The sequence below is a fragment of the Lotus japonicus genome, chromosome 3 (assembly GCF_012489685.1).
Source record: "Lotus japonicus ecotype B-129 chromosome 3, LjGifu_v1.2".
Classification (NCBI taxonomy): Eukaryota; Viridiplantae; Streptophyta; class Magnoliopsida; order Fabales; family Fabaceae; genus Lotus; species Lotus japonicus.
The window spans coordinates 38,899,258-39,043,436 of NC_080043.1; the positions used below are offsets into that span (position 1 = coordinate 38,899,258).

The window sequence follows — 144,179 nt, forward strand, 5'->3', positions numbered from 1 at the left end:
AACCCTCTTCCCTTGGCCTTGGCCCTGGCCCCTCCACCTCCCTCACACTCTTCCATCTTGCTTACTCGGCCCCTCCCTCCTCCGCCTCTCGCATCTCGACCCTCTTGGCCACTCCATCCTCCACTGCCATCACCCTCTCCCCCAGCCTCTCTGTCATCCAGCACAGGCCTAGGGTTCGTAATTTTGTGTCCGGGATGTGGCCGACACTAAATTTGGACGCTAAGTCAGCACATTCTTAGTGATAATTACAACAATAATATTTGGTACGCGGTGTACATGGTTTTGGTGTAAACACAATTGAAGAAATATGAAGAGAAGAGATAAGATAATTGATAGGATTGAGTCTGGGAAAATGATATTTAAGATTACTATAGTTTCCTATTGCTTATAAAAAAAACTATACTTTCCTAAAACACATAGAAATTATAAACAAATTATAGTGGTATAAAGGCCTTGAATTTTATTCGAAAGTAGGGAGAAAGAACAATCCTGTGTAGGACGTGATTGTTTTTTAGCAATAACAACCGTTCTCCATTTCTAATAAAATAGTAATCCAGCTAACTATAAGAAACAAATTATGTGATATGCATGAAAGAAGGAAAATGACTTCACTACTGAATAAAATGTAATGTTTCTGTGCATGAATTTGGCTGCAATAGACCTAGCAAATTGAAGGTGAGTTATAATTGAAATTTTACTCCCTCCGTTCCTGATCTTTTGTTGTTTAAGGTTATGCACATTGTTTAAGAGTGCAATCATTGATATATTTGTTGACATAAGCACCCCTATTTAATGTTCTCTTATAGTGAAGAGAGAGAATTATAGTTATTGGTTAAGAAATTTGTTATGATTTTGATTGGTGAAAATAAGAGGTGGTAGGTGAGAGGTATAATATTAAATGAGGGTATATATGGAATAAATTGAGAAAAAATGCATTGGATTTGTAAAACAACAAAAGTTTTGGAATTTAGGCCAAAAGTTAAAACAACAAAAGATTAGGAACGGAGGGAGTAATTATTAAAAGAGTAAAATACACTCACCCCCCTCAAGGTATGTGAGAATAACACTTAACTTCATTCTTATCCAAAATATACACTCCACCCCAATAATAATCTCATAATTACACTTAGCTCAATTCTTCTCTGAAATCTTCACTCCACCCCACCCCTTTAACACCATCCAAAAGATGCTAACGGAATATTCCTTTAACTCAAATTAATTAATTAAAATATAAATGATAAATAAATTACATTATCCTCTAACCAAATAATAATTGTACTATAATTTTGTAAATATTCTAAATATTTATAAAATATTTTAAATACCTCCAAATAAAAAATAATAATTAAACTTGATGTTTATTATGGTCAAAATATTTCTCTCTCTAATATAACTCAAATTTAAATATGGAGTATTTCAGTCAAAATATTTATCAAATGATGAGTTCTTAATACCTGTGTATAACCTTAAACAACTTAAATTTTAGAACTTAAAATGTCATGTGCTTAAGTGCTCATACAACCTAATAACTAAGGTAATCACATATCGTCATAACACAATTATATTTTGAAAGTTTAGTAAACTTATTGACAATTTTTTTTAGTAAACTTAGTGGTAAAGTTTTTGAGTTTTGATGGTTCTGACATTGAGTTAAGTTTTGCTAAATTTGTGATGGAAAATGTTGTTGCCTTGAAGAGGATGATTTCAAACTTAGCTGGAAGCTACGTAACTCAGATCCGGAAGAAGTAAAACAGAAGTTGTTCTCGTTTAAGAAATGTTCTAGTTCTATGAATTTGGAATTACACCAAGAAGGCCAAAACATGCTTTATTGTAAATCATTTGTGCTGCCCTCCAAATAACAAGGATTTGTTTACTTGAATGAGCAATGATTATCTCGTGCTACTTTTTTTTTAAAAAAGTATATTTATTATTTAGTTAGAAGATAATGTAATGTATTTATATTCCGTTAGCCTCTTTTGGATGGTGTTAAAGGGGGTGAGGTGGAGTGTAGAATTTAGAGAAGAATTGAGTTAAGTGTAATTGTGAGATTATTATTGGGGTGGAGTGCATATTTTAGATAAGAATGGAGCTAAGTGTTATTCTCACAAATCTTGGGGGGGTGAGTGTATTTTACTCTTATTAAAATCTATAGAACATGTTGGACCTTTGCCAACTGGCAAAAGATATTATGATATAATAAAAACCATAATTCTGGGAAAGATTCTCTGCAAGTGTTCCTAAAATATAGAACATGTCAACTCCCATGCACATAAAATGACAAGAAAGTTTTTGTATTAGTCAGTACGTACGTAGAGCTAAGAGAATTCTCTTATTTTCTTGTAATTTCGCACGAGAATCGATTTTCTTTGCCCTTGCTTAGCCATTCCAATCCAATCTCTTTGTTTAATTATTCGAATATTTGTCTTTATTCATGAGTTTCTCTCTCTCTCCCTCTTGGTCTTCCAACGCACATTAAAATGTGTTAGCTCACACAAATCAATGGTCAAATTTGGGTGTCTTGTAGCCAAAACCTAATCCTTGAAAATGATTCCTCATTGGGACCTACATTCTGCATGGGATTTGATATATACATGATGTCTTTGTCTATGATCTCATGACAAATGGCCCAAATTCTCTCTAAGATGCTCGAGAAAGTAAATCCTTGGATAATAGGGAAAACGATCCACAAATCCGACAATCTAAGGGAATATCAAATACTATGACACGAGTCTCTTTTATAATTACCATGCATGTATCTTCTTGCATTTTACTCTTTTTGGCTACCATTTTTACCGTATTCTCTCCCCAATTTTTTTCCAATATCTTTTGCAAATGAATTCCGATGGTTTGTGTTCTTCCATAAATAAGACTTCAAGCACTTTTGATGATTACGTGGTAAATGTAGGTTAAATGCTCGATGTCGATAGCAAAGTCCACGACGGTGCTTGTAGTTGTACAGAGTACGGTTGGATGTGTACTTGTAAAAAATACTTTGACGCTCAAGTCAATTTCTAACTAAATTAGAAAGGAGAATCTACAAAGTTATAGAAGATTATTAAGGTATATACCAACATGAATAATGCTTATAATGTAAATAAAAATCAAACATGTATTTATATGTATGGTAAGACCAAACTGTATCCCTTATGAATCACATGCTCGCCGCTCGGCGGCTTGTATCCCTCAAATGTTACTTATATCCAGCTTTCTCCAAAACGAACTAGGTTGTATCTCTCTCCGGTTACTTGCATTTGTCTATTAGGACCATATCCCTTTGTGTTACCTTATTCCATTTTTTGGCAAGACGGGTTGGGCTAAATTCCTTATGGGCTACTTGCTTGCCGCTAAACGAACCATATCCCTTACAAGTTACTTTTCTCTAGCTTTCTTTTGGGATGAGCCGAACTGTATTCATTGCGGGTTATTTGCTTGCCATTTGGTCTTTAGCAAGATGCAAGAGACTATATCCCTCATAGGTTAACTGTGTTTGGCTTCCTTCTGAGATGGGCCAAACTGTACCCTTTGCAGGTTACTTGCTCACTGCCCGATGGTTGTATCTCTTTCGAGTTACTTATGTCCAACTGCATCGTCCTGGGAAGGGACAATCTATATCTCTTTTGAGTTACTTGCTTTCCACCCAATCTTTGGTGAGACAGAGAAGACTGCATCCCTCACGGACTTGCTCGCTACTTAGCAAACAATATCGTTCACTGATTACATACTTTTGTCCGGCTTCCTTTCGGGACTGTCCAGACTGTATCCTTTGCAGGTTACTTGCTCGTCACCAGGTAGATTGTTTCCGTATGGAGTTACTTATGTCCAACTGCTTCGTGCTAGGACGAGCCAGATTGTATTCCTTTTAAGTTACTTGCTCGTCGCCCAATTTTTTGTTCCATGCAAATCGCTAGCCAAATACAAATATGTAGACAAAAACCTAGGGAATTGAATTTGTAATAAATATTTTCGATTACAATTTCCTTCAGCTTCTAAAAATATCCATTCACATTCTATCCTTAGTTGTAATATCGTCTTAAGTTTTACGCATTCTAGAACCATGGAATTGGATTCCCTTGAAGAGTTTTGAAAGCGTAAACTCCTCGACTTGTGTTGTTTTCCCTATCTAGCATGAGCTTGAGAGAAGCCAAATTTTAAACTTTCTTCAAATGAAGCTCGTCAGATAAAAAAGAAAGAAGTGCATAAGGCTCGATCCCACCAAAAAAGTTTGAGAGACTACAAAGTCTTCTTCTTTCCCATTGGAAATTATGGATTTCGATAAACTTGATGAGTTCCTGATCCCACAAGACTTAACACATCTTCTTTCATGAAATTCTGAGGAAATTGATGACATTTCCATAAAAGAAAACTTGAATGGTTGAAGCCATCTTGGTTTGAATGCACAACCATCGTCGACATATCCTTTCTCTTCAAGCTCGGTAATGTCACAATTTCTACGTGAAAATGTGGTAGAAAATTACTTAGAGCCTCATCTGGTTTTTTCTTAATTCCTCCATCCTTGAACCATTTTTCAAGTGTAAGTTAGATTCCCTCGCCTCGTCCTACAAGCTCTTTAAAGAAGAGTAAGCTGAATGAAACCTACTTTTCATTGAGGTATCCGAAACAGACTTAAACCAGATGCGAGCATCACCTTTCTTAGTTGATAAAAACTATTTGCATATTAGAGCTCCCGCATTATCTCCTTCCTTGATTCTCATTACCTCTAATTGTTCTTCAAATAATGCAAGCACATGATCTTCTAGATGGATGTTTGTTGGACATGAATCCACAAAAACCTGTTAAATCGATCCCAATAGAAACTCCACCATTCAAAACTCGTCATTGAATGGAAGGTACACTGTCTCAATCACATTCTTCAAATGGGGAGAATGCAAAGCTTGAGGTTCCTTTTCCTCGAGTCTAAGTGTTGTGTTCCTTCTTGCAAGTATAAGCTTGAACACATTATTCAATGGAATCTTTTTGTTTGTCCTACAAACAACGCCAATTGCTCGGACTTGAGAATCTTGGAGGAATATCTCTTGGCCATTATATAAAATTAAGGTGATTAGAGGTGGTTGTTGTCACTAAGGTCATGGCGTAGCTTCCAGGTTCAACGACGTAGGGGTACCGGCAAAACACACTCTGATGTCCAAGTCAATGCAAGTGTTGGGAGATAATCTCAGAGACTTAGTTAGAACTCAAGTCTAAATGCTAAAAATGAATTATATGTTATGTAAATGAACGATGGTACATGTATTTATAAATTGAGAGCACTTTGCGGTTTCCTCTACAACTGTGAGGGAGGTCCTTTAAACTGGGCTTTCAAGAAGGCAGATGGCCTATGGCTGCCCTGCCTTTGTTTTTCGTGCCTCAATCTTGAAGTGACCAAGCGGACACTAGCTGGGTGAGATGTTTCTCCTTGAGTCATTCAATCCAACGTTAGGGCGAATGGTACGCATGTATTTTGGTCGACTGAAATGTCCTCAGACCGGGTGGCTTAGAAGCTAAGTGAAACATGAGTTTATTGGCTACAAGAAAATTTCCATTGAGCCTTAACCTGTCAAATGTGGTACTCATGAATTTTGTTGAAATATCCGTTCATAATCAAGCATATTCTTGTAGTGATAATTTAGCATATATGAGGACTATTTTTTTTTTGGGGTACATATGAGGACTATTTAATTAGTCATACCTCTAATAAATGTGAGACTTTAACACATCATCTCACATGTAGGGCTGCAAATGACCTTTGTATGAGTTATGTGTTAGGAAATAACACAGCTGAAGAAGTAAAATAAACCAGAAGCACAATCAACAACACAAGAATATAACGTGGAAACTCCAAAACTAGAGAAAAAAACCACGGCTGTTACAACATCCCATGACCCCAGCGAATAAACACTATGTGAAAATTGTTACAACACATAGACTAAATTCTCAACCATCCCATGACCTCAGTACACCCACATTCTCCAAAGTAAATATTTGAACTACATCGTACAATGCTCTAAAACAAGAGCATAAGAGAAAAGAAAACACAAATATAAACTTAAAGTGTTTTCCGGTGCTACTGCTCGGTGTTTTTGGTGTGTTGAAACAAGGAGCTTGAGATCCCTATATATAGCCTTGGACCCTCCCACTCCTTACTGATCTAAGCAATGTGGGACTTCTCCAAGATGCATAACTGGATCTTTTTTCTCCTTGATTAGCAATGTGAGACTTACATTTCAATCAACCCCAACAATCTCCACCTTAATTGTAATGGTCTTCGGTCTTCATTGTCTACACTGACAATCATTGTCTTCACCGACAAACATAATTCTCATTGTCTATATACCGACAAATTAAATTATCACACTCCACCATAAAAGAGTGTACTACACTTGGAACTAAACCATCCCAAAAATTTTCTTCACTTGGAACTAAACCATTCCAAGAATTTTCACATGCCGAAACCTTGCTGAAAATTTATGGTGCAACTTCCATGTTGGCTTTTTCCGGAAGTTCATCAGCCATCGACATAACCACATACCTTGCATCAATATCAACTAATGCCCGTGTGCCACCTGAACAATTTCATGCCCAGAACGCCTTGTGTAATCATGATTGCATCAACTCCTCCATCACAGCATCATCGCAGTTGCAGACCACACTTCTTTAGCACCTTCGCAATACCACACAAAGTCCATCGAACCAGAAGCTCTGATACCACTGTTAGAAAATAACACAATTGAAGAAGTAAAATAAACCACAAGCGCAATCAACAACACAAGAATATAACGTGGAAACTCCAAAACTGGAGAAAAAACCACAACCGTTGTCAAAACCGACAACCAGAGAATAAACACTATGTGAAAATTGTTACAACATATAAGCTTCACTCTCAACCACCCCATGACCCTATAGTACACTCACACTCTCCAAAGTAAATATTTGAACTACATCTCACAATGCTCTAAAACAAGAGCATAAGAGAAAAGAAAACACAAATATAAACTTAAAGTGTTTTCCGGTGCTACTGCTTGGTGTTTTTGGTGTGTTGAAATAAAGTGTTTGAGATCCCTATATATAGCCTTGAACCCTCCCACTCCTTACTGATCTAAGCAATGCGAGACTTCTCCAAAATGCATAACTTAATCTTTTTTCTCCTTCATTAGCAATGTGAGACTTACATTGCTATCAACCCCAACATAATGATCCAATAAAGGGATCTAGAATATAATCTGATTCCATTTTAGAATTAAGAGTAGGTCTAACTCTATTCTCAAAACTTTTTTGTGGGCAAGAGTTTCTCTACACTAAAATCAATGTTGAAACTTAATAGTTCCTACTAATCACATAAATTATCCAGATTCAGATTCCAGTGAACAATTTCTCGGGCAAATACAAGCACTAATTCAAAGTTAAATTTGGAGATAAAGAAGTATCTACAGGACAAATCCTCTGGCTTCTATATTTCTTTACCCCTATCATTGCCAATGTCCTCATTAGTAGTCAAGAGTTAAGACATACTGACATGAACTTTTCGAGGTTAGTGTTGGATTATTTACATTTGGGGATTTGGAGCTAATTTTGTGTTGCTTAGAGTTTTCCTTTTCCAGAGAAGAATCGAAGCTAGAATAATTTAAGTATATTCTAGTATATATAGCTTCGTAAGCTTACAAAGACAACCTTTTGAAAAGACTAAAACTTCTTTGTTTTCAAGTCAGACACACTTAGAGTCGGTTCTCATCAGTCAAAGACCAAAATAGTGGAAATAAATAATGTTTAATTGGAGCATTAGTACTAATCTATATACTGCAGGTTCAAAACCATTAATTGATTTGTTTCATAGCATATATCTCAAAGACTCAAACCATGAGGGCAGGGAGAAATTAAAGCAAAAGGATTGGAAGGCAAACTAAAGAATGACGGTTATTAATATTCAAAGAAGTAGATTAAAGAAGGAAATTTAAAGAGTGATGTATTTTGTGTGGACTAAAGCGCTCAGAGTTACTAGTCTTGGTCAATATTGGCTACAAGTTGAGAGTATTTTTATAATAAAAACAGGTGGGAGCTGTCAGTAACAGAGGTCAACTAAGAGTAGTAAAGAATATCACGGAGAGGTAGCTAGCTAGCTTGGCAAGAAGGAAGTTGGAGAGAGAAAGTCCAGAGGAGGGTGGAGGGAGGGAGAGGGAGAGGGAAGGTGACAACTTGTCAAAGAAAATTTAGAAAGCTACAAAGGCCAAACAAATCACATGATTCTTAATAGTCCAAGATAAGGGTCATATGTGTGTTTTTGATTTTGGAAATAGTTTGGTTGATACTTAAAATACATCTACGATTAAAGACACGATCAAAGACAGATAGAATACATCATCGACTAACGATGATTAGGTCTATGTTTTGATCTTCAAATTTATGAGAATGAAAACATATTTTATGATAAGTTGTTTACCGTGTGGTGCAAACAATCGTGGTGAGAGAATTAGACGGTACTTTCACTAATAGACTATTCGGCTCACCAAATATATTAGAGAGAGGGCTAAGAGTTATGATAAGGAAAAAAAAAAGAGATATAAAGCTAAAAAAAAATATAGATGAGTTAAAACTCACATGGGGTAAAGGATAGCTGTAGCTAGCTAATTCAAATGTTTTAAGATAAAAATGTGAAAATATTAAAAATGAGTAAAAAATGGATTGTCCGACCATCGTTCTCTACATGTAAAAAAATACTTTATTCTATATGAATATACAAACATTTGGGAGAATTTTTAACGTTGGATGACTTCTGGTATTTTGAGCTTAATAATTTTCCTTACATTCCAACCAGAAGTCCCCACTCCCACCCACTTGCTAGCAATGCACCCTCAACTTCTTACACAGGAAGGAACCTTACCACGCCACCCCAATATTCCCTCTCTCTTTGTTCTTAGGGTTTCTTCCATCTTCAACAGATATTAGATCCATGAACATGTATGGAAGGATTCAAACAGTGCTTTTCTTGCAACAGTTCTAGTACTCAACATGCTTGAATCACCCTCTTCTGCTTAAATCTTAGTCCACTGATCTCAAAGCTTATTCACGGGGGGTCTTCAAGGAAATTGGCTTTATTGGATCTTGGAAATTACAAGTTGAATCATCTCTGTGGTTAGTAGGAGCTAGTTGTCTTGGAAAGGAGTTAAAGGCTGGTAGTAAGCTTCATCATCATCACCAATGGTTTGCACAAAACTCCTCATCACCTCTCTCTTTCTCTCACCTTATGAACAATTCAAATATGTTTTTTGATCCTTTCCATTTAATTGGTTTTTAAATCATGATTTTTCCTGCTTTTGGATCTCATCTTGTTAAACCATCACTGTTTAAGCCATTACAAATTTCAAATTATAGGCATTTTTGGTCGGTGTAGAATTCCAAGACCTAGGAACAAGCACAAGTTTAATAAATTTACGGTACAATTGTAAGAAAGACAGAATCCTAAAACATCGTGTGTTTCAAAACCAATAGAACTAATTGAAATGCATTAATTTTGCTCACATATTTAACATACTAACACGATTTTAAATAAATAACAAATTATTATGCATTTTCCGTATCTTCCTAACCTTCTCCCTATGATCTCTACCAGGAACACTATTATTAGAAGAATTATCCAACAGAAATGGCTGAGACAATTTGCATATCTGATGAAGACAAGAGTGAAGGGAGCGTCGTTGTTCGAGCCAAACCCCCTTCTCCAGGTCAAAGAAAACGTTCATTCTTGGACTTGAATGAAGAAGCTTTGGATGATGGAGATGATAACATGAGTGATGAGACCAGCAACAATGAGAATGAGATATCATCTCAAGAAGGTAACTTGAGTACTAGCAATAACTCCAGTGAAGAGCGTGGAACTACGGTGAGGCAATATGTACGGTCCAAAATGCCAAGGCTGCGTTGGACTCCTGATCTCCATTTATCTTTTGTCCGTGCTGTTGAGAGGCTTGGTGGCCAAGAAAGAGCCACACCCAAGTTGGTTCTCCAATTGATGAATGTGAGAGGACTTAGCATTGCACATGTCAAGAGTCATTTGCAGGTAATTAATATCCATGTATAGAAATTCACATACAAGTGATACAACACTTATTTTGAGTGTTTAATTTTAATACTAGTTGAACTCAACATGAGCAAATTTTCATCACAATCTTCTTAAGAAGAGTTATGTTCACTTTCTGTCTTAAAATGTATTTTGATGTTTGTTCGCACCGGTATATATATTGTAAAATTAGAACTAATTCCTTAATTTTTTTACATAATTTTTTAATTGCACCTTGTATTTATATATGTATAGATAAATTGTTAATTAAATTTTTGTGGAGTTTCAGATGTATCGAAGTAAGAAGCTTGATGAGTCTGGCCAAGGTAAACATTCAGAACCTATTTAGCAAAACCATGTTTTGACCTCATTGCACGAGGCATGGCCTATTTCACGTTCCCAAGAACGTTTATATCACATGCATGAATAACATTAATGATACTGTGTTTTATTTCAGTTTTATCCCAAAATAGGGTCATGCAAGGAAGGAATCAAATGTTTGATATGTACGGAAGACTAATTAATGCCCAACAAGGATACTTTGGGGTTGACAACAATAAGAACTTTCTGCTGCAGCCATCATCTCTATTAGTGAAACAACCCTATGAAGAAATCAAATCTCATGGCTCTTCAAGGTACAACCACCAAGTGATCGAAGAAATTAAGTGCATGTTTTGATATGTAGTGAAAATCCACAATGAAATTAAAATCACAGTTGACAGCCACAAAAACTAAGAAAATTTGCTTCTGTCTCACAACGATTTTAACTCCAATCCTTGTGATTTTCTACTATATATTCCCATACATGCACTAAAATAGATTTGGAGAAAAAATTGATATTCCTTTTATGTTGTTCACTGTCTGTAGATTCAACACCACTGGGCTTTTCAATAGTCACATGATCATGACATCAAGTTCATCAGTGTGGGAAAAAGAGCCAAGTTCACATATATTTGATGTAAGGGATGCAATAACAAAAAATGTGTCTCTTAGTTCTAGCCAAGTACAAGATAAGAAATGGCTTCTTCAGGGAATAGCTACATCACAAAGAAGTGATAGACACGAATCTATTATTAGCATATCTCAAGATGACAAGTATAGTGCACAACCTTCTCCATGGAGCAACTTCTCTAGTTCTATCAATAATCAATATCAACGTAGTTCCTGCAGTATCTTCAATGTTCATGCCCAGTTTGATGCTGAGGTAATAAAATTGCTACACTATAACTCCCAACTTTGTTACTTACAATAGATAATTATAGATACTGTTTGTTTTGCTTAATTATGAAAATTAGGGTAAATTAAAAGGTTTTTTTCTTGGACAAATTTTTAAGTGGCTCATTTGGTTTCCAATGCAACTGGGCACTAATTTAACCCTTGAAATAGGAAAGTTAAAACCACAACACACTCTTAAAACAATGCATCATACAGATTCTTGATTTTCTCGTCTGCCTTCCATCCATAACATTTAGCATTATTGGAGAGATATCAGGCAAAAATTAGAGGTTTGCCTCGCCCTCCCAATCCCAATTTCAGTTTTATGATATAGAAAAAAAAAATTGGTGAAAAACATTTTTTTTATAAGTTGGTGAAAGACATTTAACATGTTTTAAAAACTCCATACAAAAAAAAAACCATGTTTTAAAAACATGTAATATGCTTTTCAAAGCTGAAATAGTGTGATTTAAAAACTAAAAACAGAAATACTCTTGTAGAACATCTCTAAGAGAGTCTCTTTGATTATGTTCTTTTTTTGTTTTTCAGAACTATTCTATAAATTAATTTTGAAAACTGCTTTACAAATTAAAACAAAAATTTAATAAATTTTTTGGTAATACTAATTTAAAAATAATTTTAGAAATAAAAAGTAAAAAAAAAATTGAGTTGTTCCGGTTGAGAAAATCACATTTTTTGTAATATTATAATTTGTTTATTAATGAGAAAATCAAATAACATATTAAAAATATAAAAGTTAAGAATAATTTTTTTAGTTATTCTGGTTTTTTGTGTGTAAAAACTGAAAATAAGAATCAATTTTGAAAATTAATTAATGTAAAAACCTTAACCAAACATGTTTTTTTATTTTACAAAATAAAAAACTGTTTTAAAAACAGTAATCAAACAGACCTATTGGTTTTTCAATTTTTAAAAATTAAACTAAGAATTAATTTTAAGAACCGTTTTTTAAAACAATTTCTACCAAACAATTTCTTTTCTTATTATGTTTTAAAATATTGAAATCTGTTTTACAAAACACTAGTCAAACATGATTTTTCTATTTCTATTTTTTCTTTTCAAGTCACATGTTTGTCAACTTTAGAAAACTCTTTTCTTATTTTTAAATCAATTTTTAAATATTTTTTCCAGAAAATACTTAAAAAGAAAATCAAACACTAGTGGGTTATTTGGCGAGGCTCATGTTTCTTATCTGCCATCACTACTCATTGCCTCTTTTGTTTTTGCTGCTCTTAACCGTGTTTCGTCCTTTAAAGTTGGGTCTGGATCCCATTTTGATCAATAGTGTCGTCGCTTCTCCTTCTTGTCCAAGGCCATGATTGGGCCGGGTCCTTAGTTTTTGTTTTTTTGTTTGTTTTCTTTTAGGGTTTGTATCTCAGAGCATCGGTTGGTTGGGTGTTTATTTGGGGTTTTTGGGCTAGTTTTGGTAGGATGTTTGTTGGTTTCTTAGCGGTTTTTGGGATACTTTTTGTTGTTGACTTTTGGTTGATCAAATTCATGTTTGTTAGCCTTTTAGTTGATCAAATTATTGTACCCATGTTATTGGGAGGAGTTGTTTCTCCACATTTTCTTTTTTTTTTTAGAAAATCAAACAAACTCTAACTTTCAAGTGAACATAGCGGTAAAGCACACTCTCTTAACATCTAACTTGACAAAATGAAAAATAAATATTGGTACAATTATAGGTGTACTGTAGTTTTGAGTTAAACTTAGACATATTTGATTTTAGTCCTAGAAAATACAAAATATCATGTGATTTTAGTTCCTTGTGATAAAACCACATAATTTTTTCATTTTGTTAGGGGATTTGTCTATCGTACGTGGGCCAATAAAAATATAGTTCACAAGTTTAAATGAAACAGTAGTTAAATTTTGGAGCTACAATGTGAAGCTATATTAATTATCATAAAAAAAAATATAATTAATCTAATGATTTTATTTTATATTTTTGGAATTGTAGGTTCATGATTTAAAAGATCGAATGCCAGGTTTCACAAAACAAGTTCAAGTATCGAAGCAAAGTCATGTTAAGTCCCAGTTAGAGAGGTTGAATGAGAAGAAAGGATCACCAAGTTTTCTAGAGCTAAAGCTAAGTCAAGAAACAGGAAATGTTAGAGACCAAGTGAATCCTCTCCCAGAAAATGAGCAGGAAATCAATACAATACTTTCACTATCATTGTTCTCTTCGTCATCCTCAAATTCAAGGCAACAAGAACAATGTAGTGAAAAGCATAAAGACAATACTCAAATTGAGAGTATGTGTTTACAAAATTGTGTGCCAATGAGTCGTTTGGGCTGAGTACTAAGGATCTGACCATGTCATATAGAGCATAGGAGTGAGATCTTTCAAGTACTTGCCTTAATGGACCACATATATGTATGCATGCACCTTTTCTTGGTTTTTCAAACAAAAGTAATTTTAGCTGTTTGACTATTTATGTATGGTGGTCATCACATATGAATTAGATGAGATAGTCAATGTCATTTAATTTGAACAGTGGACCATTGACTTAATAGTAATTAAGTTCAAAGCCTGAAAGGTCCATTTTTTGTGTAGTCAATACTCAATAGTTTACTTCCACCCAAAAGGCAAGGAACTAATCTTCTAGCTAGTTCAACACTGATGAGGATTCTCATGTTGAAAACTTTCTCATATTTTCTCATATTGTTGGGGGAGTTGAGAAAATCAAAGTCTTAGAGGAGAATCTAAATGGAATTGTGAAAAAAGTAATTGTTGAGGGGCTATTGGAGTTCTTGATGGGAAAGAAGAAAGAAATTGCTAGAAAGTTTATGGAAAGAGTTCAGAGTGGAGGAGATCAGGTGGTTACAAAAATTGAGATTAAGGTGACTAGAAACATAGGTTTTCATCAAAAGGCGTGCAAGGTCAAAAGGCTTCAAGAAGAATAAGATTATAGGTCTCCCTAAAGGGTTGAATAAGTTATCTATAATCACTTTCAATCTCTGTGGTGGGTTGCTTGCAATTTGGCTGTCGGTGATCTGGTCCCTGTGACTTGTAAATAATGATATTATCTTTAACAGTGAGGCGCTGGACAGGGGAAACATTCTTGACCTGATTCATGTCTGTTCATGGCATTGGATTAAGGTGAAATTTCTCGGCTTTCTCTACTCTTTGTTTGAATGGAAAAGGAACTCGGGTGAGTGTATTAGTACTTTGTAACTCGACACTCCAGAGCTGGATGATGGGCCTGCGCTGGGAACCTTTATTTTCTATGCTATGGGGTTTTATTGCTGGTATTTGTGTGTTGCTCCGAACTGATATTTTGGTTTGCCGAAACTGTTGTAGCAGAGGGCCTGTGAACACTGTCATTGTGTAACTGGGCTCATCTCAGTTCATTTATGTGGCTTGACTCGTGGTTCCCTGGTTACGATGTGGGGGTGACATAGTCGTGAGTAGCTAAGTAAACTTAGAGGCTTATCCTTGCTGGAAACATTTGGGGTTTTGTTGGGTTCGGGTTTTGGGACAGTGATTTCACTAATTTTGTCTTGTGTAATTCTTTTATTTATTGTGACACCCGGAACCGACGAGGGTGGGGTGATCGTCGGTGCAACGAGGCATGGACAAGGAGCGGCTCCTGTAAGGCTTCTAGGCGGAGGGACACTTGAATGAACCGATTCGCACTCGAACATGAGATATTTCAAGGCTGAATAGGTATGGGGCTATACAACTGAGGAGGGAATAAAATATTTGATTGGTACTACTCATGACAACAAGATGCATCTTCTTTTTTGAGAATCCAACTAAAAAAAACTTCAAGGTTAAGTGTGTTTGCCTTGCAGCAATAGGTGACCTTCTGGGAAGTTTTCTCGGGAAGCACGTGAGTGAGGACAAAACTGAAGTTGATCAAAGTAGCACAAGAAATGGGGGTTTGAACTGTGTCAACCAAAAACTTGGTTTTCCAAATGATTGAAAGACTTATCATCTTCGTTGGTATCATTTGGTGCAGCGGAAACTTAGTCATGGCAAATATCGGCAGACATTCGAGATTTTATCCTGGTTCACCCTGAACAATAGGGCTACATCCAGTCCTTGGCTATACCGAGACTTCATTATCCAAGTAACAAGGACTTCTCCGTACAAGCATTCTTTGATTCCTGCCTCTTCAGACAAAATAAGTATTCTTCGGATGCTGCCTCTCCAGGCAATACAGGTATCCGTAGGACTTCTCCTTACAAATATTATTCGGACTCCTTACTAAGTATTATCAGGACTCTTCCTTACTATAAGTATTATTCAGGACTTCTCCTAAAACAATCTTTTTCAAGATTGTTCTCTTCTACATAATTCTCTTATTCTAAGAGGGATTGTAGAGACTGTTAAGCTTAGGAACTATAAAGCTTATGAATACACTTTATGTTCTATTACATGAGAGATATAAAGAGGATTTGACTCTTAAGAAAATCTACCCTTCATGTTGAAGCAGATGGTGAATAATGTTTATTCAGTGAAGTGTGTCATTGACTTCTCTCTAGATGTGAGGTAAAAGCTTCTGAGCATGACGCTTGTGAGCTAGAAAAGTTATTTTATCAATGTCTTCAGATCTTCCTGTTGGTTCAATCTGCACGTGCACAGATATCTCCGGGTTTTAATATCGAATCAACAGGGACCGTGAGTGAGAATTGTGGTTTAAGCTCTAAGCTTGTGAGTTAAAAAGCAAATAAAATTCAGTTCTTGGATTTGTTTGTTTGTGACAAGAGTTTGCAAAATAAGCAATAGTAAAGAAAATGAAAATATCAATTGATGAAAATGCTCTGGGTTAATGTTCATCCAATCCTTCCTAGACAACCTACCCTATGCAATTGAAACCTTGAATCATTCCCTTATTGTTATAGCCTAGATATTCACTCATTGATTCCTCACATGAACAATTCTCCCATACTAAAAGCTAAGCTCAATTCCTTGTGTACTTAGTCATTTATATGAGGTTTATAAGCATGCAATTTTCAGGCCAACAAAACCAATCCCTCACTCTATTCCTAGAAGCAAGCAAAAAGAGGTCAATTCCAACCCAAGTCCCCAAATTACAACAATCTTCCGATATGATTGCAATTTAGCCTTAAGCAAAGGTGCACCCAAGCTTATCATGCATAAAAGAATTGAAAAATAAGGTAGATTCAAGAACAAGAGCATAAGGATAGGAATTAAGACTAGAAATTCATTAAATCACATTGAACCCAAAGCAAAAGAAGAGTCTAGCCACTCATGGCTAGTGAATCCATACAAGAAATGTAAAGAAAACCTGGAAAATACAAGGTGGAAGTCTCACACAAGCCCCAAAAGCACTTCCTAAGCTTCAATACTTGGTAAAAATCTAAGGAAAAATCAAAAGTTCTGAACAAAATGGCCTAAAGCCTTATTTATAGGCATTCTGGACGAGCCAGGGCGCTCAAGCGCTGACCTGGGGTGCTTGAGCGCCCATGAAGCAGAAGCTTCACTTTCCCTTCTGGCAAGCTGGCGCTCAGGCGCCAGGTTAGGGCGCTTGAGTGCCAGACATTCGGATTTGGGGACTTTTCAGCTTTTTGTAACCCCCTCTTTGAATGTTCTCATCAATTCTTCACCCTTCTGGCCTTCTTTCTTCAAGAGTAACCTGCTGCAGCACTAAAGGACCAAGACAAGGAGTAAAATCAAGAAATTCAAAGGGCTTTTAACCACCTTAGTCCTCACAAAATCATGGCAAAACTCATGCAAGTCCTAAACTCTATAAAAATGCAAAAAGAACCCTCATAAAACCATAAAATTACTAAAACTAAACTCAAACCCAAATAAACACAAAAATGCATGAAACACTACATGAGACAAAGAAAAAGACTCAAAACACTCAAAGAAATGACCCTAAAAACACTACTAACATAGGGTCATCACACCACTATACTCAACGACAGCTCGCCCTCGAGCGTAGAAAACACTCGCTTGCCTTCAAGCGCAAGAAATGCTCCCTAAACAAGTGCCTAACCAAGGATAACCAACACAAAACTAGGGGAAAGAGTAATTACAACTGGTTCCAAGAGGAAAGATCCAACAACCTACTTCATGCAACTTTTCGAAAAGAGAAGAATATTGAGCCCATTCATGGAAAGCATATAGAACTAAAAATCCTAGGATGAGATATAAATCTAGTGCACTGAGCACACAAACGAGTTCATAGGTTTTGGGTGTCATTCACAAAATAGCAACAAAGATCAAACATGCAAAAATTCAAAGAGACTTTCAAAAGGTTGAAACGTTGGCTTGGTTAACCTTGATGGTGGGTGGTCCCTAAGGAAAATCTAGGCTTCAAAGCACAATGAGCGTGGTCCCGACTTAGTACCCCAGGAGCTTTCAACAATTAAACTTTTCAGCACAAGTCTCTTGACCCCTTTTCAAGTTCTTTTTTTTTTCACTCCAACTTTGATTAGGAGGAGTTCTTTCTTTTTCTTTTTTTAAACAATTTTTTTCTCTTGGGGTAAGAGACTAATTTTTTTTTTGCAACTTATTCAGCTCTATAACAACAAATCAAGGACCAACACTCCCCAATAATCCAACCAAACAACCACCCCAATCATTTGGCTACAACAAATTCTCCAATAAAGCTCAAATGGGGCAACTAAGGATAATGTTCAACCAACAAATTTAGAATCTCAAGAAATCCTATAAGTCTCAAGAATAAAGCAAGAATCACTAAGCATGCTATGAGTGAAATCAACACAAAACCAAGAATCGCGAGTGAGTCAAGATCCTCCAGAGAAATTTTATGGTGAAGGGTCAAAGATAGACCCTTAATGGACTCATACCAACTCCTTTCTAAAGAAACACTCGGAATACCGAAGTCTCCTCCTCTCTTCCCCAAACATACAATCACTCATCCCCAAAACAACTTGAGTATCCAAAAATAAACAATTTTTCAAAACCAGCACAAAAAAAGAGCAAAACTTGTGGGCACAAAAGATATGTGAGTATAGGGAAGTACAAGACCCAAGAACAAAAATAAAAAGCTAACTAAACAATGCATGATAACAAGAAAACAAAATCTATAAATGGAAAATATGCTCAAGATGCATGACCTAAACTAAGGATAGAGGTACCTCATCACAATCACTCCATGGGACCATGATCGCCCCGTCCATCACCATGATCCGGATGAACGCCAGAATCATGCATGAAGCTCAAGTCGATCATCCCCTGCTCCAATGTGTTGAAATCCATTGGGCCTTGGTATCCAAGATCTGAGGTGCTTCCTCCCCTCCAGTGAAGATCAAGATCCCGGTGAAGGCGATCTTGCCTCAAAAACATCTGCCCGAAAACGGCCTCCATCCAAGCCGGTGAAGGATCAGCATGAGGTGGAGTAACAACCTCATTCACCACTTCATTAATCTCCTCTTCTTCTTCTTCCTCTTCCGCTGGCTCTGTCGGATCCTCCTCTTCTTCTTCCTCTTGAGACATCCTAGACATCCAATCTTGAAAGAGTTGGTTCACCCGACCCTTGCTCAGCATGGGGGAAACCAACAACCTCTGTTGCACAGGAAATGCAGGTCTCCTAGCCTTCTCCCTAGCATCATGGATCAAAGCAGTAATCAAGTGAGGAAAGATAGGACGTGGCTTCTCCTTACCCACATTGTAGTGTGAGTAAATCTTCTCATAAATGATCCTCGCCACATCCATGGGATGGCCCCTAATAATGCAATAAATTGCAATTAGGACCACCGCTCTCACTTCAGATTTGTGGGAGCTAGGGAACAAGGAATCCTGCAAAAACTCAGCCCACACACGAGCCAGCGGTGTCATGTTTTGTCTCAGCAAGTAGGTGGGGTAACCTCTATCATCCTTCTCCCAATGTTGTCCAGGCCTAACCACCACTACTTCCAAATCCCTCAAGAACTCAGAAGAACGATCTGAAAGCAAGTAGTGGAAGGTACTCCTACTCTTCCATGGGAAAATGGCATTCTCCTCATGCTCCGTGAGAAGGCCAAGGAAGCTACAAATCCTTTCCGCTCCAAAGTCAATGACATCACCTCTAAACCAAGACAAGTAGGTAGGGGGATCCGGTTTGTCGTCTTGATCATCACAGTAGGTATTCGCATAGAATTCCCTAACCATGACTTCACAAGCAATAGGGATTGGATTCACCCAATTCCCCCACCTCTTTGTCTCCATGGCCTCTTGCATGCCGAGGGGGTCTCTCCTTCCATTCCTATAAAATACTCCTCGCTCCTTCACACACCCCTTGTGTGCTAGGACGGATTGATAGAATTCCTCCTTTTTCGCCGATAAGAAGCGAGAGCGGTCAATGTTCTGGGAAGTGGAAGAGGACCCCGCGGCCCTTGTGGGATATCTTGCTCTCTTAGCAGGAATCCGCAAAAAAAGTTAGCACAACCACAAGCCGCACAAAACCATTAGTCATGTTAGCCAAAAATAAATAAAAAGTATGTACAAAAATTAAAACTTGAACCCCTAAGAGCACCCAATCAAGTTTTCTAGTGAAATTGGCAAGGAGAAGAAATAAACCACAAAGCACTTGCCCAAAATCGACTAAAAAAACTCATTGGAGCATTCTATCAAACACCTAGAAGGCACAAAACAAAGCTACTCTACACTACTTCTATCTAACTACCCAACTCTCACAAATCTCACACCCATTACTAACTTTGGCACAAAATACCCATGAAAAGCAAAAACAAACCAAACCCAACTTACACAAACTCAAAATCACTCACCCATAACCCCCAAGAGTTATAAACTTGCAAACCCATGAAACTTCTATGGAAGGAAGTGGAAAATTGGAACTTACCTTGAACTTGGAGTGAGTGGGCGCAAGTGAGATGCTCTTGATGCAATGCAAACTTGGGAAGAGGAGAGTGGGCAAGAGTGTGTGTAAGTGAGATGGGGAGAGTAGAAAATGGGTATATGTAGAGAGGGGGCGGTTTTAGAGAGAAAGGGAAGTTAGAAAGTGGGAAAATGAAGAATTAGAAAGTGTTTAAAACAAAAAACTGTGTGTGTGTGCGTGTTGGGGTGCTCAAGCGTTGAGAAGGGGCGCTTGAGCGCCCTGGGTGCCCAAACCAGCCAGAAGCTACGGGCAGGCTGGCGCTTGAGCGCCAGCCCAGGGCGCTTGAGCGCCCTGCCCAGTGCAAAATGTGTGTTTTTTTTTTTCTTTTTTTCTTTCTTTTAAAAAAAAAACTATCCTAAAGCATTTTCAACAAAAAATAAAACAATGGGTTGTCTCCCATCCAGCCCTTTGTTATAGTCCAAGGTAGAATCTCCTTCCTTTGATGTTAGGAAGGAAACTCCTTACTTCCAAATGACTTACCACAATCGCAAGACAAGAACCTTGCACAAAACCTTCAAAACAAATCCTCCCATGAGGTTATATCTTGTTGCTCATTAAACCATGCTCTTGCTCCCTTGGTCAAGGAGTGGGGAAAAAGTTTGATTTTCAAATCATCATCACTCATTCCTTCCTTCTTGCCAAGAGATCATGCTAGGGAAAACTTCACCATATGTGCATGGAGATTCTCGTACTTTGACCCCCCATACTTGTTACCACTCACAAGCTTTATGAGAGTCGAAGGGAGCTCGTCATCTTTCTTTTCCACCTTGGGGATCTCTTCTTGAACCTTTGGAACACTTTTGATCATATCACAGACAAAGTCATCAACATGGTTAGTCTCTAACATGGGATTGAAAACAGAGAATCTTACTTTGTGGGAAGCTATATTAAGACTTATGACGAAAATAAGGCTCATGGGCCTGATGACTTCAATTTGAATTTCTTATAAGAATTTTGGGATTCTTTGTCCTCCTTATAAAAACCTCTGCTAGGGTTTGTTGTGTTTTTTTGCGCTGGAACCAATTATTGGGGCTTCTCCCCCTTGGGAGGTTCCTTTCCTCCATTAGGGAGACTTCTCTCCTAGTTTCTTAGGTGTTTTTTTCCACAAAATATGTGTTTCTACCATATTATGTGGTTTTATTACCCCCAATAAGTGAGGGTTTTTATATGTTTTCTTTCTCCTTTTTTCTTCCAGACCCTACTCCCACCCCTGCCACCTTCCTCCGCGCCACCTCCATCCTCTAGATCCAGCCTCATCCTCAAACACCTTTCTCCCCCGTCGCATTCTTCTGCCTCATCGCTGCCCTCCCTGTGACTTTGGCCTAGTTGCACCGCCGTCAACGCCTACCACTATTTTCGTCTCTATCGTCTCCACCTCCCTTCACAATCTTAGATCTTAGTTGCTCCTTTGTTTGAGACCTACAAAAGCTTGTCTATTATCTCCATGTTTTAAAATTAGTTGGATTGGCCACTATTTTGATGCAGCTGAAGTCTCGTTTAGGCTTCCATGGTAGTTACACTGCTCACAACTCCGACAAAGTCAGTTGAGTTGTTACTTAGGGAGTGTTGTTTAAAAAGGAGAAATCATTTATGCTCCTAAGTCAGTTAGTTTCTGTTAATTTAGGGCCTTTATAGGCATCTCTATGACCTTTACTATATGTTTTATGTTGATTGTGTCAGCTTGAGAGTGCATGCTCGTTCTTCATTTTCTTATGTTTGACAACCCTCTGGGTATTTATTCCAAACATTATCGACAAAAACAAGATTTTTGAGATGTTATTAAAAATGACATTGTAAGATTTGTTATAGACTTATACCATCTAGGCAAATTAGTAAAGGTATGAATGCTGCCTTTATTTCCCTCATACCAAAGCTAGACAACCCGAAAGGTCTAGCGAATTATAGCTCCATCAACCCAATGGGTAACGTGTATTAAGGTTATGGTTAATATGCTTGAAATAAGGGTTGCAATTAGTCAGGAGAGCCTTCTAAATAAAAATCAATTTGCCTTCACCCAAGAGAGTTGGAATCATAGACAAGTGGAACAAAGCTAAATTCGTTGCACTTATCTCAGCAGCAGCAGTGTCGTATCTCGTTTATCCCCTTGTGCCTCCCCTCCGATCACTCCACCTCCTCTCCTCTATGCCTTTACCCTTTTAATCTACTTGTAGCATCGACCATGAGACCTTGTGTTTCAATGTCTACTTGTCTTTTTGTTTCACTTTTCCATAGTACGAGATTACGAGTGTCAGATCTTCGTTGTGAGTCACCGAGTAGCTCTTCTCCACCTACCTTATGGGCCATGGAACTCATCCTTCCTTGAATGGGGTTATGAACCCCCTTCCATGTTCTCCGAGAATAATCTAGAACAACATCATATATATTTGTGCTTAAATCTTTTCATCTCATATCTCAATCAGTCACCTATGAAGAAATTTCTCTAAACCCAAAATCGTCTGAGATACCTACCGCTAATCGATCTCGTTTACCTGAGGATACAAGTTACACGCACAAAGTCGTTCAAGAAACAAAATGGACTTTTGAATTGCACGGGTGACGCCTTATATTTTGGACACCCCTTAAAGTAAAGCCACGAGTGCGTCCAAACTTCACTTAGATCTAGTAAAAGAGAAAAGAAAATTTCCAAATGAGTAATCCCCTCCCCTTAATGAGGGAGATTGTGGGAAAATCTTAAATGTGGCACGAAGAATCAAGGACAGTGTGTGTGTGAGGGATGTCAAAATTACCCACATCTGTGGATACCCGCGGATAAAAACCCGCCATGGGTAAAATTATCCATGCCCACGGGTATCCACGAAATTATTTCATGGATATTTCCACTATCCATTTATTAATGGGGCGGGTACGGATATTGATGTATCCATACCCATAGATACCCACCCGATATATAAAATATTAAAATATCTTTTATATGTATATACATAGATGTATATTAAATATCTAATGAATTTGTGTTTTATAGTTCTCTTTCAAGTAAACTTATACAATGGTGGTAATGATAAAAAGAAGCCCTTAGACCCAAAAAAAGGGTAGAAAATAAGTATTTTCCTTTACACATTGATTGACTCTAAAGTCCAATGTTAAATTTTATATTTAATATAATTTTCTTTTGTAGAAATATATGTGAATTCATTTATGTTCATGGGTGTCGGGTGCCCACGGATATCCACGGATATTTTAAAATTCGGTTAAAACCCAATAAATAGATATTCATGTGGGTATGGAGCGGGTATAAATATAAATTTTTACATGTGAAGCGAGTGGTGGGTATATACTATTCATGTCCACTCATACTCATTGACATCCCTATGTGTGAGAGAAAGAGAGAGAGGGATTTTTCTGAAGGGAGCTTTATTTTGTCCTACCATGATAGAGTCAGATAACAAAACAATGCTTTGAGACATTTTTTCAAAGGAAAACTAAAAGGTCAAATCTCTTGTTCAACTTGTAATCAAATCAAATGATTTTCAAAGTTATAGAGCAATGCAATAGTATACCAACAAGTCAACAACAGAAATACACGACAATGCAAGTATGTCTGCTCTGATCAACTCAATCCTTTGATGACAAGGAAAACATAGGAACCTCCTCTGTGCGGAAGAGAAGATTAAGAAATCACATCCCTTTAAGACATTTCTTCAAACGGGTGCTATTCATTCACTAAAATTCAGATCAAATCATAGCCCTTTGATACACTTCTTCAAATCAAAATCCAGCAGGGCATAATAAAAAGTAACATTTCCATCAATGAGAGACTTCAACCCATCCCAATAAGCAATGTAATTAACTATAAGTTGAATTTCCAATAGCAATTACTGTTCCAATTTTATTATTACAAAAAAAAAAAAAAACTAGCAACAAGTGAAGAACTTTAATCATCTCAGAAATAAAGGAACTCTACTTGTATTTATACATGACATACAACTACATACAGCCGTTTCTGAAATGATACAACAGTTTCCCAAACGTTATTGTTCCCCAAACAAATTACAACATTTGTCAAAGACTGAAAAAATACATGACATACAACAATTGTTTACATGATTCTCTGCTGCATCATTTCCTTCACAAAATACAGATCTAGCCACCACCTCCACCGCCGCCTCCTCCACCATCACCACCCCCTCCCCCACCTCCATCGCCGCCTAATCCGCTTATGCCGCGGTGTCTTTTTCGACGCTTGTGGGAATCGTCAACACCACAAGAGAATATGATCATTGATATAACAGAAAGAGATAGAAAGGCCATTCCCAACAAAAATATAGCCCCAGAATTGTCCCTAACTGCTTCATCTCTGTGAAATATAGCAAGGAATTTTCTGGCCATGTTCTCTCTAATTAGTGGGAGCTAACTTCTCTTTCAGTTTCTCAATTCTATAAAATAGGAACCTTGATACCAATGTTTGGTGGAGAGTGGAGCATATGAAAATATTCCACTGATTGGAAGGAACCACAAAATTATTATCAGAAGACTCAGAACCACAAAATAAGAGGAGCTTGATCCATTCACATGCTATACTACCCCAGGTAGCGTCCATCAAAAGCATCTGACCCATTTAAAATGAAAAGTACATATTCTAAGGAATAGAATCAATCATTGACAAGAAAAACAGGAATAGAATCAATAGATTATTAAGTCATAATTCATAATTTATAAAAGGCTTAATAGCTCTTTTGGTAATCAATAAGGTAATGCTACAGTAATGGTTATTCTTATTTTTTTTTTGTTAAAATCTTAACTTTTGAAAAGAAGGCGCTTGTCTACCATCCACGTGTTGGTCTAGTGGTAAAAATGTTAGATTTCATAAGAATGAAAGTACAAGCTTGGAAAAACATTTTTCAAGAGGTACATACTACATACAGTTGTTTCTTGAATGGGCGGTGATACCGTCAATATAGAAAAAAACAGGTGCTTGTGTAAAAGGGCTAATAAGGGAAAAGTTAAGGTATAAAACTTTCACTATCAACAGAAAGAATGATGTGGTCCGGTTGTTACCGACAAATTTAAAATTCAACCACTTTTCCAAACTACACAAATAAGCCAATAAATCAAACAAATTTTTAATGATCATTGCTTTGCAGCATCTTTAATTTGGGAGCTACAATTATTTTTTGGGTAACTAAGGGAATAGACTCTGGCCTAAATTCCTGAATTTCCAGGAACAAATCACATTAAAGATTGATGGAATTTACAGGCAACTTTTTTATTGAAACAACTTATTACATTTACAAGAGACTAAAGGCACTTGCGATTTACAGTTTCAGAGTTATATACCATCTAATGGATACATGAGCAAAAAGGGACCAACCAAAAGGATGGGTACAGAGCACTGATGCAAAAATTACATAACCAAAAACTTGTACATTTCAGCAATCAGCCAAATTATCAAAGCTTTCTCTCCAAAGAATTCAATCTTCTGGAATGGGTGTAAGTAGTTCCTGAAAAAGGTAAAATGGGAAGACTTTTAGAGCAAGTGATTCCTACATTAGTAGTTGCATAAAATGATGCACAGATGTAAAGTTACTGAATTACCTCATGGAGCTGCAGATGTACATTGGAAGATTTAACAATTGTTTCCCACTGAGTATACAGTGATTCTGTCTTGGGAGTTTGACTTCTTGCAAGGTTAGATTGTGAATGAATGTTCCTTGAGGAAATGGTAGGTAAGGTTCGCTTAAGCCAAGACTCTGATGGAGCTTTTAGTGAAGGAAGAACAAGAGGAATCTCAAAATAGTTTGCATCATCAGATGTATGGTCTAAATTCTCAACACATTGGCTTTCTAAGTCAATTTTCTCACCACCACTCACCTTTGAGCTAACCAAAGTGTACTCTTGATCAATAGATTTTGCAATTCCTTGGCTCTTTAAACCTGAAGTCATAACCAAGTCTTGATCTAAGTCACTTCCATGGTTGCCAGTCTTTGTCATCCTTTGCTTTTCTGAGTCTATTTCCTTGGAAGGGTTTTCCATTCCCATTTGCATACCATTGCTAGAATTTTCATAACAAAGGAAAGGTGAATCAAGAGACTCTGAACTTTTAGGTTGTAATGCTGCCTTCACATTTGCAATATCCAACCGTCTGCTATTCTCAAGTGAAGAATCTATTAAAGGATTTTGATAAATGCCACTATCTCTTATCGAAGTCTCAAAATCACTCCCTCTGTGATTGGTTTCAGACTTAACCTTTTGTACAGAATCTACATATAGAGTTTTCTCAACATTAGGGGTCTCATAGCTAGTTTCGCGTCGAGTACTCTCACTGCAGGCTAATAGATGTGGATCAGTGCCAGGTTTAGATTTTCCAAGAATACCCAAAATCTCTTTCTCTTTTGTGAAATCAGACCTGGAATCTAGTGACTTTTTCCCATAATAAGGAGGTTTAGCACGCTGCAGAATAAGAAAGGTGAAACAATTCAAACAAAGATAATACATAATAACAAAAAATGAAAGCAAATTATATAGTAACTAATCAATACCCCTTTGGTAGTTTCAAAGTCAGAAGCAATTGATTTTGTTTGCATTCCACGACCTACATTGCCTTGAACCTTATCCACTACCATTCTTGATCCTGGTATTGGATTCAAAAGGCACAACCGAGGAAATAGCCCACATGCTGTGGTTCTGTAGTTCTCAGATCCATTGCAATCATCACTTTCATCTTCACTTCCTTCCCTATCAATATCTTGTGTGTAATACCGCAGAGATTTTGGCCTGTGCTGATTAAGAGGAGGAGGCCTTTTTTCTGTATTCACAGCTTTCTTTTTGTGCTGTTCTTGTCCAACAAGTGTCTTTCTGGAAGAATATTGAGGTGTTTCAGATGTCATTGCCTTTGCAGCAGGCAAGAACCTGTCGATTATGAAATCGCGTGCTCGATCACTCGAGAAACTTCCAGAAGGTTGGACTTGGACCACTTCATCATCATCACCGTCCCATCCGCTCATACGAGAGCTCATGAAGAATGATTCAGTCCTGGAAAGTGTATCAAGAGCATCGAGAAAAGTCTCATCTCCATCATCATCTGAATCAGAACTCTCCTTCTCCGCCCGAATTTTCTCTTCTAAGCTGCTCACATGTTTTGTCACTTCTCTAATCAAAGCTGCCACATCTTGAGACCTGGAAAGGGTGCTTCCTGTTCTCATCTCAGTATCTGAATCTTGTTTCTTAAGTACTTTTGAAATCCTCCCAGGTGGAAGGTTTGGAGTAATAATAGGAGGGTTCTTCACAGCTTGAGTGTGTAATTTGGTTTCATCTTTTGGTCTTCCTGGAGTTTTCTCCCACACAAAGGGAACTTTTCCAGCATCCCTCTCTGGACCTGACTTCAACTCTGATTTGTATGCAGGAAGATTTGGTTGTGTTTTGTCAGTTTCTGAAGCCACTGTTGAAGATAACCTCCTTACTGATAAAAGTGGCTGATTAAAGTTTAGCTGCTTTTCTTCCATGATATCTTTGAGTATCATGAAACTAGTTTCTGCAACACATCAGAATATCAAACTGAAACTCAAACTAGGCATTTTAAGCAATATAATCATCAAAGGTAAAATGACATCATTGCATATGTTAATGTCAGTTCTGAACATGTTACAGCAAAGCATGGAATTGAATTAGTCAAAGACTCTCCTTGAGTCAGACATTATATCAAACATGTGACATTGAACCAGTAAGATCAAATTGAACTATCTGACAATTGAAGATACTTGTAACAAATTGCAATAGGTGAGGCTGAAAATTGAAAGAAAACCAATGTAGAGGCCAAATAAACCGTTGATTAAAAGTTAATCAGCATTAGAAAATTGATTAATGTGATAGCATTTTGCATTTACAAGGAAAACATGTACCAGTCTTTTGAATTGCATACCTATAATGAATCATCAAGAATAAACGAATGATAATGCTAAACAATTTCAAGATTTTTAATGTGCAGCATTCTGCTTGAGTCTTGCAAGAGAATGAAATCAAACCAGAACATCAAAGAAATGTAAATTCCAATATTACTGTACCATTGATCATGGCATTAGAATAACAAAGAAGCATACTTTTTCTGTTTTCTGATAACAAAACACTCACTTTACTGTACCATTAATCGTTATTTACCAAACCCAAGAAACACCAATTCACAGAAACAAAATGACATAGATAAAGAGTTCAGGGAAAGAACCTCAGAAAAATGACTTGACCCAGGAATCAAATCAACACACTCTCTTCCTTTGCAAAAGCTTGTGAACAAGACTTCAATGGCTGATGCAATTTCTTGAGTTGCACAAGAATGTGAATATGAGAGAAAGAAAACAAATATAGAAAGGAATTGATGTTGTTTGAGAATAAACTATTTCATACGCTTGTGTTTATTTATTGCTTGGATGAAGAGGTGAGTTATAAATCTTTGTCTTCTCTTCTTTCTATATTTATTGTAAGCATTGAATTCTGTGTTGGGGAAAATAAAGGGATAGAATACACGTCCATTGTGATTATTTAAATGTTCATCATGATTTTTTTAGCTAAGGGACACTCTGTGGCTGTGCTGTGGAATCATGTGACAGTGAAGGTGGAGAAAGGCAAGTGAGGGTAATGGGCATGGCTTGTACACATTAGGACACGTATATAATAAGAAGAGATTATTTAGGGTGTGATCTTGACCATTACATTTGCAATTTCCTCTTTTTTTATTCTTTCAATTTGATGTTCTATTTAATTTCTTGCTGAGAAAATTAGGAATATGCTAGTCCAATTCTGATGGATAACTTATTGCTAAGCAATTGATAACAAAGGAAGAGAAACCTAGGCACAAAGCAAATGACATATGCTAAAAATAAGGATTTACTAATTGGACCAACTAATAGTTTAAAAAAGGGCATCATTATAGGAATGCATGTAAGCAAAGTTTAATTATTATAATTTGAATAGTACTAGTTCACATATTAAAAATAAGGTCGGTTCAAATACTAAATGCTTTTCAATTTCAAAAAAAAAAATACTATATGCTTTTCCCAGACTCAAGGATTTTGCACTTCAAGTCGTTAAGGTGATGCTCAGTCGTGTGGGCTAGTATAAGTATAAGACTAATAAGAGTACAGTGGGTGGGGGAGTAGATGCTAAAGGCATATTCTAACGTTCAAAATCATACTAGATAATGTTTAGAGTTTATGAAGAGCAGTAGAGACCAAAGAGTCTACTTCATAAAGAAAGGACCTATATAGGAACATAGGGAGTAGTACATATATTGTGAATACTATTAAGTCTTGATAAACAATAAAAAATAATGTCATATTAATTACAACAGCAGTTTAACATGAGAATGATAAGTGCAGCTTTGAAAACTATAGTAGTGTTTTGTTTTCAATTAACAAATTTACATTTTTTAAAACACTAATAATTAAATAAAATATCTATTAGTTTTACACTCTTAAAATTGAAAAATTAATTGTGTTTATGTTGAGAAAATAGTAAAAATGAGAGGGGAGAAGAGAGAATGAGAGAGTGAGACAAGTGAAATTGTATGGAATGAGGTGTGTGATGCTAGGTGCATCATCCTCTTATTTATAACATTAGGGAGACAAAACATATGGGTTTGGCCCATTGGCCCATGTGGTCATCTATTCATAACACTCCCCCTAGATGACCATCCCTTAAGAATGTGTCTCATTAAAACCTTACTAGGAAAAACCCTGTGTGATAAAAACCTAGTGAAGGAAAAATAGTACAACATTCTATAGTTCGTCTTGATACATTGTCTCATTAAAAACCCTACCAGGAAAAACCCAAAGTGGAAAAAAACATGGTTAAGGGAAAAAAGAGTACAATGCATATTAATTGAGATCATTTAGCCGACGAACTCCGATATTTCGCACAAGCTTTTCAAATATCGTTGTTGGAAGAGCCTTCGTGAATAAGTCTGCCAAATTATCACTTGAACGAATTTACTGGATGTCTATGTCACCATTCTTTTGTAGATCATGAGTGAAGAAGAGTTTCGGTGATATGTGCTTTGTTCTATCTCCCTTGATGTATCCTTCCTTTGTTTGAGCAATGCATGCAGTGTTATCTTCATATATGGTTGTTGGCTGCATCTTTCCAGAGGACAAACCACAAGTATCAAGTATGCATTGAATCACAGATCTCAGCCAAACACATTCTAGACTTGCCTCGTGTAATGCTAATATTTCTGCATGGTTAGCTGAGGTGGCGGTTATAGTTTGTTTCGTAGATCTCCATGAAATAGATGTTCCGCCACAAGTAAACAAATAACCTGTTTGAGATCTCCCATTATGTGGGTCTGACAAATATCCAGCATCTGCATAACCAATCAGATCAAGTTTTGACATATAAGGAAAAAATAAACCCATATCCATTGTGCCTTTAAGATAACGAAAGACTTGTTTTATTCCATTACAATGTCTTCGTGTAGGTGAAGAACTATATCTTGATAATAAGTTAACGGAAAATGATATCTCAGGTCGAGTATGACTAGCAAGATATATTAATGCTCTGATCGCACTCAGGTATGGTACTTTAGGACCAAGTAATTCTTCATCATTTTCTCGAGGCCTGAAAGGATCTTTATTCACATCTAATGACCTTACAACCATTAGAGTACACAATGGATGTGATTTGTCCATGTTGAATCTTTTTAGTACCTTTGCGACATAAGTCTCTTGGTACATAAATACTCCATCATTTAGATCCTCAATTTGTAGGCCTAGACAAAATTTAGTTCTTCCCAAATCTTTCATCTCAAATTCTTTCTTTAGGCAATCTACAGCTTTTGGAAGCTCTTCTGGAGTTCCAATAATGTTTAAGTCATCGACATAAACAGCTATTATGTCGAACTCATGCCCAGACCTTTTTATGAATATGCAAGGGCAAATTGGATTATTTTTATACCCTTCTTTCAGCAAATACTCACTAAGGCGATTATACCACATACGCCCAGATTGCTTTAGGCCATAGATTGATTTATTCAATTTAATCGAATAATCACCCCGAGTGTTAGAAATGTGTGCTTTAGGCAACTTAAAACCTTCGGGGAGTTTCATATAGATGTCGGTATCAAGTGATCCGTACAATTAAGATGTAACAACATCCATTAAGCGCAAATCAAGCTTTTCACGTACTGCCAAACTAATTAAGTATCGAAAAGTAGTTGCATCCATCACAGGAGAGTATGTTTCTTCAAAATCAATCCCAGGCCTTTGTGAGAAACCTTGGGCAACAAGCCTTGCCTTATATCGGACAATATCACCATCTTCATTTCTTTTTCGTACAAAAACTCATTTATATCCAATTGGGTTTACACCCTCAGGTGTACAAGCTACAGGCCCAAAAACTTTACGCTTCTCAAGCGATTTTAACTCAGCCTCGATTGCGTCTTTCCATTTTTGCCAATCATTTCTTTGTTTGCATTCATTAACAGATTTTGGCTCATGATCCTCATTATCGCTTAACACATTTAATGTTGTGCTATGTGCAAAAATGTCATCAATGTTGACTTTGCTTCGGTCCCATCTTACTTTATTCACGACATAATTCATTGAAATCTCATCATTTTCAATAATTTCAGGTACTTGAGTTTCTTCTGAAACTGTACTTTTAATTATGTCTTGCTGCTCTTCCGGAGCTATCATATCCTCGTTTATGTCATCTTGGTTCTTATCTCCTTTTTTTTCGAGGATTTTTATCTTTAGAACCTGCAGGTCTGCCACGCTTCAGGCGTGCGATAGATTTATTTGCAACACTAGATTGTCCAACAAGGACATCAATCTTTAATGGAGTATTAGCTGCTGGTACATATGACTTAGTCACTCTTTTTGGATCAGCAAATGCGTCTGGCAATTGGTTAGCCAAATTTTGCAAATGAATTATCTTTTGAACTTCTAGTTCACATTGTTTCCGAGCCTTTCTCGCTGGGCGAGCGCATCCGATTGATTCTAAACGAGACCCAGGAGTATGGATGTCTAGGACCGGGTGGAAGGAGTCATCTCGGTTCGAGGATCAAAATGAGATAGTGATAATTCATTCCAGCTAATTTCCTTTCCCAACTGCTTATTCTCTCCCCCTAATATAGGGAACTCTAATTCGTCAAAATGACAATCAACAAATCGAGCAGTAAATAGATCTCCCGTTAAGGGTTCAATATATTTTATAATAACGTGTTGAGAAAATAGTAAAAGTGAGAGGGGAGAAGAGAGAATGAGAGAGTGAGACAACTGAAATTGTATGGAATGAGGTGTGTGATGCTAGGTGCATCATCCTCTTATTTATAACATTAGGGAGACAAAACATATGGGCTTGGCCCATTGGCCCATGTGGTCATCTATTCATAACAGTTTACTCATAATTAGTCTTTTTATGACATATATATATATATATATATATATTGTTTTTATTGTTTCTACCTTGCCTTAATACCAAAGTGTTGTAAAATCTCTAATTGTTTCATTCCTTGTATATTCTAGGTGTTATTCAACATTTTTTATTTATTTTCCAGTACTATTTTATTTTATTTTTCTTTATTATTTTGTTTCTTATTCTTTGAAGAGAAAATGACAAATAGAAAGTATAAACTTAGAAGATTAATATAAAAATTGATAAATTATATAATAAGATTTTTGTAAAAAATCATTTTAATATTTTGCCTTAGTCCCCAAAATGCCTATACACAGCTCTAAGATCATATAAACATGGAGAGATAGACTTACATGTTAATTTGTTATGGCGGAGACATTATGTACCTGGTATGGTTGAAGAATTCGTGAGTCTGTCTATTGTTTTGTCAGAGAGTGAAAGTATGAAAATCACCAAAGGTTAGAACTACTCTCAAGGTCTGATAACACGTTTCTCATATGAGAACAAAGTCCTCTCACTAGATAAAGTTAACTTCCATTCTTTTAGAAAGCATAAGGATAAGGATGTATTAATCACAAGATTCAGGAATGAAGCTTAAAAGATATGAAGATAGAAAGGTGATTAGTACGATAAAAAACAACCACCAACCAGTGAAATATAGTCCCCTAAAAAACCAAGCAAGCAAGCTAGCCCAGCAAAACAGATTTATCAGGAATATATAAAAGAAACCTACCATATCAAAAACCAACCCAAGACCTAACAGAGCCAAGCTAAAAACCAGTAAAACCAGATAACAAAGAGTGACACGCCAAATCAAACCAAAGGTGACATTCTCTTACTACCCACTTGAAGACTTGCGAGGAAGAGCAGAAGAGTTCTAAGAATTAACCAACAATGATATATTCACACTTTATTTTTTATACACTTCATTTCCACATATTTTTATTTCTATGTCTCTCTTCTTATCATCTATCACATCTTATGCGTTCTCGCTTTTACTTTTTATTTTCTTCCTATCTCTCTCCTCCTCCACCTCTTTCCACCTCATCTTTGAGGTGTGAACAAACAATTATTCATAATCAACTTAATCTTCGAGCCACAATGTTAGCCGCTATTCCTTGTACCGCTACTTCATCTGAACAATCATAGGAAAATTAGTAACAAGAACTAAATTTATCATTCATCATAATACATGTAAAAGAATTAAATTAATAATTCATCTCACTCTTGATACCCTCTCATTGAGTTTGGGCCTTCATTATTTCAGTCGAGCTAATGGCTTTGAGTTGGTTAAATTATGTCCAGAACACTATATTTATCCACTATTTCAAATTATTATTTGTAATTGGGACGTGAGATTTTAGGGTCATGTTACCCTTAGTAACTACAAGAAATGATGCTTTTAGTGACGAATATATATGTCATTAAAAGATTAAAACATCGTCATTATATCTTGTGACAAAATTTACATTCGTCACAAGTACTCAAGTCATTAATACACTAGTGACGATATTTTCAAATGTCACTAATATTGAAATAGTAGTGTAATAAAATATTACGCATAAGATATATATATATATATATATATATATATATATAAGGGCAACAATAGCCAATCCAAGGTCATCATAGCAAAAACCCACAGAAAAACAAAAAAAAAGACTTCCAGCTCGAACAATATAACTAGTCGCCACCCAACAACAACCGCAACCAAAGATCTAGAGGGGGGCAAAAACCAAAGCTCGACAACATAAAAAAAACGCTCAGACTACTCAACCGACTAAAAATTCATTAGAGAAACAAACCTAAAATTCCACATGCAAGACAAAAAAACAAAACAAAACTCCTACTCCTTTATAAGAAGGAAACATATATAATAGCAAGCGGCGGAAATGTCTCTTCCTCAAAATAGACCAGCCACCACTCCTAAGAGATTTGCGCTTTTAATTCAGTGTAACCTCATCTGTAAAATCATACACCATGTCACAACGCTTACCCCATCAAGAGGACACTTGTTGCTCTAGTCATAACACCATGTGACTGTAATTTGAAAACTCCGCCGGCAAAAACATCAGCAGATTCACTTCATATTCCTTCAAAGGAGTTTAGTCTTCTAGTACAACAATACTATTGGAGATCACAATTTGAATCTTCTTCTTCCTTCGTTTGTTCTCAACTTTCCAAAGCCTACCTCTAGGACTAGAGGTTGTTTCTTCATGATCACGAGATAAAGAAGCAGAAGGAGATGATGTAACACAAGAGAAGGGAACAACGGGCCTCGCGCCTCTCATGGAGGCGCATCCACCATCATGAAAAAACATCTCAAGAGGCAAATCAACAATTTCCCCTAGTCTCATCACGATAAACACCCAAAGTAAGAGAAGAAGAAACACCGGTTAACAACCGCTTAAGCACACTACCTAGGGGAAGAGAAGCTCCCGCGTCATTACCTTTCTTTTCTCTTCTCAAGAAATCTAAAAAGTGAAGCTCTCCTTGTACAAACTGTTTCCTTCAATTTTTCAGCGGCTAACTTGGTGGCCAACTCTATGACCTCGGATGTGTTAAGTTCAAACGTGTTACAACGTGTTTCAATCTTATTTTGATCCTAACAATTTTTATAAATACTTCTCTATACTAAAATCTAATTCCAGATGTTAATGACATTTTTCAGGAAATATATATTATAAGGTCACATGCTTCAACGAATATGTCTAAACCTTATAAGGAAAAAGAAGTTTACGCAAGATATGACCGCATCGTCCAGTAAACGAGGAAGACACTTATTCTGGATCGTTTCATGCCACGTCATACCTCAGAGTTTCAGAAGAAGCCTTTGAGCGGGAAAGCCAAAATTATATCTCAACCATTTGTCCCATGCTTTAGTCAAAAGGAAACTAATCCGGTCACGTGCAAACTGATTTACCTTTGAAGAGAGAAGTCTCGGTGACCAATGAAAAGGAAAAAGGACAACACGTCAACATCACATTTCCAAAATGTCTCTCTTCTGCAAAGTAGCCCAAAGCTATCGCCACCTACTAGCTGACAAAGTACACCTTTTTGGCTAAAGGATAGCTTTGAACAGCAGCATGCATTTAATGAAGCTACCAACCGGAGATTTGAATCAACGGTTAGATGACACTCACAACGGCTACAAACAACGGCCAGATTTTGTGTCTCAACGGCTACACAACTAGCAAGATCATATATAAAGGACATATCTGAAGATTTAATAAAATAGAGAAGAGAAAAATTTATTGCAAGCAAAGAAAGAACTTAGAGCAGTTACTCCAAACATTCTTCAAAGCATTAAAAGCTCACAACAAATTTCCTAAGAGTCAAATCCGATCTCATACCTTTGCTAAATCAAGAGAGAATACCAAACCTTAAAAGAGTCAAACCTCTTCATTTAGTTCTCTCTTAGATTCTGAACTCTTGTGTGTTCCAACGTCCTTTCAGAACCCAAAACACTTGAGAGTTCCAGTGCCATAAATTGTCTACACTAACTCTTTTGAGAAGAGATTTCTTGTAGAGCCAAACAATCTTGTAGATTGTAGGAGGAGTCCTGTACAATACTTGGAGAAGTCCGTGATAATACTGGGAGGAGTCCTGTACAATACTTGGAGAAGTCCGTGATAATACTTGGAGAAGTCCTGTCTAATACTTGTATTGGAGAAGTCCTTGATACTTGCTAGTGAAAATCTTGGTGGTGGCCAAGTACTGGACGTAGCCCAATCGTTTAGGGTGAACCAGTATAAATTCCTGTGTGCTGATCGTTCTGCTTTATTTACTTACTTCCGCTGCACTAAACGGTTTTTGGAAAGTCACCAGAACAGTTTTCTTAAGAACTTATATTCTTTTCATAAACTAAAGTTTTAACAAGTAATTTTTAAGGACACAATTCAAACCCCCCCTTTCTTGTGTTACTTATTTACATATCAGGATGCCTTCTCAGTCACAAAACCATTAAATACCAACAATTTTCCGGCATAGAATATTGTCAATTGGGGAGTTTTAGGCTCTGCTGACCTAAATCAAGAGAAAAGTGGTTCAAGAGCATGAATTTCTTATTTAATTTCATGTCAATCATCAAATAGGTTGTGAAGTGATAATGATGTAACACTCATAGGTCTCATACCTATAAACTGAACAGATCGATCTAGCTACAAAATGCTAAACTTTTCATGTGTACAGTATACCTTTAACATACAAGACCTTCAACTGATACTTGGATTGACACTATAGAAAATACACACACGCACGCCGCACGCGCACACACATATGGAAAAAAATTAAAGTTTTAATATAACTCGATACTTCTATCCGAGTGTTAATTTCTTTTGTCAACCCTTCTCTTAGTTCTTTAAATACTAAAAATAAATCAAAACCCTTTGATGCATATTGCCCTAAGGACGAGTTGAAATTATAGGATTTCTTACAAATAAAATGGGGAATGCAACACGAATGTATTCTGCAGCCACATAGAAAATCCAATATAAGGAGCAGGTTGTAGTGAGAGAAGCTACCAGTGAAGGTCCAGGTCCAAGTGTTAGGAACTCTGACCTCCAGAACTGCTACCCCCATGCTTGTAAGGTCTTACCTTGTAACAATTGAAGAATCAACGAATTAATGAGCAATGAATAACAAAAATAATAAATACCCAAACACCTTAAGGTTAATACAAAACCAGTCATTACTTTTCTTTTCTTTTCTCAAGAAATCTAAGAAGTGAAGCTCTCCTTGGACAATCTGTTTCCTTCAATTTTTCAGCGGCTAACTTGGTGGCCAACTCCATGACCTCGATTGCCTTCTCAGTCACAAAACCATCAAATACCAACAATTTTCCGGCATAGAATATTGTCAATTGGGGAGTTTTAGGCCCTGCTGACCTAAATCAAGAGAAAAGTGGTTCAAGAGCATGAATTTCCTATTTAATTTCATGTCAATCATCAAATAGGTTGTGAAGTGATAATGATGTAACACTCATAGGTCTCATACCTATAAACTGAACAGATCGATCTAGCTACAAAATGCTAAGCTTTTCATGTGTACAGTATACCTTTAACATACAAGACCTTCAGCTGATACTTGGATTGACACTATAGAAAATACACACACACACCGCACGCGCACACACATATGGAAAAAAATTAAAATTTTAATATAACTCGATACTTCTATCCAAGTGTTAATTTCTTTTGTCAACCCTTCTCTTAGTTCTTTAAATACTTAAAATAAATCAAAACTCTTTGATGCATATTGCCCTAAGGACGAGTTGAAATTATAGGATTTCTTACAAATAAAATGGGGATTGCAACACGAATGTATTGTGCAGCCACATAGAAAATCCAATATAAGGAGTAGGTTGTAGTGAGAGAAGCTACAAGTGAAGGTCCAGGTCCAAGTGTTAGGAACTCTGACCTCCAGAACTGCTATACTCATGCTTGTAAGGTCTTACCCTGTAACAATTAAAGAATCAACGAATTAATGAGCAATCTAAGAAGTGAATCTCTCCTTGGACTAACTTTTTCCTTCAATTTGTCAGCGACTAACTTGGTGGCCAACTCCATGACCTATTTTGCCGTCTCCGGCACAAACCATCAAATACCAACAATTTTCCGGCATTGAATATTGTCAATTGGAGAGTTTTAGGCCCTGCTGACCTAAATTAAGAGAAAAGTGGTTCAAGAGCATGAATTTCCTATTTAATTTCAGGTCAATTATCAAATATGTTATGAAGTGATAATGATGTAACACTCATAGGTCTCATACCTATAAACTAAACAGATCTAGCTACAAAATGCTAAATTTTTCATGTGTACAGTATACCTTTAACATACATGACCTTCAATTGTTCCTTGGATTAACACTATAGAAAATATACACACGCACGCCGCACGCCGCACGCCGCACGCTTACGCACATATGGAAAAAAATTAAAGTTTTAATATGACTCGATACTTCTATCTGAGTGTTAATTTATTTTGTCAATCCTTCTCTTAGTTCTTTAAATACTAAAAATAGATCAAAACTTGTTGATGTATATTGCCCTAAGAATGAGTTGAAATTATAAGTTTTCTTACAAACAAAATGGGGAATGCAACACGAGAATATTCTGCAGCCACATAGAAAATCCAATATAAGGAGCATGTTGTAGTGAGAGAAGCTACAAGTGAAGGTCCAGGTCCAAGTGTTTGGAACTCTGACCTCCGGAACTGCTACCCTCATGCTTGTAAGGTCTTACCCTGTAATAATTGAACAATCAACGAATTAATGAGCAATGAATAAACAAAATAATAAAAACCCAAACACCTTAAGGTTAATACAAAATCAGTCATTACCTTTCTTTTCTCTTCTCAAGAAATCTAAGAAGTAAAGCTCTCCTTGGACAAACGGTTTCCTTCAATTTTTCAGCGGCTAACTTGGTGGCCAACTCCATGACCTCGGTTGCCTTCTTAGTCACAAAACCATCAAATACCAACAATTTTTGGCATAGAATATTGTCAATTGGGGAGTTTTAGGCCATGCTGACCTAAATCAAGGGAAAAGTGGTTCAAGAGCATGAATTTCCTATTTAATTTTAGGTCAGTCATCAAATAGGTTGTGAAGTGATAATGACATAACACTCATAGATCTCATACCTATAAACTAAACAAATCTAGCTACAAAATGCTAAATTTTTCATGTGTACAGTACACCTTTAACATACCGGACCTTCAACTAATGCTTGGATTGACACTATAGAAAATACACACACGCACGCCGCACGCGCACACGCATATGGAAAAAAATTAAAGTTTTAATATACCTCAATACTTCTATCCGAGTGTTAATTTATTTTGTCAACCCTTCTCTTAGTTCTTTAAATACTAAAAATAATTCAAAACCCTTTGATGTAAATTGCCTTAAGGATGAGTTGAAATTATAGGATTTCTTACAAATAAATGGGGAATACAACACGAGAATATTTTGCAGCCACATAGAAAATCCAATATAAGGAGTAGGTTGTAGCTAGTGAGAGAAGCTACAAGTGAAGGTCCAAGCCAAAGTGTTTGGATCTCTGACCTCCTAAACTGCTACCCTAATGCCATCAAACAGTACCATGCATTTAATGCTCCTAAGTCCTAAAACAAGCACACAAAGGACCGTTTGATCCAACAGATATAAGTTATGTGAAGTACACGCTCCAACGACTAACTTTTATCTCACAGAAGACTTAGAAGTATAAAGAGCAAAATCCGAAGACACAAGCAAGCTTTTGGGCTCAGAATTCAGAAAAGATCATCAACACCATCTGCTTCAACATGGAGAGAAGATTTTCCTAAGAGTCGAATCCTTCACTTAATCTCTCATGTAACAAAACATAAAGTATACTCTTAAGTCACATTTGAAATTATCAGAAGTAGCACAACAAAGGAGCAGTTTTGAATTGTGTAATCTAAAAACTTGGATTTCCAAACGATTGAGAACATTGTTGCTTGAGTTGATGTCATTTGATGAAGCAGAAATGTATGAGTAAAGGAGGGATCAATGGACACCATCATTTTTATCCTGGTTCACCCCTAGAATTAGGGGTGTAAGCGGGTATGGTCCGATCCGCGAATCCGATTAAACTGATCCGAACCTAACACATTATGGTGGGTTGGATTGAATCATTGGTTCGGTTCGGTTTTTTTTTATTGAATCCGATCACCATCGGTTCGGGTATCAGATTTAGGGATTGAAAAACCGATCAATCCGAACCAACCCAATGAATTGAGAATTGTTTTACATTAAGCTCAAACAATTTCAGCCCATTACATTACATATTTTCTCTTAATTCAATTTTGGCTTAACAAAAAAAAATTATATTTGTATTAGAGAGGTTAGTTTTATTTATATTATATAGATTATATTAATTCAATGTTGGATTTTCTTTATTATTTGTATTTTTTCACGTTTTTTGAATAATTTTCATGCATATTTCCAAATAATATTTTTTTATTTCACATCCGACCATCTGAACCGAACCAATCCAATTGAGATCGGGTTGGTTTGGTTCGGATTTAGAAGTAAAAATCATGAAATCCGAACCAACCCAAACCGAACAAGTTTGATTGGTTCGGACATTTTATCACACTAAAATTCGAACCAATCCGGTCCGATTACACCCCTACCTAGAATGATAGGGCTACGTCCATGAGATGAAAGTAAATAACACAAGATAGGGAGGTTTGAATTGTATTCTTTTAAAACTTTGTTTTTCGAAAAGAATATATGTTTTTGCAAACTTGTCGTAAACGTTTAGTGCAGCAGAAATGTAAACAAAGCTATCAGATGATCAACACACACAGATTTATACTGGTTCACCCTTAAACGATTGGCTATGTCCAGCACTTGGCCACCACCAAGATTTTCACTAACAAGTATCAAAGACTTCTCCAATACAAGTATTCTCCAGGACTTCTCCTACAAGTATTCTACATGACTTCTCTTACAAGTATTATCCAGGACTTCTCCTATAATCTTTACACGATCGTTTGGCTCTACAAAGATTCTCTTCTTACAAGAGTGATGGTAGATAATGTATGGCACTGGAACTCTAAGTGTTGTGGTACAGATATGACTTTGGATCACTCAAGAGTTCTGATTCTTATAGAGAAATAAATGAAGAGATTCGACTCTTTAAGGATCTAGGTTCTCTATCTCTTTTCTTGCAGATTTGGTGGTCAAGGATTTGACACTAAAAGAATTTCTGCTGTGAACTTGAAGAGTTGTGAATGCTTAGAATAAAGAAGGAATGAATGCTTGGTGCTCTTGTTCTTTCGGTCTTAACTCTTCTTCTTTTCTTTCTTCAAAATCGCCTTAAATACTTGCTTGTATTTGTTGTAGCCGTTGTGAGACAAATCCAACTGTTGTTCTAGTCGTTGTGAGATAGATCCATCCGTTGATTCAAATGGGTCCGGTTGGTAGATGCATTAAATGCATGCTACTGTTTAAGTATGTCCTTTTGCCGAAAAGGTGAGGCTTGTCATCTAGTAGGGGGCAATAAACTTTGGCTACTTCTCAGAAGTGAGACAAATTGGAAATTTGATGTTCACATGTTGTACTATTCCTCTTTGGTCAGCGTGCTTCAAGGAAAGAGAAAATCTTCACGTGATCTCGTTTGAATCCTTAGCAACTGGTTGCATTCTGACTTTATCTTTGACGCTTTGACATTTGTCTTTAACTTTCTGAATTATGAGCTGACATTAAACGGTCAGAAATGGATGTGGCTCAGCTTGTGTCATATGTGTGCCAGACAGTCTTGCAAATTTGAATCTTTATCTATAGGGTCGATTGATGTTGGAGTCCTTTATTCATAATATAAAAAATCCTGAAATTCAAATTAATTGAGAAGCTTAGATTTCAGTGAAGTGCTTCTATATATACAAAAATTGTTATTGATCAAAATTAGATTTTAAAACAATATAATGCGTTTGAACTTAACAGTCCAGTCCTTGGCTATACCAAGATTTCACTATACTAGTATCAATGACTTCTCCATACAAGTATTATTGTGCATACCTCTTTAGGCATTGTTGAGTATTCTTTCACCACTGTCTCTCCAGGAAAAACAAGTATTCTTTTCCCATTGTCTCTTCAGGCATTATCAAGTATTCTTTTTCCACTCCTCTTCAGGCATTAACAAGTATTCTTAGGACTTCTCCTTACATAGTATGTAGAACTTCTCCTTAAACAATATTTCACAAGATCGTTTACTTCTACAGATTTCTCTTCTTCAAAGAGTGATGGTAGAAACATTTCAATCCATGAATCATAAAGTATTGGAGATGAGGTTTGACTCTAAGACTATACTTTATGTTCTATTACATGAGCGATTTAAATGAAAGATTTGACTCTTAGGAAAATCTTCTCTTCATGTTGAAGCAGACGATAATGATGATCTTTTAAGAATTGTGAGCCGAAAGCTCTTTTCTTGTGAGCACTAAAGCTACTGCTGCAAGTCTTCATATCTTCCCTTTATACTTCTGAATCTTCTGCAAGAGAAAGATAGTCGTTGGAGCGTGTTCTTCACAGAGCTCCTAGTCGTTGGATCAAACAGTGCTTTTATGTACTTGATCTCAGTTGCATTAAATGCATGACACTGTTTGATGAAAACATTTTTCTGGTGTAGTCTGTCAACTAGCAACACTGAATCTTGGTCTACGCCTAATAACTCCATGTAGGCCACCACACCCTCCTCTCTATCGATCATTGGAACCGTAAAGAAGGTCCCAACGACTGGGATGTGCATCAAGCATGACACATCATCCAGAATCATGGTCATCTCCCCTAAAGGCTGGTGAAAGGAGGAGGACTCTGAATGCCACCTCTCCACGAAGGCTGAGATAAAACCCTTATCAATCATGGAGTGAGAGAAGGAGACTAATGGATACAGGGTCGACTGTTGCACCAGCTCAAACACCGCAGCAGTCTATTCAACCTTCATCTTCGTAAACTTGTTCCCACAAGTGACGACGGTCAGGTCCCCTCTGTCAATGTAGTCCTAAAAATATGTTCAAATATTAGCATACAGTAAACAAACATCAAATCATATGAACATAGATTAAATTCGGAACAATGATACATACCGAGATCAACAACTAAGCATGCCATAAGAAAGGAGCCACATGACCTGCGTAGGATGTCAGCAACGACAGGTCCTGAGGTCCTCTAGGAAACGGAGGGTCCTGCTGAAAGGCAAGCGTCCGCGGAGCAGGAGACACAGCCTCCTGTTGAGCATCAGCAACTACTACAACGGGGTTCACCTGAGCATCCTCCTCAACATGCTGATTAGGCTCGACATGAGGAGGATCCACATGAGCAGGCTCCACTTGAGGAGCATCCACCTGAGCAGGTGGTTGTGAAGCTGGAGCGGTAGTTGAAGCCTCTGCCTCCTCCTGTAGGCGCTTGCGGAGCGATGTTGTTTAGGGCACACGCAGTCCCGATATTCGACCACGTCCACGGTCCTCCTAACCTCGACCTCCTTCACGTATGCGAGCCATCTATCTATAAACAAAACAAAATCCTTTTATGTCAAATAATAATTGAATAATTGTATAATTAAAATAGAAAATTATTATTTAAATTATCAAAGTAGGAAGAAATTCAAAATTCAATATTTCAACATTACATAACTCTGGGATTTAATTATCGGAACCTATATTAGGCCACCTTGAAAACCTCAAAATTTTAACATCACAAGTGGAGAGTGAGGGAGATTGAGAGCATACCCGGATGAAGATGAAGAAAAATACCAAATATGTGTTTCCGATGTATAAAAAAGAAAAATACCAAATATAGCAATCTCTCACAGCAAAAACGTGAGGTTGTATAATCTCTCACAGCAAAAACGTGAGGTTGTTAAAAATATGGGGAAGTGGTCCAATGGGGTGTGGAACTGGGAATTTAAATGGCGTAGGAGGCTTAGGGGGAGGGAGGTGCAATGGTTGGAGGAAATGCTAGGGGAGTTAAGGGCGGTACGATTGACTGAAAATAAACGGGACAAGTGGGTTTGGTGTCATGAAGGGGAGGGAGTTTTTACGGTTAACTCTTCTTACTTGTTTTTGCAGGGACAACACTTGGAGGATGAAGATCCTGTGTTCAAACAGGTATGGTTGACTCCAGTACCTTCGAACACTAAAGCGTTCATTTGGCGTTTACTGAGGGACAGGGTGCAAACACGGGAGAACTTATGCAAGAGGCGCGTCCTTGCAAGGGGAGTGGCTACCATGTGCCCTCTGTGTTTACAAGAGGAGGAATCTAGTACGCACCTATTTCTTCGATGTGCTGCTACAAGTCCAATTTGGTATGCTTGTTCGGGCTGGCTCGGGTTTCGGACGGTATTGGCACCATCAATACGGGACCATCTCCTCCAATTTCCGTCAATTTGAAGAAACAAAGCGCAAAGGGCAGGAGAACATGCTATCTGGATGGCTATCGTGTGGTCGATCTGGATAAAAAGGAACAAAGTGATTTTTCAGGGAGAAGCTTTTGAGAGTGATCAGATTCTGGAACTGGCACAGCTGAGAGTATGGCAGTGGCTAAGGGTGAAAATAGATGGTTTCAGTTACTCTTTGTTTGAATGGAAGGAGAATCCAGGTGTGTGCATCTTATCCCTTTAAATGGCACGCTCATTCAATTCTGATTGTTATACTGGGTGGCTCACATAATATGTACTGGCTGGAATTGTTTATGGCTGAAGGCAACCCATGAGGAGATCATGCTGCGTATTCGAGTTTGTTGTAACAAACACAGGATAACATTAGCTGTTGGGTTTTTTGGTTTTAGACTGATTCTGTTGTTTTATATTTTTTTTTTCTCCCTCTTTCCATGTAAATTGCATCTTCTTTTCTGTTTGGTTCTATCTTTTGATTGAACCATCTCTCATTGTATTTGGGTTGGCACCCCTTGTGCTATTTCAATGCAATGTTTTTGGCCTATAAAAAAAAACCAAATATAGCAATCAATTAACCTGGTCCAATATTAGTTCCCCACGTGCGTGGCAGCTTGGTCAAGGTTCGAATGGGTTGGAGTGCATTGACCTTTTAGGGTCCACAAAAATCGTACCTAATATACCAAAAAACTCATACGTACTCCCAAGTCTTTGCTTAGTTTTTGGTCACAAGTGGGAGGGGCTAAAAACCCAAATAAACAAATACAATCATAATAAAGAATCTTACCCATATTTTTTTACGCTGTAAATTCATTTGAAAAAGTATGATAGTTTGTCTTAACAAATGACATTTCTAGTTTGATCAAATCAAATTTACCTACCATTAGGTCAATACTTTATTAGTCTTTTTTTAAAGTAATCATTTATTTAACTTAAAAAATAAAAACACCATTTAAAATTTAAAAGTATTTTATTTTCTCTCTTTACTTATAATTTCTTTATCAAGCTCTTTTTTTCATTAATCCTTGTGCTTCATCATTTCTTCCGTTTCTCCAAACTATCAAAATTCATCTCCAAATGATAGCTTACAAGAACTATGAGACATATGAGTTGAAGTGGGGAGGTCCAGAGATCAATCCATGAAGGATGCAATTTATCTTTCCGATGTAAAAAATAACTATTAAATTTCAAAGAGGGGAATGGTATCTCACTTGAGAAACTAAGGGAAATGAAGGATATGCATGATTCAAACCCTGGAGAAATAACTAATTTACTAATAATTAACAACTAACATTTACTTATAAAAGAAATCAAATTTCAATCAAAAATGCTATCAACAATCATTATAACACTCTGTTAAACAAAATCACTATTCAAGATAGAACGCGGTAACGTGTTTGGAACCTCCCCACTAATTTGATCGCATGCACTCTTATATCAAGACCGAGTAGTTTTGTTGTTTCGTTTTTCTTTCCATATGTAACAAAAAAAATCACTACTCAATTATATTTCTAAATACATGGTGAGTTGTATCAAGGAGTTTTTAAATTTTCTCTCCTTAAAATCATGTTCTCTAACTTTTACCACTTGAGTTAATCCTCGGATACACAAGTTGGGAGTAACTAGTAACAAGAATGGTGGTGAGTCATGATTATTGAATAACAATAAACCCAAACCCAAGAATAAAGAAAGCAGTGAAGAGAAAAGAAAGGAAAAGGGGGAATAGCGTAGTAAGAGCAACTCCAACGCTGGGCTCTTAGCCCAGCTGGAGTTGCTAAGAGCCGGCTCTTATTTTTTTCCTGCATTGGAGAGAGCCTTCAAGCTCTTAGCTACAGTGCAGAGGCTCTTCTGCAAGAGCTCTTGCTTTATGGGCTCTTACACTAAAAAATTATTATCTTCTCTCACATGCTCCTCATCAACTACTTTCAGAGGGAAGAAACGGTGAAGGGAAGAAGGAAGAACAACAAAATTGAAACACAAGAACATAACCAAAATCAATTTTCTTTAAAAAAAATCCAAACTTTACAACCAAAATCAAACTGAATGATAATCAATGGAACTTTTACACTGCAACTGATATTTACATAGGAAAAAAAAAATCTCAGAGCCCATGTCCAATCTGCTTGAAAGGGAGATGATCTGGAGACTTGCATGTGCGAAAAGGGGCTTCCTTTCCCCTGATCTGATCTGGTGGCTCCGATTTGGGTGGCGGTCAGTCGATTGTGGTGGGTGTTTGGAGGCGGTGAGGTGGATTTTGGCTGTGGTGGTGGGTGTTTGAGGCGGTGAGGTGGGTTGGGTTTCGGTGGGTTGGGTTTCAGAGGTGGTGAGGTTGCAGTGAGGTGGGTTTTGGTGGGGTTGCAGTGAGAGAGCTCGTAGAAACAGAGAAGAGAAGAGGGGAGAAGAAGAAGAAGAGAAGAGGGGAGAAGAAGAGAAGAGGGTTTCGAGGAGGTAGGGGAGAAGAAGAGAAGAGGGGAGAAGAAGAAGAAGAAGAGAAGAGGAAGAGAAGAGGGGAGAAGAAGAAGAAGAAGAGAAGAGGGGAGAGGAAGAAGGGTTTCGAGGAAGAGAAGAGGGGAGAAGAAGAAGAAGAGAAGGGGGAGAGACGGCTAGGGTTAGAAATTGGGGCTGAAATGGGTTTATATATAGGGTGACCAGCAGGTCACCCTCCCGTTGTGGACCGGTTTCAGACCGGTTTTGACCGGCTGGAGCCGGTTTTTTTACCGTTTTAGGTTGTCTGACCGGTTTGACCGGTTATCAGACCGTTTCTCTCCCATTTTCAGCTTTTATACATTATATATAGTGTGCACTTCATCATTTTACACATCAATTTTTACTCCCACGAGTTTTCTCTTGTCCAAAGATTCAAACAAAATTCAAAATGGATCACCAAAATTATCAACAATACTATGATTTGTTGGACGATCAAACACTTCCCACCAATGAAAGTTCTCAACCTCCGCCGGTGTTACAACAAGGAAACCAACCTTCACAGGTGTTTCGACCTACGCCGTCATTTCCTCCTCACAACCAAGCGCGTCACACCCGAGGCAATTTTCAAATTTCTCAACACCAAATGTCTCCATATCCACCTCAAAACCAATCGCATCACCCCGGTGGCAATTTTCAAAATTCTCAACACCAAATGTCTCCATATCCACCTCAAAACCAACCGCATCACCCCGGTGGCAATTTTCAAAATTCTCAATACCAAATGTCTTCATATCCACCTCAAAACCAACCGCCTCACACCGGTGGCAATGTTCATAATTCTCAGTACCAAATGTTTCCATATACATCTCAAAACCAACCACTTCACCCTGATGAAAATTTCACAAATCCACAATACCCCATGTATCCACCACAATACCAATTTCAAAGCCAAGCCCCTCCTACTGGTAGCACTGGTTCAAAAGTCTCTGATACACAATGTGAGGCTACGCCTGATGATACACAACACGAGGGTCTAGATGATATTGATCTTGAAGATGAGGATCAATCTTCTGGAAAGAAACGCACCAGATGGAGGGTTAAAGACGATTTACTTCTTGTTCAATCATGGCTCAACATTTCTAAGGATCCGACGGTGGGAACTGATCAAACGGCAGCAAAGTTTTGGGATAGGATCCGCGACCAATTTGATGAGTACCGTGACTTTGACACTCCTCCGAGGACAGGGAAGATGCTGAAATGTCGTTTTGGAAAATTGAGTAAAGATATTCAATTCTTTACCGGTTGCTACAACAAAGTTACCACTCCTTAGAAAAGTGGACACTCAGAGAAGGATATCATGGCTGAGGCGCATGCCCTATTTCAGGTAGACCATAAAAAAGATTTCACACATGAGAATGTATGGCGGATGGTGAAAGATGAACCAAAGTGGAAGGGACAATCAATGAAAACCAATTCAAGGGGACAAAAGAAGTCAGGAGCTGGCGCCGACGGAACATCGACTGACCCAAGTGCATCAATTGATTGCGACGAATATGAGGCAACACCACCAACAACTCGCCCGAAGGGCAAGAAGGCAGAGAAGAGAAAGGCCAAAACAACAGATACTGCGTCAAGTACTCTATCTTTTGCTCCTCACCCTGATGTGTTAGCCATGGGGAAGGCTAAAATGGAAATGATGGCAAATTTTAGGGAGATAAGGAACAGAGAACTAGATTTGCAACAAGCTGACCAACAACTGAAACAAAGTGAACTGCAATTGAGACAGGAAGAACTCAAATTTAAGAAGGCGGAGAACTTTCGGGCATATATGGATATCCTTAACAAGAACACATCTGGAATGAACGATGAGGAGTTGCGTACGCATAACGCACTACGTGCTTTCGCCTTAAGTGAACTAGGAATGTCTTAAATCTTCTTGTGTTTCTTAATGTGTATTAGTGATGTAATTTTATTCTTCCAATTTCTTAATGTGTATTGCATCAATGTTGTAACTTTATTATTCTAGCTTCTTCATGTGTACTGAATCAATGTTGTAATTTCGTTATTCTAATTTCTTAATTAGTATATTGTCAATGTCGTAATTTTATCATTCAAATTTCGTAATAAGTACTATGTCAATGTTGGGGAATATAGCCGTTGGGGAATATAGCGGTTGGGGAATATAGCCGTTGGGGATATAGCCGTTGGGAAATATAGCGGTTGGGAAATATAGCCGTTGGGAAATATAGCCGTTGGGAATATAGCGGTTGGGTAATATAGCCGTTGGGAATATAGCCGTTGGGAATATAGTCGTTGGGGAATATAGCCGTTGGGAATATAACCATTGTTTCTCTTATTTATTCATGCCATATTTCATTCATTTCAACATTCAACAGTTCTTTCGTTCTCTCATCTTGTATTCCTCCTATCAAATTACACCAATATTTTGTCATTTGTGCCATATAATGGATCCAAACAATTTACCCGACTGGAACACATTTTACAACGAATGTGTGGAGGATTTTATGAATGACACGTTCGTTGAAGATATGATGCAGCAGGAGATGGAGTTCTATCAACAACAACAACATGCCAACACCGTTAGGCCCAAGAAAACAAGAAGAGTAATAAAGAGAGATCGTGAAGTTGGGAACGAGCGGTTGATGAAGGACTACTTCTCTGAAAATCCTGTATACACGGAAGAGCTTTTCCGACGAAGGTTTCGAATGCGAAAGCATGTGTTCCTCAGAATTGTAGAGGCCCTTGGGTCTTATAACCCGTACTTTTTAATGTCCGTTGATGCAGTTGGAAGACAAGGTCTATCACCATTACAAAAGTGCACCGCCGCTATTCGTATGTTAGCGTATGGATCACCTGCTGACAGTGTTGATGAATACGTTAGAATTGGTGAAAGTACTGCAATTGAGTGCTTAAAGAATTTTGTAGAAGGTGTGTGTGAAGTATTTGGTGGGCAATACTTGAGGCGTCCAAACGAGGAAGACATGACACGCCTACTTCAATGGGGGGAGTCTCGTGGATTTCCAGGTATGTTAGGTTCCATTGATTGTATGCATTGGGAATGGAAGAATTGTCCAGTTGCGTGGAAAGGTCAATACACCCGAGGTGATCATGGAAGACCCACAATCATGCTTGAAGCAGTGGCATCACAAGACTTGTGGATTTGGCATGCATTTTTTGGCATTGCAGGCTCAAATAATGACATTACTGTGCTAAACCAATCTCCCGTGTTTAATGAGGTTTTGCGTGGAGCTGCTCCCATGGTGAAATTTAGAGTGAATGAAACAATGTATCACATGGGATACTATCTAGCAGACGGTATCTATCCCGAGTGGGGTACATTTGTGAAGACCATCCCAATGCCACAAGGAGAAAAAAAGCAAAAGTTTGCCAAAAGACAAGAAGCAGCAAGAAAGGACGTGGAACGTGCATTCGGAGTGCTCCAATCTCGGTTTGCGATTGTCCGTGGTCCATCACGCTGGTGGCATCCGAATGACATGAAGTCAATCATCTATGCTTGCATCATATTGCATAACATGATTGTTGAAGATGAGCACAACACGTACAAAGGTAATTTTGTTTATGAGCAGGTCAATAATGACATATCGGATGCTGAAGTATTAAGCGGTCCTATTCCCGCTTTTAGAAATATGTTGGAAAGGAGAGCACATCAAATTGAAAAGTCAATCCATCGCCAACTTCAAGCAGACTTGGTGGAGCATATCTGGGACCTTTCTGAAATCGATAATAATGAAACTTAATCTTCACGCCTTGATGTGTATTTCGTTTCAAATGTATTGTTGTTTATTTTTCATTCTCATGTATTTCCTTTCGTATTTATTTTGTTAATGTAATGTATTAAGGTCTCTCTTAGGGATTGTTGTACTCTTTTTCCTTCACTAGGCTTGTATCCCAATTGGGCTTTTCCTAGTAAGGTTTTAATGAGGCTCTCTCTCTTAAGTTTGGCTCTCTTTTATTTCTATAATTCAATACAATGTACTTTTTTTAAAATTTTAGAAAATTAATTTTAAATTAAATTAGTATAAGTAATAATTAAATTAATTTCTAGTTGAAGTATTGATATACTATTAAATTTTAAATCTAAATTAGGTGAAAATAAATATCATTATTTAATGTTGTATGGTGGGACACAGTGGGACCCTTGTAATAGTAATTTAAGAGCCCATGCATTGGAGCAAAATCTGCTTCAGGCTCTTAGCAGACTCTTAAGTCTGACGTGGCACATGAATAGTGTAGAATAGTGCTGAATAGTGTATAAAAGCCCAAATAAGAGCCTAAGCATTGGAGTTGCTCTAAGTAGTATTGACGCGTAAGAAGGTGTGGATGTTGGTGAGCCAACCCTTTTGCTAGCTGGCTGTCGGGGAGAGGTCCCCAGATCCCTCCTCTCGCACTGCACGTGACTCACCTCACCTCCTTCTCCCTCTCTCTCTCTTCACTCCCCCATCGCTTTCTTCTACTTCCATCCATCCAAAACTCAAATTCCTCTCCCTCTCTCTCTCTCTACCATCGTCTCCGCTCTCTCTCTCACTCTAACTCTGCGTGTAAATCATGATGATTCCACTTCCACGCTCTCCATAGCAAATTCAGATTCATTCATATATGCTTTTCAACAAACGCCAACTCTGATTCTCACTCAAATGCTTCGATCTGCTTCAGGTGAATCCATTCACTCTTCCTTTCATCTCTACGATCACTGTGATTTCGGTTTTGATCATTTTCATTGCTCGCGATTTCAATTCTGTTGCTGCGTTTGTTTCGGTTTTTTTCTCGCATAGCCTAGCGTTCTCAGTTCATCAGGCATTGTTCTCTCCGTCGGCATTGCCTGTTTGATACGCTTTCTTCGATTGAATCGATTATTATTTGTTTATAGTTTTTGTGATTTAGAGTAAATGGAGCTAGCTGTGTTGTTGAGTGATATATAAGTTATAAGTATATATACTCTTTGATCTGAATGTGATTTTCCTTGTTACTATGCAGCTCTCGGTTTTGAAAAAATAAATTAGAATTAGAATCCATGAATTGGCTTAATTAGGAGGAGTTTCTGATTTAGTGCTTGGCGGTTGAGTTGAATTGTACAGACACTGAAGAGGTATTTGCTTTTGAACTTTTAGCTGATGCTGTGATATTGTATGCAAATCCAGGATTTATGGGAGCGAACATTCGTATTTGGCAGTTTCTTAGTTCGGTGAGTTGTATTATTAGTGTAGAAGTAACTAGTTCTGTCCTTATGCAGTGCGCGGTATTGTTCTTGTTATCCTTTTCTGTTTTTGATGTTTGCTGTGATGACTGATTGAATTATGGAAATAAATTAATAAATGAATCCACAGAAATGGTGCATGATAAAAAAAAAAATTCGTGGAATCTCTCACTTTCGTTTTGTGTAAAAGAAGCGTAGGAAATTAAAAAGGAAAGAGACTATATGGAAGAAAGTTGACCATGGGAAGAGAAGAGAATAGACTTCGCTCTGAATAGGGTTAGTTGATTTAACTGGAAAATTGAGAGTGGAGATTGTATTAATAGTATAGATCAAAATGAGCATACTTGAAAGAAGTGAGAAATGAGACTAGGAGAGAATATTTGTTATAACAAATAAGAGAGTATTTATATGTACTAGTGGAGACACTAGTTTTGTGCGTAGAGTATTTCTTTGGATGTGCAATGAGTATTATGGCAACTGATTTTAAAGAGTAATTGTATAATATGTCCTTGTTTATGCCAAGGTGTTTGATCAATTTTGATTAGTATGAAAGTGCAGAGCTGGAAATGGTTTTTAGTGGGTGTCAATAGTCAACTGCAATTTCATATAGTTTTTGTTTACTTTTGAGAGTAGGGGTAGTTGACATCATTTTTGGTTCAGTATTCGGCGTTTTTAGGTGGGGTATACTAATGAAAATGATACTCCCTCCGTTTCTATTTAACTGTCCAAAAAGAGAAAAAAAAAACATATATTAAGAAATGCAATTAATATTGTTAACTTTCAAAAAAATATGATTTGTTTTCCTATTTTATCCTTTAAAGTGTATTTTTATCTCCTCATTTATTCTTCTCTCAAGGGTATTATTTGGGAAAGAATCAATTAATTCTCTCGTGATACTCTGTGGACAGATATATAGAACCAAATTTTTTTCTAAGTGGACAATTAAAAAAAACGGACAGAGTATGTTGGAAATATAACATCTTGCACAGAGATTCACTCCTGTTGTATGGATGATTTGGACTGAGATAGTCATTACTTCCTTTTGTCCTATTAGCTCACCATAGTGACAATATCACTTCTGAACTTTATCTCATGTGATTGCTAGTGATTGATCCATTAGTGTCATAGGCATACGGAGCTAGGGAAATTTTAATATATTTGCAACTATTATTTTTTGTATGGTAATTTTATTGGCTCTTGATTGTGAATGCTTCGTGCTATGTGCCAATTTTGAATATTTTGATACCTTTTCTTTTCTGATTTCATTTTCTCATTTAAATATGCAACATGCCTTGTTATTTGGTTCAGGCAGGTTACATGGCCTCCAGCTTGAAACAGTCGGAGCTACTGAAGCATATGTTTCAGTGATTTGTATTCTAAGAACTACTTTTAGCTTGGATATGTCTCTTATGGGTTAACAAGTGTGGCGAAATGGTTTTTCATTCCAAACATATAAGAACATGGAGGAGACACGAGAAGATGCAGGGCCGGCAGAGCAAGGGCCATCTAATGCTAATAAATCATGGTGGCCTTCAGATTTCATTGAAAAATTTGGATCAGTTTCTTTGGATTGTCAAGATGAAACCTTAAATGATAAAGAATCTCCTAGACATTCTGACAAATATGTTTTATCACCTCAGAAAGCCTCACAAATTCTCTGGCTCACTGGAATGCTTTCAGAACCAATACCCAATGGTTTTTATTCAGTCCTTCCGGTGAGAATTGATTTATACATACTTTCTAGTTTTTAAGTTATTGTTGTTTCTTAACTGTATTTGCCAATTCATGTTGTGGTAGAGTTTTACATTGCTTCTTGTTAGGAACTATGATCCAGCAGCTGGCCCAAGTGAGTCATTAGTCCATGTGGGGTCGAAGCCCAAAGAGTGGAAGGTATACTCTAGAAGGGGCAAAAGGGACAAAGGGAGTAGTAACTAACTAACAGCACAGCTGGTGAGAGAGAGGGGAGGTAGGATTGTAATCCATTCCATAATATAAGGAAGGTAGTGAGAGGTAGAGAGGGGATTTTCTGGAATCATTGAGCGTGTAGTAATGGGTAGGAAGCAATAGCTTCCTATAGGAGCTTGGCTCTGGTCAGTCTAGGAAAGGCTTTTCCTTCTCTGTAACGATTTCCAATTCATCAATAAACAATCCTGATTTCTGTTTCATTGCTTTCAGTTCTATTTTCTGTTTTGGGTTTCCATCAAATTGGTCCGACCTGCCGGATTGATTCGCCGGAACCAGTGAATGCCACCCAGAAAATCCAAACACACGACAAACTCGATGGAAGCAAAGCTTGATGCTCTTGAAGGCGAGCTCGCTGAGATGCGAACGTCGCTGGTAGCTGTCACGACGGCGATGAAGGATCTTCCTGCATCGTTGATTGCGATGATGGAACGATCGTTAGGAAAAATGTCACACAGGGAAGATGCAAGTGCAAACCGAGACAAGGGAGAAAGCTCAAGCGCTGAGGTTCCTGAGCAACCTGAAGCGAACAGAGGAGGACCACGAACGCAACCTCTACACGGCGATGCGTTGGCGGAGTTTCGCCAGTCAGTAAAGAAGGTAGAGTTGCCGATCTTCGACGGGAGAGACCCGGCGGGCTGGATCTCACGCGCGGAGGTGTATTTCCGTGTGCAAGAGACTTCACCGGAGGTCAAGGTGAGCCTCGCTCAGCTCAGCATGGATGGACCCACCATCCGTTTGTGCAATCTCGTCGACCATGGTGAGCCGCCACAAACCATGAGGCTACATGGAAAAGTGCGAGGGGTGCCCGTGCTCGTGTTAGTCGACAGCGGAGACACTCATAATTTCGTTGACCACAAGGTTGTGCAACGAATGAGCTGGGAAGTGGAAGACACTCCACGGATGTCCATCAAGTTGGGAGATGGTTTCCAGACTCACACCAGAGGTAAGTGTAAGGAGCTTGACCTGGAGATTGGGGATTACAAGTTCTCGTGCACACCCCATTTGTTTGATCTGGGAGGCCCTGATATTGTGCTGGGAATTGAATGGCTCAAGACGTTGGGAGATACAATTGCTAATTGGGGAAAGCATACTATGAGTTTCTGGCACGGCACACAGTGGGTCAGGCTACAGGGTCTTAGTGCTGGCGGAAGTTCCATGGGGGCGTTGCAGAGCATCCTGAGAAGGTCTGACCTTGACAGCAAGCTAGCGTTTGGACTCTTGGAGCACCGGCATGAGGTTCCCAAAGGTCAGCATCTAGAGGCAGCGCAACAGGAAAGCTTGCAGAAGTTGTTGCAAGAGTATGACAGTGTGTTTGAAGCTCAGGAGGGGCTACCCCCGAGTCGAGGCAAAGAGCATTGTATCAACATAAAGGAAGGGCAGGGACCAGTCAACGTCAGGCCATATCGTTATCCCCATACCCATAAAAATGAAATTGAAAGGCAGGTTCAGGAGATGTTGTCAGCCGGCATCATACGACATAGCTCAAGCGCTTACTCCAGTCCAGTGCTCTTGGTCAAGAAGAAGGACCAGTCATGGCGTATGTGCGTGGATTACCGCGCACTCAATAAGGTAACAGTCCCTGACAAGTTTCCCATTCCCGTAATTGAAGAGCTGCTCGATGAGTTGAATGGTGCTAAATTTTTCTCAAAGCTTGATCTCAAGTCGGGGTATCATCAGGTTCGCGTAAGGGCAGAGGATGTGCATAAAACGGCATTTCGTACCCATGAAGGGCACTACGAATTCCTCGTAATGCCGTTCGGTCTCATGAACGCACCATCGACGTTTCAGAGTTTGATGAACGCAGTTTTTCGTCCCATGCTCCGGAAGGGAGTGCTTGTATTTTTTGATGATATTCTAGTGTATAGCAGCGACTGGGAAACGCACCTATTGCATCTTGAGAAGGTCTTACAACTCCTCCAACAGCAACACTTGACAGCAAACAAGAAGAAATGTCAATTTGCGCAAGACTCAGTTGAATACTTGGGGCACCTGATTTCAGCACAGGGAGTGGCGGTTGATCCTAGCAAGGTAGCGAGTGTCAAGAGTTGGCCCGTGCCCAAGAATGTAAAAGGGGTGAGAGGTTTTCTTGGATTAACCGGTTACTACAGGAAATTTATTCGGGATTATGGGAAAATAGCAAGGCCACTCACAGACTTGACAAAGAAAGATGCTTTTCAGTGGGGAGCTGCAGCACAAAATGCATTTGAAACTCTAAAAGGGAAGCTCACAACGGCCCCTGTTTTGGCACTTCCAGATTTTGAGAAGGAATTCCTAATTGAGTGTGATGCGTCAGGGTGTGGCCTCGGGGCGATTTTGATGCAAGACAAGAAACCCATAGCATACTATAGCAAGGCCTTAGGACCACGGAACCTCGCTAAGTCCGCCTATGAGAAAGAGCTTATGGCAGTAGCTTTGGCGATACAGCACTGGCGTCCTTACTTATTGGGACGGAAATTTCTTGTGTCTACTGATCAGAAGAGTCTTAAAGAATTGCTCCATCAAAAGATTATTACTGGGGAACAACAGAATTGGGCCGCGAAGCTATTGGGGTATGACTTTGATATCGTTTATAAACCTGGGAAGTTAAATAAGGGAGCAGATGCGCTATCGCGCGTTGGGGAATATGGTGAGATCAGGACCGTGTGCACGTACCCGCGCTGGGAAGATCACCAGTTGATAGCAACAGAGATTCAGCAGGATGCAAAACTTAAGCATGTGATCATGGAGTTACAAAATGACCCATCAACTCATCCGGAATTCAGTCTACAGCAGGGAATTCTGTTGTACAAAGGGAGGCTGGTTTTGTCACACACTTCCTCTCTAATTCCACAGATGTTAAAGGAATTTCATACCACCCCACATGGCGGGCACTCCGGATTTCTCCGCACCTATCGGCGGCTCGCGGCCAACATCTATTGGGTAGGCATGAAGAACACGGTGCAAGAGTTTGTTCGTAGCTGTGATACATGCCAAAGACAAAAGTACATGGCCTCATCGCCCGCAGGCTTGCTGCAGCCTCTACCCATCCCAAATCAGGTGTGGGAAGATCTCTCGATTGATTTCATAACTGGCCTACCTAAATCCAGGGGATACGAGGCAGTGCTAGTGGTCGTGGATCGCCTATCCAAGTTCTGTCACTTCATTCCGCTGAAGCACCCCTATACTGCGAAGAGCATCGCTGAATTGTTTGCCAAGGAAGTCATACGTTTGCATGGAGTTCCCTCATCCATTGTGAGCGACCGGGACCCAGTATTTATGAGTCATTTCTGGAAAGAGCTTTTCCGGTTGCAGGGCACACAGTTGAATATGAGTTCCGCGTACCACCCCGAATCGGATGGACAAACGGAAGTCGTAAATCGCTGTTTGGAAACGTATTTGCGTTGTTTTTCGGCTGATCAACCTAAAACGTGGGCAACTTGGATCCATTGGGCTGAGTATTGGTTCAATACATCTTACCACTCAGCCACACATATGACCCCGTTCGAGGTTGTTTATGGACGCAAACCCCCAGCAATCACACGCTGGGGACTCGGGGAGACCAGGGTTGACGCAGTGCAACGTGAATTGGTTGATCGAGATGAGGTTCTGCGCCAGTTGAAGGCACAACTCTTGCGAGCCCAGGGTCGAATGAAGTCACAAGCTGACACTAAGCGGGTTGAAAAATCATTTACTGTCGGGGAATGGGTCTTTGTGAAGCTTCGCGCACATCGTCAACAATCTGTAGTAACCCGGGTTCATGCAAAGCTGGCAGCCCGATACTATGGGCCTTATCCTATCGTGGCTCGTGTGGGTGCGGTGGCTTACAGGTTACGTTTACCAGAAGGATCGCGAGTTCATCCTGTGTTTCATGTGTCATTGCTCAAGAAGGCGATTGGGGACTACTCTGCAGAAGCAGATTTGCCAGATCAATTGGAGGGAGAGTGTGATGACAAGGACACACCCGACACTGTTTTAGCCACTCGCATGGTGAAGTTGCAGGGTGACACCATTCAGCAGCTACTAATTAAATGGCAAGGCAAAACTGCTGAGGAGGCTACCTGGGAGGATGCCCTCACCATCATGAGTTTATACCCAAACTTCAACCTTGGGGACAAGGTTGTGAGTTCAGACGGCGGCATTGTTAGGAACTATGATCCAGCAGCTGGCCCAAGTGAGTCATTAGTCCATGTGGGGTCGAAGCCCAAAGAGTGGAAGGTATACTCTAGAAGGGGCAAAAGGGACAAAGGGAGTAGTAACTAACTAACAGCACAGCTGGTGAGAGAGAGGGGAGGTAGGATTGTAATCCATTCCATAATATAAGGAAGGTAGTGAGAGGTAGAGAGGGGATTTTCTGGAATCATTGAGCGTGTAGTAATGGGTAGGAAGCAATAGCTTCCTATAGGAGCTTGGCTCTGGTCAGTCTAGGAAAGGCTTTTCCTTCTCTGTAACGATTTCCAATTCATCAATAAACAATCCTGATTACTGTTTCATTGCTTTCAGTTCTATTTTCTGTTTTGGGTTTCCATCACTTCTCAATAACCTCTACCCATTCATGGATAATACATGTATCGTTTGACTTTGTTGCAGTATCCTGGTTCTTGCTGTAATGACTTTTCCGACTCATTTTACTGTTGCTAATTAATTTAATAATGTGCAGGAGACAAGACTCAAGGAACGTTTTGATAGTATTCCTACCTTGGATGAGCTTCATGCTCTGGGTGGAGAGGGTTTAAGGGCTGATGTCATTCTTGTGGATTTAGAGAAAGATAAGAAGCTATCCATGGTGAAGCAACTGATTGTGACATTAGTCAAAGGATTAAACTCAAACCCAGCTGCAATAATTAAGAAGATAGCTGGATTAGTATGTATTTTACTATATCTTATTGCTTAGCTCTTGTTTTATGTAAATAAGGATATCCTAGTGTATCATTGTTGCTTCATTGTCATCGTTGGTATGTTAACTTTTCATTGTACAGGGATGTGTTCTATAATTTCAATGCATACTGTTTCAAATAATGCAACTACTCAATTATATTGTCAACTAATTTTAAAATAGTCATACTATAGACTTTTCAAGGAATGAGTTAATTTATTTTTATTTGCCTTGATATTTTTTTCTTTCTGATTTTAGTCCGCCTTAACTTTGTTTTTAAAGAAACCAATTCCTTATAATTGTTAGTTATGAGTCGGTTGATGGGCATTACAGGGATTAGATCAATCATGTATTGGGAATTGGACTTTGTTTTAAGTGCCTCCTTTTATTTTTAGTTTATTTTCTAAGCTTAGTTAGAGGTCTTTTGCATTTATTTTGATCTCTATGTTTGTACAGGTTTCTGATTTTTATAAGCGACCCAATGTGGAAAGTCCAGCAAAAGCTGCACTAGATGAAACGCCTCACATGTTTGAGAATCGACTTGTCCAGATGTTGGGGCAAATAAAGCATGGTTCATGCCGTCCTCGGGCTATCTTATTCAAAGTATTAGCTGATACTGTAGGGCTTGAAAGTAGGCTCATGGTGGTAAGCTCTGTTTTTTGTTGGTAGGCTCTATTGCTTCTTCCATGCACAGAATACACTTATACACTTGCCTGCAAGTTTATTAATTTATCAATGTACTTACAAATTTACAATGCTTTTATCAAAATAATTAATGGTAATTGTAAATATTCAGAGCTGTTTACTAGTTTTCTACCCTCTTCTCACCAAGTGGGTTAAGAGCTTTGTTTGTTATAATTATTGTTCATTTTGTTTGTCATCTTATCTGATTTCTGAAGGATATGTTTTGTACAATCATTCGTTTTGTCAGGGCTTGCCAAATGAAGGGGCTATTGGATGTGGAGATTCACACAAGCATATGTCTGTGACAGTTGTGTTAAATTCGGTGGAAATGCTGGTTGACTTAATGCGATTTCCGGGCCAATTGTTACCAAGATCAACCAAGGCAGTTCTTATGACTCATATTTCCGCAGCAGGAGAGAGTGATTCAGCAGAAAATGATTCCTGTGATTCACCATTAGAACCAAACAGTCCTTTATTTGGAGTTCCGGAGAGGTTAGTACAAATATGTTTAAAAATTGTTGCTCACTTGCCTGGTCTTGATTACACTTTTGTTCCCTTCAATTTTCGATTTTGGTCCCCCAAATTTTTATTATACAATGTTGTCATTGTGGTTATTAAATTGCTGCAATTAAGTTCTCTTGTTAATGTTGACGTCACACTTTTTTCTATCGATGTGATATTGTGCCGTGTAATCTCCAAGTCAGCAAATTCAATAACAAAGAGAGCATCATCATGATATTTTATGCCATTTTGGCAAAACAGCATGACCACATCAGCATCAAACTGATGAGGATCAGACGATCAGTTGATAATGTAGTTGCCGATGAAAATAACAGGTGTTGCCGACGAAAATAAGAGGTGTAAAAATAGAGTTTAGTGAAACTAGGAGGCCCAAAAGTGTCATAAAACGTGTATGTCTTTCCTTCAACTTCTGATAATGCATTTACTAAATAATGTCAAGGTGGTCTTAAACTGAATATTGGGTCAAATATAACTTTCTTTCTTTCTCAAAAAGAAGTGAATTGTAAGATTATAGGTACAAAACTAATAGGGCTTCTATCTTTTATAGCTTTTCTTCCAGCTGCAACAGTTGTCAATTGATTGGTTTTTGTCTTCTTTGTCCCCTCTGAATAGTGCTGAGAAGGAGGAAAACCTCCAATTCCATAAAAAATTTGAAATGTCTTCAAATGCGTCAGGCCTTTCCTTGAGAAACATGATGTTACGATCAAATAGTTGTTTGAGGTAATACTTTCCATTCCTTATCCAGATGTTCCAGTTGGCTTTTCCCATTGTTTTCATTTCAGTAGCAGATGATCTTTTTTTTGTTCACTTAATAGTTTTTCTCTTGTCAGGGTCAACATTTTTGAACTTGTGAAACTTATTTTGACTAGAATTTGTAAAAGATGTACGCTACCAACTATTTCTTGTTAAAACATTTTTGTCAATTATCTCAGTTTATCTCATAGTGAACCCAACATTGCAACTGCATTTGGTCGGCGTAATCGGAGAAAGGTCATTGCTGAACAGAGGACAGCTAGTTCAAGGTTATTCATAATTCCTTTTTGTTTTAGGTTGATATGAACATGCCTATATTAGGGTTAGGTTAAGTACACATGATCTGTATTATTCATAATCATAGTTTCTGTTACCTTATCGATCACGGTGCATAGAAACTTTTCTCGGTTAATCTGGTGTTTAAAGACTTTAACTTGTCGTGGACAGCAGTATGAGTCTTTTTTTGCCTCTGGTTTGCTCTTCTACTATTGGTCTCTGTCAGTGTGTGAAGGTTTATACTGTTGTTGGAATATAGCCTAGACTATTTGACACTACAAGGCATAGCTGTTGATATTGTTGGCAAGAACAAGCAATCCGATAGAATATATTTTCTGCGCTCTTCAATTACTACTCTTTCCAGATTTGGAATGTTTCTCATTATAATATTTTGAGAAAATAATTGTCCTGGTCTGTGTTTGTGAAATTTACTATTGCTCTATCACAATTTTCATCTTTGCCTTGCTTGAAATTTTTGCATTTACACTTTACATGATTCTTGGAAGCAACATAGGTGGATTTCTTTGAAATATTTTATAGATTTTACACTTTAGACATGACATGCTTTATCCGGTTCCAGACTGATAAATGGCGGGAGAAAAAAACGTTATCAGGAGAAATAGTGAATAGTATTTGTCATATTGGCATTATATTGTCATTAGTATTGCCAGTTTAGACTTAGGTAGACACTTATGTCTGATTAGGGATTCCATGGCTTCGGAATGTGAATGTTTGGTAACAGTCTAACTCTAACCATTCTGACTTTCAAAAGCAATGCATATACGACTTAATAGAATGATTTTGGATGTAGCATGAGATGACAGCACTAAGTTTAGTCATTCACTAGCACTGCAAAATGATGATTAGAGCAAAAATAGTTGTCAGAATTTAAGTGAAGAAACTGAGAATGAAATTTTACTTGGTCTGACTCTGATGTTCCGAGGAGCTAAGTAGTGTTTCTTAAAAATGGAAAAGGGGCAGATGAAGGACTTGGATTGGGGTAGGTAAATGCATTGCTTACATGGCAAAGAGGGCAAAAGGAGGGGGCAAGGGTTAGAAGAGAAGATAAAAATGAAGGGGAACTGAGGGAAAGGGGGAACAAGTCATTGAGTGGGTTCTTGGGGCCTTTTGGCAGGGAAGTTGCAGACCCTTCAAGTTCTATGGCTTCTTTTTTTGGTTTTCTGGTTTGTGTGTAAATCGTACCTCTGGTTTATCTTAGTTCTTCTGCTATAAAATTTCTAGTTCCTATCAAACTGCTTTGCTTGCATACCTTCTTTGTTGTGATATTAGATATTAGATGCCGTTGAATGGTGCTGACTGCGACTGTTACATGCTGTATAAATTGTCAGACTCGCCCATAAATTAATTATACCATCGGATCCTCATAAGAGCTGACTTTTAATTATTTATTGGTATTTAATGTATTTATACTTCAGAATCCCTGATCAATTACTAGTCTCTGCTCATTTAATGGTCGTATCGATGGGAATACATTCTGTAAGAACTTTATTGATGATACTAGTGTATTATTAAGTCATTCATTGTGATGTTTTATTTCGTGTTCCTGTGTACCTTTGTGCTTGCTTTTTGGTTCCAGAACGCTTTCAATTGGTCAAAGAGGTATTCCTGTATGCTAAATTGCAATACCCCCCCCCCCCCCAAAAAAAAAAACTCACATTCATTCTAAGATATACCAGTTTGGTCTTTCTAACTGATCTTGTATATGATATCATTTTGTGTATTTAGCGGCAACTGGCAAGGGTGTCTAAAAGACCTCCAAATTGAACAACATAGCTTAAGAATTTAAAATTTATGGTCAGCCTTTAGTGTTTGGAATATTTTGAAATGTTCCTATAATCCGAGCTTATCCCTAAGGTAAACAAGTAACAGATTCACCATTTAAAAATTCAAGACTGGAGACACGCTTACTTGCTCCCTATGTAGGAGCTTTTTTCCGAATATTTCTGGCTAGAACTTAGCAATTTTGTGTTCCTAATTGATATATGTATATCTTTTCATTTAACATTTAGTGGCAGGTATATAGATGATCTCCAAATTGTGAACTTCTAAACTTCAAATTTTTTGCCTGTCTTCTTGTGTTTGAAATATTTTGGGTTTTGCAGTCCAGAACATCCCTCATATCGAGCCCGTGCACGGTCCTTACTTAGTGGTGATAGGAAAGCTTTCAGAGAATTTGCTGATGACCAGGCCACATCAAGGTTTATACCTTTATGATCCCTTAATATTTAACTTATACTATGCTTTATTAAGTTTAAGGCCTTACATGTTTTTGCAAATATTATTGTTTGTCATTACCTGGTCATTACTTTTTCTTTTTGGGTCGTTGCTATGTTCTGAGTGGAAAGTACTTGCTAATAAACTCATCAGATGATGTGCTACATGGGATGTAATCAAGGCATCAAGCTCTTTGATGAGAAAATTTGTGATGAAATTCAGAGACAAATTTCTGATATTACAGCACTTTTTGGTTTGTGTGGAAATCCATTTGAGCCATGGAATCTGCAGATTTGATATTGTAATTATCTGCATTTTAATACATGCCACAGAATATTGTAAAGTTGTGACAATTTTGTTAGAAACTTTGGGTAACTTCGCGCTTTAATCTTTAATATCTTCACGTGCAGTGTGTGTCAGTCCAAGAGTAAAGAGGTGCCATCAAAATTGTACATGCCTAACACTAAAAAAAAAACACTAAGTTATAATCACCTTAATTATCACCACTCTAAATGTTATAGTGGACTAGGGACGTCATTGTTGTGGGCTGATCTTGCTTTTCAGATCTTGTTTTCATATAAACACTGATTACATTCCTTAATGCAATGCGAGTCCGTCTATCTCCCTCTTCAAGTAGGTTTGTTAAATGGGATGGGATTTTAAGGAAGATAAATTTTGTTGGCTGACATTTACTTCTAACTTGTTCACTGTCTGCTATGACTTATGAGCATTTGTGGAATCAAATAGCATATTGTTTTTGTCTTTGTACTTTATCATCCCATGATTATTTTCTTATCTATGATTTATGAGATGAGTTTATCCATTTCTCAGATCCAGCTATAGGTCAGATGGTGCGTCCTCATTAGAACCTCGTAGGATACGAAGAAGAAGCATCAGCATTACACCAGAGATTGGTGATGATATCGTAAGGTTGATGGTTCATCTAAGATGCTTGTAGATTTATATTTGCTTCATGATGAAGTTTGCTGTCCACAGTGCATTCTGTTGTCTTTGACATGTTTGAGTGGATTGCTTCTTTTCTATTTTTTTATCTATTTTTCTTCCACATGATTCCTTGTGGACATATGCATGCCCGTGCCAGTTCCTGGATATGTTAAAGGTGAATGTTTCCTTGGATCATTCTGTTTTCTGAACATGTTCTTGTGCAGGTATCTAGTTAATCAACTTTTTATTTGTCCAAGTTATTCACTTTATTCTTTAATTTTATATTCTGTATTTGGTTGTTCAGGTTTAGGAGGGCTGGTTTGCTTTTTTCATTCACTTATCTGTTGGTTAAGCAACATTTTCTGCTACTGATTTGAAACTATTAACTGTCTCATGAGTAGAACAACAGACTCTGTTGGGTCTCATGAATGATTAGAAATGCTTAGGTCAGGACAAGTTATTTATATTTAGAAAGTAGAGATTCATAAGACTCGGCCACTATAGGTTATTGTAAGCATAACATCTCTTGGCATTTTGTTGCTGGATGTGATTTATTTGTGGACAAAACATAACAGCTTTTGCCATATGAAGTTGTCTGTAATTCTGATAGATACCAGGAATATAGAGATGACACAAAAAAATTAGTGCATTAATAGCTGATTCCAGGCCTGTAGGTGATAACAGTTCCTGGGTACTAGAACATTAAACATGAGTACAGAAAAAAACGATGATTAATGAAGTAGTCTAGGCAAGGGGAGAGTGTCCAGTCTCCCAAATGTCCCAACTAATTTAAACCTACCTCCTCACTCATGCCGCCACTAGGTATTAAACCCTTTCCAAAAGAATCCTCTCCCAATTCCCACCCCTTGCCAACTCAGGAGTTAGTTACATGGTTTATGGCATTGCATTTTTTCTCTCTTTGCTATGGTTCCTGCATTGTAACTCTTTTACTCCTTACATGCAAGTTGGTTACTTCATCCTATTATTCATTGGTGGCTTTTTTTGGGATCTTCTGTCAGTTCTTTTGTTCTTTTACAACCAGAGGCAAATGAAATTGCTTATAATGTAATTAAATTGACCCTGTTAAAAGTTGAGCTTTGTGAAATGCTGCTCCCTTGTGACAATGGGTTCTGATCACTGAAACTCTCTCTGTTTACGTAGTTAAGGTTGCATAGTATATCTGATTGTCCCTAGATCGCTCACTGTTAGAACCTAGGCACTTCACTTTGTAGTTTGCTCTTAGCTGAAGCCGGGTGCATTTGGCTCGAGTGTAATGCAAGTATTTCTAGTCAGATGTTTACATCCTCAACCTTTATAGAGCAGACTTGTTTTAGTGCATTGGAGGTGCAAGAACCTGGGTAGGGTCAACCTAGTGTAAGTGAAGGATTGAACCTAAAAGCTCATTGTCAAGGGTTGTCTTTATTTGATAAGAAAGATGAACTTTTTTCTATTAGATTGTGTTAGTTCTCCCCCCCCCCTCTCTGTTTTAAGGGGATTCGTTATTCTTGTGCCATGTACACTTCTCCATTACTTCTATTTGAATAGGAGATACATTGGGTCACCATTGCTTGATCAGTTAACCTTTTCTTGTATAAGTTTATAACTCAGCCTCAAAATGAAGTAAATTGATCGATTATAATGAGTGGAAGCTTATTATTTTATATTTTCCTGCTTTATGCTAGATAACTTGTGCAGACAATGCATGATTGTAATACATACTTTTGTCAAGTGCATTAATGATACTTTTTTCCCAATTTTCGAAGTGCGTTGTTTTGTTGTTTTAATTGTGTATTGTCTTGTTTGTTTGCTGATTTATAAGTTGTTTGAATGTTGTGATAACACATGATTATTCACTGTAGGGCTGTACGGGCAATGAATGAAACACTAAAGCAAAATCGTCTTCTGAGAGAACAAGGGGATGATAACTCATTCTCCCATTCTCCAAACAACAGAAGTACTGATGCAAATCTTCAGAAAAATGTATGTCTGCATTATTTTGGTAACAGAGGAGTGTGATATTATTTAAACCTTCTTTCTATGTCTGTGCATCTTTCAGCATCTCATTGAACAATTCTCTATATCTTTCTTCTAAACTATATCTTTCACCTAGTGTTTTGATAGTCCTGATGAATTTGTACCCTTCATTTTGTTGACAGACTCACATTTCTCTCCTCATCTGTTTCTTGAAAATCATTTTTTGTGGTTTGCAGATTTCTTTATGCAGTTTTTGGTTTAAAGAAGGGGGGGAGAGGGATTTTAACTAGACATTCTCTTTGGTTGAGAGGAGCGATGTGAGGGATTTTGAACCTAATTTACTTTTATACCCTTAGTGGAAAGTATATTTGAGTCAATGTATGAGTAATTTTTTAAACTCATCCTCTCTCCCCTCTAAATCTCTCAAATATTGGAGGGGAGCCAAATTGAGTGAGGAGGGACTTGGGCTTCCTCCATTCTCCTCCCCTTTGAAATATTCTCCATTTTACTCCAACCAAACCCTTATAGTTGACTTGGCTGTTGTCTGATGGAAATTTCTCTACGTTTGTCTTATCTTTTGCTTTGTTTCTTTTAATATTTTCCGCTCCATAATGATTTCCAGAGTTTTTTCTGTCACCCAAAATCTTTTACTTGCAATTTCTTATAGAGACAGTTCTTATCTGAGTGATTTGTATTCGAAGAAAATTCAAATACTTAGGGAAGATTATGCAATGTACTGAAAAATTGAAAGATGGTTTTGATCTGGTATAAGTGATGCCTGCCAAATAAAAATACATCTGGGTACCATGGGTTAATTACATAAAACAGAGTATAAATCTAGAATAAGAAATGAACCTAGGCATCACACAATCTAGAAAGAGCTATATGCTGTTCTTTAAAGGCTGTTTTTACCCCATGTAAAGGAATGCACTCCGGCCATTTAAATAGACCTTCTGTAATTTATCCCACTAATATTAAAATCCTAATTCTATAAGGATTGAGACTCTAGTCTATACTAATGCTAAACCCATGAGGGAGATTTATAGATTCAAACAAAACTCAGTAACGCCTAAATAGCATAAACAAAACCCAAGTGCAATACTAGACCAGGAAATACAATAAACACAGAACTTCCCCTTTGATCCAAGTGCTATCCCAGACTAGGAAATACAACAAACACAAAACTGTCACTATGACATTCCTTATGACTAATGTCATACTATCTATATCAAAAGCTTAGGTTGTAAGGTGAAGACATATGAATGGCTTATATTATATTTCTGACATGCCCCTTCATGCAAGAGCCCTTTGCTTTTGAAGGTCGTGGGACATTGTGGACTGTACCTCATGCTGAAACTTAATTACTGATTAGAAGAATGGGGGCAAGCAAAGATTGAATTTTAGACCATTTGATCATAAATAATTTAATACTATATCATGAGCTGACTATCCCATAGCTGTTACTGAAGACACATCGATGGTTTTATATTATATTTCTATCAATCTAAGTCAAAAAGTAACACTTACTAACTCTAAGAACTGTAAATAGTTTTGTCTAAGCCAGAATATTGAGACAAATTAGTTTTAAACTTGCTCTTCATTTGGGCTAGTGCGTCCTGCATCAGGTTGGCCTTCCAATCCCAGCCCATTTAAAATTCTAGGTTGTATTGAATTTCCTGTTTTGTTTTTCATGATTGGTGATTGTTGGAAATCATATAAGGTTAAGTATGTTTTTTCGTCTCTGAAAAATAGTAAAATTTGTATTATTTGATTTCCGTTTTTACTAAAAATATTATTTTTAACCCTTATAAAGTACAAAAGACATCTGGTTTTAGTCCTCCATGGTGGGCCAAAAGCTCATGAACACATGAAGTACTGATATAAAAACCATTCATGATGTCTTCACCCAACAACTTAAGCTTTGGGGACAATTGGTTCATGACATTGTATCAGAACTTCTATGAGCATGTGACTTGGAGTTCTATCATTGTTTCTCCCATTGTTCTATAAGAAGTTAAATTTCAGCATAAGGTTGGTGGACTTGTGCATTGTCCATATTTCAAGCTTAATTGTCTCTTGCGTGAGTGGGCGTGTTGGAAATATTATATGAAACCATTCACATTTTTTCACCGAGCAACTTAAGCTTGTGTCTTTCAAAAAAACAAACCTAGGCTTTTGGAGTAGCTGGTTTATGACAATGATTCTAGTGTTAACATGGACTTGGTTTTCTGAAAGTTTGATTAGATATTGTTTTAAAGCATGGAGTTCACATTTTCCCTTTCTTTTTGAGAGTTAGAGGGCTGATTTGCTTATTGGTTATATTTAGATATCTTTCATGTTCTACATATGATTCTCATTCTGCAATGGCAGGTGCCAAATTCTCATCCTGATGGTCATAATGAAAGGTTGGCCTTATATTCTCATCAGTGTGACCAAGGAACTTCGCAAAAAGCAATGTCGTTGCCGTCTTCGCCACAGAACTATAGAGGTCAAGCTTCTGAGAGAAGTGGGCCTTCAAGATATGGAGTGAATGATGAGACAGAATCGACTTGGAATAAAGTACTTGAATCCCCGATGTTCAATAATAGACCCCTACTAGCATATGAGGAATGGTATATTGATTTCTCAGAGATAACTGTTGGAACTCGTGTAGGGATTGGTAAGTACCACCTCTCATGGTTATCATAATCACATGAATTATTGTTTGCAGATACGGCGAGTAGACATCATTCATATGGCATGAGATACAAATTGTGTAAAAGTTTAAGAGCTGCCATTGAATTGCAGAGATGATTTTCTAAATCATGCAACGTCTCTTTATGGGACTCGGTTTCTACATTTCTGTGTTGGGTAGTGACAGATCTGTGTCAAGTTTGTGACAGATCAAATCCAGAGCTATCCTAGCCACTCGGGAAATCCCTAGTTTTACCGGTATTTGGTTTTTAATTGGAAAATTAGTCCGAGAGCCTTATGAAACAGTCTGTATTAAATAATTTCTCCTACTTTTTGATGTCGCCAATTTCCAGGCGTGGGGTAGTCTAGGAATGTGGACATCATTTAATTGTAGTAATACTTAAAAGAATAAGAAGTTGGGCAGAAAAAGGAAGTGATGTTCAGTTTCAGACTTTCAGTCAAGGAAGTAGTGTAATGGGAAATTGGAAAGAAATAAAATAATAATGTTAATATAGAAATCAAAGTTAGAAAATCAGTTAATAAGGAATCATACAACTAATCAAACATAATGATTAAAGAAATCCTGCCTATGGAATTCTTAGAGAAATAAATCCTAATTAAACGATCAATACACAAGGAAAAAAAAATTAAATTAGGTAATCATGTTATTACTACTACTACTACTACTACTACCATTTTTATCATTTTTTAATTTTTACGACCATTTTTAGCATTTTTAACTATCTCTTTCAATTCATAATTTAAACTGCTTGGAACAACCATGCTTCTCATCATTTACTGTTTAATTACTTTAGACCAATTTCATTCTTTATGCTGCTAAATGTTTGGCTTGTTCTTTTTCTGGATAATGCAACTTTGACTGTTGTTTGTTTTATATTTATTTTATATATATTCAGTGTGCTTTTGTTGAGGATGATTGTTGAGACATTTGATTTTTAGTATCCTGACTCTAGTTTAAGATGGTGAATTTGTGAGAATGGGATTGATAGTGATGTGTTTTATAATGAATCATTAAAATACCGAATGATGTGTTTGCTAAGAAATTATAGGGGGTTACAGCTCGTGGTATAACTCAAAATTATTGAGGTACATGTAGTAGGACCATTGTTGTCAAATATCCGCCACGGCGGAATTCTGGCAAGCCGCCATGGCCAATATTCTGCCATCCGCCATAAGTATTTGTCAAATATGGCCTGGGCATAAGTGATGAGGACACATCATAAATGCAAAGTGTTCCGTAAAGATATACTTGCAAAAGAGATCAGGAATTCTGGATAATGAAATTTGAATCGGCCTAGATCAAAGAAAGAAGTTCTGTTGAATAAACCAAAATGTTCTGTTTTTAACATGATAGAAGGATACTATAGCTTACGGATGTGCTTTTCTTCTTCCTTGCTTTATTTAAACGTGGGGTAACAAGGCTATAAAACGGAGATATGTAAAACGGATTGTTGCAGCTTTCTCCGATTACGCCGACCAAACATATGTCCGGGTTGTTGCAACTACATGTTCCTTATCAAGGTCATGTAAAACGGATTGTTGCAGCTTCCAAGGCTATAATCCCTTGCAACTACTTTAATGTGTGTTTCGTAATTTAGGGGCTGGTAATCATCTGTTTCTCAATGCTGTACTGTAAAACCTTTGGAACAAGCTTTTTGTATGTATGATTGCCTTGGTGTTTAAGTTACCTTCAAACACTTGATTTTATGTTTCTGGAGGTACAAGAAAGGAATATCTGGAGGTGATATACGTTGTCAGAAAGTAGTTTGGTTTATTTAGTTGGCATATATGTTTGCGATGCAATTTTAGGCAGAACTGTTATTGGGCTTTAGAAAAATATATAGTCCATTTGGCATGTTTGTGGCTTGTAGTCTGTGGCATATTGCTATATCAAGCGATTGTGCTTGAGGGATGATTTATGATGAAATTTTTACTTGACCATTGATATATTATTCTTTTTCAGGCTTCTTTGGAGAAGTCTTCCGTGGTGTATGGAACGGCACAGATGTTGCTATCAAGGTTTTTCTGGAGCAAGATTTAACTGCTGAAAATATGGAAGATTTCTGCAATGAGATATCTATTCTGAGGTAGCTGGTTGTTTATATTCTGTTTGTCTGACTTCTTCTATCCAACATTTTCTGACTCTTTTTTTGAATTTGGTATTTGTTTTCCTCCAGCCGACTCCGACATCCTAATGGTAATCTCCAACATTTTGACTATTTTTTTTTATAGTTATGGCTTTGCATTGATCTTGCATATTTTATTTCCTAGGTATGGTAATTAATTAAAGTGAATCTGCATGGGTTCCTTTTACTGATTCATAGTAAAATCTTCGATTCTCATGAGTATGAAAATAATACTATGCAGGCTTGAATGCTTGATTGCAAGAATATATCTTCCAGCACTTACCCTTCCAGTTGATCTGTTAGTTATTTATTAAGTGATGAAACTGTATGCAGTTATCTTATTTCTTGGTGCATGCACGAAGCCTCCACGTTTGTCAATGGTCACAGAATATATGGAGATGGGATCATTGTATTACTTGATACATTTGAGTGGTCAAAAGAAAAAGCTCAGTTGGCGGAGGAGACTAAGGATGCTGCGTGACATATGCAAGTAAGATTAAGGTTATGCATAATTATCACAATGTCTGGCGTTTATGCTAAACAGATGTTACATATTAAATCTTTTCCTCTTCCAATAAATCATAAAGTCCCTGTCCATTCAATTTGTCAGTGTTTCATGACCTATTTTTTTTCTTTTCCAATTGGATGAAGAGGGTGATAAAAGTTTTTTTTTTTTCATCAGTCCTTTATTGAGACAGGTGTGATCCATAGTGAACAATGAAAAATGACTGACTTTCCCCATCATGAAAGATAACTGAGACTTACTATTAAATAGAAGGTTTAGGCTTTACTACTGCATGTTATCAAATGCCAGATAACCTACCATTTCAGTGAAGCCATTATACGTTGAATCGAAATTGTGTTTTGTAAGACCACTGCCGGTGTAGACAAATTTCTAGCGCTACCTCTTATTTTTACTATTAAATAATTTGGGTGGGGTTGTTTTACTTCATTTCGATGTAAATTTGTCTCCCCATATTGAAATGATTTCGTTTGATCTATGAAAACTGATGAGAACACCTTTGTTGTGTATAGGGGATTGATGTGCATACACCGCATGAAGATTGTTCACCGTGATGTGAAAAGTGCAAATTGTCTGGTGAATAAGCATTGGACAGTGAAAATCTGTGACTTTGGGCTTTCAAGAATAATGACAGATTCTAACATGAGAGATTGTTCGTCAGCTGGAACTCCAGAATGGATGGCTCCTGAACTCATCCGAAATGAACCTTTCTCTGAAAAATGTGATATCTTTAGCTTTGGGGTGATAATGTGGGAGCTCTGTACCCTGAACAGACCATGGGAAGGTGTACCACCTGAAAGGGTATAATATATTCAACAGATTTGTGCATTTTCCTTGATGACTTTTACTTCTGTTGTGCAAGGCATTGAAAAATTTTCATTTTTTCTCTGCTGATGATCAGGTGGTCTATTCTGTTGCTAATGAAGGTTCCAGATTAGAGATTCCTGAAGGCCCGCTAGGCAGGCTGATTTCAGGTTCTACTTCTTTCCCTGTATCACATTTTGATGGCAGAACTTAGACCCATCCGGTTTAACTTAATTACTTCTGTTTATGTATATTTTTTTGTGCGCAGACTGTTGGGTAGAATCACATGAGCGGCCGAGTTGTGATGAGATTCTTTCTCGTTTGGTGGACATCGAACACTCCTTGTGCTGATGCAATCCATCTCTTTTGTACATAGAAATCTTTGGGTAGAGTTGTTACATTGTGTTATCGGCTGATGTTGTAGACTCCTGTGAATTTTGTTCTTTTACTCAGGACATGCCAAAAAATGAAACATGCTCTTGTTGTGTTACCCTTGTGCTGCAAAACTCATCTCTATTTGAGGGCAAGGAGAGAATGATGATTCATTCCATGTCGAATATTTTCTTTGCAATGAAAAAAAAGAATTCTAGTGGAGTACAGCTCTGACTCGACGAGTCCCATGTTGTTATTCCAGATAGGAAGGTAACTGGTTATGCTATGAAAAACTTAAGGGCTTATATAAGTTTTACTTAAGTCTTCATTTTTTACTCAAATTTAATTTTGTTCACCATATATTTTTATTGTTTTGGAACCTATTTTTTTCAAACCTAATTTTTGAATTTTTTTATGAATAATTTTAGAGTAATTTTACCTGACCTACTTTACTTCAGACCTAATCGCTTTCGCAATTAATTAACAAGTAACACTTTCTAGAGGGTGTTTATTACAAATACATCTCAAATCGTTTCGGGGAATATGTGATTTGAATTGCAACATTATGTATTTTGGCACAAATTTTGAAAATATGATTTTCAGGCATCCAAATTATACATGATATCTATAAATTTATTCACATGTCAAAGAGAGGAATGGGAATGGAAGTTATTTCCTACCAACATTACCTTCCACTACATATTTTCTATATTTTTTTTACTAAATAATTTCAGAAACATTCTAAGGAATAATATATGGAAACCAAACATTTTTCATGACATTTCTGATAATGAGATTTCAGGAAATGTCATTCCAAAACTTGTAATAAACGCCCCATGACAACATGGCCCTTTGTTAGGGATATAATATAACCATTGAGAAATTATGAAACAAACACAAACCAGAACTATTTGTAAAAGTAAGGACCACAATCCTAAAAATAAGATAATATGGACCAAAATTAAATCTCACTTGGAAAGTAATAGAATAAAACTTTATTTTTTAAAAACAAGAAATAAACCAAAGAAGCAAGACTATGAAGACTATTATTATCCACACCTCCATTCCCATTCTTAGACTATGAAGACTATTATCCTTCTCCTCTTTCGCCTTCTCATATTTTCACATTCTATATGCAAAGGCTTCCCGCATAGCCTCTCATCCATTGCAAACACTGAAGGAATCTAGAACTGAGCATTTCTGGAATCTCACCCTCAAGATTATTGTTGGATAAATTCAAATACTTCAAACCAGAAATGAATGAAAAACCACCCAGAATTTTTCTTGTCAATGAATTTGAAGAGAGGCTCAACATGGTAGAGTTTGGTAAATTTTCTGTAGCGACCAATACAAGTGACGTCAAAGCAGAACATTTTGAGATTTCATCTGGGATATCACTATTTAACATACTGTTTCCCAAGTTAAGCTCTTTTTTAACCAAGAAAGGTGTGAGATTTCACCCCGAACCAGAATGTTAGCTTGCAACCAATCTGAGAGCAGGTGAAGTACTTCAACATGTGAACAACCACCAATATCTGAAGGGATTGCACCAGAAATGCTATTGTGTGACAAAGAGAGAACAATTAAGAACTGAGAGACCCCTTGGTTGCTGGAATGTTACCAACAAAGGAATTAGACAGAATAAAAACTTGTTTAAGCAAAAAAGAAATAAACCAAAGAAGTGAGCATATGCTCCGGTGAACAAAATCCACTGTTTACTCCCAGGTTTTTCAGCCACCAAATTTAGTATGAGTATCATATTTTCAGTCACGGACTCGACGATTAATAAATTCAACTTCAGTGGAGCAACAAGAACTTTCCGTTGGTGCAGGATAATAATCCTCCCTCAGCTGGATGTCCCTTAGATGTGGTATTTTGAGGAAAATTTTCATGAAATACTCATCAGCCGATCCATGAATAAAAAGTTTCCTCAGAGTCTGACATTCTTGTAGCAAGCCAGCAGCTGGTTTTGAGATAATCCTTTGCTCTGAACCATTGCGTCGTGGTGGCCAGTAATCAAGTTCATATAGACTAAGGGTGCTGATTCCATTCAAGACGAATGTCTCCCACTTTGTCAAATCCATATGCCCTTGGGATGCATACCATGCACCTGTTGTATCACCACAATCCAACTGCATCTTAGATAACTTAGGATAACAAGCCAGAGTGCTCAAGCCGAATCCGCTCTCTGGTTGTTCCGGTTTCCCTTCGGAATCTCCTTCCACCCGTATACGAATTTCTTCCAAATTGGGGCAATCCTCCAGCCCTGCCATTGGCAATGGAGTTAAAACATCACAAACCCCTATCCAAAGAGAAAGATATCGCAGCCTGTCCCAGCTACGGCTGCATTGGTAACCATTTTCAACCTCTGATGATGACGAAGAGCTGCATCTTTGTTTCTTCTTTTGGCTTGTCCCCTCCAAATCCACACTCCCAGAACAACCAACGAATTCATCATCATTCAGATCAGAGAAACATTCCTCCAAATTATTGAGGTCAACATTTGTTTCTTTCAAGCCACTCCAAACACAGTCCACATGAAGCCGCTCCACCCGGTCCCGAATGAGCTCCAAAGCTTGGAGAGACGCGGATGCGTTGAGGTTCAAACAGCAAGAAATCTTAACATCCATCAAAGTTCTGCGAAGCAAACAAGTCAAGGCCTTCAAGCCTTTCTCCATGATGCCCTTGCAGCCCTGCACATGAAACTTAACCAGCCTCGAACACCCTCTCGCAATAACAATCAACCCCTTGTCCGTCAAGTCAGCACAGTTGCTAATCGACAGGGACTGCAGCCCTTGACATAGAGCAACCCCATGAAGCTGCGGCCCAATTGCCAAGCAAATCCATTGAAACTGCCGCAACTGAAGCACCCTCAACTTGGGGCACTTGGTACCAAGCACTTCCAACAGAAAACAACTGTCTCTGACATTTTTACAAACATCTAGAACCAACTCCTCAAGCAAAGGCAAACCACAGAAAAACTCAACCATAGCCGCACCACTAATCCTAGCGTCCACACCAGTGTCCTCAGGATCACCCCGAAGGTTGGACAACGACGCCGTATCACCGAGATGAAGAAGCGTGAGTTTGGGGCAATTCGAGGCGATGGCCAAGAGGGTTTCGTCACCAACATATCCACTGTGCTTCGGGTCGAAGGTGCAAGCCAGAAGGAGGTGCTCCAGGTTAGGGCACGCTCTGGTTATGTCCTGAATTTCAACCGACTTGATACCCTCCTTGAGCGAGGCCGTAAGGAGATTCAGCCGCCGCATCGACGCGGTGGTGACCGGGTTTGATTTCAGCGCCGAAAGGAGGTTCCAGGTGCTCCAGTCGTAGAAGCTGGAGAGGTCCAGCGAGGTGAGCGACCGGCAATGCTCGAAGAGGCCGTCGAATTCGGATTCTGAAGAGGTCAGCGGGCGCGCGCTCGTGCCATCGGACGAGCTTAACGCGGCGGAGCTCCGGCCAGGAAAGTAGGAGGAGGTGGAGCGTGATCGGGAGGAGGGCGTAGAGGGTGAGTGAGGCGACGTGAGGGAAGGCGCGGCGGAGTCGGAGAGCAAGGAGTTGGGGCTTGGAATCGGTGGGGAGTTGGGACTCGGAGTCGGTGCGGAAGAGCTCGTAGCCCCACGGGGAGAGTAATGAGAGGTCGAGGTGAGTGACATGGCGGAAGGAGGTGGGGATACTGTGGAGGTCAAATACGTTGCCGCGGAGCGTGAGGGAGGTTCTGGTCTTGCGCTCCAACTTGAGGAAGCTCCGGCACACCAGAGAGAGGGAGTTCCGAGTGCGGGTGTCTGTCACGGCGGAGAACACGTTGGCTAGAATCTCCTCTGGCAGGTCACTCATGCCGGTTTCATTTACGCCGGCCATCGCCCACTTCGCTCCGGCGAGACGGTGTTTACTATGCGTAACGGTATAAGAGAGAGCTGCAGAAAATGGAGTTAGGGTTTGGAGAGGGTGGCATTGGCTGTAACACAGAGAGAGGAGGGAAAGGGAAAGAAAAGTGGGGTCCACATCTTCTCGAGGGGGCGAACTATGCGACGCATCCCAAGAAGTGGTCAGGTCACCCTTGCAATCCCGCATCATCTTCTTCAAACTGACATGTGCACCCTCAGCCCTGCAAACAACAAATAGATATCTTATTAACTCTCCAATGTAAACAATCTATCAAATGAAAAACATATAACAAGGCATAAATTAAGCTCATATAATTTTTGTACCTGTTACTTGTTGTTCCAAAGTGCATCACATGATTTGTCCATGCCTTGGCAAATTTCTCCTTATGGACCAACCATGTAGTAGAACAATAGGAGGTAAAGTTGCTGTATTTGTCCTTGCACATATTAAACAATTGCATCCATTTAACTTCAAATTCTTCAACTGTTGCAGCATCCACCACCTCTCCCCACTTCCCCATAACCAATTCAGCAAAATCATCTGTACCAACATAGAGTTTGCACTTTGCCAAAACACACTTGTTGATGTGCCACAAGCATAATAAATGGGTAGTGTTGGGAAGGTTTTGCTTAGCAGCACTCAATAAGGCAAGATCTCTATCAGTAACAATCACCTTAGGCAACATGGCTTGATCAGCTAATAGAGACTTCATACACTCCAGTGCCCAAACGTAGTCATCTGTGCCCTCATTAACAATGTAGCAAAAGGCTATGGAGTATGTCTTATCTGTGGAAGTCAGTCCAACAATCTCAAGCAAGGGAATTTTATATTTGTTTGTCTTGTATGTGCAATCCATAATCACTACATATGGAAATGTGTTGAACAGTTTGATAGCATTTGGATGAGCCCAAAATACATCTCTAATGACTTCCGATCCAGGCTCATGTCTTTCAAAGTGGACGTACTTGTCACCGTCCAACTTCTTCAACAAGTGTTGCATTTCTGTCAATGACCCGCGGATGGATTTTTTTAACCTCTTGCAAGCACCATAAATCTGAGATATGGTAGTCAAGTTTAAAGGATTGTTTTCCTTCAAAGTCAACAACATCTTTCTCGGTGGAACCCAACTCTTTGTCATTTTTCCACTTGCTCCTTCTCTTCGGAATTTAGACGACCAACAAAATTGTGGCCAAGTAGTGACCTAGCTGGTTCATGGTTGTGTGTACCTTCCATCACCTTTAGCCGCCAATCTCTATCTATGCCATTTTTCATAGGTCGTCCTTTTAGTCTAAAAGAACAATCTGTCTTTTGTGTTCTCGTTCCTTCAACAAGGTCAGAGTCTCTGTAGGGAACATACTTACCATGCTTCTCGCACCCCAACATGACATAAGCTTTTCTGCTTCCATTCCCACCGCTATCTGACTTTGTGATCAACGCAACATATCCATTTTCAATCGCAATTCCATGAACCCAATTGATAAGATCATCACGGGTAGGGAAAGTCTGTTCAATGATGCATACCCAACACACAAGACATAAACAAGGGTGATCAAGACATATATTACACTTTCAAAACAATGCAAAAATATGTTCAAAGAATACCTGATCAGTTGTAAATAAATGCGAGACATCTATACTTATACACGGGGGTACAAATGCTGGTGGTGGCACCTCTGTAGTGGCCTCTTCAGGTTGACCATTGTGCAATCCAACTTCAATCAATTGTGATTCATGAAAGAAAAATGAATCTGCCATCCCTGGAATAGAATACGGAACTTTATTATCCATATTGAATACGGAACTTTATAATTCGTATTTAATACGGCATATAAATTTCCGTATTAAATACGGAAATTGATATTCCGTATTTTATCACGACTCAGAATTCAGAAAATCATCATTCTAACTACTTAAACTACTTAATCTAACAACTTCAACTACTTAAACTAACAACATACAACAAACAACCAACAACACTTACCTCAAATGCTATCTTTTTGCATCCAATGGTGGAGAGCTTGCCAATGGAGGAGTTGGTGGTGGTGGTAGGAAGAATGAAAGTGAGGATGAAAGTGAGGTAGGAGAGGGTGAGAGAGAGGGTGGTCTGGAGGCATTGAGGGGGTTAAGGGGGCTGGTGAGGGGTTGGTGACGGAGGAGTAATGGTGGAGGGGTTGGTGGAGGGAGGAGTAATGGTGGAAAAGGTTATGACTGTCAGAGATAGAATACGGAAGTTTAACTTCCGTATTCTATTTTAGTGAATACGGAAGTTTAAGTCCCGTAGGGCATTTATGGGTTAAAAAAAAAGAGGTGGGGCGTGGAGCCCCATAGGGAGGGCCCCAAACCCAACTCCCCTTCTCGAGGCTTAGGGTCTTCTCAATTCTCATTTTCCAGAAGAAAAATATGGAAGAGAGAAGTAACTTTTCTTTATCTCACTTTTATAGTTTTACTAGTATTTTAACCCCTGCGATGATGCACGCGGGTTATTCATTTCTTTATCGTATGTATTTTTTCTTTTTAAATTTGTGTTTTTTTAATGTTTATTGAGAGAAAATTTATTATGAATTAAAAAAATTAATTTTAGATATAAGTAAACATACATTTGCATTCTATTTCAACTGATGAATATATTTGTTTTTATTTTGCATAAGCGCAATAATTTTGTTTGTTATGGTTTTTTCCCTTACTTTTTTTATGAGTTTTGAGTAAAAATGTACTTACCTGTTTTTTTTTTTTATCAGCAACGAAAATATATTGAATGGAAGTACAATGGGGTACTTCAACCCAATACAAATGAGTAAGGAAAATAGAAAAAGAAAGTGATACAAATATAAATTACAAATTAGAGTCAAAAAGCTGAAACATAAAACCCTCCCACTGGTACCAAATTTTGATCCCATCAATTAAATACTCTCAAGTTTCTTTCCAAACAAATTATGCCCTTAAAAACTGATACGATAATAGTAAAGTAGCAAAAAGTATTCTATTACTCTAATGGAGTTATGATATATATACACATCTCAACTCATTATCCACCTTCATTTTCTATCTATTTCTCTTTTCTCTATCAATCAAATCATCTATCACATCTTTACTTTCTCTCTCATTTCTTCCTATCTCTCTCTTCCTCCACCTCTCAACACCTCAAAAATGAGGTGTGAAGATATAATTATTCACTGTAATGCAAAGGTTCTATAATTTATCAGTGTAATTTCTTTATCATCTTCAAGTAAGCCCATCATATAGCACACGTCCTTAATATGTCATATGTAACTTCATATACTTTTTTTAAGTTTGGAAATGAATGAGCCCCTTTGTAAAATTAGCAATGACCTCAAATAATGGACTGGGCGAGACCCCAGGGTCCCTCGCCCAGGAGACCTGACCTTGGGCGTGGGACGCGTCATGACCTTTGACCTCCCTTCCCGAGGCCCAACTGACCCATTTGGACAGACTAAGGGCGCCAAAGTCCAACTCCACCTCTATAAATAGGAGGGGAATACCAATTGTAAGGAACTCTTAGCTCATTTGAGAATTAATAGCATTGAAATTCAGTTATATTTTCTCTCTCTAAGCGGTTAGAGTTTCTCTCTCTAAGCATTCACATCACTTTCCTCACACTTTGGGTACTACCTTTCCTCTCTATGTTCTAGCACGGAACATTTGGCGCCGTCTGGGGGGATCGGTAGATTTCTATTCCCAAACTATGTGGATTGTGATTCAGTGGAGTGAAGCTTGCTTTTCTGTACGATTTTCCTCATCCGGACTTGGTTCTCGGGTTATTGCGATTTGATTTCGAAAAGTTCGATCATCTAAGAGATTCTCCGTAATTCGAAGGTTTTTGGCGGAATTTTCGTTTTCATTAGCAAAGTTTGATGAAGACGCCTCGCCAACGATGTGGCAACGACGTCTCTTCCCCGCGCACCGCAAGGAGCGATAGAAATCGATGTGTCGAAGCACGTCGAGCGCTAAGTGGCGACTTTAAGATGCAAAATGGGTGTTTACAGGAGCAGTTGAGGTACTATCACCTCCGGTAGTGGAATCAAGAGGAGGAGGAAGCTGCGGCTACGGCCGGAACCAAGCCTTTCTCGGCGGCAGTACGAGAGGTGACTGTACCTGACGGCATGACGAACCTCGTGTTGGAGGCGTACGACGGACAAACCAGTCCAAAGGATCATCTGTCTTGTTTTGATGCGAAGATGGCGAAGTACGCGGTTTTCGACGCTGTGAAATGCAGGATGCTTCCATCAACGTATCGAGGCACGACAAAGGAATGGTTCACGAATCTGCCTTCAGGATCCATAGTTAAGTTCCGCGATTTCTCATCAAAATTCCTTGACCATTTCTCTGCGAGGACGATCGAAGATCTGTTTGATATTCGGCAGGAGGAACATGAAACCTTGAAACAATATGTGAAACGATACAGTGCCATATCCGCGAGGTTCGAGGAATTGCAGCCACGCATGTGCGTGTGCGCTTTCAAAGGCGGTCTGTCCCGGGAGAATTTTATTGCGAGCTGAGTAGGGAGCTAGCATGCTCAATGGTGGAAGTCTGCGCCCGAGCGCAGGACTACATCTTAAAAGAGGAAATTGAAGCGCACAAGAGGAAAAGCGAGCGAGCAACAAAAGGATGGGGACAGAAGACCAACGAAGTCAGCTCGGCCCGCCAATCGCGATGAAGGACAGGGACAGATCCCACGCCACGGCAGAGAAGGCAAAGAAGGAGAGGAAGACCGGATGTTGGGAGTAATACTCTGATTGAAAGGGAGACCAAAAAGCAAGGACCAAAATAAAGATGCACTCTTTTTCTCCGACACGGGAGTTTTTTAACGAGGCATCCCTCGATGTAAAAATTTAAACAAATCAAATACAAAAGGATATTCTTAGAAATACTCCTAACTGTCGAACTGAGACGGCAGCCTGGTGGAAAAAATTCCCTGAAGGTGGCGATCCCAACACGACCTTGATGTCCGGGGATCGCTCCGGAAAGTCCGGCGTTGACCGTAGCCCTGCAGGCGACGTGTGCGGATGAGCTTCCCGTCGCCACCCGTTGGCGGCGTGCGCGAATAAAGCTCCTTATCCAAAGAACCTCCCCGAAATTTGGGCGAGTCGAGTCTTCCTGAAACGCGGGAAGCATTTTTTAACTAGGCCAAAAGTCTCGGGTAAACTCATATGGCCATTGGGCCCCGAGCAACTATAAGCCACCACCTAATAAGGCTGGAGGGGCCGCACCTGCTCTTACGGGAAATATTGGTGCGGACAAAAACCTCGGTAAAATACCGAGCGAAAGTCCTAGTTATACGTAGCACACTCTCAAAAATTACTCACGCAAAACTGGGAGACTAGCACTGAAAACATGTGCTAAGCGGCGATCAACGAAAGACGAAGATAAGTAGCGGGCCGCCCGCCTCGCCCGCTTAACTATCCTTCGCTCATTTAATTATTCATTTATTCATTCATTTATCTGTTTGTGTCGTGACGATTTACTAACTCGGTTATTTGTTTGCTCGTATGATTCATAATGATGCACGTCAAAACAATTCAGGAAACAAAACTTTTATTCAAATATTTGACTTTATACATTCAAAAGGGAGGATCTCTTCTCATTTTCCTACATTCTTTGCGTTGCTCCGTCCTCTCATGCTCCAAACGGTATTGTCTGTACTCAAGGTTGCACAGTCTTCGGCTCAGCTCCAGCTTCTCAAGACCTTCTTCCGCCGTCCAGAGCTGTTTTCACTGCTCCTATCTCCTCCAGCAGATCTGGGTCCCGCCGGTAGAGCTCTTGAATCTCTTCCACGAAGCAGAGGAAATTTCTGATGATAGCGTCCATCTTTGGACTCAAATCCATTCCCAGCAGCTTGTTGGTCAGGTCGTAAACGTTGGGATCCTCCGGATGCCTAACGTTGATGAAGAGATCTTCATCAAAAGTTTTCAATCAGAGCTCATCCAAACAGGCAATGTAGGATGCCATTTCCTTGAAGTTTTAGAAAGCAGATGAAATGTGAAGTTTGTTGCGTTTTGGTTCTTATTTATAAGCCCGGTTCAGTCTCCGGAAGTTATTGTTGGAGCAGTTTCTCGATGAGTTTTTCTTAGAAAAGGAGTGACTTGCAATAAAGGCTTGAGCGTTCGTGGCCAATGGTCAATAGTAAACCGTTGGAACGTGGAAAAGAAGCACTTGGGCAGACGTTTGAAATTCCCTAAGAGGAACGTCCCGCATAGTTTATCTCCCGGCGGGAGGCGTACAATTAAGACTCATAGCAAAAGCAGTAAAAACTTGGGGCTCTCATTAAAAAGAAGAAAAAAAAGGAGACCCTTGGTACAAAGATAACAGAGATAATCTAAGGACTCCTAACATTTTGAGTTGGCTCTACGTGTCCTTCCGTCAGGAAACGCTCGACGACAAATCCGGGAAGATCGTCGGGCCCGACCAATCCTGTGGGTGTAACTCTCTTAAATGCCCCCATCTGGCTGAGATCAATCAGAGGATGGAGATGTTTGACTTGGGCTTTGGCGAGGAAGAAGCCTCGGTCACGTTCAGAAACGGCAACAACAGCAGCCTCTGGCCTCAATCTTTCTTCTAAGGCCTTCGCGTCAAGATGGGCTTGAGTCTTCGCTGAGGATAGAAGATCATCTTTCTTCACCAGGTCAGATCGAAGGTTTTCAAGGTCGGCCTCCGTCAAAGCTATTTGGTCTACTTTCGCGCTCAATTCTAGCTGCGCCTCCTGCCGCAGCTCTGCAAGAGTTTTCTCCAATTCAGAAATCCTCATATCTCGAAACTCTAAGCTAACTTCAGCACGAGCAGACTGCTCGGCTAGCTCTTTGGAAAAGGAGTTTTCCTTGGCGATCGGTTGAGCGGCGAGCACTTCGCGATCCTCAGCAAGTTGAGAATTGAGAGCGCGGAGGCGCGCCACTTCGGATCGTAATTCGTTAGCATCCTGAGCGGAGCGCCTATAGTAGTGGAACACGTGGAGCACTCCCGCCATAGCCCCTTCAGAGACATTATCCAAACCACGCTGCTTAACAACTTCATCCATTCGCGCCATTTGAGCTGATGTCAAAGTTAAAGAATACGGGAATCCCCGACTCACAGACCCTGAGGAGGGGGTGGAAGTATGAGCAGGTGGAGGAGGGGCGTTGGCGGAAGACGTCAGGTTTGGACCAAGCGGCGACGAGATAACTGTTGGACGGGAAAGTGAGCTGTCGACAAGACCGTGTTGGGCTGGAATCGTCCCTGAAGGCTCGCTGGAATTCAACCTTTTCGGGGAAGGGCGAGGATCCTCCTCGCCAAGGGGCCGTTTTCCGCTCGCCTGGATTCTCAACAGAGACGCCTTGTCACCTTTCAAATTTATTCGAGGGGGAAAGGAGACGTTATTTTTCTTCTCAAAAGTCTGCTTGTGGACTGGGGTCGCCCGAAAGAAGAGGGCGCAGCTAAAGGTCCAAAGTGTCGATTGTAAAAGGCTTTATTTATCAGGCCATGTTGGCCATCGTTTTTCACTTCTAGATTTTAAGTTTTTAAGTTTTAGTCGGAATCCTTAGGGCTATCGTCTTGTTTCTTGCTTAAAGACACACTTAGCTCTCATGCTTTGAGCTCGGTGTCTTATGGACTTGTGGACTGGGCGAGACCCCAGGGTCCCTCGTCCAAGAGACCTGACCTTGGGCGTGGGACGCGTCATGACCTTGGGCCTCCCTTCCCGAGGCCCAACTGACCCATTTGGAGAGACTAAGGGCGCCAAAGCCCAACTCCACCTCTATAAATAGGAGGGGAATACCAATTGTAAGGGACTCTTAGCTCATTTGAGAAATAATAGCATTGAAATTCAGTTATATTTTCTCTCTCTAAGCGGTTAGAGTTTCTCTCTCTAAGCATTCACATCACTTTCCTCACACTTTGGGTACTACCTTTCCTCTCTATGTTCTAGCACGGAACAAATAATATTCATTTTTTTATAACCGGTAGCTTCCTCAAAATCAGTGTTATTTTTGTTACGTTTAAAAAAAGAAATTTTATGAATTATAAGCATAAAATTAAATTTAGATAAAGAAATCATAAATTTGAAAGTTTTTTTTACTGTGAAAAAACATGAAAAGAAAAATCATATTTGTAAACCATGAAAAATTAGGAAGACTCAATTATACATGAAAATTATCCAATATAAAGTAGGATCGAACCAAGAGAAAATCATTACAAAATCAAAGAGCAAGTTATAGCACATTTAGACATTCTAAGCTAAAACATCAATATCTAACTTTTGGGTATATGTACCTACAGAATGATTAAAAGTTTGAGCCTATATTCAATGCAAATACGTCAACACAGACAATACGAAGTACACATTTTGGATGAGCGGTGTTACTAATATATATAGTTGTAGGGAAACTCGTTAGTGAAAAATTCATTTTTTGGGTGATTTCATATTTAGTATTAAAACCACCACCTGTATTAGTTTTATTGTTAATTAATAAATAATTAATAATTCTCTAGATCAAAACATATTAATCATGGTAATTATGTCCTATAGAATTCTCTAACTTACTAGAAATTAAACTCGTGCGTTGCACGGGTTCGTTTTTAATTTGTATTTTTTAATTGTAATATTTAAATTTGCAGAAAGGTAAGAAAACTATTATTTAGAAGAAGATTTAGAATATATGTATAATTAAATGTAATTGAGTTATGATATTCTCACACTTTCTTTCTCTAATAAGGGAAAAAATGATCAAATAGGTAGATTTCTTTTTTTTTTTGCTTCATCGGAAGAAAAAATAGGTAGATTTCTATTGAGATTGAAATGAGAGTAGTTTTTTTTATATAAAAGAAATTTAATTACTTAATTAGATTAGTATTGAAATGAACGTAGTAGTCTACTATTTTTTTTTTCTAATATTGATTTAGTCATTGCAATGATGTTATCAGTTGTGCTAATTTTTTTTTATCAAGATTGATGTGGTTGTTTACCATTGTTGGTGGCATAGAAGTTCTTTTAAAATCACTTTCACAAACATAAAAATAGATTCTATCTAACTGCAGGATGGACGTCATTTGTTCCCTTAGAATGATTAAGTTGCTATTTTTTTCCATAATATGACAATATTGAGGAGTGAGAGATTCCTATTTCTTATCAAGAATATAGTGAGTACTACATTTTACACTTATCTTTCTAGTGCAGTATATAAATTTATGTGGCTAACACTTTGTTACTGATTTGTGTCATATAAATATAGAAATGATGATATATTTGTATGATTTCAATTGAATGAGAAGAATTGTTTAGTAAATTACCATATATGTGAAACTCATGCAATTTTATTTTCCAATCATCTGCAACGGGGATATATCACTAAGTAATGTGTGTTTCTTGTTGTTGTTGATGATCTTTCTCTTGCAATAAAGAAATAAGAATGAGTAATTTAAAAAAGCAATTTTGAAATTAACTAAAATAATTAAAAATGACATACTTGTTGAAGTAGTTAGAGACAATTGTCATTTTTTTCTTACCAGCTACTGAAGTATAAGAAATATGAATTGTTGGAACATGTTGCCATGCATTTTGTCAAAACAACCGATTGTCGAAGCAGATGTCGTGGCATCTGACCTCGTGAAGCTAGGGCATCAGTCCTCAGTTTGTGTTTCTGTTGTGGGCCCTCTGAAGATTTACTGAAGATAGGTTTTTGAGTTACTTGAGGAGCAAGTAGCTATTCTAGAAGGGTTAAATTGTTGGGTTGTTATTTGTTGAAACAATCTTTGTTAAAAGATTGGTTTCTATCTTTATCCTGTGCAATAAGAAACCGAATCTATCAAGATTGCGTTTTGAATTGCTGTTACTGCAATCTGTTTCTTCAGCCCGTGCCAATCCTAAAGCCCATGCTACCGCTGCTGAAGTCTATAAAAGGATGAAGACCTAAAACTTGAAGATGGTTGAAGCTGATAGAGAGAGATCGAGTGTTTTAGGATTTGTTATTGTGCTTTGTCCTTTGTTGGTTGTGAATCTGTCTTTGCTCACTGATTCTATAAAGCAAAGAGAGATTCTGTGTGTTTGATTGCATTCAAACTCTACTTGTTCATTGTGTTTACCAATCACTGTGGCAGTGATTGAGAGGAAGTGAGAGGGGCTCTCATACTTAGGTTGAGATTCTAAGTAGAAATACACTGGGTAGATTAGGAAGTGAACTATGAACTGAGTTGTTCATGAGTGTCTGTAATTCCTGAATCTTGAGATAGTGGATTTCCTTTCTTTGGGTGCAAACCCTCCAGACGTAGGTGAAAGTTTTCACTAAACTGGGTTAACAAATACTGTGTGTTATTGTTTCTGTTGTTAAGTTTTGTTTTACTGTTAAGCGGTTGTCAAACCTCTTGTCCCAGCATCGTGCAGGACAATCGTATCAGAGGGAACCTGAATTACAATTGGCATCAGAGCAGGCACCCTGTTCTGGTTAGGTGAGCTCCAGGGAGTTTTATTCAAGTTCTCATGGATAACAAGGAGGGAGGATCAGTCAATAGGCCACCCATTCTGGATGGTACTAACTATGACTACTGGAAGGTTCGCATGACAGCCTTTCTCAAATCAATTGACAACAAGACTTGGAAAGCTATTGTCAGGGGTTGGAAGCACCCCACTAAGGCTGAGGTTGAAGGCACCTCTACTACTGTTGTGGAAAAACCTGAAGAATAATGGACCAGTGTTGAAGATGAAGCTGCTCCTTGAAATTCAAAGGCTCTAAATGCTATCTTTAATGGAGTTGACAAGAATATGTTTAGGCTGATCAATACGTGTACTGTGGCAAAGGATGCTTGGGAAATTTTGAAAACTGCACATGAAGGAACTACTCGAGTAAGGATGTCAAGGCTTCAGATGCTCACTACTCAATTTGAAAATTTGATGATGACTGAAGAAGAGACTATTTTAGAATTCCACATGCGTGTCCGTGACTTGTCTAATGCTTCATTTGCTTTGGGAGAACCTATGTCAGATGAGAAGCTTGTAAGGAAGATCTTGAGATCTCTTCCTCAGAAGTTTGCTATGAAAGTCACTGCAATTGAGGAGGCTCAAGACATCGAGAACATGAAGGTTGATGAACTTATTGGCTCTTTGCAGACATTTGAGTTGAAACTTAGTGGAAAATCTGAGAAGAAGAATAAGAGTATTGCTTTTGTGTCAAACATTGATGAAGGTGATGATGAAGATTGTGAGGGTGAAAATCTTTCTGAGGCTCTGGCCGTTCTAGCAAGAAAATTCAACAGAGCATTGAGAAAGATTGACAAAAGAACCAGGCCTAATGTCCAGGACATGAAGTTCGATAACAAACCCAAGCTCTCTAATTCACAGAGGAAGACCAAAGAAGAAGAAAGATCTGGTCAGAATAAAGGAGTGTAGTGTCATGAATGTGAAGGATATGGTCATATCAGGTCTGAATGCGCCACCTATCTAAAGAAGCAGAAGAAAGGTATGATGGTAACTTGGTCAGATGAAGACACTGAAGATGAGGAGGAGATATCTGCAAACAAAGTCAATGCTTTCTCTGGAACCATCTATGAGTCTGATACAAGTGATGAGGACATTACAGATGAGGAACTAGCTGAGACTTACAAGCTGCTACACATCAAGTGGGAAGAAGCATGTAAACTTGTGAGAGAAAAGCAAAGTGAGATAGAACAACTTGTCTCTCAGAATGAAAGGCTGAAAGAGCTCAGCACAAAGCTGAAGGAAGATCTGGAGGAATGGCAAAGTAAGTTTAATAATGCTGATGTTATTGAAAAGGCTAATCTAGTGTTGATTAATGCAGGACTTCAAGAGGAAGTGGCAACTCTGACAAGAAAGCTTGAAGCTACTCACAAATCTGTTAGAATGTTGAAGAGTGGTTCTGATATGCTTGACGAAATTCTGAAAGAAACTAGCAAGCAAGGAGGGAGTCTGAAGGGAATTGGCTTTGACTATAAAACAGCAAACAAAGGAAATCAGAAAGGTTCAAAGAAATTTGTGTCTGCTGCAAAACAAACTGAATTCAAGAAGCCCAGAAATTATCAGTTGTCAGATTCATTGCCTCGACATGTACCTCTGCATGTGAAACCCCAGCTTAAGCTTGACAAAACTGTACCTTGGAAGTGTCACTACTGTGGTAAGAATGGTCATATAAAGCCCTACTGTTACATGTTATATGGTTATCCTCAGATGCACGAGAAAAAGCCTGTTCAGATGAGGAAGCAATGGAAGCCCAAGGGTGAAGTCAGATGTCAGGTAGCCTACACGTCCTTCAGAGCATCATCAAAGGAAGATTGGTATTTTGATAGTGGCTGCTCAAAACACATGACAGGAAACAAGAGCTTCTTGCAAGACATCAGAAGTCACTCCACCAACTATGTTACTTTTGGAGATGGAGCTAAAGGAAAGATCAAGGGAGTAGGAAAACTTGTTAGCACAGAATCTCCTAACTTGAACAATGTGTTACTTGTGAATGGTTTAACAGCCAACCTAATCAGCATAAGTCAACTGTGTGATCAAGGATATGATGTGAAGTTCAATAAGATAGAATGTGTTGTGACCACTGATGATGAGAGAGTTGTGATGAGAGGAGTCAGATCAAAAGACAATTGTTATATGTGGACATCAGAAGAAAAAGCTCATGTTTCCAGATGTTTGTTAACTAAAGGAGATGAGGTGAATGTATGGCATCAAAGACTAGGACATCTCAACTACAGGAGCATGCAAAAGATTCTTGCAGATGGAATAAGGGGATTGCCCAATTTGAGCTTGGGAGAAGGAAAGCTATGTGGAGAATGTCAGATTGGTAAGCAAACCAAGGTGCCACACAAGATGCTCCAGCATCAGACCACGACAAAGGTTCTGGAATTGCTTCACATGGATCTCATGGGTCCCATGCAGGTTGAAAGCTTGGGAGGAAAAAGGTATGTGTTTGTCTGTGTAGATGATTTTTCAAGGTATACATGGGTTGAATTTATGAGAGAAAAATCAGAGACTTTTGAAATATTCAAGAATCTATGTATGAGACTTCAGAATGAGAAGGACTGTGTGATTGTGAGAATCAGAAGTGATCATGGAAGGGAGTTTGAGAATTCAAAATTCTTGGAGTTCTGTGGAACAGAAGGTATTAGCCATGAATTTTCTGCCCCCATCACTCCACAACAGAATGGAATAGTTGAAAGGAAAAATAGAACTCTCCAGGAATCAGCTAGAGTAATGTTACATGCTAAGAAGATTCCGCACCAGTTCTGGGCTGAAGCTATGAGTACTGCCTGTTACATACATAATAGAGTCACCATCAGGGCAGGGACATCCTCTACACAGTATGAGCTATGGAAAGGTAGAAATCCGTCTGTAAAATACTTTCACATATTTGGAAGTAAATGTTATATCCTTGCAGACCGTGATCCTAAGAGGAAGCTTGATCCTAGAAGTGATGAAGGAATTTTCATGGGGTATTCTATGAACAGCAAAGCTTATAGAGTTTTTAACTCTCGCACAAAGACCATGATGGAATCTGTGAATGTGACTGTGGATGATGAACCAAGCAAGAAGGAAGAAACAGTTTTGAATGAAGATGATGATGGTGCTGATGTTCCAGCCGATGCTTCAGCAACCGCCCTCGACAATGAGTCAAAAACAAGTGCTGATGAAAAGGAAGACAAAGATATCACATCAAACAAAGCTCCATCAATCAGGGTTCATAAGAATCATCCTCAAGAAAACATTATTGGGAATCTTCAAGAAGGGGTGACTACCAGATCCAGAAGTATGATTGCTCACAGTTGTTTCATCTCTAAGATAGAACCCAAGAATGTAAATGAAGCTCTCACTGATGAATACTGGATAAATGCTATGCAAGAGGAGCTAGAGCAGTTCAGGAGAAATGAAGTATGGGAGTTAGTGCCTAGGCCTGAAGAAGTAAACATCATTGGCACTAAGTGGATATTCAAGAACAAATCAGATGAAACTGGAACAGTCACAAGGAATAAAGCAAGGCTAGTGGCTCAAGGATATACTCAGATAGAAGGAGTTGATTTTGATGAAACCTTTGCTCCAGTAGCTAGACTGGAATCTATAAGACTCTTGTTAGGTGTTGCTTGTCTCTTGAAGTTCAGACTTTATCAGATGGATGTGAAGAGTGCTTTTCTGAATGGCTATTTGAGTGAAGAAGTATATGTTGAACAACCTAAAGGGTTTATAGATCCACATCATCCAGATCATGTGTACAAACTGAGGAAAGCATTGTATGGCTTGAAGCAAGCACCTAGGGCTTGGTATGAAAGGTTAACTGAATTCCTTGTAAGCAATGGTTACAGTAAGGGTGGAATTGATAAAACTCTGTTTGTGAAGAATGACAAAGGTAAGCTCATGATAGCACAGATTTATGTGGATGACATTGTCTTTGGAGGAATGTCGAACTCAATGGTGGAGCATTTCGTCCGACAAATGAAATCTGAATTTGAGATGAGCCTAGTTGGTGAATTGAACTATTTTCTAGGACTACAAGTGAAACAAATGGAGGATTCTATGTTCATATCACAGAGTAAGTATGCTAAAGGGCTAGTCAAGAAGTTTGGCCTTGAGAAGGCTGGTCACAAGAGAACTCCTGCTGCTACACACATCAAACTTTCCAAGGATGAACAGGGGGAAGATGTTGATCAAAGTCTCTATAGAAGCATGATTGGTAGCTTGTTGTATCTCACTGCTAGCAGACCAGATATCACATTTGCTGTCGGAGTTTGTGCTAGGTATCAGGCAGCTCCTAAAGCCAGTCATCTGCTACAAGTCAAGAGAATTATCAAGTACATCAATGGCACAAGTGACTATGGTATTCTCTATACTCATGATACAAATTCCTCTTTAGTTGGATTCTGTGATGCAGATTGGACAGGTAGTGCAGATGATCGAAAGAGCACATCCGGTGGATGTTTCTTTCTAGGGAATAATTTGATTTCATGGTTTAGCAAGAAGTAGGATTGTGTCTCATTGTCTACAACTGAAGCAGAATATATTGCAGCAGGAAGTAGTTGTACACAACTCATGTGGATGAAGCAAATGCTAAAGGAGTATGATGTTGAACAGGATGTCATGACATTGTACTGCGACAATCTCAGTGCAATTAATATTTCTAAGAATCTCATACAACATAGCAGGACCAAGCATATTGACATTATACATCATTTTATTAGAGACTTGGTGGAAGATAAAATTGTTAATTTGGATCATGTTACAACTGACAAGCAATTGGCTGATATTTTCACAAAACCCCTTGATGCAATCACTTTTGAAAAATTAAGAGGAAGTCTAGGGATTTGTCTTTCTGATGCATAGCAATTAGCATGCCCCAGTGTGTTAACGGCTAGTTTATTCTTGGTCATCACTAACTGCCGTTGGGACATCAGCAGAGAGAAAGTTACTTCATGGTTCACTTATCCTATAACTACCTCCAACGGGCAAATTGTGTTCTCTCAACCGCTTGTGCATCTATCTTCTTCCAGTCATATCATCTCTCATTTGCAATTCTATTTCGTTGTTCTGTACTCTGTTTGTAATTGCTTTCGATTCATCATGTCTCAAAGTTCAGGAAAGAAGGAATCTGTCAAGGCCAAGATTGAAAGAACTGCTAAAGGAGTCAAGTGTATGGGTTTGAAGAGTGATTCTTCTCAACCATCTTCTGTGCCCAAGAAAGCTCTCAAGAAGATGAGATCAAGAAACCCAACGTGTAAGGTCTACAAATCACAGGTCAAGAATAGCAAAGCCCCAAATGTTCCTATCCTTGAGGATGTTCCTGACGAAGAGGAAATCAATGATGAAGATTCTCCTGTGAAATCACCCCCTGATGTTGTGCCAGATGTTGAGACATCTGGGTCTTTGGAAAGGTATACTCAAGAAAATTCAGGAAAGGATTCCACTTCTCATGAAGATTCAGGTGGTGCTACCCAGCCTGATATCTCTGTATCATCCTCTTCAAAGGATGCTGATCCAAAGAATGATAACTCTGCGGGTATCAATTCTGAAGAACCAATCCAGGATCCCGCCTCTGTTTAGAACATCTCTGATGATGCTTCTGATGATGTTCCTCTGACTGAGACCTTTGCTGATAGTGTTGCTGCGAGGATGAAGAAGAAAAGAAGGATTTCTTCTCCTGAAGTCACTCCTACTCCATCAAAGAAATCCAGACAGGTCAGTGTGAAGAGTAAGGGAAAGCAAAAGGAAGACAAGACTCCCACTGAGAAGAAGAAGAGGAAGATTCCAGTTGAAGTTGAAGACTCTGAGTCAGATGTTGAAGTTGGTATCCAAGACATTCGATCTTCTGAGAAAAAGAAGTTTTCTGGTAAGCGTATTCCTCAAAATGTTCCTGCTGTTCCTATTGATAGAGTGTCTTTCCACTTAGAAGAGAATGTTCAGAAGTGGAAGTTTGTTTGCAAGAGGAGAATGGCCAAGGAAAGGGAAGTTGGTTCGGATGTTCTTGAATGCAGAGATGTAATTACACTAATTGGGAAAGCAGGTCTGATGAAGACTATTCAGAATGTTGGAAGGTGCTATGAGAAGCTTGTGAGAGAGTTCTTGGTGAATCTCTCTGTTGATGTAGGACTTCCTGACAGTGCAGAATTCAGGAAAGTCTATGTGAGGGCTGAATGTGTGATGTTTTCACCTGCTGTTATCAATCAAGCACTTGGCAGAAGTGCTATTGAATTTGTTGATGAAGAAGTGTCCATGGATGATGTTGCTAAGGAGCTTACTGCAGGTCATGTGAAGAAGTGGCCCAGCAAGAAGTTGTTGTCTACTGGAAATCTCAGTGTGAAGTATGCTATTCTTAACAGGATTGGTGCTGTGAATTGGGTTCCTACTCAGCATACCTCTGGTGTTTCTGCAACGCTTGCCAAGTTGATCTACAGGATTGGCAAGTCTATTGCATTTGATTTTGGAACTTTCGTGTTTTAGCAAACATTGAAGCATGCTGATACTTGTGCTGTGAAGCTGCCTGTTTCATTTCCTTCCCTTATCTCTGAGATCATTCTGAAGCAACATCCTCAGATTCTCAGGGCTGATGATGTGGCTATGTCTCGTGGAGTTCCAATCACTTTGGATCAACGTTTGTTTCTGGAGCCACATGTGCTAGACATTTCTTTACCAACCAGCAGAACATCTGCTCCTCCAGTGACTGAATCTGGCACTCAGGCCATAATTGCTGAATTACAGGAAGTTTCCAAGGCTTTGCATGAGACAATCAGGGTGAGCACTGCCAGGAAGCTCAACGTTGATGCTTTGCTACTCAAGCTGCAGGAAGATGAACGCCAAGGTGGTGAACAAAGTGCTGCTGCTACAGCTGCTCAGAAAGCGGGTAATGAAGAGGAGGAAGGATCTGAAGAAAGTGCAGACGAGTCTGGAGAGGTGTCCGGTTCTGAAGCCTAGTTTGCTTTGTTCTTTTGCTATTGTCTTTTGTTTTTTGGTGCACCCTTTGCAAATTTGTGCTAAAAAGGGGGAGTAGGTCAGAAGTCTGTGATTTCAGAAGTTTGTGTATAGTGTTCAGATGTTTGAGTTTTCAGAAGTTTGTGAAAACCTATGTTTCTACTGTGAAGTTTTGCTGTGAAGTTGCTTCTGATTGTGTTAGCTCTGATAGTGTTAGCTTTGGTTTGTTTAATTTGAAGACTAGTTCAAGATCATGGCTATGTTTGTTTCAAGAGGCATTTTCTGTTAGCAGTGTTTCTGATAGCTTATGTGTTGCTAACTTCTGATAGCAGTAGTTCTGAAACGATGCATCTGATTAGCAGTATTTCTGACAGCTTATGTGTTGCCAACTTCTGAAGGCAGTACTTCTGAAATGTTACTTCTGAAACGTTGCTTCTGATAGTAGTACTTCTGATCATGTGCTGCCAGCTTCTGATGGTAGTATTTCTGATACTATGATGTTCAAGCTGTTCTATTTTGGTGTCATCATGTGCTGAGGCTGTTTGTACTTCTGGTTTTGTGTTTGTAAGTATTTTTGTTCCGACTATGCCTTCTGAAGTATGATAGTTGGTTGTGGAGTTGCATTAGTTGAGGGGGAGCTCTGACTAAGGGGGAGAATTGTTTCTCTTGTTATTATCCTCTCTGATTGTGAGTTGTTTTAGACAAAATTTGACAAAGGGGGAGATTGTTGGAACATGTTGCCATGCATTTTGTCAAAACAACCGATTGTCGAAGCAGATGCCGTGGCATCTGACCTCGTGAAGCTAGGGCATCAGTCCTCAGTTTGTGTTTCTGTTGTGGGCCCTCTGAAGATTTACTGAAGATAGGTTTTTGAGTTACTTGAGGAGCAAGTAGCTATTCTAGAAGGGTTAAATTGTTGGGTTGTTATTTGTTGAAACAATCTTTGTTAAAAGATTGGTTTCTATCTTTATCCTGTGCAATAAGAAACCGAATCTATCAAGATTGCGTTTTGAATTGCTGTTACTGCAATCTGTTTCTTCAGCCCGTGCCAATCCTAAAGCCCATGCTACCGCTGCTGAAGTCTATAAAAGGATGAAGACCTAAAACTTGAAGATGGTTGAAGCTGATAGAGAGAGATCGAGTGTTTTAGGATTTGTTATTGTGCTTTGTCCTTTGTTGGTTGTGAATCTGTCTTTGCTCACTGATTCTATAAAGCAAAGAGAGATTCTGTGTGTTTGATTGCATTCAAACTCTACTTGTTCATTGTGTTTACCAATCACTGTGGCAGTGATTGAGAGGAAGTGAGAGGGGCTCTCATACTTAGGTTGAGATTCTAAGTAGAAATACACCGGGTAGATTAGGAAGTGAACTATGAACTGAGTTGTTCATGAGTGTCTGTAATTCCTGAATCTTGAGATAGTGGATTTCCTTTCTTTGGGTGCAAACCCTCCAGACGTAGGTGAAAGTTTTCACTGAACTGGGTTAACAATTACTGTGTGTTATTGTTTCTGTTGTTAAGTTTTGTTTGACTGTTAAGCGGTTGTCAAACCTCTTGTCCCAGCATCGTGCAGGACAATCGTATCAGAGGGAACCTGAATTACATGAATAATTTGAGTTTGTGAGTGATTTCACTGGTTTGTTTATATAGAGATATAATAGATACATGATTCAATATAATACATTTCATTTTTTATTTATTTAGTGTAGATAGTTGAATAGCCTCTTGACATTAACAATTTTATTCAGTTTTTGACATTGGTATTGCCATCATGCCGCTATTTTTAATTTAATGTTAGTTTTTCTTCGGAGTTACTATGTTAAGGAATTCTAAGAGTTTGTGAGTTTAAGAAAAATAGACATATATTCCTGCAGAAAATTGGATAGCAAACTAAGACCATTGCATATAAAGATTAATTTTGGCGGAAGTATGCTTTATTGTTAATAGTTTTTTTTCTTGGACTAAATTGATATTAGTTTAAAATTAACATTAAATTTGATTTTAATTTAAGGTACTGTGCTAAAACCATTTGCAGATATAACTTTGTGGTCTGTTACACTTTTGGCATGGATGTTACTTTCCCCCTTAGAGAAGGTCTAAGTTTAAAGGAAATGAAAACGATGCAAGAATCAGAGTTAGGCGAAATAAATAGAAGAGTTAATGCAAGAGAAGAACGTTTACCACCGGTCAAGTGAGTAAAGAGAAGGGTCAGTTACCAAGAACTTAACCTCGAGAAACCGTAGGAGCATTAACTTTCAGAGAGAAAGTGAAGCCTATATAAAGCGTTGGAGAGAAAGGTAAGCTTCACACCTCGAACAATTTTCAGTAAGGAAAAAATGGCATCATACATCGTAGCACTAGAAGAGCTGAGGAAGAAGGCCTTTGAGGAGGACTTGTTCCTTAACATCAGGCATCCAGAGGGTACAACGACCATCGCGGAGTTGACACGGACACTGCTGGAAGAGGACCTGCGTCCAGAGGTGAAGAGAGACCTGAGGGAATTTCTTGCCTTCGTGGAGGAGGTGCAAGAACTCAGCCGGCTTGAACTCAAGCTGCTGGAAGAAAAAAAAATTGGGGAAGAGAAGCTCAAGACTGCAGAAGAGATTCTGGAGAGGGATGAGCTAAAGGACAGGCTCAACAACATCCAACATGCACTGGAGCGTCTGGAGAAGGATAGGTCAGAGCAGCGCCAGGAGTGCAGAAGAATGAGGAGGGATCCTCCATTCTAGACTTAGGGAAGGAATGGATGATGTAAACATAAAGAATGTATGATGTAAACAGAAAAATATTATGAATAAAAGGGTTTTTGCAAACATATGTGACACAATTATATATAGATATGCATATAGAATCACAAACGAATAAAGTAGAATAAATAAAGAAAAGGAAACAGAGTTTAACAAAAATAAAACAATGTTAAAGAAAAAGAAAAACGAAGAGATCCTAAAAACTAAGGTTTATCAGTTCGTCGCAGAAGTTCCATCATCATGTGCTTCATCTCAATCAGCATGGATTCATGAATGTCAAGACGCTGTTCCATGATGTCGAGTCTGGATGAGCTTGACTGAGAAGAACCGGAAGGAACATTCTGAGCAGCTTGAGAATCTGGAATGGAAGCAGAAGCAGCAGGAGTAAACACTACTGGTGCAAGTGCTTGGCATCTAAGAGCTTCAGCCTCAGCCTCAAGTCGTTCAGCCTCAGCCTCAGCTTGAGCTGCTGCTTGACGTGCAGCTTCTTCTGCTTGAGCTTTCTTTCTCTTGGCTTCTTCAATAGCTTCAAGAAGCTTATGTCTCTGTTCTTGTTCATGAAGAGCCACCCTTCGAGCAAACCTTTGCTTGGCAGCCTCAATCCTCTGACTTCCCTCTGTATGCAGGAGCTGCATCATAATTGGAACTTGAGCCACCAGCCAAGTGCCCAGATTGTTCCACTCATCAGCCACACGTTCAGCATTCTCACTGAGGTCAGTCTGACCGTGCACATTGCGGAGCCTCAAAGAGGCTTCATGATAGAAAATATTGATGCACTCAGAGAGAGATGTGGGTTGGAGGTGAGTATAAGGAATTATGGAGAGGTTGGTTTCAGGAGAGGCTGGGTGATTGCTGCTATGAGCTTCAGAGGCACCTTGTGGAGAACCAATGTTAATCATTTGAGTATTGGGTTCAGAGGTTCCAAGGTGAGGTTCTGAAGTTTCAACCAGAGGATGGGGTGATCTAACCGAGGATTGGTTAGACACTGATTGTTCGGGTTCAGGTTCTGGTTGAATAGGCTCTTGTTGGTCAGGGGCAGGGTGAGCTTGTTGAGCCAAAGGGTCTGCCTCTTGTAGAGGATTGGCCAAGATAGGTTCATCTGGGTCAACTAGACGTTCAGGTCTAGGGCCAGGATATCTCCTAGGGCTTGGACAAGTGAGGTAATATTCCTCTAAGGTAGACACCTTTTCTTTTCTGACCACCATGAATTTTCTAATGGATTCAGAGTTATTGGAGGAAGAATCAGCAACATTGGTTGGGAAGGATACAGGTGTAAAGGCTGTGGAAGAGTCTGTATCCGTGGGTTTGAGAGCCAGACGTTCTGATGCTCTTGGGACAGAGTGATCAGAGGTTCTGGGTTCAGGTTCTGTGTGGGTAGGCTCTGGTTGTGCATGAATGATGGGTTCAGAAGATAAGGGGTTGTACTGAATGGTAATGGGAGAGGTAGGTTCTTCTGACCTTGAGGGTTGGTTCTGAAGCAAATTCCAGAGAGGTGCTTCAGTAGGGGAAGGGTGAAAGAATGAAGATCTTGGGGAATGTGGTGGAGAGGTGGTTTGTGCAGCTGGTTGGGATTCAGGAATAGGAGTGAGGGGATTTGAGGAGTGTTTGAGCATGGCAGATATAGGGAGTGCATCAAATAAATTCAAATCATCATCAGAAGCAAGTGCAGGCTTACTTGAATGTGCTGATGATCTAGTCACTCTGGCAGGAGGTTCAGTCCTTCTGACCACTTCAGCAGCTGGTTCCACCCGAGTAGGCTTCACCACGATTCTGACCTGCTTCTTCTTCTTCTTAGGAGGACCATCCTCATTATCACTATCATCACCATCATCAGGCTTTCTCTTCTTCTTTTTGACCAGAGGGACATCGGATTCCTCAGAAGATTCGTCCAGTATCATCTTCCTCTGAGCTTTCTTCTTGGGAGGAGAAGGAAACTCTGGAGCTGGCGGCAGTCTGCTGACGAAATCATCAAGATCAATTTCGAATCCTTGAGCCCTTAGGTCATCAACATAGCACCTAATGGCGTCAGGATTGTCTGCCTGTGTCCACAGAGGGTAGTCATTCAGAGGCATCCTTCTACTTCTGATCTCAGAAGATGTGTCTTCACGAGCAGGAGCAATCTTCTTCTGGACCAAACCCATCTTCTTCAGAGAATTTGCAGTGAAGACATCACTGACCATGGTGCTCAGATCCTCTACACATCCAGCATTGACCAGATCTTGCACTAGGTTGCTTTCAATGAGAAAGTCTGAGAGCAGTCTCCCAAAGGGGATATATTTGATTGCTGACTTGATGGAGGCAGTGGTGCGAGACTTCCGGATGCATTCCTTCAAGTAGGAGAACAGGAAGTAGGGAAGGCAGATCTTCTTCTGGTCTTGGATGAAGAACAACATCACCTTCTGGTTGAAGTTGATGTAGTCTGGAGAACTGCCCTTTGGTCTCTGGTTTATGCAGTGTAGCAAAATTTTGTACCAGATCCTGAGCTTGGGATGAAGGTCCATCACCTTGTAACTCGTCTTGCCCGGTTTGTAAGTGGTGTACAGGGCCTGGTTGATTGTATCCTTGGTGCTGGGTTTCAGCTTCGATTCCATGAGTTGGAAACGATACCCATAAGCAGTGTCTGCACCCAGCAAATTCACGAAAGACTTCTCTGTGATGATGATCTTTCTTCCGAGAATGTGAGATACCACCTGAGTATCATCGCAGTCGGCGTGCTTCCAGAATTCCTTTACCAGTCTATCATACACCGGTCCTCGAAGTCTGTTGAAGTAATTTCCCCAACCTTGAGCTTGGACTTCAGGACGAAGATCATACCCATTTGTAGCCAGGTTGTCGAGGTCGAATCTCCATTCTGCCAGGACTTGGAGTTCCTCAGGAGCATATACACAGTGAACGGCATAGCCCCGTTCTACAATTGGAACACTCTGGTCTTGAGCTTGACCTTGATCTTGTGTCGGATTCTCAGGGCCCCTTTGACCCGTTGCTAGACCAACTACCATGTGAGGGAACTGAGGTGCATCTGCAGTAGATCTTCTGGTTTGTCTCACCATTTTTGAAGCGGTTGAAGGTTTGAGGTAGAAGATGAAGGTTGGAAGATGAAGAGAGATCGAGAGAGAAATCGAGAAAAAGCGGTTTTGAAAAGTAGAGAGAGCGAGAGTAAAAACCGGAAGTGAAAGAGATCGTGTGTGTATAGTGGGTTTTAACAAATAACCGTTGTTGATTCAAAAAGCACTTTAAGATCAACGGTTGAAAATTAAAGATAGATAGTAACAGTAAATACACAAATCACACACAGGAGAGAAGCACATCTACACGCAATCATGACAGACTGTCACACGGGCACAAGGAACTATGCATCAGAAATACTGACACACGTGTTGTTGTCTCAGCTTCAGAGTCAGTACCAGTGGGTACACACACTCTGATTGAGTTACCTTCTGGACTAGACATCTTCTGATCAAGAAGTATCATAGTCAGAGGTTCTGATCCATCTTCACTCTGGACAAAAGTCCATGTTTAGATTTTTCAGAATAAAATTAAATCTATCCTCTGCTAAGGGCTTTGTAAAGATATCTGCCCATTGATGGTCAGTATCAACAAACTTCAGAAGAAGTACGCCCTTCTGTACATAATCTCTAATAAAGTGATACTTTACCTCAATGTGCTTTGCCCTTGAATGCAAGATAGGATTCTTACTCAATGAGATTGCAGCAGTGTTATCACAATAGATTGGGATATTGCTCTCAAGGATCTGATAATCCTCCAGCTGATGTTTCATCCAGAGCATCTGAGTGCTGCATATTGCTGCTGAGATATATTCTGCCTCTACAGTTGATAGTGCAATGGTTGATTGCCTCTTGCTTGCCCATGAGACTAGATTGCTTCCCAGAAATTGACAATTTCCAGAAGTACTTTTTCTCTCTGTTCTATCTCCAGCATAATCAGCATCACAGTAACCTGAAAGCTTATACTCTGATGTTTTCTTATACATCAAGCCAAGGTTAGTGGTGCCTTTCAGATACCTTAGGATCCTCTTAACAGCAGTTAAGTGGGTTTCCCTTGGATCTGATTGGAAACGAGCACATAAATGAACACTAAATAGTATGTCTGGCCTAGATGCAGTTAAGTATAGAAGTGAACCTATCATGCCACGATAGAGCTTCTGACATACTTTACCACTTTTATCTTCTTTCTCCAGAATGCATGTAGGATGCATTGGAGTTTTGGCCACTGTAGATTCCAGCATATTGAACTTCTTCAGAAGTTCTTTAGTGTACTTGCTCTGATGGATATATGTTCCTTCTGGTGTTTGATCAACTTGTATTCCCAGAAAGTACTTTAATTCTCCCATCATACTCATCTCAAATTCAGCCTGCATCATCTCAGAAAATTCTTTGCATAGAGATTGATTAGCAGAACCAAATATAATATCATCAACATAAATTTGCACAATTAAGATATCATCTTTATAAGTCTTGCAAAAAAGAGTTGTATCTACTTTACCCCTTACAAACTCATTCTCCAGAAGGAATGAGCTAAGTCTCTCATACCATGCTCTGGGAGCTTGCTTCAGACCGTAGAGTGATTTCTTCAATTTGAACACATGGTCTGGTTTCTTCTCATCTTCAAAACCTGGGGGTTGATGAACATAGACTTCCTCTGAGATATAACCATTTAGGAAGGCACTCTTTACGTCCATCTGATGTAGAACTATGTTGTGATTTACTGAGAAAGAGATCAACAGTCTGATTGCCTCCAGTCTTGCTACTGGAGCAAATGTTTCAGTGTAGTCTATTCCTTCCTGCTGGCTGTAGCCTTGAGCAACTAGCCTTGCCTTGTTTCTGACTACATCTCCTTTCTCATTCAGCTTGTTTCTGAATACCCACTTCGTTCCAATAACATGGACACTCTCAGGCTTCTTCACTAAGCTCCAAACATCGTTCTTGGAAAATTGATTCAGTTCTTCTTCCATGGCCAGAATCCAATCCTTGTCCTGAAGAGCTTCATCTATGGACTTGGGTTCAATTAAGGACACCAATCCTTTCAGACTGAGCAAGGTCTCTTCAGAGGGTCTGAAGGTAGATCTGGTTCTGACTGGTTCGTCTTTGTTGCCCAGAATCAATTCCTTAGGGTGAGCTGCAGTGATTCTGCTCTTCTTCAGAGTTTGTGAGTTAGAGGGACCAGCTTCTTCCTCTGGTTCATCTTCCTCTGGCTCATCTTCCTCTGGAGCTTTGCCTTTGTCAGAAACATTAATGCTTAAATCTGCAAACTTTTCAACTAGCTTTGACTGGTCAGAGTCAAGCTTATCGTCAAATCTAACATGAATAGATTCTTCAATAGTCTTAGCATCAGTATTATAAAATCTAAAACCTTTAGATCTCTCAGAGTAACCGAGTAATAGACACTTAGAAGACTTAGCATCAAATTTATGCAATCTATCCTTAGTATTGAGAACATAACAAACACAGCCAAAAGGATGAAAATAAGAAATGTTGGGTTTTATGTTCTTCCACAATTCATAAGGAGTCTTATTCAGAATTGGTCTCACAGAGATTCTGTTCTGAATGTAACATGCTGTATTTACTGCCTCTGCCCAAAAGTGCTTAGCCATGCCAGTTTCTTGGAGCATGGTTCTAGCCATCTCCTGAAGAGTTCTGTTCTTCCTCTCAACAACACCATTTTGTTGAGGAGTTCTGGGACAAGAGAAATCATGTGCAATTCCATAGGAATCAAACAGACTCTCAAACTTGTCATTCTCAAACTCTCCACCATGGTCACTTCTGACACGCACAATCCTACAAGCCTTCTCGTTTTGCACTTGAGCAATGAAGGTAGAGAACACAGCATGAGACTCATCCTTGCGGGTTAGAAACTTTACCCATGTCCAGCGGCTATAGTCATCAACAATAACCATCCCATATCTCTTGCCACCTATAGACTCAGTTTTCACTGGTCCAAAAAGGTCGATATGCAGAAGTTCCAACGGCCTTGAGGTTGAGACAACATTCTTTGCCTTGAAAGGGACTTTTGTGAATTTTCCTTTCTTACATGCTTCACAAAGAGCGTCTGAAGCGAACTTCAGATTGGGTAAGCCCCTGACAAGGTTTAGCTTGCTCAGCTGAGAAATCTTTCTCATACTGGCATGCCCTAACCGTCTATGCCATACCCACTGCTCTTCATTAACAGACATAAGGCACTTCACATTCTGAGCCTCCAACTCAGATAATCTGATCTTATAGATGTTGTTCTTCCTCTTGCTGTTAAACAGAACAGAGCCATCGATCTGACTTACAGCCCGGCAGGACTTTTGATTGAATATAACATCATAACCCTTGTCAGCTAATTGACTTATAGACAATAAGTTATGTGTTAAGCCGTCTACCAATAACACATTATCAATGCATGGACTACTATCTACACAAATAGTACCAGTACCAACAATTTTACCCTTTTCATTTCCTCCAAAGCCAACTTCGCCTCCAGGCTTAAGTTTCAGCTCTCGGAACATACGCCTTTCTCCCGTCATGTGACGCGAGCATCCACTGTCCAGATACCATGATTGGTGTTTCAGTGGAGCTATCAAGGATATCTGCAACATAGATAATCTTGTCCTTAGGTACCCACTTTCTGGGTCCTCTCTTGTTAGTTACCCCAGAGGTTCTGATCACCTTGGGTGTCTCAACATGATATTTTAAAGGAATATTTGCATGATATTTAGTCATAGAGAAGGATCCCTTTTTAAGAGGGTTTTTAGCAACTTTAGCAGGTACAGGATCAGGCAATATGGTACCAGAGGGAACAAAGCATTCATACAAGGATTTAGCTTTAGACACAGAGGGCTCATTTCTAATTGGTTTAGAATAGCCAATGCCATGCATTCCATTTCTGCTTACGCCATAGATCATTGAAGCCATTAAGCTTCTATCCACGCTTTTAGCTAGGAATCTTTGAAAAGACTTTTCATACTTAGATTCATTTCTACAATCAGAGGCATCACAGGCAACAATTTCCTCTAACTTAGCAATCTGGTTCTTAAGCACAGAGTTAGAATTGATCAAAGCATGATTATCATTTTTCAAATCAGAAATAATTTTCTCATGTTTAGAAGGAGTTTTGGAAACAGCAGATAAGTTCTTTTTCAGCTTCTTATGCTTAGACAATAAGGAGTTATACTTATCCATGATATCAGACAGTGCATGTTTCAGTTCAGAGGTAGAGAAAGAAGCGAATACCTCATTTTCATCGTCTGAGTTAGGATCTCCTTCTGATTCTGAGTCAGAGTCAACAGCTTCCTTTGACTCTGCTCCTTTGTCTTTGACAATGGCCATGAGTCCTTGGACTTCACCATCAGAGTCAACATCCTCTGACTCTGATTCATCAAATGTCACCATCAGACTCTTCTTCGTCTTGAAGTGCTTCTTTGGCTTCTTGTCCTTCTTCAACTTTGGACAATCACTTTTGTAGTGCCCAGATTCTTTGCACTCAAAGCATGTGACTTCCTTGATTGAAGACTTCTTCTGGCCTGAGGACTCATACTTTCCTTTTGCCTTTCCAGAGCCTTTGAACTTGCTCTGCCTGTGCTTCCAGATGCGGTTGAGTCTCTTGGAGATCAGAGTCAGCTCATCTTCATCAGAATCTTCTGATGCTTCTTCAGATTCCTCTTCTTCAGCTTGAAGAGCTTTTGACTTCTCAACCTTAGCCTTTTCAGATTTAGATTTCAAGGCTATGGACTTTTTCCTTAGATCTTGCATCTCTGAGCGTTTCAGCTCATGGCATATCAAAATGCTGATGAGTTCTTCTAAACTCATATTCTCAACGTCTCTCGTGAGCTCTATTGAAGTCACTAAAGGCATCCAACTTTCAGGAAGACACCTGATGACCCTTATGACATGATCTTTTGTTGTGTAGCTCTTGTTGAGAGGTCGTATGCCAGCTACAAGCAGCTGAAATCTGGAGAACATTTCTTCAATGGACTCATTTGGCTCCATGATGAAGGATTCATATTTTTGGATCAAAGACAATGCCTTTGATTCTTTGACTTTCTTGTTTCCTTCATGAGACATCTTCAGAGATTCGAAAATGCCTTTCGCAAACTCACGATCTGTAATCTTCTGGTACTCTTCATAGGAAATAGCACTTAGAAGAATTGCTCTTGCTTTGTGATGTTGTGAGTACAGCTTCTTTTGATCTGCAGTCATCTCTGACCTTGGGATCTTCTTGCCATCTGCATCAACTGGACGCTCGTAGCCATCCACAATAATATCCCAGAGATCTGCATCGAAACCCAGAAAGAAACTTTCCAGTCTATCTTTCCAATATTCGAACCTTTGACCGTCGAACATAGGAGGCTTTGCATTGTAACCATCTCTTTGAGTTTCACTGGTGGTGGCAGCCATTGTTTTTCACACCGGCCCGGATCACTGAACACTGTTAGGTGTGGTAATCAGAACTTGCGCTCTGATACCAATTGAAGGTATGAAAAACGGTAGAAAGGGGGGGTTTGAATAACGTTTTCAGTATAAAACTTCCACCTTAAAGATTTTGACAAATCTTTCGAGAACTTAAGTGCTAAAGATAAGAGATAGAAAAGCACACAAGGATTTTATCCTGGTTCACTTGATAAATCACTCAAGCTACTCCAGTCCACCCGTTAAGGTGATTTCTTCCTTCTTAGAATGAAGGCAATCCACTAATCAGGTAAGAGTTACAACTGCACTTGAAACCTACAAGTGACTAACAATTACACTGACTTAGCTCACACTAAGATTCACTCTCTTAGTCTTCTCTAGGATCCGATCAACCTTGATCTCCTAAAGGAACTAAACAAACTGTTTATCAAAGAATTGTTTACAAGAGATTTGCTTCTAAAAAGCTAATAGTAAACTCAATGAATTTCAGATGAGAGAAAAACTTAGAAGATTTTTGAATATGTCTTGCGTATGTGAATGCTTCTACTAGCCGTTTCTTTCAGTCTTCAGCCTCTTTATATACTCCAAGGATTAGGGTTGAGCGATGCATGGGAAATGCTACCGTTGGAGGGCAGTTCTGGAAAATCCAGCTTCTGTTGTGGCTGAGAACGTTAGGTAGGTCGTCAGGAAGGTACAGTAGCTTTTGTACTTGGATAGCGACGCGACCTTTAAACCTAGGAGACTTCTGATCAGGGGAATGCTTCATATTGGAACTTGTGAAGCCGGTTGATCAGAGTCAGAGGGAAAGCACAGATCCTCTGACCATTGTATCTTCTGATTCTGAACTCAGAGGGAAGAACATGGCCTTCAGAGTTTCTTGCTTCTGGACTTCAGAGTTTCCACTATTCAGCTTCTGGATCTTCAGAGTCTTCTACACCATCAGAACATCTGAACCTTCAGTGTTTCTTGGTTATCAGAACTTCTGGATCTTCAGAGCTTCTAGTGACTGAGTCCACATCAGAGTTTGTATAACTTCAGAACTTCTGAAGCTTTTCCACTGTTCATACTGAACATGGTGAATGCGAAAGCGTTGCTTGGGTCACTCTTTATACACAGTGCTTCTGATTTGTGTGAGATTGAGTTGAGGTCAGAACCTGCAAATAGCACACTCAGAAAAACACGTTAGAGTACCACAATTGTTCATATCAAAAGGTTAACTTGTAATCATCAAAACATAGAGTTGTACTACTAGATCAAAACTTGATCTTACATCTAATAACCTCCGATCCACTTCATATTTCTTAATTTTGTTTCTCTATTTTCTTCACCCATTTATGTTGCTTTTTGGGTCTACAATCCAATTTTAAAAATTGGAGGTATAAATAGATTATTTTGATTAAAATTGAATTATTACCAAATATGAAAACACAAGCTTGTTTCACTATGTTTGAGATATGGTTTGTCAACCAGTCATATGTGCTATTGCAGAATTTGCATTGTGAATTTACGGAGGAAGAACGCGATTGAGAGAATGAGGAGGAATGTGATGTTTTCATTTTTATATTTATTGGATTATATTGAAAATATTTTTTGAAATTATTGATTAACAATTTAAATAATAACTAATTTTTAATGAAGAATATTTTTCGTCACTAAATTTGCCTCTATATAAAATGGGGTGGGGTGTAGATTTTAGATAAGAATGGGGTGGAGTGTTATTCTAACAAAACTTGAGAGGGGTGAGTGTATTTTACTCTTTTTAATAATGTCAAAGGGGAAGAACGTATAATAAAGTATAAAGGATTTTATAAAACGTATAGAAAAGTATAAAGGATTTTATAGGGAAATCAATAAATAATTCATGAAAATTATTTCACTTCGGGAAAGCAAAGAAATAAAAGCATATTTGAACATGTGTCTCAAAATTTATCCTTTTGAAAACGATGATGAACTCAGGGGGAGTTTATACCCTTATGGTCAACCATAGTTAACTACCCTCTATTCTTTTCTATAAAAAAAACTAGCGGAATTACCCGTGCCATGCACGGGTGACTTTTGTTATATTTTCCGAAAATAGAAATATATATAAATGATGGAATAAGACATGAATACACAACCCTTAAGAAAGGTGAAAAGACCCTCCAAAAAGAAGTAAAATCAAGGAGCATCCAACAAAACCAATTGCCCATCAAAACACCCATAAAAAGCGATATATAATGGTGAATCGAGAAGAATGAGTAAATAATAGGATCATGAAATAGGGGTATTTATAACCGAACCAGAGGAATTAAAACCGCTCAAACCGATCCAAAAAACCAAAACCGATAACCAAAAAAACTGAAAACCGCAAAAACCGATATTTTGTTAATGGATCGGTTTGGTTTTTGGTTCCCATGTTCAAAATCGAACCGATCCAAACCAAACCAAAAGTATTTACTTATTTAAATTTTGACATGCATTATTACCCATTTAACCATACTTATAATGTTTTATTTCATGTATACTCAAACCTTTACAGTAATGTGTTTAACCTTTTCCAAGTTAGGAGACATATGTTTTCTTTTCATTCAGTGAAAGTGAAACCATCAATGTTCTGCTTCTTTGCCTCTTACTCAAAACAACACGTTTGTAATTAACATTGATTGATAATCAATTTAGATAGAGTTAATTAGATATTGTCCATGAAATACAGTAATGTTACAAATTACAATCATCATATCAAAGCGTACTTAATTCATTTTTTACAATATTGATGATATCTTCTCTCTGTAACTTTTCCAGTTCTTCTTGTTTTGTTTTATGATTTTATTTTCTATTTCGTTATTTATTTCAAGATTTTTAGTTTCTTTGAAAAACTGAAATCCAATCTAATCCAATCCAAACTAATAAAAATTGGATCGGATCGGATCGGATTTGAAAAAAAAAAGATTGAATGATTAAATTATAAAACTGAAACGATCGGATCGGATGAATTTATCATTTAAAACCGAACCGCGAGCACCCTATCATGAAACATGAAATAAATCATTTTACACAACAAATAAAAAGGAGTGAATAAGAGGATAATAATAAACTAATAATATTGCGATCATACAGTGGTGGTGGAGAATTATAAAATAAAAAATGGAATAAAACTCTGAAAACAATAAATCAAAATACTTATTAAACAATGTCACAAAGAATAGGTGAAAGAGAATGTTATAGATTAAAGAAATAATGTGAGAAATGTCTCAAAAGAGCAAATGAATTCTAACCAATGTGCATGTATAGCAAAATTAATTCTTTTCGCATTAAGATAAAAAGCATTACCTTGCACTACCTTGCACATGATTGATAAATTATTTTTTTCTATAGTTGTTTCAAATGAAAGAAAATTTGAAGGTGAAAGTTCATAAACATGAAATCGAATAACGAATTGAGAAACAGAAAAATGAAAGGGAGGAAAGAGTGGAGTATGGAAAATATGGAAGAAGGTTGAAAATACTTACCATGGAGTAGACGAACGGAGAAAAAAAAAACATGATGAGTTTTTTTTCATAAGAAATCCCAAAAATGGGAATAAGAAGTATAGGATGAATACAAAAAGGAGGAAAATGGAAGTCCTTGCCTTGTTGTCGAGGAGATATGCACACACTGATGCTGAAATTGTTACTAATGTTATAAATTTAACATGTAATTTTATTTCCTAAATTAATAATTTTGATTTATTAATGCTTAATTTTTTCCTAAAATGAAATATTCATTATTTGTCAATGAAAAATTAATCAGAAATCAAACATATCAACAAAATTGTAAGTATTAATGTTTTAAGGATTCATTAATTAAATTATATCAATTTATTTTCGAAAATGTGAAATATTCCATTTTGAAAATTCAATTCTTTAATTAATCCTGTCTAATATAATTAAATTTTTTCATTATTTATTAAAAACTATTTCATTGTTCCAATAAATTATCAATTCTTGAGCATCAACGCTTTTAAAATTTGAATTTCAAAAAGATAATGAATTATACTCATTAAATTTAGGAATTAATTAGAGGCATTAATTTCAATTATAAGAAATATAAATTAAGGGTGTAATCGGATCGGATCGGTTCTAATTTATGATTTTTACTTCTAACATGTTCGGATTGGTTCGGTCCGGATGGTCGGATTTGAAATAAAAAAATATTATTTGGAAATATGCACGAAAATTATTCTAAAAACGTGAAAAATTATAAAAAACTATAGAAAAATCTAACATTTTCAAAGAACAGAACATTCAATAATGACATAATCCATATAATCGAAATAAAAATAACACTTCTAATACAAATATAAATATGTAATGTAATGGGCTGAAAGTGTTTCAATCCCCAAATATGATACCCGAACCGATGGTGATCAGATTCAGTAAAAAAATCTGAACCGAACCAATGATCCAATCTCATCCATCATAATGTGTTTGGTTCGGATCAGTTTGATCAGGTTCATGGATCAGACCATACCCATTTACACCCCTAATAAAAATTGTAGTATCTAAAATAGGAAGTATTTATTCAATTGGAATTTTTTTGGAAAATTCAAAATAAAAAATAATGATGCTGAAAATTTAAAAAATTCAATATTTATTTTTATTTGAAATAATTACGAATATTTATTATTAGTATTTAGTATATTATTAATTAAAATAAAAAAGGATTCCAATTATTTTTATGAATCATATTTGCAAAGTTGTAATATTTTTTTTTAATATTTGATATATCTTAAAAAAAGAATTTAAGGGAAAATATAAATTGAATTTTTTTTACAATCAGAATTGATTAATTTGCAAAAAAATTAAATCTAATAAAAAAAATTTAATCATGGATGAAATGAAATAGGTTCAGAGATGGTCATGTATTGTATCATCTTTTCAAAAATTTGGAGGGGCTGAAAATAATATTATTTGGAATTTATATCCTTACTTTGATAGTTTTTATAAGTATTACTTATGTTTTATTATTAAAAAAGAATTTAACTCTGAGTGTAACAAAAAATAAAATAAATGTGGTTACTGGTATGTGGCAATTTACTTTTGTTGATATATTATTATTTTTCTAAACATTTTTTAAAATTATTAATGTATTGTGTATGTGGCCATAATATTATTAAACTTAGCAATTCATGTGATAAAAAAAGTTGAAATAAAATTTTTTGTTTTCGAGGGAAAATGAATTACTTAAGAGGAGACATGTGACATAGGTCTTGTAGAAGAAAACATTCTTTTCATATTTATATAGATATAGAAAAATTATTATTTGGAAAACGTAGCTTTTAAAATAAACTCTGAAGGAAAGAATCACCTTCTTCAAAACATCTAGTTAATTATCATGAAGCATCTGCTACCTGGAAGAAACATTAAAGAGGAAAAATGTGTATGGCACTAATTTTTTTTTTTTTTGACAACATAAAACTTTATTGAATAAAAAACCAGCATGAGAACAACCCTCTCATGACAATGGGGAAATTGTAATATACCAAAGCAAAAAACCCCCTTAGAAGAACACCTTAGAGATTATGCCTCATTAAAACCTTACTAGGAAAAACCCAATTGGGATAAAAACCTAGTGAGGAAAAAGAGTACATAAATCGCTAAGGAGCCTTTGTGTCACACCTACCAAATACATGGACTGACCAATATCCTCCACATTTTCAATATGAAACACTAACCCCCTGATACCTTCCATGTATCATAGCAGCAATGCATATTGTCTATATTGTTTGCATTCAATAACCTCCTAAAGCCTTCCATAATTCACTCCATCACTGTCTATATTTGTACCTCATGTACCCATCGTGAACTAATGGCCATGTAACAAAATGTCATGTTAATCACTTTCTAATCCAGCATCAAAGTTTGCAACTCAAAGTTGCTCACACCATACAATACCATACCAGATCCAGTAGATACCACAAATTGCAGGTCCAAAAAACAGATGGAGACAAAGTTATCTGTTTAACCAGAATAAAACACCAATTCATACTCAAACAACATATCAGTGCCTTAGAGTGAATCCATATGTGACCTGCAATCTAATTTCTCTCATTGCTCAAGCACCTGCCATAGAGTTACACGCCCATCTCTACCACTCTTTGCCAAGAAGTCTGCTACCTCATTTGCTTCTCTCAGAACATGGACAACACCCAAGCAATTGACCTCAGAAATCAGCCAATCTATTTTGCTCAGGATCTGATACAGCTTCCACGGTCTTCTATCACTATTCCTCACCCATCCTACCGCCAAAGTGGAGTCACTCTCAATGACAACCGTCTTGAAATTAAATTGTTGGTAGAAAAGAAGAGCTTGATAGATAGCAAGTACTTCTGCCTCATAAGCCCACATTTCTCCCACTTTCAAGGCAAAATACCCCACAGCCACCCCATCATGATTTCTCAGGACTCCCCCAATGCCACTCTGCCCCGGACTATCCAAAGTCGAACCATCCACATTAAACTTAAGAATGGATTCCGCTGGAGCCACCCACTGTAGCTGTTTTCGAATTTTTACTGGTTTGGGTAACACAATATGCTGCATTCCTACTGCAAATTGAGCTGCGGTATACAGACACTTTCTCCACCAAGCTTTTACCCACCAAGACATTCTTGCGATATGCATGTCCCAAACTGTATCAATGCAGAAATCCTTGTTATTAAAAACTACTCCATTCCTCTCCAGCCACACTGTCCAGACAAATGCGTAAGGGATCATATCCCACATAACTCGATCAGATATTCTTCGGAGATCCCCCCATTCCATTAATAAATCTGCCAATGAGTGAGGCATTGCCCAGTACACCCCCTCCCTCCTCAAGATTGAAACCCAACTAGGCCATATCAAACTACAATGCAGAAATAGATGTTCTGTTGTTTCCATTTCAGCGAAGCATAAAACGCAGCACCCATCATCAGGCAAGACAATCCCTCTTCTCATCAAATTTGCCTTTGTAGCCACCCTATTTTTCTGTAGTTGCCACATAAAAGTACACACCTTTGTGGGCACCAACTTCCTCACCATCCTTGGCACTACCCAACCAGCTTCACAAAACCATTTATCCTCCAACATACAACAGAGACCTTTCACAGTATAAATTCCCATTGAATCACCTTTCCAAAATAGATTATCCGACGTACCGACAGGCACCACTGAATGAATGAGTTGCTGTAACATGTTATAGTGCTCCAATTCCCACTGAAAGAAACCCCTTCTGAACTCCAACATCCACTCCCATCTGCCACCCACACGTTTCCCCACCTCCGCCACTGCAGACTTCTTCTGTGTTGACATAGCATAAATCCTTGGAAACATAGTCCGTAGAGCAATCTCACCAACCCAAACATCATCCCAAAACCGTACACCCATACCATCCCCAACTTTACAAGCTAATCCGTTAATGAATTCATTGACTCCCACAGTTTGCTCCCTCCACAACCCCAATAAATCCCTTGTTATACAGGACCCTGAATTCACACTCACTTCCTCCAAATTCAGCATGATATATTGCTCCATCAGTCCATATTTTGCACAGACCAATCTCCTCCATAACGCATCCCTTTCTCTACCAAAACGCCAAAACCACTTAAGCAGTAAAGCCTTATTTTTCCACTCCAGAAAACCCAACCCCATTCCCCCATACCGAACTCCCTTACACAAATCCTCCCATGCCACCCATGAAATCTTTCGATTTCCCACAGAGCCCCCCCATAGGAATCGACGCATCTTTGCCTCCATCTCCCCTATCACACCTTTTAAAGGTATATTATCCAAGCAAAAACATTTTAAAGAAGTACCTATAGCAAATCAACTCTGCATATGAATGAAACTGTTGGAAATGGGCGAACATGAGTATGGTGGAGTGAATGAGAGGGGAAGAGAACGTGAGTGAAAAAGAATGTACCTTTAAAAAATTGTTATTGCATCTGAACAAACTCCTTAATGCAACCAAAGAGAAACATGAATGAGTAAAAATAATGAAGAAACGTGAGTTACAACGAATGGGAAGGTCTCGCGTTTATAATTTATAGTAAACAATTAAGAATTACAATTTAAATTAGTGTGTCTTAATTGCTAACAAAAAATATATTCTGATTTGATTTTTTATTATATTATATTAATTAGAATAATTAAATAAGGAATTATTAATAGTTTTTTTCATTCCATGGAATGATTAGGAGTTGATATCCCTGAATAATGGAAAACATTTAAAAATGTATTTTTATAATTGAATCACAAAATTGATTGTGTTAAAGAAATGATTTGAATTTGAAGCACTTGTTAATTTAAATGTTTAAAGTATTTATAAAATTAACTAAATAATTAAAATATGCGAAGTAGAGAACTTGAATACGGGGCATTACAATTTCTTGACCAATATATGCACATATATCTTTGTAACAATAAGAGTCATAAATGTAGTAAAAATTATTTGGTTTAAATTGCTCTTTATATTCCTTAATGAGATTAATTTCTATGCACCGACAATGTAAAAAGTTTTACACCATCATTCAATCACAACCTTCCATTTCCTATTTTTAGATATTCTTAAATTCAAAATTAATTGTAAGCTAACCAATTGGAGGGATGTGATTGAATGATGGTGTAAAACTTATTTACACCGTCGGTGCATCGAAATTAATCTCTTCTCTTCCTTAATTAACTAATTTGAATTCAAATTTGAAAAACTTTACTTATATAAATTATTTAATATTTGTAAATTAATTAAAATAAATGATATAATATTTATATGTTGATATTTTTGAATTTCTTATTTTTCTTATAATATTTGATATATTTAAAAATATTTTCAAGTAAATTTTACATTAAAAATATGAAATTTTATAATAGTAGAGAATATTAAATAGGGTGAGAGATGATCATATGCTTTTCTTTTTTGAAATTTGCCGAGATGATCATATGAAATAAAAAATGTGGGAGTACCAAAATTAAAACTTTAATTAAATAAGACAATAATATATAGGGTGGGTCTTGATTGTATGTTGTGACAAAAAAATAGAATTATTTTTTTTCTTGGAGGGAATGTGGATGAATTTGGGGGTGTCATGTTGAAAACCATTAGAATTAGTTTTCAATTGTTAATAACCACTGCATCAAAATACGTGTTTAAATTCTTTTAAAAAAAATCAATAAAAAAGAATATGGGTTTCAATACTTTTTTTGTTAATATCTCTTTTTACATAAAAAAAAAAGAAAACTGAAAATGAAAATTGTAATTAAATTAGTCGTATTGTTTAATTTTTTGAATGTTAGGCATGTGTTTTGTTTAGCATTGATCGTTATTAAAAATAGGAAAACATTTCTAATTTAGGTAGAAACTTAATGAGTTTGGCGGTATTAACAATGGTTGTTTAGATTCAAAAAAAAACAATGTTTGTTTAAAATATGAAAAAATTTTAAATTATTTGAATGAATTTTTTTAATATAATTGTATTGCAAATCATCTTTTCTTTGGTATTATTTTAAAAGCTGTGTTGTATTTTTTTGTAAAAAACAAATATGGGGTTTTTTTCTGATAAAAAAAAGGGTTTTAAATTATAATTTTGCATTATTTATTTATAATGTTAAAACATTATGAAATTTTTATTTTAAAAGCTGTGTTGTAATAATTTTGTATAAAAAAAAAGCTGGGTTTCAATATATTTTGCTGTGAAAAAAATTAATAAAAAAGAATCTGGGTTTCAATCCTTTTTTTGTTAATATCTCTTTTTACATAAAAAAAAAAGAAAACTGAAAATGAAAATTGTAATTAAGTTAGCTGTATTGTTTAATTTTTTGAATGTTAGGCATGTGTTTTGCAATTGTTTCAAATTTATAATAATAAAAGAAAACTGAAAATGAAAATTGTAATTAAATTAGCCCACAACAATTATGGTGAGTCATGGTTTTATGTTGGGACAAAAAAGTAGGATGAGTTTTTTTTTCTTGGAGGGAAAATGGAAGACTTTGGGGGTGTCGTGTGTCATAGGTTTCTAGAAGAAAACCTTATTTTCATATATATATAGATATAGTTATAGTTATAGGTTAGAAAATAATGATATTTTAAATTAAAAGTTTCAATATTTATTATCAACACTGCTGTTGGAGTTGCACATACAAAGGATTCCAATTTTTGGTGTGTATCATATTTTTGAATTTGTAATAAAAAATTAATGTTAGATTTATTTTTAAAATAATTTCAAGTTATTTTTATATTTAAAATTAAAAAAAAAAAGAAAAAGATTCGTAATAATACTTGAATTGTTACAAACTTTCATAAATATAACATTTAAAAATATACATTCAAGTGTATCATATGGAATAAGGAATTATTAATAATAAATGAAATTAAATAGGGTGAGAGATGAAATATGTTGTAACAAAAAAAGTGGGATGTCTTTTTTTTTTCTTGGAGGGAAAATGAATTATTTAGGAAGGGACATGTGGCATAGGCTTCTAGAAGGAAACATTATTTTCATATATATATAGATTGTCATTATCAAAAAGTGAGAGATTGTTAAGTTTAAACGCATTATAACGTTTTTAAAATCTTATTTTGATGATAACAATTTTATAGAAGTTTCATTGAAAATTAAACTCATTATAGCATTTGAATTTCAGGAGAAACTCAAGTAAAAGTTATATGCTTCAACATTCAATCATCACAAAAAGAAAAGCTTCAGAAGCTACAAAACTATTTAGGAAGCAAACCGACTCTCACTCAAGATCCAAGTCTCTGACCGTCCAATGTCACATCATCAGTCAGATTTATTGAAGACAAATTTTGAGCGCCAAAGTTAAAGTTAGATTGCAACCAATTGCTCTACATTTGAATCAAAAAACAACCAATTGACTCATATTCAAATCGTCATATAACATGAGGACTAGTTTACTTCAGCTAAAGGCACGCTGACCAACAAGGGAATAGTACAAGTCGTCAACATCATTTTTCTCAATTGTCTCATGTCCGAAAAGTAGCCCAAGTCTATCACCACCTACTAGCTGACAAACATCATCTTTTCGGCTAAAGGATAGACTTGCCTCTGACCTCGCATTTAATAAAGCTACCAACCAAAGCCATTTGAATCAACGGTTTGATCTTACTTCACAACGGCTAAGAATAACGGTCAGATTAAAGCTCACAACGGCACAACACTAGCAAGCGAGTATAAAAGGCACTCTTGAAGAAATAGAGAATTAATTCAGAAAGAACAAGAACTCAAGCATTCATTTCTATTATCTCAAAAGCCTTCAAATCATCAGCAGAAAGTTTCTAAGAGTCAAACACAAGCCTTTACTTCTACAAGTGAAAGAGAGAACCTCGTACCGTAAAAGAGTCAAATCTTTTTATTATCTTCTCACTTAGATTCAAAACTCTTAAGTGCACCAAAGTCAAATCTGAACCCAAACACTTAGAGTTCCAGTGCCATAAATTCTCTATCATTACTCTTGAACGAAGAGAAACCCTGTAGAGTGACATAATCTTTTTAACATTGTTGGAGAAGTCCTGAACAATACTTGTAGGAGGAGTCATGTAGAATACTTGGAGAAGTTCGTGATAATACTTGTGGGAGAAGTCATGTTCAATACTTGTATTGGAGAAGTCCTTGATACTTGCTAGTGAAAATCTTGGTGGTGGCCAAGTACTGGACGTAACTCAATTGTTTAGGGTGAACCAGTATAAATCTCTGTGGGTTGATCGTTCTGCTTTACTAACTTATATTTCCGCTGCACTAAACGGTTTACGAAAAGTCATACTTAACGTTTTCTTAAAAGAACTAATATTTTTTTCACGAACCCTAGTTTTAAAACGTAAATTTCAAGTACACAATTCAAACCCCCCTTTCTTGTGTTACTTATTTGCATCTCACATACATCATAATAATAATTAAAATAAAGTAATAAATAACCTAATAATGGAAAGTGGGGTGTTACATTTTTTGTCGGGTCCTGTCATATGGTTGTTTTTTGGAGGGCTTCTATTGCTGTCATTTGGAGGTTTTGTGTCTCGTTTATATTCAGTTGGGTGTGTCACCCCTTTTTTTCCTTTGAGAAGGGGTTCTCAGATTTTGCTGATCAAATATAATCATTTTGCTTTAAAGAAATAATAACATATATAGAGGAAATAAATTTCCCCGAATTTCAAGGAGATTATTACTTTACAGTTACCCTAAGATTTTATATCAAGATGTTATTATATAACTCTTTTTAAAGTTATATTCCTGAAAGTGAATTTTTATGCTTCCACAATTTCAACCTCTTGAATTTTTATTTTATTTTTTATTTTATTTTTTTACTTTTAAAAGTTCAAGTTTTGAAAATGTGAAAAATTTAACTTGTGAAACTTGACATTTTGGAAGTTTATTTTGCAAGAAAATAATTACACTTTTGGAAGTTCAAGTTAAAACACACAAAAGAGTTTGTTCATGAGGGTGAAGTATAAGACCATTTACAATGGTTTGTTTAAATTACACACTCTCAACATCACTTTTTCTCTTCCCAACACTCCACATCATCTTCTTTCTCCAATTCAATACTCTCTCAACAATTACCCACTCCAATGATTTTCATTCAACACCATACTCCACCACTCACCCTACCCCACCACTTTTTTATTTTATATTTTTATTTAACTTTATATTTTTGTTTTTATTATTTACATAAAATTACAATTATTGTTTTAAATTAAATTAAAACAATAAACACTTAACAATTTAATTTTTTTTAAATATAAACAATAATTTATTTTATTTCCTTAACTTAAAAATGGAAGACAACAAACTAAGCACACAATAATTTATAGAGGAAAGATAATAAGATGGTGAAAAAATTGGTTTTTTTTCTGTGTCCAAATCAAACGAACCAAGTCTCTATTTATAGAGGAAAAAAAGTTATGAATTTTGGTTAAAAAAAGTTTTCAAATTTTTTTTTTCAACAAGATAATTCAGTTTAAAATTTTTAAAAACAAAAAATCCCCACTCAGATTCTCTCTCCTGCCTTCTCTCTCCTCTCCACCATTCAGAAGCCGCCACGTGGCACCAAGCACCCTTTCAACTTTGTTGAACACTCTCAACATCTCACTCCTCCACCTCATCCTCAACAAACCCTCAACAACCACTACAAACCCTCAGCAACACTCAACATCTCTCTCAACTCACCATTGCATATGGTCTAAGGTGCAATAGCATGTAGGTCTTGCACCCATGCCATACATACTAGGGCCAATGGGATGACATCACCTGTCAATGGGGAGAATGAGATACCGGTTTGTTCTGTTAAATGGAATTTTTTATTTTTTTTAATTCTAATTTGATTATGACACTAAAGCCCCTTATTGTGTGCCTCAACCTTTCTCCCTCAACCTTCTTTGATCTCTTCACCTGCAAGTGTGCCACCGCGGCCAACTCCGACTAGCCACCTCAGCGGCTGCCGCAATATTCCGGCGCGGTGGTCATGTTTCTTCCTCTTCTTTTTTTGTTTTTTCATTCTCCCCTTTTCTTTGTTATCCATCAACACAGCACGATATGATCAATAATCATGAAAGGCCAAAATCCAGAAAGGCAAAGAAAAAACCCAGTGTTTCCTCTCATTGTGAAAAGAGCTTTGCCTCGTCGGAATCGGTCATCTCCAAATGACCCAGATCTGGTGTTGGATCTGGGTTTCGTTGGTGGTTTGGGCGATGGGCTTCGGATCTGGCGGCGAGGAAGAGGAAACAACGGCGTGGCGTGGTGGTTATGAGGCGTTAGTGAAGGAGGATGGAGTGTTGGCTGCTCCGGCGAGATCTGTTCGCGGTGGCTGGTCCATTGAGGCGTAACGATTGTGGAGAAGCATGATGGAGGCGAACAAACGACTGAGAAGAAAGGAAACACGGTGGAGAAGACCTCGCCGGAGAAGAAATGAAACGACTGAAGGAGCAGAGAGAGAGGGGAGAGGAAAGTGAAAGAGAAGAGACTTGCTACTCAGTGTCCAGCCTTGATTCACTTGAATTAAGCCCCACTGTCTGATACCATTGGATTAGCCATCGATCTCCCAGTCCTCATATTAAAAGAAATTGCATCTGAGCTGCAATAGGTAGCATGCAATAGACCTGCTACATTTGAGCCAAGTGCTACTTTATAAACATTAGGGACCAAGTAATTTCTGAGATGAACACTGAGTCAAACATAATCATTATATTAAAATTTATGATTTTTAAAATTAATTAAAGATCAAGAATAATGTGACAAACCAATCGAACCACCTTCTTACAAGTCCATCGTCTATCCTTGATTCAAGATTGAAAACAATAGCGTTGTTTTCGAAGAATGCTTTAGTCATGGTGGATTTGGAAATGACGCAGTTGATCCAGAAGAAAGGTTTGAAATAGTTGCTAAAGCTTTGATTTTTATTGTTTTAATTCAGGATATGTTTCCACATCCCAATTTTGTTTGTGATATTAACAAGTGAACATTTGAATAGGAATCTGTTCAGCATCAGTGCGGTGATTGATGGAAAGATGGGATTTTGGAAGGGAGAAGTAAATGAGATCTGGTAGCAGCAGTAATGGAAATGTTGAATTTGGTCAACCAATGTAATACGGGTAAAACTGGTACTAACTAAATCATTTAATATTTCATTTTTTTAAACCGGTCACATATACCTATTATAGTAGGTATTTTTTGGTCTTACATGGTGCAAGACCTAGGATGCACTTGCACCCTAACAGCCACCATTCATGAACAATAGAATTTTTTTTTTCACAATTTGTGCAGAAACCTTAGAAGGACTTGATTTTCAATAAAAACTCACAGCCTCAAACTTCAAATTTTACAAAACACACAAACCTTGCATTCCATCCATCCCTATGCATGAGTTCTCCTAAAAAATATATTAAGAGTTCTCCAAGCTAGCTCTCCAAAAGAGATGAAAATGATTTTTTTCAAGAATACTTAGCTCTGTTTTCGCTCTAAGCACCAATATCCAGTATTAAGTACATTGCAAAATTGTGAAATTTTTATCGAAACCTTCGCACCGGCACTAAGCGCTAGAAAACCTCTGAACAAGGGTTTCATTGTATTATATTCTCCCAATGTTTGGCTACGCGCCAAAGAATTCAATTGAGTTGATTACGTTCTTGTTCGCTCTATCGTGCTCGATCACGAGCTGGAACTCTCCAGCTTGAAATTGGGTGGGATCGTCGTATAGGAGTGTAAACTCAGTTGAATCGACTGTCCCACCATGCTCAAAGAAGACTCGTTTGGCTGAGCTACCCGGTTTCCTACGACTAGTGAATGACCCTCCTCCGTCCTTGCCTTCTTTCATCGTTGTCGTCTAAGGTACCTTGCGTTGTTGCTAAACTCTCCTCCGCTTGTGTCCACATCATCTGAGCTTGCATCGAACGAAGAAGGAAGAAAGATGAAGAGCAAGGATAGACTTTTTTTTTTACTGTAAGGTGATAGTTGTTGCTTGAGAGGTTATGTTACGGACAAAAAAATTCAAAGCTCAGTTATAGATTTTTATCTAGAAGCTACTCTGAACCAAGGCAAAGTTGAATTATAATTTGAGGTCCAAGGTCTTTTTGTCTTTGGTTTATTTTAAAATTTCAAAAGAAAAGAAATGTGTTAGGGTGTGTAGAAACTAAAATCTCGAATTGGGTTACCCTTAAGTACATGAATCTCGACATCGGTTTCGGCCCATGTGCTTTCAATCAATAACCAACCAACAAAAACACGACAGGGCCCAAAATAAAAAGAGAAAAAAAAAACAAAACATTGCTTCCCGCACGTTAATCGCCAAACGTCGTAGCACATCGGCAAAGGTTTCACCTCTCTGACGAACCGGACTCACCGCACCCAACCTAAATCACCACCACCACCGCCGTTTGTTTACTCCGAACAAACAAATAACCGCACCGCGAACGCGAAATCATCATGGACTCCCCCGCCGGAGCGCCGCCGCACCCCGTCGCATCTCGGCCGTCGCCGTTTCCGGCTCGCGAAGACTGCTGGTCGGAGGAAGCCACGTTCACCCTTGTCGACGCCTGGGGCGAGCGCTACCTCGACCTGAACCGCGGCAACCTCCGTCAGAAGCACTGGCAGGAGGTCGCCGACGCCGTCAACGACCGCCACGGCCACGACCGGAAGGCGCGCCGCACCGACGTCCAGTGCAAAAACCGAATCGACACGCTCAAGAAGAAGTACAAGATCGAGAAGGCTAGGGTTTCCGATTCCGGCGATTACGCCAGCACATGGCCTTTCTTCCGCCAACTCGATTCCCTCATCGGAGACACTTTCCCGGCGACGAGACCCTCCCCGCCGTCTTCCTCTGGCGGCCGCCGTGACAGTCCGCCCATGAGCTCTCCTGCCTGGACGCTCGTGCCGGTGGGCCGTCGATCCGCCACTCTGAAACGTCCACCGGCGACGACGACTTCGCCGGCGAATTTGGACAACTCGTACCTCCGGCAGAAACTGTCGGCGTTCGCAGCGGCGGCTGCTGCGGCGGCGGAGGCGGAGAAGAACAGTGAGAATTCGAATGGTTCAAAGGGGAAGAAGAGGGGAAGAAGGGATTGGGAATTTGGGTACAGAGATGTTGCAGAGGCCATAGAGAGGTTTGGGGAGATATATGAGAGGGTGGAGTTAGCAAAGCAAAGGCAAATGATGGAGTTGGAGATACAGAGGATGCAATTTGCTAAGGATTTGGAGTACCAGAGGATGCAGCTCTTCATGGAAACTCAAGTGCAGCTTCAAAAAATCAACACCTCCAAGCGATCTTCTACCCCTGGTGAGGTTTTTTTTTTCATCTTTCTTAATTCTTACCTATGTTTGGATACCGTTGGCGTCCCGGCGTTAGAATGATGTTTGGATGGAACTTTACTAATGATTGAGATGAATGTTGTTTTGTTTATGTTGTTGTTACTGTTAGAATGATGTTTACTTGATTTCTCTGCTTAATTGTTGTGCTTGAAGTGTGATGTTGTGAGTGGTTTTAATGACGGGAATGAAATGTAACATATGGACACATGCAGTTTTCACTTCTGATTCTGATAGTTGTGACTGTGGTCAGGTTCTGCTATTAAAATGTTATTAAGAAGTAAAAACATGGGAACTGTTTTTTCTTCGTTAATGAGAGTGGGGACTAAGGTTGATACTCCGTAATTTTCTTATTACAATGAGTAGTTTAGGAACTACATCACTACTTTTTCCTAATCCCTGTGCTTATCTGATTAAAATAGATCGTCTCTGATCAATCTGTTTGCTAAAGGTAAAATTGTCTTCAGTTGTGTTATTTCTAGTATTTGGCCATTTGGGTCATTGGGATGTAAAGAAATTACACTTCATGTCTCATTGGATGTTGGTTCCCAATCTTAAGCTTTGTTGCTGAATCACTGTGATGTGCTTTCTCACTTGGATCTATTCCCAATCTTAATCTTAATATTGATTCTTTATTCATTTTTAGTGCTACCCAACCCAGTACCTGGTACTGAGGTTTTGTCTGATTTTTGGCATATGATCTGAAATAAATTGTACTGGCTTGTGCATTGATAAGCCCAATAGGCCCAATGGGTCGTGGGTTGCATGTTGGATTTGTGGATTGGGTTCTACCCGGTGGCCCAAAACTATAGTAGTACCTAGCTATCTATTACATTGTTAATCCTTTCAGTCTCAGCATAACTTCAGTTTTCACTGACATACATACATTGATTGTTGATTGTGTTAATTTTGTGTATTTCTTTCTCCCCAAACAGATAGTTTCTCGTAGCAAAACGGTGATGGAGACTCATATTGAGAAGAATATATAGATATGCAAGCATACTTAGCCCCTTTTTAATGGATAAAGAAATTAGGTAAGATATTTTCACCGTAAGGTTCAATTTCGGTTGTATTTAATTAGTGCTATATTTATATTCATGTGAAGTAAAATCAACGAAGTGATTGTGAATGGCTGTTCAGTTGGAATATTGTTTTGTTTTATCTTGAACGGAACTTTCGTGTGTTAAAGTCACGATATATTGATTTTGGTATAGGCCTTTGTTTTTTTTCCTGTTTTCGTTGGTAAAGTAAATAAAACCTACCACTTTAACAATGGAGGATTGGTGTGGCCACTAGCCAGGCGATGATAATTGAAAATTTCAGATGGTTGAGGAATTGAAATGCTCACTAATCAAATAAGGATTGTCTAAATTAATTAAGATTTAATTTAGGTAAAATCACCCTAGTTTAGGTAGCCTAAATAATATTTTGACATATGTTTTAGAAATTCTAACTTATGATACATGTTAAAATATTATTGGATAGCTTAAAACTAAATTGATTTTACCAAATACTAGTAATGATCCCGTGCCTTGCACGATTTGAATTAGAGTACTTTGTTCGCATACATCATACCTTTTCATATTTTCTCTCTCATTTTTTTTTTAAATATGTATATCACCTATTTAAGTTTTTTTTTCTAATCCTAGTTACATTCTAATTCCTTTTTATTCTTCTAATTTGTTATGCTTTAAATCAATATACCAAATCCATTTTAATCTTCCATATGTATATATGAAAACATAATGCAAAATTTTCGAGTTAATTTCCAAATCAATCTTTTAAAACTATTTGATATCAATTTTTTATGACATATTTGATATCATTTTGAACGTAAGATATAAGTATCAACATACATCTTAATAATAGAAAAATCATAATTCACTTTGATTAATTATTCTAATGTCATTAAAACTATTAAATGTCAAATTCATACAATAGATATTTTTGAAAAAAATTGTAAAAAAAATTCACAATTGACTTTTGGTAACTTCTAATTTCATTAATACTAGTAACTATTAATACATTAATTATTTTTGAAAATATAAAACTATTTAATATTTAAATTACTAAAAAATTATAAAATATAAATCTGATATCATCTACCTTTTAATTATTGTATGAGAGAGAGAACATATGAAGAAAGACATAAAATGAGGGGTTGACTTTGTTAACTATTCTAATTTCATTAATAACTATTAATACATTAATTATTTTTGAAAATATAAATTATTTAATATTTAAATTACTAAAAAATTAGAAAATATAAATATAACATCATATTCCTTATAATTATTGTATGAGAGAGAAAACTTATGAAGAAAGACATAAAATGAGGGTTGATAATTGTCGGAGTTGCCACTTTTTGGTTTCGAAAATAGTATAAAATATATGATATGATAGGATATGATTTACAATGATAATTTAGACACCCTTCAAATAATACATCATTGTAATATTGACCAAAAAGGAATTATAAATTCTCTTACATTCTTATAATATTGACCAAAAAGGAATTATAAATTCTCTATGCGCATTAAATATTTTTAATTTTAATGTTTTAATTTTGTGCGGGATAAAATAACTTTACCAACAACGTGTTGATATGATGATAAGCAAGCTAAACTCGCGTGTAAAGATGAGACTACAAATTTGAATTCTTGAAGTAACATTTGTTAGGACTTAAGAGACACATGTAACCGTTTTTTAAAGTAGTGACATCCATAAAAATAGGGATAAAAATTACTTTGACTTCTACTTGGTCGAAATTGGATTTTAAGATAGTACAGGTTACATATCCTCTTAACTGTAAAAAAAAAGTTAATTATGTCAAGTTTTATCTTTTATTTTTATTTTTATAAATATCTAGTACCCGATCATCCTTTGGATGCCCCGCTAGATTCGGAATTTAGTTAGAACAAGTTTTATCATCTAATCATTACTTTTAATTTTTATTTCTTTAATTATTACTTTACAAAAATCAATGGTTTTTCCACCTCGATCAATATATTAAAAAAAGGGGTTAAGGATCATACTAGTCCCTGTGTTTGTAAAAACGTTTGATTTTGGTCCCTCAGTCAAAAAACCACCAGTAACTGTATTATAAACCGCCACTAACTGTAAAAAAAAACCGCCACTAATCGTCATTTTTTTGCTAAGAGACCAAAATCAAACACTTTTACAAACATAGGGACTAATATGACCCTTAACCCTAAAAAAAGCATGCTTTGGCCTTCGTTATGTATTTCACCTTAGGGACGTTTATCTAACATGTAAAACTATATATGTGATTAAAATATTAGAGCAAATAGCATCTATGATTGGGCTTTTTTTTCTGAATGGCGTACAAAAAATTATTAATTGGGAAAAGGGGGTGAAAAAAAAAAATTAGCTGTCTGGGGTAGTTTCTGACTTGTTATTGTAAGCATTCGAGAGATTCCTTGCGAATGGTAATAGGACAAACTACTTTTCCAGAACTGAATGACATGAACGACAGCTTTTTCAGGTTGAACAGTAGCCATTCGCAAGCTACCTTGCGAATCCTAATAAGACAAGGAGAATCTGGTGCTTTTTCAGTGTACCAGGAGAGATTCTCCTCCTTCCCGATGCAGTCTTGTGTTTTGACTGAGGAACAAGAGGCATACGCAACAAGGCTCGCGAATGACTGACATGCTGCGGTGATGGGTGAGACGGTGCAGAGCTGCAGAGGCATGCAATGGCTTTCGCAGCCTGCCACGCGAATGGCATGTAGGCCACGAAGATGGATTCGCAACTGAGCTCGCGAATGGCTTGTCGGCCATATTGAGCCATTTCTGGCGGTCTCAAACCCCTATAAAAGGACCCCCATAAATGTTGAAGTTATTTTCCATGCATGCTCGACTTCACCTCTCCAACTCTCTCAATTCTCAACTATCAAGCCTCATTTCTGAACTCTCAAGTGATAAGTTTGATACCTCTCAAGCTCTACCTACCTTCAAACTCTCTCAAGTGTAAAAGTCTCTATATTGTTGGTAATTATTTCTAACTCTATCTCTCAATCTTACCTTTCAAATATTTTAGTTTATCATTTGTTTTTGAGTCTCAAACTTTATTTGATGCCTAATTTTCGGTTGCATGTAATTACTTCATGAAGGTTTTGTAAATGGCGGATGAAGCAGTGCTAACTCTCGGTCCAAAAAATCCGACGTTGTTGGTGAGACAAAACAAACATGTGTCGGGATATGTTTGGAACCAAACAAATAAGAAAGTCTTGAAGTTGAGATTACCCCACATTCCTTTGAATGGTGTCCCTCGACAAATCGAACAATATGTTCGACTGGCTGGATTTTACGAGGCCGGTCTATGTGGTTCTATCAAACAAGACAAAGTGTTGATATCAGCACTGGTGGAGCGTTGGCGGCCCGAGACGCACACCTTTCATATGCCGTTTGGAGAGTGCACCATCACTCTTCAAGATGTTGCCGTTCAGCTGGGACTAAATATTGATGGGCAACCTGTTACCGGGGTGATGTGACTGGTCCGATCTCGTTATTCGTGCGCTAGGAGTCACTCCACCGCAACGTGCTATTAGAGGAAGTGTTTTGAGATGGTTAAACCAGTGTTTTGATTTTCAAAACCTAGGTGCACTTGAGCCGGCATAAGCTGAATTTGCTACAAGAGCATTCATTTTGCGCCTGATTGGCACTTTCTTATTACCCGACCACTCGGGATCACATGTGCCTCTAAGATATCTACTACTAATAGAGAATTTAGCTCTGGCCTCCACGTACAGTTGGGGTTCGGCCGTGCTTGCAACTCTCTATCATGAGTTATGCCATGCAACCGGTTATGAACGACAAGAAATCGGTGGTTGTACTTATTTGCTCCAAATATGGGCTTGAGAAAGGATTCCAATGATTGCCCCTGAAACCATACCGATATTGCCACTCGGCTGCCCCCTCGCAGGAAGGTATGTACATAATTTATAAGTAGTTATATTTATTTGATCACATAAATGCGACAAAATAAGCCGTTAATAAATCCTTAATAAATTTTATTTCAGGTGGGGAAGAAACCCAAATCGTGAAGACGTTGGTCGTCAAACGAATCAAATTGATTTGTGGCGGATCAAACTTGACGAACTGAGAGCTGAAGACGTGAGTTAGTTATGCTAATATTATATTACGCTAATATTATATTATTTTGATATCTTGTCTCAATCATTTTATGTTTATGTTCTTAATTTTTTTTCGTCTAATTTGGATGTGTAGTTTGTGTGGAGGCCATACCTAGATCATGTTATAAATTCGCTACGGGAACGGTGTCGGCAAAGTATGCACTTGTGGAGATCAGTTGTGCCAATGATATGCTACACCTTTGTTGAGTGGCACCAACCGGATAGAGCCTTGCAACAGTTTGGCATGTTTCAGGGGGTACCTGACTCACCATATCAAATTGATAAAATGCATGACATAACTTTGTCGGGGAAGGAACATGAAGATTGGGTTACAGCCATGATGCCCTTTATATAGATGTGGGGGCAAAGACACCAAATGACGATTGAGCAACCCGTGGTTAATACGTTAGCTAGCCCTAACGACCGTTACATGAAGTGGTACGCCCAACATTCCATTTGTTGGCTGACGCGTCAGAGTTCGACAACAGGGCAAATTGTGATGTTATATAACCTTTGCTTCTCTTTGTTCCTACGTTTGTAAATTTTGAAATACTAACTTTTTATTTATTCACTAATGTAGGGTGAACACATTCAACATGTGTGGTGGACTTTCTGACGTCGGTCGCGGTACGTATACACCTGAGGAAATGCAAAGCCAAGCCGCGCGTTGCCTTACATTATGCCACCAGCTGGACAGGATTACTGTTCCTGCCGCGTCAGTTCAACTCATGCCTACGGACTTACCACGTCCCACACATGTACCACCTGTTGGAAGAGCAGAAGCACAGGGTTTGGGCAAGAATTGGAAAGAGGTGCATGCTCAGGATGTGACTATACATGGAGGTACTCTACCGACCCGAGATGGTGAGTACTCGTTGTATCCCCTACATCATGGTGATTCATACCGGTAGTACTACTTTGGTGGTGGGTCGAGACAGCCTGCAAATGAGTCAGGGTCATCTGGTAGTTCCCAACACTACCAAGAGCCACATATGCAGATGCCGGAGTCACAACCATATTCTGGCTCACAGCCATACATTCCGGACATGCATTTCGGTGAATCACAGTCACAACAATATTTTCAACAGGAGCCTCAGCCGATTTATGACCAGTTCAGGACACCGGAAATGCAGCACATTGATCCCCAAGGATGGAGCACTATACCTGGATGGGGAGGCGGTGGTGTAAGTGAAGTGTTGGATATCCCCCGAGCTTCTGACGTGTTGAACCCCCGACCATCATTCTGGAATGTTGCAAACCCAGATGCGATCAGCCATGCACATGCTAGCTTTGTGTTTGACTTGAACCAAGCATCTGGAGTAGGAGACAATGAGTCCAACATCCAACATGGATTTTCTTACGGCCAAGGTAGCCAACATGAGAACCAAGCAGAACAGGAGGGTAGGCCATATCGAGTAGCGAGAGACACACCTTGGCCTGATTGCGGAATCCCACCGAACTCATCATTGATCTATTGTATTATTTTTGTTAATTAATGAATAGAAGTGAAAAACATTAGTTTAATCATAAACTCATTTCTCATCTTGATCATCATAATTAATACAACCTCATAACAGTTGTGTACTTCCACTACATTATTGGGGCAAACACAAAATCAACAAACACACAACAAACACAAGCAACCCAAACATAAAAACAACCGTCAAACACAAGAACATCCCTCACACACAAGAACAACATCTATCTCTGTAGCGAAACAGATCTTCGACTCGATTGAGGCTCCGTCAAGTCCATCTCATTTCTTATTCGAGTTGACCTAGGACGACCCTTCGCCCTAGCCGTGGACGGATTTGGAACAATTCGATCACCTTCCCTTGGTGGCATGTTCAGATCATTGCCAATGGGATACCACTGTCCTTGATACGCATCCAATATTCTCTGGAGCGTATAAACAGGGTCCACCAAACTCCAATAGTCTAAACTTTGATGCATACAGGCAGAGATTGCGTGGTCACATGGATACTTGAATGTTTGAAAGCGCCCACATTCGCATGTTCTATTGTCCAACCGTAGAGACCATACATACCCATTGCGATGCCTGCGCAGGTTAAAACCTTCCTCCACCTCAAACCTTGTCCTATCGATGCTGTACGTGCGCACCATATGAGCACCTGCGAGTAGAACATTCTTTTCTATGGCTACAATGACCTTTTTACAGAATATGTGGCCAGCGGCCTTTTCACGAGCTGCTGCCTGACCTCTCTGAACAAAGTAATTCACCATCCTCCCGTACGTGCATTTCACCAATGCAGTTATAGGCATGTTTCTTGCACCCTTCAACACTTTGTTAATGGCCTCAGATAAGTTTGTTGTCATATGGCCATATCGACGCCCACCCTCATCGCATGCTCGACTCCATGTCTGATTGTCAATGCGGTCAATCCACTCTCGGATAGCTGGACTTATTCCTCGAAACCGATGGAGTTGTCTCTGAAAAAGATATGGACAAGGCTCGTAACCTGCACATTTTAAAACAAATACAATCAACTTGACATTTAACCAATTCAAGTTTGAATAAATGAAGATACGCATGTGGCTTACCCATATTGATCAGGTCAAGCTTGTGCTTCACGTTCTTGAACGTACGATTAAAATTGCTGGCAATGGGGCGGATGCAGTAAACATGATAAGCGTTTGGTGGTTTCCACCCGTTAGCGGGATTGCGTACTGCCGCCTTGATGCCAGCGTGTCTGTCAGATATCAAACATATACTCTGTTTTTGGGTGACCTTCATACGTATCAAACGTAGAAACCATGACCAGGAGCTCAGATTTTCCCCCTCGACAATTGCAAATGCAATTGGCAAAACATTGTTGTTCCCGTCCTGTGTTGTTGCGATGAGTAAAGTTCCACTATACTTGCCGTAGAGCCATGTCCCATCAATCTGTATCACAGGCTTGGAGTACTCGAAAGCATCACAACATTGTTTGAAGGTCCAAAACACACGTTTAAATGTCTTCGAACCAACAACTACATTACCATTACAGTCGATAATGTCACTCGTGGATACTGCGTAATAGGACCCAGGGGAAAACCGAAGCATATAATTCAGCCATCTAGGGAGCAAGTCATATGACTCTTCCCAATCACCATAGATCTGTGCAACCGATCTCTGCTTCGCTTTCCAAACTTTAAAGTACGATACTTTATACCTTGGCACACCAGTGATCCTCTCTTGAATAAGAGAAACGGGTACAATAGGTTGGGTACGTACCATCTCTGCGACATTAGAACAAAATCATAAGTTACTAAGTATTTTTAAGGGTAACAATATAATAATCATTAGAAAAAATTGTACCAAGAATGAATGGACAGATAAAGTTGAAGGTATGAAAAACGGTAGAAAGGGGGGGTTTGAATAGAGTTTTCAAGATAAAACTTCCACCTTAAAGATTTAGGCAAATCTTTCGAGAATTTAAGTGCTTAAGATAAGAGATAGAAAGGCACACAAGGATTTTATCCTGGTTCACTTGATAAATCACTCAAGCTAATCCAGTCCACCCGTTAAGGTGATTTCTTCCTTCTTAGAATGAAGGCAATCCACTAATCAGGTAAGGGTTACAACTGCACTTGAAACCTACAAGTGACTAACAATTACACTGACTTAGCTCACACTAAGATTCACTCTCTTAGTCTTCTCTAGGATCCGATCAACCTTGATCTCCTAAAGGAACTAAACAAACTGTTTAACAAATAATGTTTACAAGAGATTTGCTTCTAAAAAGCTGATAGTAAACACAATGAATTTCAGATGAAAGAATGCTCGGAGGTTTTTTTAATATAGCTTGTGCTTGTGTAAATTCTTCCAACCGCATCTTTCAAACTTCAGCCTCTATTTATACTCCAAGGATTAGGGTTTGAACACTGCAAGAAAATGCTACCGTTGGAGGGCAGTTCTGGAAATTCCAGCTTCTGCTGTGTCTGAGACTGTTAGGTAGGTCGTCAGGAAGGTACAGTTGCTTTTGTACTTGGATAGCGACTTGACCTTTAAACCTAGGAGACTTCTGATAAGGGGAATGCTTCATGTTGGAATTTGTGAAGCCGGTTGATCAGAGTCAGAGGGAAAGCCCAGATCCTCTGACCATTGTATCTTCTGATTCTGAACTCAGAGGGAAGTACATGGTCTTCAGAGTTTCTTGCTTCTGGACATCAGAGTTTCCACTATTCAGCTTCTGGATCTTCAGAGTTTTCCACACCATCAGAACATCTGAACCTTCAGTGTTGCTTGGTTGTCAGAACTTCTGGATCTTCAGAACTTCTAGTGACTGAGTCCTTATCAGAGCTTGTATAACTTCAGATCTTCTGAAGCATTTCTACTGTTCATGCTGAACATAGATGTTGCGAAAGCGTTGCTTGGGTCACTCTTTATGCACAGTGCTTCTGATTTGTGTGAGATGGAATTGAGGTCAGAGCCTGTAAACGACACACTCAGAAAAACACGTTAGAGTACCATAATTGTTCATACTCAAAAGTTAACTTGTAATCATCAAAACATAAGAGTTGTACTACTAGATCAAAACTTGATCTTACAATCTCCCCCTTTTTGATGATGACAAAACCAAGATTTTTGATGAACAATTCTTAAACAATAAACTGAATTCACTCAGAGTTTAGGGATAGAGAATCAGACTTATCCTGATGTGAATAGTTTATCTTGCTTAATCTGAATCCAAGTCACAGCTTGATTCTGAGCATAGCTCCCCCTGAATCTAAGACTTAATAAAAACGTTAGAAATGTCTAGATTCTGAGCTAAATAAAAATATAAGAGTTCAGAGTGAAGTCGCATGACAAGGATGAAATAGAATAATCAGAGCGCATAAGTATTCAGAGTCAACGATAAGTGGTATCAGAGTCAACTATATATCAGAGTCAAAATTAATCACTTCAGAAGAAGTGAAATGTATTCCTTGTATTTGCCCCACGACACATCTATGGTCACAAAGGTGGAACTCTTAAATTCTCCAAAAGAAAAATAAATCACACTAACACAGCTTACACATCAAAAACTGGGTGTACTCCCTCTTTTTGTCATAAGCAAAAAGTGTGGGGTGTGAAAAACTTAGCTTGAAGTGCAAGGTACTCCCCCTTAGAGAAGGTCTAAGTTTAAGAAAACGGAGAAAATAAACGATGCATGAATGAGAGTTAGGCGAATTAAAGAAAGGAGTTAATGCAAGAGAAGAACGTTTACCACCGGCCAGGGGAGTAAAGAGAACTTCAGTTACCAAGGACTTATCCTCGAGAAACTGCAGGAGCAATAACTTCCAAGACGCAAATGAAGCTTATATAAAGCGAGTTAGAAACGGGTAAGCTTCACACTCAATCAATACCATCAAAGGAAAAAAAAGGAAATGGCATCATACATGGTAGCACTAGAAGAGCTCAGAAGGAAGGCCTTTGTGGAGGATATGTTCTTAAACATACGGCACCCAGAGGGTACAACCACCATATCAGAGCTGACAAGGACACTGCTAGAGGAGGACCTGCGTCCAGAGTTAAAGAGAGACTTGGAAGAATTCCTTGCCTTCGTGGAGGAAGTGCAAGAGCTCAGCCAGCTTGAACTGAAGCTGCTGGAAGAAAAAGAGATCTTGGAAAAGAAGCTCAAGACTTCAGAAGAGATTCTGGAGAGGGATGAGCTAAAAGACAGTCTTAACAACATCCAGTATGCACTGGAGCGTCTGGAGAAGGAAAGGTCAGAGCAGCGCCAGGAGTGCAGAAGAATGAGGAGGGATCCTCCATTCTAGAATTTAGGGAAGATAGAAAAGAAAAAAAAATGTATGATGTAAACGCAGTTTATTATGAATAAAGAAAATTTTGCAAACATAATGTCAAATATATATATGTATGATGTGCAAAAATAACGAAAAGACATAACAAAATAATAAAAAAAAAACTTAAAGAAAATAAAACTAGGGTAAGAAGAAAAACGAAGAGATCCTAAGACTAGGGTTTAGCAGATCGACGCAGAAGTTCCATCATCATTTCCTTCATGTCTATTAGCATAGACTCATGAGTATCAAGACGCTGTTCCATGATGTCGAGTCTGGACGAGCTTGACTGAGTAGAACTGGAAGGAACATTCTGAGTAGCTTGAGGAGCTGGAATGGAAGCAGAAGCAGCAGGAGTAAACACTACTGGTGCAAGTGCTTGGCATCTAAGAGCTTCAGCCTCAGCTTCAAGTCGTTCTGCCTCTAATCTGGCTTGTTCAGCTTGAGCTGCTGCTTGACGTGCAGCTTCTTCTGCTTGCTCTTGCTTTCTTCTGGCCTCTTCAATAGCTTCAAGAAGCTTCTGTCTCTGTTCTTGTTCATGAAGGGCCACCCTTCTAGCAAACCTTTGTTTTGCAGCCTCGATCCTCTGACTTCCCTCTGCATTCAGGAGCTGCATCATAACTGGAACTTGAGCCACTAGCCAAGTGCTCAAACTGTTCCACTCTTCAGCCACATACTCAGCATTCTCGCTTAGGTCAGTCTGACCTTGCACATTGCGTAGCATCAATGAAGCTTCATGATGGAAAATATTGATGCACTCAGAGAGAGATGTGGGTCTGAGGTGAGTGTAAGGAATTATAGAGAGGTTGGTTTCAGGAGAGGCTGGGTGATTGCTGCTGTGAGCTTCAGAGGCACCTTGTGGAGAGCCAATGTTAAAGGATTGAACATGAGGTTCAGAGGCTCCAAGGTGTGGTTCAGAAGTTTCAACCAGAGGATGGGGTGATCTAACTGAGGAGTGGTTAGACACAGATTGTTCTGGTTCGGGTTCTGGTTGAACTGGCTCTTGTTGGTCAGGGGCAGGTTGAGCTTGTTGAGCCAAAGGGTCTGCCTCATGTAAAGGATTGGCCAAGATAGGTTCATCTGGGTCTACTAGACGTTCAGGTCTAGGGCCAGGATATCTCCTAGGGCTTGGACAAGTGAGATAATACTCTTCTAAGGTAGACACCTTTTCTTTTCGGACCTCCATGAATTTTCTAATGGATTCAGAGTTATTGGAGGGAGAAGAGTCAGCAACATTGGTTGGGAAGGATACAGGTGTATAGGCTGTGGAAGAGTCTGTATCAGTGGTTCTGGCAGCAGGACGTGCTGATGCTCTGGGAACAGAGTGATTAGACGTTCTGGGTTGTGGTTCTGATTGTGGTTGGTCAGTAATGTTAAGTTCAGGACCAGAGGGTTCAAGAATGATAGGATCTTGTTGGATTGTGATGGGTGAGGTTGGTTCATCTGGCCTAGATGGTTGGTTCTGGAGAAAATTCCAGAGAGGTGCTTCATTTGGAGAAGGTTGAAAAAATGAAGACCTTGGGGAATGTGGTGGGGAGGTGGTTTGGACAGCTGGTTGGGACTCAGAAATGGGAGGGAGTGGATTTGAAGATTGTTTGAGCATGGCAGAAATAGGGAGTGCATCAAAGAAATTCAAATCATCATCAGAAGCAACAGCAGACTTACTTGATCGCGCTGATGATCTAGTCACTCTGGCAGGAGTTTCAATCCTTCTGATCACTTCAGCAGCTAGTTCCACCCGAGTAGGCTTCACCACTATTCTAACCTGCTTCTTCTTCTTCTTGGCAGGAGAAGGACCATCCTCATTATCACCATCATCACCATCATCTGGCTTGCTGGTTTCATCATGTTTTCTCTTGGTTTGACCAGCCTTCTTCCTCGTGTTCAGAGAGACATCTGATTCCTCAGATGATTCTTCTAAGATCATCTTCCTTTGAACTGGTCTCTTGGGAGAAGAGTCAAATTCTGGAGCTGGAGGAAGCATTCTGTAGAATTCATCAACATCAATCTCAAAGCCTTGATTCCTCAAATCCTCAACAAAGCACCTGATTGCTTCAGGGTTGTCTGCCTGGGTCCACACAGGAAAGTCATTCAGAGGGACTCTTCTTTTTCTGATTTCAGAGGATGTGTCTTCATGGGCAGGAGCAATCTTCTTCTTGACCAGACCCATTTTCTTCAGAGAATTTGCAGTGAAGACATCACTGACAATGGTGGTCAGATCCTCTGTGCATCCAGCATTGACCAGATCTTGAATGAGGCCGCTCTCAATGAAGAGATCAGACAGCAATCTCCCAAAGGGGATATACTTGATGGCGGACTTGATGGAGGCAATAGTCCTTGACTTCCTGATGCATTCCTTCAGGTAAGAGAACAAGAAGAAAGGGAGGCAGAGTTTCCTCTTGTCTTGGATGAAGACTAGCATTGCCTTCTGGCAGAAGTTGATGTAATCTGGGGAACTGCCCTTTGGCCTTTGGTTGATGCAGTTCAGCAGAATCTTGTGCCAGATTCTGAGCTTGGGATGGAGATCCATCACTTTGTAATTAGTCTTGCCCGGTTTGTAGTTGGTGTACAGGGCCTTGTTGGTCTCATCTTTTGTTTTGGGTTTCAGCTTCGATTCAGTGAATTGGAATCGATACCCACGAGCAGTTTCGGCACCCAGCAGATTCACAAAAAACTTCTCAGTAATGATGATTCTCCTACCAGCAATGTGGGAGACCACCTGGGTATCATCGCAGTCAGCGTGCTTCCAGAACTCCTTAACCAGTTTGTCATACACCAGTCCTCGAAGCCTGTTGAAGTAATTCTCCCAGCCTTGAGCACAGACTTCAGGACGAAGATCATACCCATTTGTAGCAAGATTATCGAGGTCAAATCTCCATTCTGCTAGTACTTGAAGTTCTTCAGGAGCATATACGCAGTGAACGGCACAACCTCGTTCAGCAATTGGAATAATCTGCTCTTGAGCTTGACCTTGATCTTGATTCGGATTCTCAGGACCCCTTTGACCTGTTGCTAGACCCACTTCCATGTGAGGGAACCTGGTTGCTTCGGCAGCTTCGTTTCTGGTTGGTCTCACCATTGTTGAAGCGGTTGAAGGCTTTGGGTAGAAAGAAGAAGATGAATAGAGATAGAGAGAGATCGTGGGAGGTAAGGGTTTTGAAAACTGAAGAGAGATAATGTAAAACCGTAAATGTAGGAGATCGTGTGTGTATAGTGGGTTTTGTCAAATAACCGTTGTTGATCAAAAAGCAAATTTAAAATCAACGGTTGAAAATTAAAGACATCATAGCAACAGTTAATACACGTATCACACGCAGGAGAGAAGCACATCAACACACATTATGACAGACTGTCAGCACGGGCACAAGGAACTATGCATCAGAGAAACTGACACACGTTTACTGTCTCAGCTTCAGAGTCAGCACCAATGGGTACATAAACTCTGATTGAGTTACCTTCTGGACTTGACATCTTCTGATCAAGAAGTATCAAAGTCAGAGGTTCTGATCCATCTTCATGCTGGACAGAAGTCTATATTCAGATTTTTCAGAATGAAATTAAATCTATCCTCAGCTAAGGGCTTTGTAAAGATATCTGCCCATTGATGGTCAGTATCAACAAACTTCAGAAGAAGTACGCCCTTATGAACATAATCTCTAATAAAGTGATACTTTACCTCAATATGTTTTGCCCTTGAATGTAAGATAGGATTCTTACTCAATGAGATTGCAGCAGTGTTATCACAATAGATTGGGATATTGCTCTCAAGGATCTGATAATCCTCCAGCTGATGTTTCATCCAGAGCATCTGAGTGCTGCATATTGCTGCTGAGATATATTCTGCCTCTGCAGTTGATAGTGCAATGGTTGATTGCCTCTTGCTTGCCCATGAGACTAGGTTGCTTCCCAGAAATTGACAATTTCCAGAAGTGCTTTTTCTCTCTGTTCTATCTCCAGCATAATCAGCATCACAATAACCTGAAAGCTTATACTCTGATGTTTTCTTATACATCAAGCCAAGGTTAGTGGTACCTTTCAGATACCTTAGGATCCTCTTAACAGCAGTTAAGTGGGTTTCCCTTGGATCTGATTGGAAACGAGCACATAGATGAACACTAAACAATATGTCTGGCCTAGATGCAGTTAAGTATAGAAGTGAACCTATCATACCACGATAGAGCTTCTGACATACTTTACCACTTTCATCTTCTTTCTCCAGAATGCATGTAGGATGCATTGGAGTCTTGGCCACTGTAGATTCCAGCATATTGAACTTCTTCAGAAGTTCTTTAGTGTACTTGTTCTGATGGATATATGTTCCTTCTGGTGTTTGATCAACTTGTATACCCAGAAAGTACTTGAGTTCTCCCATCATACTCATCTCAAATTCAGCCTGCATCATCTCAGAAAATTCTTTGCATAGAGATTGATTAGCAGAACCAAATATAATATCATCAACATAAATTTGCACAATTAAGATATCATCTTTGTAAGTTTTGCAAAAGAGAGTTGTATCTACTTTACCCCTTACAAACTTGTTCTCCAGAAGGAATGAGCTGAGTCTCTCATACCATGCTCTGGGAGCTTGCTTTAGACCATAGAGTGATTTCTTCAATTTGAACACATGGTCTGGTTTCTTTTCATCCTCAAAACCTGGGGGTTGATGAACGTAGAATTCCTTTGATATATATCCATTTAGGAAGGCACTCTTAACATCCATCTGATGTAGAATTATGTTGTGATTCACTGAGAAGGAAATCAACAGTCTGATTGCTTCTAGTCTTGCTACTGGAGCAAAAGTTTCTGTGTAGTCTATTCCTTCCTGCTGGCTGTAGCCTTGAGCAACTAGCCTTGCCTTGTTTCTGACTACCTCTCCTTTCTCATTTAGCTTGTTTCTGAACACCCATTTTGTTCCAATTACATGGACACTCTCAGGCTTCTTCACTAAGCTTCAAACATCGTTCTTGGAGAATTGATTCAATTCTTCTTCCATGGCCAGAATCCAATCCTTGTCATGAAGAGCTTCATCTATGGACTTGAGTTCAATTAAGGACACCAATCCTTTCAAACTAAGCAAGGTCTCTTCAGAGGGTCTGAAGGCTGATCTGGTTCTGACTGGTTCGTCTTTGTTGCCCAGAATCAATTCCTTAGGATGAGTTGCAGTGATTCTGCTCTTCTTCAGAGTTTGTGAATCAGAGGGACCAGCTTCTTCTTCTGGATCATCTTCCTCTGGCTCAGCTTCCTCTGGAGCTTTGCCTTTGTCAGAAACATTAATGCTTAAATCTGCAAACTTCTCAACTAGCTTTGACTGGTCAGAGTCAAGCTTATCGTCAAATCTAACATGAATAGATTCTTCAATAGTCTTAGCATCAGTATTATAAAATCTAAAACCCTTAGATCTCTCAGAATAACCAAGTAATAGACATTTAGAAGATTTAGCATCAAATTTATGCAATCTATCCTTAGTATTAAGAACATAACAAACACAACCAAAAGGATGAAAGTAAGAAATGTTGGGTTTTATGTTCTTCCACAATTCATAGGGAGTCTTATTCAGAATTGGTCTCACAGAGATTCTGTTCTGAATGTAACATGCTGTATTTACTGCCTCTGCCCAAAAGTGCTTAGCCATGCCAGTTTCTTGGAGCATGGTTCTAGCCATCTCCTGAAGAGTTCTGTTCTTCCTCTCAACAACACCATTTTGTTGAGGAGTTCTGGGACAAGAGAAATCATGTGCAATTCCATAGGAATCAAACAGACTCTCAAACTTGTCATTCTCAAACTCTCCACCATGGTCACTTCTGACACGCACAATCCTACAAGCCTTCTCATTTTGCACTTGGGCTATGAAGGTAGAGAACACAGCATGAGACTCATCCTTGCGGGTTAGAAACTTTACCCACGTCCAGCGGCTATAGTCATCAACGATAACCATCCCATATCTCTTGCCACCTATAGACTCAGTTTTCACTGGTCCAAAAAGGTCGATATGCAGAAGTTCCAACGGCCTTGAGGTTGAGACAACATTCTTTGCCTTGAAAGGGACTTTTGTGAATTTGCCTTTCTGACATGCTTCACAAAGAGCGTCTGAAGCGAACTTCAGATTGGGTAAGCCCCTGACAAGGTTTAGCTTGCTCAGCTGAGAAATCTTTCTCATACTGGCATGCCCTAACCGTCTATGCCATACCCACTGCTCTTCATTAACAGACAGAAGACACTTCACATTCTAAGCCTCCAACTCAGATAATCTGATCTTATAAATGTTGTTCTTCCTCTTGCTGTTAAACAGAACAGAGCCATCGATCTGACTTACAGCCCGGCAGAACTTTTGATTGAATATAACATCATAACCCTTGTCAGCTAATTGACTTATAGACAATAAGTTATGTGTTAAGCCGTCTACCAATAACACATTATCAATGCATGGACTACTATCTACACAAATAGTACCAGTACCAACAATTTTACCCTTTTCATTTCCTCCAAAGCCAACTTCGCCTCCAGGCTTAAGTTTTAGCTCTTGGAACATACGCCTTTCTCCCGTCATGTGACGCGAGCATCCACTGTCCAGATACCATGATTGGTGTTTCAGTGGAGCTATCAAGGATATCTCATTTTCATCGTCTGACTTAGGATCTCCTTCTGATTCTGAGTCAGAGTCAACAGCTTCCTTTGACTCTGCTCCTTTGTCTTTGACAATGGCCATGAGTCCTTGGACTTCACCATCAGAGTCAACATCCTCTGACTCTGATTCATCAAATGTCACCATCAGACTCTTCTTTGTCTTGAAGTGCTTCTTTGGCTTCTTGTCCTTCTTCAACTTTGGACAATCACTTTTGTAGTGCTCTGATTCTTTGCACTCAAAGCATGTGACTTCCTTAAGTGAGGACTTCTTCTGGCCTGAGGATTCAGACTTTCCTTTTGCCTTTCCAGAGCCTTTGTACTTGCTCTGCCTGTGCTTCCAGATGCGGTTGAGTCTCTTGGAGATCAGAGTCAGCTCATCTTCATCAGAATCTTCTGATGCTTCTTCAGATTCTTCTTCTTCAACTTGAAGAGCTTTTGACTTCTCAGCCTTAGCTTTTTCAGATTTGGATTTCAAGGCTATAGACTTTTTCCTTAGATCTTGCATCTCAGAACGCTTCATCTCATGGCATTTCAGAATGCTGATGAGTTCTTCTAAACTCATATGCTCGACATCTCTTGTGAGCTCAATTGATGTCACTAAAGGCATCCAACTTTCAGGAAGACACCTGATAACCCTTATGACATGATCTTTTGTTGTGTAGCTCTTGTTGAGAGGTCGTATTCCAGCTACAAGCAACTGAAATCTGGAGAACATTTCTTCAATGGTCTCATTTGGCTCCATGACGAAGGATTCATACTTTTGGATCAAAGACAATGCCTTTGATTCTTTAACTTTCTTGTTTCCTTCATGAGACATCTTCAGAGATTCGAAAATGCCTTTTGCAAACTCACGATCTGTAATCTTTTGGTACTCTTCATAAGAAATAGCACTTAGAAGAATTGCTCTTGCTTTGTGATGTTGTGAGTACAGCTTCTTTTGATCTGCAGTCATTTCTGACCTTGGGATCTTCTTGCCATCTGCATCAACTGGACGCTCGTAGCCATCCACAATAATATCCCAGAGATCTGCATCGAAACCCAGAAAGAAACTTTCCAGTCTATCTTTCCAATATTCGAACCTTTGACCGTCGAACATGGGAGGCTTTGCATTGTAACCATCTCTTTGAGTTTCACTGGTGGTGGCAGCCATTGTTTTTCACACCGGCCCGGATCACTGAACACTGTTAGGTGTGGTAATCAGAACTTGCGCTCTGATACCAATTGAAGGTATGAAAAACGGTAGAAAGGGGGGGGGGTTTGAATAGCGTTTTCAAGATAAAACTTCCACCTTAAAGATTTAGGCAAATCTTTCGAGAATTTAAGTGCTTAAGATAAGAGATAGAAAGGCACACAAGGATTTTATCCTGGTTCACTTGATAAATCACTCAAGCTAATCCAGTCCACCCGTTAAGGTGATTTCTTCCTTCTTAGAATGAAGGCAATCCACTAATCAGGTAAGGGTTACAACTGCACTTGAAACCTACAAGTGACTAACAATTACACTGACTTAGCTCACACTAAGATTCACTCTCTTAGTCTTCTCTAGGATCCGATCAACCTTGATCTCCTAAAGGAACTAAACAAACTGTTTAACAAATAATGTTTACAAGAGATTTGCTTCTAAAAAGCTGATAGTAAACACAATGAATTTCAGATGAAAGAATGCTCGGAGGTTTTTTTAATATAGCTTGTGCTTGTGTAAATTCTTCCAACCGCATCTTTCAAACTTCAGCCTCTATTTATACTCCAAGGATTAGGGTTTGAACGCTGCAAGAAAATGCTACCGTTGGAGGACAGTTCTGGAAATTCCAGCTTCTGCTGTGTCTGAGACTGTTAGGTAGGTCGTCAGGAAGGTACAGTTGCTTTTGTACTTGGATAGCGACTTGACCTTTAAACCTAGGAGACTTCTGATCAGGGGAATGCTTCATGTTGGAACTTGTGAAGCCGGTTGATCAGAGTCAGAGGGAAAGCCCAGATCCTCTGACCATTGTATCTTCTGATTCTGAACTCAGAGGGAAGTACATGGTCTTCAGAGTTTCTTGCTTCTGGACATCAGAGTTTCCACTATTCAGCTTCTGGATCTTCAGAGTCTTCCACACCATCAGAACATCTGAACCTTCAGTGTTGCTTGGTTGTCAGAACTTCTGGATCTTCAGAACTTCTAGTGACTGAGTCCTTATCAGAGCTTGTATAACTTCAGATCTTCTGAAGCATTTCTACTGTTCATGCTGAACATAGATGTTGCGAAAGCGTTGCTTGGGTCACTCTTTATGCACAGTGCTTCTGATTTGTGTGAGATGGAATTGAGGTCAGAGCCTGTAAACGACACACTCAGAAAAACACGTTAGAGTACCATAATTGTTCATACTCAAAAGTTAACTTGTAATCATCAAAACATAAGAGTTGTATTACTAGATCAAAACTTGATCTTACAATCTCCCCCTTTTTGATGATGACAAAACCAAGATTTTTGATGAACAATTCTTAAACAATAAACTGAATTCACTCAGAGTTTAGAGATAGAGAATCAGACTTATCCTGATGTGAATAGTTTATCTTGCTCAATCTGAATCCAAGTCACAGCTTGATTCTGAGCATAGCTCCCCCTGAATCTAAGACTTAATGAAAACGTTAGAAATGTCTAGATTCTGAGCTAAATAAAAATATAAGAGTTCAGAGTGAAGTCGCATGACAAGGATGAAATAGAATAATCGGAGCGCATAAGTATTCAGAGTCAACGATAAGTGGTATCAGAGTCAACTATATATCAGAGTCAAAATTAATCACTTCAGAAGAAGTGAAATGTATTCCTTGTATTTGCCCCACGACACATCTATGGTCACAAAGGTGGAACTCTTAAATTCTCCAAAAGAAAAATAAATCACACTAACACAGCTTACACATCAAAAACTGGGTGTACTCCCCTTTTTTGTCATAAGCAAAAAGTGTGGGGTGTGAAAAACTTAGCTTGAAGTGCAAGGTACTCCCCCTTAGAGAAGGTCTAAGTTTAAGAAAACAGAGAAAATAAATGATGCATGAATGAGAGTTTGGCGAATTAAAGAAAGGAGTTAATGCAAGAGAAGAACGTATGCAGACCGCCCCACCTAGTTACCGTCCACATTACAGTTTTTACAGAACACATGGCACTCAACTTCCAAGAGCACCCATTCGGATATTTTGCCACAAAGTATGTGGGTTTGGATTCAGCCACAATATAAGTTATATTTAGCTTAAAACAATAATGCTTGAGGGCCATCTGGACATCTTTCTTGGTCTCAAAACACTGACCTATATATAATTCATCACCTAGCTGCCACGATGTCTGATCATCCCCGCCAATATAGAAATCTGTCTCTTCATCGGGGTGTTCCTAGTTAATATATGAATAGTGTGGAGACTCATTCCAAAATGGGGTTGAGACGCCTGTAACAAAGAAGATTTATACCAGACACGATATATGGATAAATACAACACCTAAAGAGTTAAAGTGACTATACATACCATGCGTTTCAGGAGAAACATTCACCGGCATCGGTAATCCAATAAGAGGTCCAAGATTACAGTCAGAGCCACCCTCGTCCGAGTCAGACGAGTCACCTCTGTCGCCCAATCTTTCATCTTCATCATGATCATCTGAAGATAAAATCTCCTCACCATCCACATTATCAATGTCATGGTAGTCATAATCGTCATCCAAATTCACTGTGTCATCACCCAAATGAACAGCCTCCTCAACGCCACGGCTACCACCGGCTTCATGAGCGAATGCCTGCTGCGCACTTATCGGATTGGTTGAGGCCGGTATTGATGAACTTCCAGCTTCAGCAATATCAACGTATAACTCGAGCGTTGTCATGGAAGACTGCTGACGAAATCCATCCATCATGACATTCACGTCTTGAGTATCAACTAGCTCAAGAGGTGAAAAAAAGATGGGATTTGAGTTAATCATAAATCTGCAAATGACTCTAGAAATTATTTGGTTTCTTTGGAGCTTCAACTTCTCATGGATTTTCCTCTTCAAGTGGTCGAATGTGATGTTGCATTTGAGATGCATGGGCCTAGCTTGACCTTCAAAAATGACACCTTGGTTGCCATTGAAAACTCTACCTCCAGAATACACAAAAGCAATGACCCTATCCATCTTTGGTGATTTTTGAGCTATTAGAACGTATGAAGTTTTGGAGAAAATTCGCAAATGGCGTTGAGAAGAAATCTGGTTCGGAGAGCTTGGTATTACAACTAGGATTCGCAAATTATATTTTTAATGCATTCGCAAGAAAGCATTTGAAATCCTGTCTACACATCATTCGTTTGCAGGCTCGCGAATGCCTGTCATTGGCTGTCTCATGTCTCCATGTCACCCATCAGCTATTCATGTCAGCCATTCGCATGCTTTATTGCGAATCCCTTGTCTCAGAGCGTGCCAGTGCATTGGGAAGGGGTAGATTCCCACATGCACGTTAGGAAGGCCAGATTCCTCATTGTCTTATTAGGATTCGTGAGGTAGCTTGCGAATGCCAGACCTGAAAAAGCAGATTCCATGTCATAATTTGTCTCAAAGACTGAAAAAGCACCAGATTCTCCTTGTCTTATTAGGATTCGCAAGGTAGCTTG

At 38.5% G+C, this 144,179-nt stretch overlaps 8 protein-coding genes and 1 pseudogene across 9 annotated transcripts; 7 read left to right on the forward strand and 2 right to left on the reverse strand.

Moving 5' to 3' along the window:
- The first annotated feature begins 8,749 nt into the window (after positions 1 to 8,749).
- Positions 8,750 to 13,781, forward strand: LOC130742502 (two-component response regulator ORR24-like). Its single transcript, XM_057594602.1, has 6 exons — positions 8,750 to 9,192; positions 9,602 to 10,048; positions 10,338 to 10,374; positions 10,506 to 10,683; positions 10,916 to 11,252; positions 13,245 to 13,781. The coding sequence occupies exons 2-6, from the start codon at positions 9,635 to 9,637 to the stop codon at positions 13,581 to 13,583; spliced, it is 1,305 nt and encodes a 434-aa protein (XP_057450585.1). The 5' UTR covers positions 8,750 to 9,192; positions 9,602 to 9,634; the 3' UTR covers positions 13,584 to 13,781.
- An 11,416-nt stretch (positions 13,782 to 25,197) lies between these two features.
- LOC130742504 (uncharacterized) lies at positions 25,198 to 28,532 on the reverse strand. The gene is made up of 4 exons (XM_057594603.1): positions 28,280 to 28,532; positions 26,601 to 27,592; positions 25,657 to 26,511; positions 25,198 to 25,562 (listed from the first exon to the last, which is right to left on the reverse strand). The coding sequence occupies exons 2-4, from the start codon at positions 27,579 to 27,581 to the stop codon at positions 25,533 to 25,535; spliced, it is 1,866 nt and encodes a 621-aa protein (XP_057450586.1). The 5' UTR covers positions 27,582 to 27,592; positions 28,280 to 28,532; the 3' UTR covers positions 25,198 to 25,532.
- A 15,321-nt stretch (positions 28,533 to 43,853) lies between these two features.
- On the forward strand, positions 43,854 to 44,606 carry LOC130744110 (uncharacterized). Its single transcript, XM_057596302.1, has 3 exons — positions 43,854 to 43,961; positions 44,055 to 44,324; positions 44,466 to 44,606. The coding sequence occupies exons 1-3, from the start codon at positions 43,854 to 43,856 to the stop codon at positions 44,604 to 44,606; spliced, it is 519 nt and encodes a 172-aa protein (XP_057452285.1).
- A 2,979-nt stretch (positions 44,607 to 47,585) lies between these two features.
- Positions 47,586 to 48,134, forward strand: LOC130744111 (glutathione S-transferase T3-like). Its single transcript, XM_057596303.1, has one exon. The coding sequence runs from the start codon at positions 47,586 to 47,588 to the stop codon at positions 48,132 to 48,134; it is 549 nt and encodes a 182-aa protein (XP_057452286.1).
- Positions 48,135 to 48,161: 27 nt separating this feature from the next.
- LOC130744112 (uncharacterized) lies at positions 48,162 to 48,734 on the forward strand. The gene has a single exon (XM_057596304.1). It carries the CDS (start codon positions 48,162 to 48,164, stop codon positions 48,732 to 48,734), a length of 573 nt encoding a protein of 190 aa, XP_057452287.1.
- A 535-nt stretch (positions 48,735 to 49,269) lies between these two features.
- Positions 49,270 to 52,133, forward strand: LOC130744113 (uncharacterized). Its single transcript, XM_057596305.1, has 4 exons — positions 49,270 to 49,849; positions 50,012 to 50,392; positions 51,922 to 52,028; positions 52,077 to 52,133. Exons 1-4 carry the CDS (start codon positions 49,270 to 49,272, stop codon positions 52,131 to 52,133), a joined length of 1,125 nt encoding a protein of 374 aa, XP_057452288.1.
- Positions 52,134 to 73,648: 21,515 nt separating this feature from the next.
- Positions 73,649 to 76,626, reverse strand: LOC130742506 (F-box/LRR-repeat MAX2 homolog A-like; annotated as a pseudogene). Its single transcript, XR_009021171.1, has one exon. The product of XR_009021171.1 is annotated as an F-box/LRR-repeat MAX2 homolog A-like (transcript).
- Positions 76,627 to 120,828: 44,202 nt separating this feature from the next.
- LOC130742513 (trihelix transcription factor ENAP2-like) lies at positions 120,829 to 123,224 on the forward strand. Its single transcript, XM_057594610.1, has 2 exons — positions 120,829 to 121,967; positions 122,932 to 123,224. The coding sequence occupies exons 1-2, from the start codon at positions 121,118 to 121,120 to the stop codon at positions 122,943 to 122,945; spliced, it is 864 nt and encodes a 287-aa protein (XP_057450593.1). The 5' UTR covers positions 120,829 to 121,117; the 3' UTR covers positions 122,946 to 123,224.
- A 2,913-nt stretch (positions 123,225 to 126,137) lies between these two features.
- LOC130744115 (protein MAIN-LIKE 1-like) lies at positions 126,138 to 126,509 on the forward strand. Its single transcript, XM_057596306.1, has one exon. The coding sequence runs from the start codon at positions 126,138 to 126,140 to the stop codon at positions 126,507 to 126,509; it is 372 nt and encodes a 123-aa protein (XP_057452289.1).
- The last annotated feature ends 17,670 nt before the right edge of the window (positions 126,510 to 144,179 follow it).

Coding starts and splice junctions, on each gene's coding strand:
- LOC130742502 (XM_057594602.1), top strand. CDS start 9,635: ATGGCTGAGACAATTTGCATATCTGATGAAGACAAGAGTGAAGGGAGC. Junction 10,684..10,915: donor AAATCTCATGGCTCTTCAAG/GTACAACCACCA, acceptor CACTGTCTGTAG/ATTCAACACCACTGGGCTTT. Junction 11,253..13,244: donor ATGCCCAGTTTGATGCTGAG/GTAATAAAATTG, acceptor TTGGAATTGTAG/GTTCATGATTTAAAAGATCG.
- LOC130742504 (XM_057594603.1), bottom strand. CDS start 27,581: ATGATACTCAAAGATATCATGGAAGAAAAGCAGCTAAACTTTAATCAG. Junction 26,512..26,600: donor ACTTTGAAACTACCAAAGGG/GTATTGATTAGT, acceptor CTTATTCTGCAG/CGTGCTAAACCTCCTTATTA. Junction 25,563..25,656: donor TACATCTGCAGCTCCATGAG/GTAATTCAGTAA, acceptor TACCTTTTTCAG/GAACTACTTACACCCATTCC.
- LOC130744110 (XM_057596302.1), top strand. CDS start 43,854: ATGGGGAAGTGGTCCAATGGGGTGTGGAACTGGGAATTTAAATGGCGT. Junction 43,962..44,054: donor TGCTAGGGGAGTTAAGGGCG/GTACGATTGACT, acceptor TTGTTTTTGCAG/GGACAACACTTGGAGGATGA. Junction 44,325..44,465: donor GCTGGCTCGGGTTTCGGACG/GTATTGGCACCA, acceptor GTGATTTTTCAG/GGAGAAGCTTTTGAGAGTGA.
- LOC130744111 (XM_057596303.1), top strand. CDS start 47,586: ATGTCTTCATATCCACCTCAAAACCAACCGCCTCACACCGGTGGCAAT.
- LOC130744112 (XM_057596304.1), top strand. CDS start 48,162: ATGGCTGAGGCGCATGCCCTATTTCAGGTAGACCATAAAAAAGATTTC.
- LOC130744113 (XM_057596305.1), top strand. CDS start 49,270: ATGGATCCAAACAATTTACCCGACTGGAACACATTTTACAACGAATGT. Junction 50,393..51,921: donor TGAGCACAACACGTACAAAG/GTAATTTTGTTT, acceptor TGAATTGTACAG/ACACTGAAGAGGTATTTGCT. Junction 52,029..52,076: donor TTTGGCAGTTTCTTAGTTCG/GTGAGTTGTATT, acceptor GTCCTTATGCAG/TGCGCGGTATTGTTCTTGTT.
- LOC130742513 (XM_057594610.1), top strand. CDS start 121,118: ATGGACTCCCCCGCCGGAGCGCCGCCGCACCCCGTCGCATCTCGGCCG.
- LOC130744115 (XM_057596306.1), top strand. CDS start 126,138: ATGGCGGATGAAGCAGTGCTAACTCTCGGTCCAAAAAATCCGACGTTG.